The 117,601-nt window shown below is 48.5% G+C and overlaps 1 protein-coding gene across 7 annotated transcripts; it reads right to left on the bottom strand.

Moving 5' to 3' along the window:
- Window positions 1-14,632: 14,632 nt before the first annotated feature.
- Window positions 14,633-114,128, bottom strand: ACOT7 (acyl-CoA thioesterase 7). 7 transcript variants are annotated; one of them, XM_032968212.2, is made up of 12 exons: window positions 114,040-114,128; window positions 104,391-104,510; window positions 103,296-103,413; window positions 99,938-100,078; window positions 97,536-97,695; window positions 70,476-70,567; window positions 68,992-69,106; window positions 65,615-65,629; window positions 62,632-62,721; window positions 46,650-46,766; window positions 34,282-34,484; window positions 14,633-20,065 (listed from the first exon to the last, which is right to left on the bottom strand). In XM_032968212.2, the coding sequence occupies exons 2-12, from the start codon at window positions 104,408-104,410 to the stop codon at window positions 19,967-19,969; spliced, it is 1,170 nt and encodes a 389-aa protein (XP_032824103.1). In that variant the 5' UTR covers window positions 104,411-104,510; window positions 114,040-114,128; the 3' UTR covers window positions 14,633-19,966. The 7 variants fall into 7 exon arrangements, with proteins under 7 accessions (XP_032824103.1, XP_032824107.1, XP_032824101.1 ...); XM_032968216.2 differs by lacking the exon at window positions 114,040-114,128 and adding an exon at window positions 113,916-114,032; XM_032968210.2 differs by lacking the exon at window positions 114,040-114,128 and adding an exon at window positions 113,287-113,842.
- Window positions 114,129-117,601: the final 3,473 nt, after the last annotated feature.

Here is a 117,601-nt window from a genome sequence, read left to right as displayed (position 1 = left end):
ATGACCGTGGCCGAGAAGACCTGAAGCTTAGTGCGGAGCCACAGACCAGGTAGCTTCCACACAGCGTTACGCAACCGATGAAAAGACATTGCCGCTCGACTGATTCGGAGTGAGACCTTCGCTGTTAAACTGGAGACACGTACACACACACAAAGACACGTACACACACACAAAGACACGTACACACACGTAGACATACACACGTAGACACACGCACGTGGAGGCGCACAGAGGAGAACGGCGGGAGAGCGGAAAGGGGTGGTGCTGTCGGGTGTAAAGTTGTGGCTATAATTGGAATGATTCTGGTTGTGGAACTTTTGTTCCCGCGATGGCCCTGGCGACGATGTCCCGGTGTTGTCTCGCGCCCCCTTGGTTGTGGACAATTTTTGCGGAGTTGAATTCGCTCGTAGAAGTGAAAAAAATTGTCACGCGAAAAATATCCAAACATGGATTGTTTCACCCCCCCCACCACCAATTACAATGATGTTGACCTACAACTATTTTAGAAAATAAATGTGTTCGAAGCGAATTATGTGGCAAGGAATTATACGGTGAGGAATTAAACTACTTACTAAAATTGAGGATTGAAATAACGTACCCAATTGAGGAATTACATTATTGACCAATGTCTTTTCCTTTCGATGTTGAAAGCAGCAGTTGTAATTCTACGTCGAGGTTGTTGATGAGCCAGTATGATTGCGTCAGCAGGAGAGGAGTGGGTGAGTCATCTCGCCCGTGATGATGATGATGACACCTTTGTATTTGTGATGAATCGGCCCACAGGTCTTGTGTTATATGCATCCACGGTTCTGTTCTTTGTGGTGACCGTACGCGAGCGGATATTTACGTATTTATTTTACATTTGTGCATTGAGCATCTGCATCTGCTACTGCCGTGGCTTATGAAACATGTATCTCATGGAGTAAAAATGAAAAACATCATTTACATTCGTTTGTATCGCGACTGAGTTTTTGTATTTGATTCATGTGTAAGCTCTGCTCTGCGACAATGCAGAGGTTCGAATTCAGCGGCCGCCCTGGTTATTACTGGGAGGGGGGGGGGTGATGTTTGTTTTTAATGTGCTATGAAGATGGGCCATTGCCCAAAACGTCGCTTATTTATATATACTTTTTCTTATAAGGCCACACACACAGCGTGTTATTCACCAATGTGCCTGTGAGAAGTTATTATTGTTTGTGTACTGCTGACAACGCAGCAGCAGCATCACCAACACATAATTTGAATAAAATTGGACGTTGATAATTTATGGTGATTAGGGGTGGAACGATTTATACAGCGCACCCGTTTACAAAAAAATCGTTGCAAATCCGGATCAACGATTGGACTCAACAACGATATTGGCTTGTTCACATTGTAGTGAATGATAGCGCCTCTAGTGGCCGCAGTTGTGACGTGTACCCATAACGTACACCACGTGATAACTGAACAAGAAAACTCCACATTGATTCTTAACACGTCGAATTACATGCATGTATCGTTAGATTGGCAATCATTTCTAATCGATGGATTGATAACATTGACGTCTGCCACATCATTATTTATACGCAATAAGACGATTCACGAATACTCAATAACATTATTCACCCACGCAACACGCGATGTCTAATTGTGGAATTCCGAACGAAGACACGACATCATGAACACCAAAATGTGTCTATTCACACTCCCCCTTATAGGCAACGAAAATAAAAGACGTCATATCATGGACATAAAGCGAGATATAATAACCTTACCCACACGCTTACATTGCACTGAAGTTGTTAACAAGCTGTTGAGTAAATATCATGGATAATATGCGACGGGAAGCCATGATTGCTGAGGTATTTGAGAGGACATGGCACGTAGATAGAGTCTAAAATTGTCCATAACACTTTACATTGCAAGTGTATTTACATTGCCCATAGATTATAATTCACTATGTAACAAAAATTTTGTCCCTGGGTAGTAAGTGTTATTTTTTAATTGCTTATGCCTAAAAAAGTATAGAAAATGGATATTATTCCCTACAAACTTTTCTTTTGTGACCAGGACAGTGATATTTTGAAATTGACCTATTTTCAATGAGAAAACGGGCGAATTTATATCTTTTTGTTCACATAAAGTCAGAAAAAAACAACATATGGATCAAAATTAACATGTATTTATACTAAAGTACACAAAAATGACGACAAAAGATTTAGAAGCGAGTAGTTTTTCGAGATTTACGATTATACTGTAAATCACTTTCACGAATCAGCCCCCAAATGTAGTCTCCCATCATGTTCTCGTTATACTGTCCTTGGTAGCGGCGTTCAAAGTCCAGTATATCCTGGTGGAAGTGCTCGCCTTGCTCCTCCGAGTACTCTTTCATGTTCTCCTTGAATTGATCAAGTTGAGCATCAAGGACATGGACTTTGAGGGACATTCTACAGCCCACTGTGCCGAAGTTCTTCACCAGAGTCTCAACCAGCTCCACGTAGTTTTCGACCTTGTGATTGTCCAGGAAGCCACGAACCACTGCGACAAATCTGTCCCAAGCCGCTTTCTCCTTACTAGTGAGCTTCTTGGGGAATCCATTGCACTCCAGGATCTTCTTTATCTGTGGTCCGACGAAGACATCGGCTTTGACCTTTGCCTCAGACAGTTGAGGGAAGAAGTCTTTAAGGTACTTGAAAGCTGCCGACTTCTTATCTACAACTCTGACAAATTGTTTCATAAGGCCAAACTTGATGTGCAGTGATGGCATCAGCACCTTCAAGGGGTCCACCAGTGGCTCCCACTTGACGTTGTTCCTCCCCACAGAGAACTCGATCCGCTGTGGCCAGTCCCGCCTGTGGTAGTGCGCCTTCGTGCCCTTGCTGTCCCAAAGGCAAAGATAGCAGGCAAACTTGGTAAAACCGCGTTGGAGACCCATCAGGAATGCCACCATTTTGAAGTCTCCGATGACCTCTCAGCCAAAACTTTTACAATTTAAAAATTTTCAACAAATTTTATAACATTAAATTCCGAGCAACAATTGTCCATCTTACCTTCCAGAGTTTTTTTTTGCATTGCTTGCAGGTGAAATGAGGTCCCCAGGGTTTGTCTTGATTCCCAACAGGCGTGCCGAAATATGCCTTGTAGGCCTCACACATTCTAGATTTGAAGCTTTCGTGACTGCAAGGATTCATACTCTACGTGGCCTCACACATCTTAGCAGATGCTTCCACAGAGTACTTTTTCGCTCTTGTCTTGATAAATTGGCCGCAGACATCGCAAAATGCGTCTGCTGGATGCTAGCAGCCTCTTGATGCCATCTCAGAAAAATGCAGATATATCCACTTAGGCAGCTGGAACTAAACTGTAATGAGTAGGCTTAAGGCACCTGTATTTATACTACTATTTATATTACTGGAGAGTTCTAGAATGTTCTAGAAGTTACTCAAAGTTTACTCAGCACTGAATCTATGTGGAATTCTCATTGAAAATAGGTCAATTTCAAAATATCACTGTCCTGGTCACAAAAGCAAAGTTTGTGGGGAATAACAGCCATTTTCTGTACTTTTGAGGCATAAGCAATTAGAAAATAACATTTACTCCACAGGGACGCATTTTTTTGCTACACAATAAATTATTAACGCGGTCTTAGAGGACCATGATTTCAGGGGCAGAGCTAAATGGAAGCAAGGCCACGAACGCCGACGTCTTTGCGCAAGGACGCACGCGGCTCGCGTCGAGATTAGACAGAGAGAGAGAGAGGAGACGTTGCCAGGACACGGCCCACACCACGCAGGCGCGTACGGGCCGAGTTGAACGAGGGGAGGACCGGTAACAAGAGGGGTTCCGCTGACTTGGTGCTGCCCAGGTTGAATGCACTCCGGGGTTATTCACTCACTCACTCAACGCAGCCGCCGCCATCGACTTGCAATTGTCATTTCCCCGTGTGTCCCGGTGCTTGCAATTGACGTTTCAATCGCAGAAATTTCCCACCCGCGGGAACGATAGATAAGCCGCCTGCAACGCGGAATATTGCGCATCGACGGGATTGATTTTGTGCGCACGGAAGCGTTAAAATAGCGACGCCAACGATTTAGCCACGAGGGCCTTTAGCAAGGATGGAGACGAGACGCTTCCAGGAGGTATCCCCTGCAGTCGGGACGTCCCGCGGGCAAGGACGGCAATGAATGCCGCTGCCTGGACTCATCGCGGTTGTGACCGTACAGCTCTCTGGGGCGTGTGGTTTGAACAGTTACCCGCGTGTTGTGCGGATCGATGTCCGACGTTTCGCTCTGCGTGCTCTCTAATGGAGAACGATTAACGAGCGGTTTTTTGTTTGTTTTGCTTCATGTGGGAGAAAACTGGAGAACGTGGAGCGATGCAATTTATTGGCCACACCTCGCATCTTGGACGCTTACTGCACTGCCACCCATCCAAGAACTAACCAGGCTAAAGGCTGCTTAGCTTCTGCGAAACGATGAGATCTTTGTTGCGCGTTTAGTCTTGATTTTAGCCACAGGCCAATTTAGTGGAGCCAATTCAAAAAGTGGAGTTGGTGGAATGCATGAGCGGTACTAAACTTAGCAGAGGGGGCCACGCTAATTGAACCTGGCAAGATGCACAAAATAGCGCCCGGGCGTAGCCCTGAGGTTAGCTGAGAGAAGTTTTGAAGTCTTTACCCCCCGAGCCTCTTCTGCGCCGACGCCTCCGGCCACCAAGGAACGAACCCAGGCAACGCTGGGCCGAGTCGTCCCCGCACTCCGCTGTAAGCAGCAGCCCCGCAGACTCTTTGAGAGATGTGCACTCGAGAGACCAATGAGATTCCTGTGATTGAAAGATATGAGCTGTCCGGAGCTTCATTGCTTTCATTTTTTTCTTCTTCCCCCATTTCGCTCTCAGATTTACCGCAACAACAACAACAATAATAACAACAACAAATTCGGCTAAATGAGGTGGCTTGTGCTCCCTTTCTATTACGCACGTATGGAATCCGAAATTGGCAACGAATTTTTGTTTGAACGATTCGGTGATAGGCGGTGACAAAACACAGGCTGAAACCACGGAGAGTAGCGTGTGGGTTGCACAAGTGCACGCGTAAAGCCAAAAGCGTAAAGAGGCAGGGTCTCTACGGCCTGTATTGACATGTATTGCAGGGATCTGTTTTTACAAAATCTGTTTTTTATTTGGCCATGAAGCAACAGGCGTATTGTCAGCACGCAGGTTATCATCGCGTTTGTGATGTTTTTGTTTTTCTTCCATTAACGTGAATTGATGAACCGCTCCACAACTCAACAGGCAGCGTTTAAAAACAAAAAACCACACGAAAACATTTGTCTTACGGCCACAACAACGCAAGTTGCATCGCGCCAGGTATGCAAACGGCCATTCGGAGGGCTTCGTTCATCGCGCCGCGATTCCGAGCGGGTTTTTATTTTATTTCCCAAGGCCACACGGACCCCGTCGTTAGTCTGACCGCAACTGGTGTGCCAGGCCGCATTAGCGGGGCCTCTGCTGCATCGGTGGGACCCTATTACGGCGGGCACGGCACGTGAATGCATGCATGTAGGTTGACCTTCTTTCGCACCGTACGTAGCCAACCGTGATAATCGGAGGGGAAGAGGCGGTGGGACTGGACCCTGTACCTGACCTGAGCAGATCCCAAATAATGTCAACTTGTAACACTGCGCCGTCGCCTCGCAGTATTCGCTCGCTCTCGTGGAACGAGAGACAGCGAGGATGACTCGGAGCTGCGAGAAGGAACCTTGGACGAGCGTGATGGCAGCCGCCACGTGATGATCCGGCGCGAGCCATTGCCCAAGCTGTGCGGTCCTCTATATGTGAAGGTGTTAACCGGAGCACCCGGAGAAAACCCACGTGCGCGAGGGGGAAACGCTCTATCCCATACAAATGGAACAGGCTGAGTCCACATTTTTTGTTGGCGAGCCAGGGGTATGGCTCTTCCTCGACGTCCACGGGAAGGGAGTTTCACAACACTTGTGCTTGTGCTGATCCACCAAACCTCGCTGCAGCTGCCACCGCAGCGCTGAATTACAGGCATCCACGTGCAGCAGCAGCGTAGCGACCACCAGAAAGTGGGTCCATGCAAGGGGAAAAAAGAGATGTAAATTGGCTTTTAAACTGGCACTCCCTGGCACGGACACTGCCAGAGATAATTAATTTCTCCAGCGCTGAATCGGAGGGCTCCGGTAACGACGCCGCGATTTCTCTTTACGCCACACACTTACGAGTGAGGAAATGACCTGGAACTAAACTGGAACGGCAAAAAAAACCTTCTACAGGTCTCGTGACAAATGACTGTGTTGTCTCCGGGTACTCCGATTTCCTCCCATATGAAGCCAAACACTAATTGAATGGAATTGTCCAAATATCACAATTATAATGTAAGGATTCTCCAGAAAAAAATTCATCCTCAAACTCGGTTTAAATCAAGTGCATTTTTTTATTATGATTGTTACTGATGCATCAACAACTATTTACGATACAAAGTGTGTTATGCGTCTTGTTTTAATGCCATTGTCGGATGTAAATCAGGATGCACACGAATGCGGGCCCTCAGTTATTCACGAGTTGTGTTACCATTCATGGCTTGGTTTGTGTGTATCATTCCCAATTTTTGGCGGTTCAAGCAAGGGCGATGGAAAGGTATGGACAGCATGGTGAAGTAAAGCAATGAGTTGACACCGCCGCCTCCAGCCAGTTTGACTTCAGGGTTGTGGGCAGTGCCGGATTATCGTAGTAGCACAAGTAGCTACACATGCTACGGGCCCCGCACTTTCAAGGGCCCCGCGCTAAAGGCTTTCAAGCTATCAATTCCGGTTCAGTGATTCTGCACTTGCTCTATTACTAGAGTACTATACTGCCTTCAACTTTTATTAACGAGTTGGTGTTTACGGTGAGCGATTTGTCGTATTATCTGGCTGTATTGCAAATGGAAAAATACAATTACTTAACTATGTAAGTAAAAAAAGGTGTGTTTTAATATGTATCTGTTTATTTTTATTTGGGACCCCTTTGTAGCATATGCTACAGGCCCCGCACTAGCTGATTCCGGCACTACGTTGTGGGCAGAATGGAAAGGCAGCGAAATAAGTTACAGAAGCAATTTGAGTAATTTCATGGACAGAGCTAAATGGAAGGACGGCCGTGACCGTCTTTGAGTCGGGGCACGGCATACAATAAATAAACGAATGTCGTATATAAATACGTCTGTATCAGACGTCAATGCCATCAATTCATCGATCGGCAATGATTGATAGGGGAACGATTCATGCATTTAATAACACGTGTAAAGAATGAATGTTTTTCAATGATCGCGTGTTCGACTGCTGTGAGATTTTGCTTCACCGCAGCCCCACGAAAGGCGCTACCATTCGCTACAATGTAAACACTGCCACGATCCTGTTTGGCAGCAGGTGTCATGAATCCTGAACCTCATTTGTAACTCATCGAATCTCCGGGGGGGAGGGGAGGTGATTAGTTCCACCTGTAATTATCATCTCATTTTATTATGCACGACTGACACAGTAAATTAGCGTATAAAAAACCAGCGTATTATAATTAACGATGCCCCTGAAGTATGTAATAATACTGCCAGTGCAACTCAACTGCTGGCCATCCATTCCACCTCATTCGTGTTTCAACTCAACGGTAAGAGTCGCTATTTGGCTATTATGAATACAAATGTGTTATATTTTTTTGTACAGGGTAGTTAAAGTATTAATAATAAAGGTTTTTGGGTTAGATCGCGTAAGCATAAATGTGTCATTACCCTCGTAACCCTCCACCACCCGCGAAAGCCTACGCGTTAAACTAACTCGTTAACGTATCCATAAAATGTATATTTTCCCATACTTAATTAGTTGTCTGGAAGCTGTGCTGGGTGTATGACCTATGCTGGGTGTATGAGCTATGGTGGATGTAGGAGTTTTGCTGGATGGAGGAGCTATGGTGGATGTAGGAGCTATGCTGGGTGGAGGCGCTATGGTGGATGTAGGAGCTATGCTGGGTGTATGAGCTATGGTGGATGTAGGAGCTATGGTGGATGTAGGAGTTTTGCTGGGTGGAGGAGCTATGGTGGATGTAGGAGCTAGGGTGGATGTAGGAGTTTTGCTGGGTGGAGGAGCTATGGTGGATGTAGGAGCTATGCTGGGTGGAGGAGCTATGCTGGGTGGGTGTATAGATTTAAACCCTCGTTAATTCTCTGAAAACATCTTTAAATGAAAGCGCAATGCAGGACGCTGCTGACGAAGAGTCATGCGACTCATTGTGGCTCTCCTGCACACTTATAAAAATGTGAATTATTTCAACTACAATGGAACTAATGGTGCGGTGGCGAACACCAACGTACAGAATTGGAACCGTGTCACGTGCTGCGACGTAGCTCATACATCACAATTAAAGCCCATTATCAATCACGTTCATTCTCAGTTTTTATATATAGACTTGGAAAAAAATCCTCCCGTTATTGTCCCGGAGGAACTCGTTCCAAACATGAGGCTGGCTGTACGCTCACGCAAAGCAGCAACGGCAGAAGGAGACTGTTCCCTATTTCAGGGCCTCCCTTGGAACAAATTGGCATCTGTGTTCCTTTCGCACAGCCGCCGACATCGATCTCTGAGCTGTGGCGATTCACTTCCACACACGCAAAGGAAAAACACCATCGGCGAGACGTTATCAGATTAACAGAACGGAGGGGAGAGATACCATCAGCAGCATCGGCAGCAGCAGCAGCAGCGTGCGTGTCCCACGCAGACAGAAAGCAGCAGACGCGCACACGGGGACTGCGCCGCGCGTGCTGGGGTGTTGCTGCTGCGACTGCTGCGACTGCTTGCCGCCTTGCAAGCCGCTTGGTCAATCACCTGGGGAGGAATGAGTCCGAGTGCTGCGTGCGCTGAAGGCCGTCGTACTCGTCACGAATAACAACCACCACCGACAGCCACCGTCACGTGGCCGTGTCACCTCGCCCCCCCCACCGTGCTTCGAGAGCGCGGGCGCACGAAGACCACACAGCAGGCGGATCGCGAGCAACGTGCCACGATCGTAGGTCGACATTTCTACTTAGGAACACATTTACGTGTTTTTTAAAGATTTTTTTTTTACTGCGCCGTTTGCATTGTTTCTCTTTTGGACGAACGATTGTCCGCTCTTTATGGTCGGAAAAAAAAAGTTAAATGTTATTTGAATATAATTTGTATAAGTCGTACAAGAAGACGCACAATAACCGCGTTGGATGGCGCGTGCACCGTGAGAGTGGGAAGGGAGTTGAAGCAACGAGTTGAAGCAACGAGTTGCCGCTTGACTCTCGCACAGAGGGAGGTCGCTCCTTCTCCTCTGCTGTCCCCATCCCTACTGTGCTGTCGACTCCCTGCCGCTATTCAAGGCCAAGCTTAAACTTTCAACTAACTAAACTATTCTACAAATGAAACTGAAAAGGATTTTGTTGTATTTTACCAGGTAAGGCCAACTGAGCTATATCGATTTTTATTCAGAAGCAACCTGACGATCACAAATGATAGCCCAACGAAGCGGCTTATCAAGTGGAAATGTATAGCAGCCAAATAGTCGAAAGGATGTTTATAAATGTGGAGGGAAACTACGAACGACTCGGAGAAAAATCGACGCGACCACGGGGAGAGCGACACTCCGACTCTAAATACACAGCAGGCGGCAGGGTCGTATTTGAACCCACGACCTCCCGTACACCAGGCGATGTAGTTAACATCTCGCCAGGTTAAAAGGGACACACGCCCGTCGCGACGAGACGTTGCATCAACCCGTACTTCATCGCAATGTGCACGTCGCACGCCCCGCGCACAGCCACCTTGCGACTATTGCAGCCAAAATGAAATGCGATGGGGAGTCGCGAGGATCATCTCACCCGACTACGACTCCTGATGGACGATGTCACTGGGACATCGCTGCGTTGTTTAACGCGGCACGCCCGCTCCGTTCTCTTTACAGCTTCACGCAGCTTGCTGGCAGGCAGCCAAAGGGTCAAGAGGCGCATCGCGAGACGGGGCGGGCGCTCATCGGCACGGGAGGCAGCACCGCTGAAGCGATCACCGGCTTCCATCCGGCATGGCTCATACACCCAGCATAGCTCATACACCCAGCATAGCTCATACACCCAGCATAGCTCCTACACCCAGCATAGATCCTACACTCACCATAGCTCATACACCCAGCATAACTCATACACCCAGCATAGCTCATACACCCAGCATAGCTCATACACCCAGCATAGATCCTACACCCAGCATAGCTCCTCCACTCACCATAGCTCATACACCCAGCATAGCTCATACACCCAGCATAGCTCATACACCAAGCATAGCTCATACACCCAGCATAGCTCCTACACCCAGCATAGATCCTACACTCACCATAGCTCATACACCCAGCATAACTCATACACCCAGCATAGCTCATACACCCAGCATAGATCCTACACCCAGCATAGCTCCTCCACTCACCATAGCTCATACACCCAGCATAGCTCATACACCCAACATAGATCCTACACCCAGCATAGCTCATACACCCAGCATAGCTCATACACCTAGCATAGCTCCTCCACTCACAATAGCTCATACACCTAGCATATCTCATACACCCAGCATAGCTCATACACCCAGCATAGCTCATACACCCAGCATAGCTCCTACACCCAGCATAGCTCATACACCCAGCTTAGCTCATACACCCACCATAGCTCCTACACCCAGCATAGCTCATACAACCAGCATAGCTCATACAGCCAGCATAGCTCATACACCCAGCATAGATCCAACACCCAGCATAGCTCCTCCACTCTCCATAGCTCATACACCCAGCATAGATCATACACCCAGCATAGCTCATACACCCAACATAGCTCATACACCCAGCATAGCTCATACATCTAGCATAGCTCCTCCACTCACAATAGCTCATACACCTAGCATAGCTCCGACACCCAGCATAGCTCCTACATCCACCATAGATCATACATCCACCATACCTCATACACCCAGCATAGCTCATACACCCAGCATAGCTCATACACCCACCATAGCTCATACATCCACCATACCTCATACACCCAGCATAGCTCCTATACCGAGCATAGCTCATACACCCACCATAGATCATACACCCAGCACAGTTCATACACCCAGCATAGCTCATACACCCAGCATAGCGCCTACATCCAGCATAGCTCATACACCCAGCATAGCTCATACACCCAGCATAGCTCATACACCCAGCATAGTGCCTACATCCACCATAGCTCATACACCCAGCATAGCTCATATACCCAGCATAGCTCCTATACCCAGCATAGCTCATACACCTAGCATAGCTCATACACCCAGCATAGCTCATACACCTAACATAGCTCCTACACCGAGCATAGCTCATACACCCAGCATAGCTCATACATCCAGCATAGCTCCTACACCTAGCATATCTCATACACCCAGCATAGCTCAATAACCCAGCATAGCTCATACACCCAGCATATCTCTTACACCCAGCATAGTTCATACACCCAGCATAGCTCCTACACCTAGCATAGCTCATACACCTAGCATAGCTCATACACCTAGCATAGCTCATACACCTAGCATAGCTCAATAACCCAGCATAGCTCATACACCCAGCATAGCTCATACACCCACCATAGCTCATACACCCAGCATAGCTCATACACCCAGCATAGCTCATACACCCAGCATAGCGCCTACATCCACCATAGCTCCTACACCCAGCATAACTCATACACCCAGCATAGCTCATACACCCAGCATAGCTCATACACCCAGCATAGCGCCTACATCCACCATAGCTCATACACCCAGCATAGCTCCTACACCCACCATAGATCATACACCCAGCATAGCTCATACACCCAGCATAGCTCATACACCCAGCATAGCTCAGACACCCAGCATAGCGCCTACATCCACCATAGATCATACACCCAGCATAGCTCATACACCCAGCATAGCTCATACACCCAGCATAGCTCATACACCCAGCATAGCGCCTACATCCACCATAGCTCATACACCCAGCATAGCTCCTACACCCACCATAGATCATACACCCAGCATAGCTCATACACCCAGCATAGCAGATAGTTTTCCCGTCTTTTCTCTACTAACTGTTGGTCACCTAATGTACACACCTATAGCCCATATTTTCAACCTGTCCATCAAAGAAGCATCAGTTCCTCTAGAATGGAAACATTCCTATGTCCGTCCACTTCACAAAGGGGGCCCTAAAGATGATCCAAATAACTACCGACCTATCTCAATTTTGTCCCTGTTGATGACATTTTTTGAAAAATGATTGACCTACCAAATTAGCAGTTTCCTGTCCACCAACAATCTACTACATCTAAAACAATCTGGGTTCCGAAAAAAATACAGCACCACATCTGCTGCATTAGACTCTCTGAATCACATTTACAGTAGCCTTGATAATAAGCAGTACTGTGCCTGTCTTTTTCTAGACCTGTCTAAAGCTTTTGATACAGTAGACCACAACACCCTGCTTAGTAAACTAAGTTGCCTCGGTTTTTCCGAAAACGCAGTACAATGGTAAAAAAATACCTATTTTCTCACACCCAAACTGTATTCACAGATGGTTGGAGGTCAAACAGTGTTAAGATAACAGAAGGGGTTCCACAGGGTCCCATCCTCGGCCCTCTTTTGTTCTCTCTTTATGTCAATGACTTGGGCACTGACCTGGATCATTCCAGGGTAAATCTTTTTGAAGATGACACGATACTGATTACTGCTGGCCGCTCTCCGGATGACGTGATTGCTAAGCTACAGGGTGATTTCAACAAACTACAACATCAGCTAGTTGCTCTTAAACTAGTCCTGAATACCTCCAAAACCAAGGTGCTATGCTTCTCACCAGGACTAAAGCAGGAAGTTATTTTTCCCCAATTACATTCCTTAAATAATTGTCAAATAGAGCAAGTCAAGATCTATAAGTATCTTGGGGTCATCCTGGATTCAAAACTGAATTTTGAAGATCACATTGATTATATTGGTAAAAAGACAAAAATAAAAATTGGGTTTCTGTATCGACACAAGCACTGCTTCCCCCCAATGTTGCGTTTGGATTTGATAAAAGCTACCATACTGCCTCTACTTGACTACTGTGACATCGTGTATAAATCAGCCCCAAGTACTGTACTGAAGAAGCTTGATTCCATCTATCACTCGGCCTTAAGTTTTACATTGACCTGCCCATATAGAACTCACCACTGTGATCTCTACATTGGGTCAAACTTAACATCTCTTAATGTTCGACGGCTTGTGCACCAGATCTTATTTATTCACGATGTACTTACAAAAAAATCCGCAGACTACCTGCTGGGTCTCCTCTCTGTTTCAAAGAACAAATTTGACCTCAGGTCTTCGCTCATTTACCAGCTTCACATTCCATATTGCCGTACAAAAACTGGAGGAAGGGCCTTTGCTATTGATACCCCCAGAGTTAGGAATGCTATTGCCAATAAACTGCAACTTGAATCGCTTCCAATGAGATCTTCTCTCAAAACTGCTCTCGAGGAGTTGTACACCCCTAGCTGCCACTGCTATTCATTGGCGTAAAATAAAATGTTTCGCTCCGGATGACGCTGCAAAGTATTATCTGTATTTTCATTTAGCGTGCTGATCTTAAAGGTGCATTGAAAAATTTGATACACCGACCGATGCTTCTGTTGTTGTGGAGTAACTCATGCAGCCAGCTATGGCTCTAGGATTTGGTGTTACATGTTATTTATGTACTTTATTGTAAAAATTCGGTCAGTCCTTGTGATCACTGTTACGTTGCAATTATGGCTTTATTTTTTGGTGATTTGGAAAACGTTTTTTTGGTTTGGACATGTTTGTTTTGTTGTAGTACGGAGTTAGACTGATGGCCTTAATCTAAGTTGTTGTGGTTGTTGTTGTTGACTTGCATCCCACTGGGATTTTTTGCACACAGCGTTGGTGTACGGTGCTTTTTTTCAGGAATATTTTTGCTGTTTTTTTCCATGGATTTTCTATTTGCACAGTCACATAGTCACTTTCAGATGTTTTTCTTGTTCGTGTTTTTGTTTTTTTTTGTTTGTTGTGGTTGCACCCGATTCAAGAGCCGAATGGCTCACAGGGCTATACCAAAATAAATTGAACTGAACTGAAGCTCATACATCCAGCATAGCTCATACACCCAGCATAGCTCCTACACCCAGCATAGCTCATACACCCAGCATAGCTCCTACACCCACCAGAGCTCATACACCCAGCATAGCTCATACACCCAGCATAGCTCATACACCCAGCATAGATCCTACACCCAGCATAGCTCCTCCACTCACATAGCTCATACACCCAGCATAGATCATACACCCAGCAAAACTCCTACATCCACCATAGCTCATACACCCAGCATAGCTCCTACATCCAGCATAGCTCATACACCCACCATAGCTCCTACACCCACCATAGTTCATACATCCAGCATAGTTCATACACCCAGCACAGCTTCCAGACAACATTACAAATAATCGTGACCCCCCCACCGCCAGCGAAGTAATCTTGGCAGATGAAATAAACTTAATTTGATATCCACAGATTCAGACGAGAGGGGCCAATTCAGGATAATTGTTTTTCTATGTATTTATTTCACTCGATCTCTGGAACAAATACAATTGCATCAGCGGTAGCGTCACACAGGGCACGATATGCAAGCGTACATGACCACCATAAACTGGTAACATCTCTCTACTGAATAAGATATGGCAATGTAAAGGCTTATTTTGGTCGGGGAATTTTCTGTGAGCAAGCCAAAGTAAAATATCTATTAATTAAAATACGTTTTTGTATTCATTATAATAATGTATACTATGGATTATATAATTATTTGAGTCGTTCGATATACGTTTGCTTAATCTGTAATACCTTCATAAATACATAATCGTAAAGCACTGACCGATATACTTGAACACATTACGTTATCAGAACACTGTAAACACGAGTGCGTGTTTTGCCGCCGAAACTGCAAATCAACTATCAACAAACGTGTCAATGTCTCGCCTTGTCGTGGCGGTCACGGCACGCGTTATCATTCTAATTGTTACACAGCTTTGGAATAAATACAATGTGTGTGTGTGTTGCGCCGCCAACAAAACTCCTCCAGCACTCTGCCGTCGCCAGCAATCGGAACTCTGATTGGGCAGTGCCCTTCTGGACTCCGGGCTTGCAAGTGACTGACGTCTCTGTTAGAATATGATTGTTGTAATTACTTTTTTTACATGTTTTTTTTTCCTGGATAGTTGTCGATTGTGTTGGTTTCATTAAAGCTATCCTCACAAACATGTTGTGCACGCACGTTGCGGGAACGTTGGGTTACACGTGACGGTTTAAAACGCATCATGACGTTTTTTTTCTTCCCCTCCTCCTTCGGCGTGACATTTTCCTTTCAACTTTCCTGCTCAACTCTCCAAACCTATCATCCAGCGGCCGCACCGCGTGCATTGTGTGCGCATGGCGAACGGTCGATGCCCACGTGACGCCCGTCCGCGTGTCAATGCCTCCACGTTCGCAGCGCGAATCCGTGGACTTGCAGCAAGGCGGACCGCCGTTTGTGTGAGCAGCGATGGAAATGGAATCCCGCGTGGAATTTCTATCGAAGGGGCCGAGAGAACCGCCGTGAGAATTGGGCGCACGGCGCATCGCGAGGTCAAATGTGCGATTCTTGCAGGCGAGTCTCGATGTGACCGCATCGCGAGGTCAAATGTGCGATTCGTGCAGGCGCGTCTCAATGTGACCGCATCGCGAGGTCAAATGTGCGATTCGTACAGGCGGGTCTCGATGTGACCGCATCGCGAGGTCAAATGTGCGATTCGTACAGGCGGGTCTCGATGTGACCGCATCGCGAGACGCTGCCAAGCACGCTTTGAGGATGCGTGCGGCATCCTTCAGGTAAATGTTTACAACGGTGAGGGAGTTCTTCAATATAAAACAATACTGGCTTGTTTCATGAAACTAAATACAAAATGAAACAAATCACGCAACCGCGAATTAAAACTAGATTTGAGCACTTACGCTAAAATCAGCTTTTTTCACTGTTGGTCAACGCCACGCACGTGGTTACGGTAACAGATGCCGGTGACCACGGAATGAATAACAAGGAGAGCTTACTGCAGATCTGGAATTCAGAACTTGTGAGCCTCATTGGATAACAAGGAGAGCTTACTCCAGATCCGTAATTCAGAACCCGTAAACCTCAATGACATGCAAAGGGGGTATTTAAATCCACAATAACAAATGCGAAAACAAAAACGATAAGAATTACATAACTCTGATTTTTGGAATGTCCGTTTTGGGCTAATTTCACAAACATGTTACTTCCGCTATGGCAAGAAGATTGTTACATTTTCAGAGTTAATATTGTTTAAATTACATGCTATGAAGGGCCAATACCAGAAACGTCGCCTATTATATCTTTTTTTCTTTTAAGGCCACATCTATTTCTACGCGATCATCATTTTAAGACCATCGTGACGTGTCCTGCCCTTTGCACGCTTACTTTTCCTAACAGTCGAGATGGACTGGTGAGATCGACTTGGGGATGCCTGCATCCAGCAGCGGACTGATCACGGCTGACCATGATGAAGTTGAAGATCTGTCATACTTACCGTTTGCCCAAACCGACGCAACATGTCTGTGCGATAGACTTTGATTGCTCTGCGCTTCAGTTCGCAAAAGAAGTCGTCTCAACAAAAACCGCGTTTCACTGCGCCATCCGCAAGTTCCGCCGTGAATTTCTTTAAATTTTGGCTGCCCCGTCGGTAGGTTGGCTGGATTGTTCCCCCCCCCCCACACTCCTACATTTGAGCCACACGTTCATTTGAACTGCGGCGGCTGCGAAAATCGCGACCGGGGAGACGCGTGCACCCCGCGAGATCGTGCGCCGTGACGACGAACTATCGCTCGCCCACGAAGCTGCGAGGTTTACTCCGCAAGACGCATCATACTCACACGACCCGGCTGCGCTGCGTGCAATCGATGGCCGTGGGGACGCCCAGCGGCTGCCTCCGGGTTTCCGCAGGTTGACGACCGACGCACGTCCGGAGACTGCCCCCATGCAAGTGTCCGGCTCCCCAGTGGCAGCATTGTTGATAGGAAGACGCAGCCCAAACCATGGCTATTTTATCCCGGTAGACCAGGGGTCGGTAATTACCTGCGGCTCATTAAGGAACTGCTTCGTGACAGCGATTTAGTGACGACCACTGTCTCGTGCTCACCACGTGCACTGCGGCTCTTGAAATACTGCGGATTTTTTTTTTACCGGATTAAAAAATGGCTCTTGTTATTTTGCTTTGCCGGACCCCTGCTGTCGATGCACAAAGAGGCTGCCCGTGTCTCCTGGCTGTCACCAAAGTGGATCTGAAAGTTAGTGAATTGGGAAAAAAATAATGTTTTAAAAGTGATTTTTGGAAGAGCTTCTGAATGGGCTGTGTGCACAGCTCCCTCGAAGCGAAGGCCATTCCTGCCACCAGTGCCACGCGCAAGACATTTCAGGGCATCACCTTTGCCTTTAAATGTTCTTCTACCTCCAGTGCGCGCTCATTAACTTAGAGGAGAGAAAGCAAAGAGAAAGGATTGGCCGGTCTACAACCAAATCATAGATTTCCAGAAAGCGCTTTCTTCGACTAAGCAAGATATATCGTGAGCAACATGAAGACAGTAGTGGGCCCCAATCGCAAACACGTTAGTACAGCGTGCTTGCTGTTCTCGTTAATGAAGTTTCAACGTCAGACAGTGCGGGACAAAGATAAAAAAAAGACAAAGATCCCCCATATAGCCTTAACAGACTGTAGGGGCAAGTGCTGTTAGCGAGCACCTATGAAGGCCGGTAACGGTACACGAGGGAGTGGGTGGCCAGCACCACGCCCGACCGCCTTTGTCTCCCCAGTGGCAATGTTTACACACTGCACCAGGTACTCATTTGAGGCTGAGTCGACCTAGGGGAGGCCCGGGACCGGTTAAGATTAGCGTCACTGGTGTTGGCCGTGAGCGGGAATCGAACTCGTGTCGCCGGGTTCATAGCGCAGCGCGCTAACCGCTACACTATCGCTCCCCACAGTGCGGGACACACACACATACACACACATACACACACATACGTGCACCCTGGGGGTGAACTACAGGGTAGAGCCGTTTGGCTCTTGCAGCTGCGTCTCCCTCTTGTGCAATTACAGGTGAGTACGCGGGTGAGAGTCTGTGTGTGAGAGTCTGTGTGTGTGTGTCAGAGTCTGTGTGTGTGTCAGAGTCTGTGTGTGTGTCAGAGTCTGTGTGTGAGCGTGTGTGAGAGTATGTGTGTGAGCGTGTGTGAGCGTGTGTGAGAGTATGTGTGTGAGCGTCTGGGAGGGTGTGTGTGTGAAAGTCTGTGTGAGTGTGAGAGTCTGTGTGTGTGTGAGTGTCTGTGTGTGAGTGCGCGAGTGAGAGTCTGTGAGTGAGTGTGAGTGCACAAGAGAGTGTGTGTGTGTGAGAGTCTGTGTGTGTGAGAGTGTGTGTGTGAGAGTCTGTGTGTGTGAGAGTGTGTGTGTGTGAGAGTCTGTGTGTGTGAGAGTCTGTGTGTGTGAGAGTCTGTGTGTGAGAGTGTGTGTGTGTGAGAGTGTGTGTGTGTGAGAGTCTGTGTGTGAGAGTCTGTGTGTGTGAGTGTGTGTGAGTCTGTGTGTGTGAGAGCCTGTGTGAGTGTGAGAGTCTGTGTGTGTGTGAGTCTGTGTGTGTGAGAGTCTGTGTGTGTGAGAGTGTGTGTGTGTGAGAGTCTGTGTGTGAGAGTCTGTGTGTGTGAGAGTGTGTGTGAGAGTCTGTGTGTGTGAGAGTGTGTGTGTGTGAGAGTCTGTGTGTGTGAGAGTCTGTGTGTGTGAGTCTGTGTGTGAGTGCGAGGGAGAGTGTGTGTGTGCAGACATTCACACGGGGGGGGGAATTCTCGCTGGGGAGGAGGGGCGCCAAGATCGGTGGGAGGGGGAACAGCAGTCGGAGAACTCGACAATCCAATCAATGCCAGCAGCTGCCTAAAGTGGTTCTGTTAATCGGCTCGGGTATGGTTAATAATTCATACTCAGCCCACGACGGCCCTCAATATCGTTGCCCAGGACCGAACCTTCCGTCAGACATGGGGGTTGAGGCCGGGGTACTGCTGGAATGGCCGGCGACCGGAACGTGCGACAGGCGCAGCTTCGCCACGTTGCGCGCGGACGCAGACCACAGCGCGCACGCAACAACGTCGATGTTGTTGTTGTTGTTGCGGTGCACTGCTATTGCACCTCGCCGACCCCGCACTGATGAGCGCGGTGAATCACGATGCGACGAACCTCCGCGACATAATCCATCCAGCAGTGGATTGACAAAGGCCTCGCAGTAACACGGGGGGGGGGGGGGGCTGATGGTGGCGGCGGGGGGGGGGATGATGATCGACTTCACTTAACGACGAAACTAAACGGCACGGATTCTGCGGTTGTCGAGAGATGCTTCACGCTGCTCATATCGCCATAACATCACGCGCGCACGATGTTCTCACCGAGCTGTACCCCTCAGAGCTGGGCAGCACCTTCGACGCGGGCGCGCACGTGACGCGCCACACGTGACGCGGCACCCGTATGTGACGTAACACGTGACGCGGCACACACGTGACGCGGGCCCCCAAGGCCCGCAGAGGGGGTGGGTGCCGGTTTCCTTGCGATCCCCCCCCCTTCCGCCACCTCAGGTTCATCTCTACGAGTGTGTGTGGTGTGTGTTGCGTGTTTCGCGTGTTGTGGTGCGTGTGTTGAGTGCGTGCGTGCGAGCGTCCATTGGTACGTGTGTGTGTGTGTGTGTTCGGAGCCTAACTTTATTTAAAGCACAACAACACAACCACCCAGGTTCCTGCAGCCTCGCAAGGGCACAGCCGGCACGTCGCCACGCCCCCCCCCCCCCCCTTAAGCGCTGCCCCCTTTCTTGGCGTCGCGCCTGGCTTTGTTCTGCATGTAGCGAGCCTTCCCGTCCTCGAAGCATCGCTTCTCGTCCTCCGTTTGCAGCTGGGGACAAGAGCAGACACGGCAACAGCGCTTGCAACCTCGCAACATTCCGCACTCAACATTCCGCGCGCGTTGAAATCGCCTCGATTGAAAACTCATCTCTTCGCATCAGTTTTTTTGTGTTCATACGTAACCAAGGTTTTTGTTGGGTAAGATCGCGTCAATTATACACGTGTTGTAAATAAAACGTGATAATTAGTGACTGCTTCAGCACACCGGTGTGTTGCGCTAGTGATTACAACCAGCTTCATCAGGCAACAGCCAGAATTGTGGAAAATTCCTTCTGTTTCAGTTTTTGTGTTTAGTTTGTTGTCCTTCCCCTGCACCTCCGATTAGCATGGTTGGCTACGTACAGTGCGAAAGAAGTTCGTGCATACATACATACATATAGACATTCTATTATATTTATTTTAAGCAACATCGTAAACTTTTTAAAAAGACCGTGACGCAAGACTCTCGTTTCGCGCTTTTTTTTTGCATCCTTGTGATAAATTCTGATGTGCAACCGTAAACGATGATGGGATTTGTAAACGCTCTAAAGGGTCCTTTTTAAACTCTTTGTTTCAGATTTTCCGAGTGCAAATTTGCGTCTCAAAATCGCCGAGGGATCACAGGCAAGCGGCAAGACAGCCAGGCGGTGAGCTGGTGCCAACAATTAATCAGGACTCTATATCTTGGTGCATTTATCATTCTTTAAAACCTCTAGACCTCCAGATACAAACCTTCACAGGCCGAGGTAAAAAAAGAAAACATAAAAAAAGAACATTCCCATGCCATTTCAAGAAGCCCGAAACTAAAAAAAACTACGGTGTTAACATTTATGTTCCACGTTATCCCGTAGACTCGACAATTACCGTTGTTCCAAAAACCTCCGCATCCTCTCTCTCTCCCGACGTAAAAACGAAAATTCGTCACGACCGTCTCGTCTACACACGAGAGCAACAAAAAGACGACCCAGACGGAGACATCGCTCTCGAAAGTGAAAGCAGCTCTGGGATTTTAGTGGCACTTAGCAAAAAAACGATTTCTTTCCATGTAAGGGGGAGAACGTACGTACGTACATACGCGTGTCGTGTGAGTCTCTAAACACGATGGCAGCTTTGTATAAATATCCGTCTGCGCGTCACGATGTTAACACTACTTTGTTATGGCCCACTTTGGCTAATCTAGTTGGCTCAGCCCGATGACAAATTGACTTAATAGCACAAAATGAATCACCGACCCACCCACCCCGGCCCCAGCGATGGCGCACACCATCACGACTCAGCATCCCGATCCCATCTTTAATATGTGGGCTTTCGCGAGCAATGTTACGATTCCTAATTCCCTTCTTTCGGGTTAGATCGTTGTGAAGGTGTGTTATGTAATTTTTTTTTTAAACTGCAACTCTCTGCTACCCGACAATGTGATTTGATCGGCTCTGTGCAGGGTTACAGTAACAAAAATAAATACATTACACTTACATGATCTGACCCAAAAAACACTGATTACGAATCCTGATTCAAATTGAAAATATAATTGTTTTATATATCGATTTTCCGATCTCGTTTGTAGTATTTGCTACTTTTTTACTTAATAAATTGCCCCATTCACTCGAATCGGCCGAATATGCGTGGCAATTTGCTTACACTGTGCAAACAAATGTAATCGATTCTCGCAAGTGGAATCGGATCCATACATCGGTGAGTTGCAACCCTGTGAAACTGTGGGCGTAACAATGCATACATTTTTCTTGGTCATGTAGAAGGGAAATAATATTTAATATATCCCTTCTACATGACTTTACCAAAAGAACCAAGAATACGAATCCCTGCAGTCACGAAAGCTTTAAATAGAAATGCATACATTCCTCAATATTGATTCTTAAGCTCATGATAACACACATCAAGTCACATGCTGCAAGAATCGAAAAAATAATTAATCAATAACACCGCGTTATTGACGTACTAGGCGATATATTCTTGGTTCTTTCGGTAAAGTCAGGTAGAAGGGAAACAATAAAAAAATAAAAATATAAAACAATAAAATTCTCACGACGTTTCGACTGCAACACAAGCAACCATCATCAGGTGTGAAAACCACAGAAAGATAATTTTATTGTTTTATATTTTTATTATTTTATTGTTTCCCTTATACGTGACTTTACCGAAAGAACCAATAATATGAATCCCTGCAGTCACGAAAGCTTTAAATAAAAAAATTAATAGGCGATGTTTCTTGCAGGGGCACTTATGCATAGCACATAAATTCAAGTGCACATTTATTTAGCATTCATGAGCTATGAAGATGGGCTATTGCCCTAAAACAGACATGGGCAAAGTACGGCCCCCGGGCCGTATACGGCCCGTAGAGCTTTTTAATCCGGCCCGCCGAACTTGTCCAAATATTATTAATAAATTAAATTTTACCTTTCTCCTGTAAAGCCCCCATTTCCCCATTAGATGGCGGACTTTGACCGGGAGTTACGACATGTTTTGTATTGTTCATGTTCGTGCAATTTGTTAAATTGCCTTGCAAATAAATGCTTTGCTACCTGTTAAAGGCCAAATACTTTCATGTAATGATTTTTACATGTCATTTACATTAGTTCACACAAACACTCCATCCATCTGTTCCTGGCCCGACTCCTCTGTCAAATTTTAGAACCCATTGTGGCCCGGGAGACAAAAAATTTGCCCACCCCTGCCCTAAAACGTCACCCATTCGACAGATTTTTCATTTTGAGGCCACACTCCAGAGTCTCTTGACGAACGTGGTCAGTTTTGTTTGCAAGTTGTGCTTGTGCCCCGCTGCCAACACAGCAGCATCACCAAATAATTTGCAAGAATCGGATGTTTGCGATTCCTATGACACCACGGGATCTCACGGGTTTATATCAACGCTGCAGTGGCTGAAGACGCTAGCTCGTTGGTTAAGTTAGTGCCACTCTGTTTTGTAATCATTCCCCGTTTTCTTCCAAATGTCTCTCTCAGTGGCGTGTCCTGAGACAGTCGCTCAACCCATTTACACGATGGCACAGCAGCGTATCACACCGTGCTGCTACACAACGGGCCCCATGAAACCACACTTCCCAGAAACTATTTCCGAAATACCTTCCGGTTAAATTTTTTTGTCCACATTAGGAGTGCTGCAATTTCTTTGCGCTCTGCCATAGATATATAAATATTTCACATGACCGTAAATCTCTATTTTTTCATTCCTGTAAATAGATTGTTTAAAAACGAATTTATTATGTTTTTCTGTGTGTGCATGTACAGTGAGGGAAAAAAGTATTTGATCCCCTGCTGATTTTGTACGTTTGCCCACTGACAAAGAAATGATCAGTCTATAATTTTAATGGTAGGTTTATTTGAACAGTGAGAGACAGAATAACAACAAAAAAATCCAGAAAAACGCATATCAAAAATGTTATAAATTGATTTGCATTTTAATGAGGGAATAAGTATTTGATCCCTCTGCAAAACATGACTTAGTACATGGTGGCAAACCCCTTGTTGGCAATCACAGAGATCAGACGTTTCTTGTAGTTGGCCACCAGGTTTGCACACATCTCAGGAGGGATTTTGTCCCACTCCTCTTTGCAAATCTTCTCCAAGTCATTAAGGTTTCGAGGCTGACGTTTGGCAACTCGAACCTTCAGCTCCTTCCACAGATTTTCTATGGGATTAAGGTCTGGAGACTGGCTAGGCCACTCCAGGACCTTAATGTGCTTCTTCTTGAGCCACTTCTTTGTTGCCTTGGCCGTGTGTTTTGGGTCATTGTCATGCTGAAATACTCATCCACGACCCATTTTCAATGCCCTGGCTGAGGGAAGGAGGTTCTCACCCAAGATTTGACAGTACATGACCCTGTCCATCGCCCTTTGATGCGGTGAAGTTGTCCTGTCCCCTTAACAGAAAAACACCCCCAAAGCATAATGTTTACACCTCCATGTTTGACGGTGGGGATGGTCTTCTTGGGGTCATAGGTAGCATTCCTCCTCCTCCAAACACGGCGAGTTGAGTTGATGCCAAAGAGCTCCATTTTGGTCTCAACTGACCACAACACTTTCACCCAGTTGTCCTCTGAATCATTTAGATGTTCATTGGCAAACTTCAGACGGGCATGTATGTGTTTTCTTGAGTAGGGGGACCTTGTGGGCGCTGCAGGATTTCAGTCCTTCACGGCGTAGTATGTTACCAATTGTTTTCTTGGTGACTATGGTCCCAGCTGCCTTGAGATCATTGACAAGATCCTCCCGTGTAGTTCTGGGCTGATTCCTCACCGTTCTCATGATTATTGCAACTCCACGAGGTGAGATCTTGCATGGAGCCCCAGGCGAGGGAGATTGATAGTTCTTTTGTGTTTCTTCCATTTGCGAATAATCGCACCAACTGTTGTCACCTTCTCACCAAGCTGCTTGGCAATGGTTTTGTAGCCCATTCCAGCCTTGTATAGGTCTACAATCTTGTCCCTGACATCCTTGGAGAGCTCTTTGGTCTTGGCCATGGTGGAGAGTTTGGAATCTGATTGATTGCTTCTGTGGACAGGTGTCTTTTATACAGGTAACAAGCTGAGATTAGGAGCACTCCCTTTAATAGTGTTCTTTTAATCTCAGCTCGTTACCTGTATAAAAGACACCTGGGAGCCAGAAATCTTTCTGATTGAGAGGGGGTCAAATACTTATTTCCCTCATTAAAATGCAAATCAATTTATAACATTTTTTACATGCGTTTTTCTGGATTTTCTTGTTGTTATTCTGTCTCTCACTGTTCAAATAAACCTATCATTAAAATTATAGCCTGATCATTTCTTTGTCAGTGGGCAAACGTACAAAATCAGCAGAGGATCAAATACTTTTTTCCCTCACTGTATGTGCATGCAATCATCCACACCTCCAATTATTACGGTTGGCAATTTACGGTGCAAATGCAGTTCACACACATACATCGGCGACTGCTTTGAAACCACCAACCCAGCACACTGGAAACCCCGGTTAAATCACAGTCGGAACCTGGTTTCTATCCAGAATCTCAGCGGCGGCATCTCGGACCCTGTGAGTCAACCGGTCACCGTGACTTGACGAAACTTTTTAAAGGGTACAGACACTCCAGACTGCAGTGGGAGGAGGGGGGGTGGGCATAAAATAGTAGACACGCTGCAAGGACGCTGAGCTCCTCAGCGGAAGCCTTAGGGAGTCAAGTGGCAGGAGCCGTTAACGCAAGACAGAGGAGCTGCTGCCAAGGGGTCAGCGCCATAAATTCAGAGGCTAGGCGACCTCGATTTTTTCGTCGCCGCGTGCCCGCAACGGCCAACGGGAACCGCTCCGAAAGGTCACGCTTGCCCGAGAAGCCGGAGGGAACGTGGCAGACGAAAGACCAGGCATGACCGGAGCAGACGTTAGAGAGGGACCGCCAAGTTGCCTCGGAGGGGATCTCGGAGCAGACCTTGGTAGGCTTTACAGAGCGACTATCGGTCACTTGCCGATCTCCTTCCGGGCAGGCGCACACGAGTACTTTCTTATGCACATGCTTTACGTTTGTTTATTTGTAATAGATCTGTTGGAATAGGCAAGAGTGCCCAAGAGGCAAAAACTTGTTTTTTTTTCAAGTGGCCAGGCAGAGTAAATTAAGCCAGATCATATTGAGAGGCAGTGGGATTTTATCCAAGACAAACTTCAACGCCCAAAGAACGGGCAGTACCGTTGTGAAAATGCCATGCCTGAGATTATACTTTTGTCTACGGGGCAGGCTCAGACTACCGAGAACCACTGCCAGTTACCTTCCTCCCGACTGCTGAGTTTCCATGCGTAACGACCTCATCATCATCACCATCATAGGGCCTCTTTCCCCAAGCCCACGCAACATGAAGCTTCGTCACCTTCAATTATTTTTACCGAGCATTTCTCACGCGCCCCGTGGTCTCGCCTGGTTGCTCGCAACTCGCGCCCGTCCCGCGGTACGCAGTCTCGGCGTTCCGATAACCCCGGATTCGACGGGGCGGCGCAGGTATTTTCAAAACGCCGGAAACTCAACGAATGCCGAACAGAGAATAACACCGACCCGGAAAGAGATCGGGATGGATTTGGTGTGCATAGAGGTTCTGGTGCCGGTTTTTCCAACCGCTCTTGATGGGGGGGGGGGGGGGGGGACCCCCCGTTTTGGAAAGTTCGCCAATACACTCGAACCTGGCCCCAAGTGCGAGCGTGGCTAAAAGGCACAGCGCTGCTACTGCTCGCTCACGCCGCTGCTGGCGGAAGAGGCCTCAGCGTGAGGCTCTCTGAAGCCCCTTTCTTTCCACGCTGGCCCGGCGTCTTGATAAAATGCAGGAGTGCCCACACACTTGACTCCACCACGAGCGACCGACCTGCCTGCCGACCGCCTAACTACTGCACCAATTTATTTTTTACCGCTGGCTCGACATTGGTGGCGGTGCGGGTGGAGCAATAAAAAACTGCTGCCGGGAGATTGAATTTAACCGGCGAGCACGACGCTGCAAATTGAGTGTGCTCACCGTTACGGCACGCTGGCACGTGCACCAGCGCATAATAGGCCATTAACACACGTGGGCGGAAGAACAGATGCCTGAAAACGGCTTGGCAAGCAGAGAGCTCTGGGTCTTGAAACTCTCCTGTCTACTGTTCCACTGAACACGGTTAATGCTGCCTTTACTTGCCGAGCGCAATCTGCGTGTGCGAGTGCGTTGTGTAAACTGCAATGCCTTGCGCGGGAAGGCTTAGCAGGGTGACCCGAGCCTGAGCCGTCGGTTGGTTCCAGCATGGTGTCCAAGCCGCTCGTGTGTTTGTTGTGTGGGGAGCGGTGGGCACAGTAGTCAGCGCAATGATCTGTGTTACCAACCAGGTGACCCGAGGTCGCTTTCCTCTCACGGTCAACACCAGTGATAATTATCTGAACTGGTCCTAGGCCTCCCCTAGGTAGACTCAAGCCTCAAGTGAGTACCCGGTACAGCGTGTAAACATCGCCACTGGGGAAACAAAGGCGTGGTGCTGGCCACCCAACCTCTCATGTAATGTGCGGTCCTTCATAGGTTTTCGTTAACAGCTTATCTTATCTTACTCCTCTTCGCTCCCTGTGGAGCATAAGGCCGTAACAAGCCCATGCCATGCCGGATGGTCTTTAGCAGCTTTCTCTGTTTCACTCCAAGACAGGCCCACCATGATCTTTAGTTGGTCTTGAACGGTGCCGTCGCCAGGTGCTCTACGGCCTGCCCCGTGGTCTCTTCCCTTGTGGTGTCCACCGTAGGGCAGTGTTCGCTATGGACTCGGGTTCCATTCTCAGCACACGTCCCAGCCACCCGAGTCTTCTCTCGGTTATGTCCCCCCGCGTGACGCATCTTCAGTTGGTCTTGATGTACAGGTCCCGGTTTGAAATCTTGTTTGGCCAGAAGATGCGACAGATTTTCCTCCAACTTTAAATATTGTACAGTAACACTGATTTTACAATTGGCTAGACTTTCGGATGTTTATCAGTTGGAATACGGTGTGTCTTGCCTTGTTAGGCCTAGACTTGATGTCTTTTGAGGTGGAATTATGACAGCGCCAAGGTATATACAACTCTCAACCTGTCCCAGTCGTTTTCCCTTGATTGCTGTATGTTGTTGTTGCTGTGTTGATTTTCATTCCTTGGGTCTTTTCTACATGTACCTGGAGGCCTAGTTGGTCAGCACACTGGCTCAACCGAGTTGTTTTCTCCTGCATATGGGTTTGTTGAGAAGAGAGCAGAGCTATGTCATCTGCGAAATCAACACAAGATCTTCGAGCACTGAGAAGGGGCTCCACTGGCTTCCCATCTTGCGTGGTGGTGCATCTCATAACCCAGTCAATGGCAACTGGGAAGAGAATTGGTAAAAGGATGCAATCCTTGGCGTGCTCCTGACGTGACGGGGAACCGGTCTGATGAGGTAGGTAACAGCACTTGCCCCAGAAGTCTGTTAAGGCTATCGGGGCGATCTTGGTCTTTTGTGTGCCAGCGTGTCTTTCATCGCTCGGAGTGTTTCAACTTGGGTGCCAACCGCCCGTCGGGTTATAACGTGGAGCCACGGCCAAACGAGGCCCTAATTGGGTCACAAACTACAGGGAGCAACGCGGCTACGTTCTGTGGGACACATCGGCTCTCTCGTCCGCTGCACGTGCGCACGCAGAAACGAAGAGACGCGACGGCTGGCGTTTGTTGCGCCGCAGTTAACGACCTCGGCAAGAATTTATCCGCCCGGAAAAACTCAACAAAGTGCGACGTTTCCGTCAGTTTGTTCCACTTCACCGTCAACTGGTCTCTGGCCGTCGAGTACCGCAGCAGAGCCAAGCACCGTAAATTCGGCTTTGAATGCGGTAATTATTAAATATGGGTCTATTGTAATGCGATATATATAAAAATAAACCCTCTTGTTAGTAATGCCGACAGTGAATAGAACTGATGTACTGCGATAAAGATCACGAGTTATGTTACATCTTTTCTTGTCTCTCTCGATTTATAATTTGTCTCCCAAATAGCTGGTGAGAAATTCTTCCGGATATTTCACACTTGAGCTAACCACCAATGCCCCCCCCCCACCCCAACCCCTGCATGTCACGTCCACGTTCATTCATCACTCGGGCAGGCGCGGTGGGAATTAAAGATTCCTGGCCGAGCGTTGTGAGTCCCCGACTTGGGGACATTTTTTTTTTCAAATAAATAAACGGCAACTCCGTAAAAAACGAAAAAAAAATCTTAATTAACGGAGGAGGGACCGGTGGTAAAGCAACGGCGCTCCCGTAAGCAGGCCTCGTCCGTCCACCATCGTCACTCCAAGCGATAGCCCTCACTGCTCCTCAACAGTAACCGTGATGTCACAATCGCGTCCCGATTATTAACACATTTGCACAGAACGTGAGCAAATTGCCTCACATTTTTCGTCAATTCAAACTAAAGCGAAATTTTTTTTTGGTATGTGGGGTAGGGGGCCGTCTCCTACCCGCCCCCCCTGTCTCACACACACACACAGTGTGGTATTGCTAAAACAGATAAAAAGATTCAATGTGTACCGGTTCAATCGTTCAATAAATAAACAACAGCGGCCTTTGTTGTTCTCATTCTGAGCCATGGCGACATACCCAGGCTCAATATAGACTCCACAAGGGAGAGGCAACAACAGACCATGTGGGTTGTAAGTGTCCATTAGCGGTCACGAGATTGGGGGGGTGGAGGGGGGCTGGAGGGGGCGTGGGGGAAAAGGGGGGGGGCGTGGGGGAAAAGGGGGGGGGCGTGGGGGAAAAGGGGGGGGGCGTGGGGGAAAAGGGGGGGCTCGAGACTATTGCTATAACTTGACAGTCCAGGTGTGTGATTCGCTAATGGGACTTTCCTTTGAGACTGCGCAGTTGAGAAAACACTCCGCACGGAGATGCGCGGAGATAAACATCGAGGCCGAGGTGAAGCAAATCGCAGCGAGTTTGTAACGGAGGGAGAACAGTTTGTTGTAATCAAGGAGATTAAAACAAACGTGGCGGTTAATTAAAATAAGACTTATGAAACTAACTGCACAAGCACTATAATTCACGATTGAAATGTTGTTTTTGTTATTACGCGAATTTATTTAGATTCAAACGAAGAAATCTGACTTTTAACGTCTTCGTCTTTCCGTGAAGATTACAGAATCAGCTCGCCGATCACGAGTTGCAAAACATCATCCGAGACACCCGAGTCAGGAATCGAACCCAGGTTCCTTCTTGTTGCGAGGAACGTGTGTCGTCACTGCGCCACCGTTTCCACCCTTGTAAAACTACCTCCTTTGAAGTGGAGTTCTAAGTCACAGCATGCCGTGGAATGCATCACTTTAATCTCGCATTATAATAAACGATGCTGTAAAAATCCCTGTTTGTTGTGAGATCAATACTGACCTTTCGTGACTCGCAATTTTTTTTTATCCAAGTGCCTGACCTCGTGCTGCCATTGGCACGGCTCTCATGGCAGTGCCCAGAATATTATCCTCCATTCTCTTCCGCCCTTCGAAGGTCATTCTCACGGCCCATCACCTCCACCACCACCATCAACATCACCGCCGGCCATGATCTATCCACGGCTGGCCTCCCCCACTTCTCCGTCGCCTCCCGTCGTTGATACAGACGCCACGCGGTCCCGTCTCGCTCCTGCACGCGCGAGCAGAGCGCGTTGCCGCTCCGTCTCCACGCTGGCCGTCCTCCCCAGCGCGTTTCCCTCCTTGGGCTGCCGTTCCCCCGTAACCAGGCCTCTCCGTCGGCCATCGTCTCTCCAAGCGACGGCCCCACTACTTGCTGCTCCTCGACAGTGACCGTGATTTCATCATCACGTTAGATTATTCACAAATTTGCACGTAACAACATTTTGACTTTCTAATTGAGCTGAAATTTCCTCTCATTTTGCCTATTCGATATAACGCGGATATCAGTTGGTCTGTGTTCGGAACTTTTTTTTAAACTGGACTGCTACTGGCAATGCCAAAATGTCAGGAGGCAAGGAAACCATTTGGAAATCTCACAGAGCAGTGTCAGGGGACGACTCTTTCACAGCGCTTCTCTGAAAACAAAGCCTTCAGCGGCCACCTTATCCAGCAGCGGATCGACAAAGGGATGTAAATTAATTTTAGTTTTAAGAAGGGGATGGTGTTCGGAGAACCCCTGGCGTGCGCGTGGGAAGGTGCGTCAAGAGCGGTATCGCAGTCGTTAGCACGCTGCGCTACAAACCCGGTGACCCGACTTCGATTCCCGCTTATGACCAACCAGTCCTGGGGGCTTCCTGTCGGTCGACTCAATGTAGCTGATGAGATGTGCAAATATCACCTCTTGGGAGACAAAGAGTGTGGTGTTGGGCACCCTCTCCCTCGTGTGCCGTGTCGGCCTTCATAGGTGCTACTCACGAACAGCACTTGTACCAACAGTCCGTTAAGGCTAATCGGGGGATCTTCGTCTTTGGGAAGGTGCGTTGCACGTGTCTTAGCGACACCACCTTTTTTATAAAAATCCACACGTTAACCTCGCACCAGAATGGTGGGGGGGGGGGGGGAATCAACGAATTCAGCGGTGAGCTTGAGTTTTGTTGAGATTGACTGTGATTGGGCACCACTGCAAAAGCTGCAGGGGGATGGCAGCTGCATCGCCACAAAATCATTTGATTCCAACCAGATTGGCTACTGGGTGTGCACATCGGCCGCGATTTGGTACCGTTTCACAACAGAAACAAACAAAAAAAACGGCCAATGTGTGGGAGGGAGAAAATATAAATCCAAACGGGGAATTTTGTTACTCGATGGGAAATCCTATATCCATATTCGGCTTCCAACATTTCCGAGGCTGCTCTCTCGATCAATGGAAAGAGACACAAAAGCCCTGGGGCTCGGGAGAGCGAGAGACTCGCTTCTCACATCTCATCTCCCACGGGGGACGTGCAGCCAGAGTAAAAATAACCCAAACTCGCCGGGTTCTGCACCCTTCAATTGCAATCGCGCTCGATGTGATCATCGCTGCCTCTTCGTTTGTAACGCCGCTGCCGCTGCCGCCACGGTGGCGGCAGCGGCAATAAGAAGAAGGGAATTACGATCATTATCGCGCACCGCAGCAACGGGCAAATTGGTTGCGTTGGGCTAAATTGTGGGTGACTGCCGGCTTTTATAGCTCCCCCCTCGAGAGGGTGGGGTGGGAGTGTGGGGGATGGGCCCAACGGAAGGAGATCCCTTCTCCTGCAGCGATCGAGTGGCCAGAAGCAGACCTCGCCCTGCAACCGCCCTTCACCTTGACGTTTTCGTTTAGGGAACGCCGCTATTCACACCAACGGCGCTGACGCAGCAGGACGGCGGTGGCGACGGCGTTCGTACGCCGGATGCACCGGCGAATATAATTACGTTATTTGTCGAGCGATTGTTCGACCGCCGTTCTGCTTCTGACTCTAGGTTGAGCAATAGTTGATTTTATTCCGCGTAATCTATTACGATTTTTTGAGAGGGGGCGTGATTTGACCTGGACAGCGGGCAAAATGTTTAGCGGAGCAATTGGTTGGCTGCGATTGCTCGCTCGTGGCGCCTGTTGACGCACGTCCGAATTACGATATTTTCCATTGCTAATGTATTTAAATGAATGTTTGTCTGTCATACCACTTGTGACTCCAACACCAACACACGAGCATCACAACGATTGTGCACACGGTTGCCTTCCTGGGTACACGGCTATGCTGGTGCGATGACACTGCACCTAGTGCTAGAGCAAGTTCATGCATATTATTAAAAGATGATGAGAATGATGCATGCCATCCACTGCGACGGCACTTGTGTTCCAACACTTAGGGAGGTGAAATCGGTGGATCACAATGAGATCATAATGCGAGACAGTACAGCAAGTAATTATATTCTTTGGGTCTTTCGGTAAAGTCACGTAGACAAGTTCAAAGAAAATAACAAAAAATTACCACGTTTCGATCGCAACACAAGCGGTCGTCATCAGGAAAAGCTTTAAGTCGAGATTTACAGCAAGTAAGTTGTGTATTCATACTCATTAAGGACGAGGCCAAATATTCAATTGCGATGGCCTGGATGAATATCAAAATTAGGTTGGCTGTACCGAGCCACGGTGTGATAGACAATTCCAAATTGTAAAGCCTTACTAAAAATACGCTACGGACAAAGTCACTGTCGCTTTGTTAAATAGATGTGTGAGAATAAAAATAACACTGGCGCATGGCCTTAAACAGCTGTTCTTCATAAACATAGCTCCTGTGTTCTATTTTAAAGCGTATCCCTCGCTCACATCAGCTGTGAATGCTGCTGTGCTGTTGTGTGCTCAATACATGACTGAAAGCATTAAAAACACTTGCTGTACATAAAGATATTATAAAATCAATATGTTTATCATGCTTGTGGCATGAGTTTGCTGGGGAAATCAGGAGTCCTAAAACTGAATAATTTTTTGGTTTGTTAAATGCACTCACGGCCATGACTACATCCAGACTGTTAAGAAGGGCGAGCGGGCTCGGGCAGGACGTGTCGCCCCTGAAGGGGAAGGTGGACGACGGTCAACAACAAACACGGAGCGGACAGCCAAGGAACGGAAGACACCTGAGAGGATGTCCGCCGATGAGATGGAGCGATGAATTCAGTTCATGTGTTGGCGCTCGGTGAATCGGTGCTCGGTCGATTGTTGCATCGTGGGCTCGTGAGAGGTGGCGATGGCGGTTTTTTGAAGAGGCCTTCATCCAGCAATGGATTGACCGCGGCCGATGACAAATGCAGTGGCTTGCAGGGGGGTTATGTGAACCCACCGTATACAGCACGGGTGAATAAAAAAAACACAATGCTTAAGATACACACAGACCTACGAACGTATTAGGATAATTAAAACGACAACTTGAAACCCTGCGCCGCCGCCGCCGCCGCACAGTCTACACTCCCCACTCTCGGAGAGAGAGAACGACTCGGAGGTGCCGGGATGAACCACAGACGAGCGTGAAAGGTGGCAGCCACGCGGTGAGCCGGCGCCAATAACATAATCACCCATGCTCTATGGTCCTCTACATATTAAGCACGTGGAGAGAACCCACGCGTGAGAGGGGGAAACACTCAATCACATACATACACAACAGGTGGAGCCCACACATTTTGGGCGTACCGTCTTCTCCTGGGCAAGCCAGGGTATTATGGCACCCCCTCGACGCCGCGATTACAGGCCACGTGCGTGGTCACCACCGCCGCCGCCCGTCAGAATCAATATCAACCGACGATTCCATTCTTGCACGCGCCACTCGGTTCGAGCTTTCGCTAACGAAGTCAACCCGGACCGCGTTCATCAGACTCCATGACTTTTTTTCGAAACCCTCCATCATCGACCTCGTAAAAACGCTCGCCGGGGCATCCTTCCCCCCCCCCCCCACATATATATAAGCTGTTAGCCCCCCCTCCCCCCCCACATATATAAGCTGTTAGCCCCCCCCTCCCCCTCCCACCGATGGAAGACCCCGCTCAGGGTGAGCACTGAGCATTCCTCTTCCCACCTTATAGACAACGGCCAAACGTAGAAGATCCCCCCCCAACTCCCCCCCCCCGCCCCGCCACCAGGGTGTTTCTGTCCCCCTCCCCAGGCACCACCGACGCGTTGTACCGGGGCTTGCGTGCCAAAAAAAAAAAAAGGGGGATGAACAAAAAGGTAAAACGCTCGCCGGGGATTCATAAACACCGATGGGCTTGGCCTCGCCGGGGGGAGCCGCCCCGGTCCAACCCCTCACCTTGAGCTGCGGTACACCGAGGGGCTTGCCGTCCTTGGCGAGCGACACGTAGGTGAAGTAGGCGCTGACGGCACACACGCGCTCCGCCTCGGCCTCCTCCTCGCTGCCGTCCCCCAGCAGCGCGTTGGCCTCCACGCCCACCTCGATCTCCATCGACTTGGCGCTCGTGAACGTCAGGCGGCCCGTCACCGTCAGTATGCTGCCTGCTCGACAACGGTACACAGGACACGGGGGGGGGGGGGGGGGGCGGGGGGGGAGGGGGGGGGCGGCAGGCCGTCGATGCATCTTTTCTGTTCAACACGTAGCCTTCTGCCGACCGATATTATCCACAAAAGTTAGATCGCGTATATATATAGGCGTGTCGTTAAACACGCCGCCACCACCCGACACGGCCAATTAGGAAGGGTTTGTCACGTAACCAAGATGTACCAATTAGCTACTACATTGGCACACCGCTGTGTTGGAGAGTAAACCCACAACATTTACAATTCGAGTACTAAATTGCAATTGTAAATGTCTCTCCCAACTACAGGAGGCCCTGGACTGGATCAGGTAATCGTCACTGGTGTTGGTGGCCGTGAGCGGGAATCTAACCCAGGTAGCCGGGTTCGCAGTGCAGTGCGCTAACCACTGCGCCACCGCTCCCCCACGGTAGACAACGAAGCACAAACACACAAAACCTCGCTCACTCCTGGCACAGGACCCTGCAGTGACAGCCACGACCGAGCGTGCGCTAAAATTATAAACAGCGCTGCCAACGTTTCAAACATTCTGCCTTTTGTCTCCCCAGTGCTGACGTTTACATGTTTCGACCAAATTCTAAGCAAGGCCCCGGAATGGTTCAACAGATTCGTCGGCGATGTTAACCGTGGCTGGGAATCGAATCCACAAGCAGCCACGTACGTACACACACAGGCACGTGCACACGCACGGATTCGCACAGGTAAATAAGTATCACGGACAGGCACGTGCGTACGCTTGTTTCAATATCGACGCGAGCTCTAAATTTAAACCCTCGGTTAAATACAACCCCGAAATAGGCCAGCAATAGCTGGCCTATTTCGATGACACGAGCGTCATCGATCGGCACGGCGGTGGCGGACGTGATGAGGTTGAGTGGTCATTGCTCTTCCCCCACCCGCCCTCCCCCCCCGCCCCCCCTCCCCCACGGTCCAATCCATCGATTCACAAGGAAGATTCATGATCCGAGCCGCGTGCGATCTTTAGCGATTGCTCCTGAAGAGCTCTCTTAATCAGCGGCTTGCCCGCCGGGTCTTAATTAACGCTTTCCTCCGACGAGGGTTTAGCGGAGTCCATAGTTGAAACGGCACGATTGCGGTAAACGGCGGAGGCTGCCGCGCGACTGTGAACGTGGGATGACTGAGACGACGTTTAGTCACCGCCTGCGATAGCAATGGGCAGCGATGTTATGGTTTTCAGGTTTTTTTTTTAAACCGAAATCTGACAAGATTTTGCACGATGATGTAATTCTTTGTTTGAGCGAGATCCGTCATGTTCGATATTGTCCAATAAAACGCCAGTTACTCAAGAATATCATCTGCCACATAAGTACATTGCTCGCACATGTCACTGTTTTCATTTTCAAGATCGCTGAGGAAATGATGAATAATTTTTGTAGCAAATTAGATCTGGCATGACTCGATAGAAAACGTAACTTTTCTTGCAAGCTCTTACGGTTACCAATGATCAACCTTGGTTTTACACTGCTTTCGTACTGTACAAATAATTGTTTATCTTGTATTTGCCTCCAAATGTCCCAGGACACAGAGCTCAACGAGTATTATAAGGGTTACCTACTCATCTATAAGGGTTACCTACTCATCTATAAGGGTTACCTACTCATCTATAAGGGTTACCTACTCATCTATAAGGGTTACCTACTCATCTATAAGGGTTACCTACTCATCTATAAGGGTTACCTACTCATCTATAAGGGTTACCTACTCATCTATAAGGGTTACCGACTCATCTATAAGGGTTACCTACTCATCTATAAGTGTTACCTACTCATCTATAAGGGTTACCTACTCATCTATAAGGGTTACCTACTCATCTATAAGGGTTAACTACTCATCTATAAGGGTTACCTACTCATCTATAAGGGTTACCTACTCATCTATGAGGGTTACCTACTCATCTACCCACCTGCCAAACCTTACGACCTTCCTGTCTCCCCACCTGCATACTTACTGTACCTCTCTGCTACCTGCACACCTACCTACTTGACAATCTCTCCACCTACAGTGAGGGAAAAAAAGTATTTGATCCCCTGCTGATTTTGTACGTTTGCCCACTGAGAAAGAAATGATCAGTCTATAATTTTAATAATAGGTTTATTTGAACAGTGAGAGACAGAATAACAACAAAAAAATCCAGAAAAAACGCATGTCAAAAATGTTATAAATTGATTTGCATTTTAATGAGAGAAATAAGTATTTGACCCCCTCTCAATCAGAAAGATTTCTGGCTCCCAGGTGCCTTTTATACAGGTAACGAGCTGAGATTAAGAGAACACTCTTAAAGGGAGTGCTCCTAATCTCAGCTTGTTACCTGTATAAAAGACACCTGTCCACAGAAGCAATCAATCAGATTCCAAACTCTCCACCATGGCAAAGACCAAAGAGCTATCCAAGGATGTCAGGGACAATATTGTAGACCTACACAAGGCTGGAATGGGCTACAAGGCCATTGCCAATCAGCTTGGTGAGAAGGTGACAACAGTTGGTGCGATTATTCGCAAGTGGAAGAAACACAAAAGAACTGTCAATCTCCCTCGGCCTGGGGCTCCATGCAAGATCTCACCTCGTGGAGATGCAATGATCATGAGAACGGTGAGGAATTAGCCCAGAACTACACGGGAGGATCTTGTCAATGATCTCAAGGCAGCTGGGACCATAGTCACCAAGAAAACAATTGGTAACACACTACGCCGTGAAGGACTGAAATCCTGCAGTGCCCGCAAGGTCCGCCTGCTCAAGAAAGCACATATACATGCCCGTCTGAAGTTTGCCAATGCACATCTGCATGATTCAGAGGACAACTGGGTGAAAGTGTTGTGGTCAGATGAGACCAAAATGGAGCTCTTTGGCATCAACTCAACTCGTCGTGTTTGGAGGAGGAGGAATGCTGCCTATGACCCCAAGAACACCATCCCCACCGTCAAACATGGAGGTGGAAACATTATGCTTTGGGGGTGTTTTTCTGCTAAGGGGACAGGCCAACTTCACCGCATCAAAGGGACGATGGACGGGGGCATGTACCGTCAAATCTTGGGTGAGAACCTCCTTCCCTCAGCCACGGCATTGAAAATGGGTCGTGGATGGGTATTCCAGCATGACAATGACCCAAAGCACACGGCCAAGGCAACAAAGCAGTGGCTCAAGAAGAAGCACATTAAGGTCCTGGAGTGGCCTGGCCAGTCTCCAGACCTTAATCCCATAGAAAATCTGTGGAGGGAGCTGAAGGTTCGAGTTGCCAAATGTCAGCCTCGAAACCTTAATGACTTTGAGAAGATCTGCAAAGAGAAGTGGGACAAAAATCACTCCTGAGATGTGTGCAAACCTGGTGGCCAACTACAAGAAACGTCTGACCTCTGTGATTGCCAACAAGGGTTTTGCCACCAAGTACTAAGTCATGTTTTGCAGAGGGGTCAAATACTTATTTCCCTCATTAAAATGCAAATCAATTTATAAAATTTTTGACATGCGTTTTTCTGAATTTTGTTGTTGTATTTTGTCTCTCACTGTTCAATTAAACCTACCATTAAAATTATAGACTGATCATTTCTTTGTCAGTGGGCAAACGTACAAAATCAGCAGGGGATCAAATACTTTTTTCCCTCACTGTACCCAGATGTCTGGCGACCGGCCCACTCTCCGAACCAGCGAACATACCTACCTGCTTGCATACCGACTTACCCATACACCTATGACCTGCTTGAATAGCTTTCTAAGTATCCACCTACCTACCCATCTCTACTTGCCAACCCAGCTGCCTACCATCCCAGCTGCCTGCCTACCCGGCTTTGTAAAATATACCTGACATTGACGTACATCTGCAATCCATCTGACAATGTAATACACATCACAAGAGATTAAATCAAGAGCTCAAGTGTCAATATGTAGTCACATTATTTGGTGATGCTGCTATATTTGCAGTGGTGGACAGGCACAATTAACAACAACAGAACTCAACACATTCGTCAATAACAACACTGTGTGAGACCTTAAAAGAAAGGCGACATTTGGGGCAATGGCCTTCTTTACAGTGCGTACATTTATGCACGCATTAAGCATTTGTGCGATGCTAAAGAGCCATTTGCCCGAAACGTCGTCTATTAAATACATTTCCTTTTGAGGACACGCAGTGTTATGGACGAACAGTGGCGAGATGTTATCTCCCTCGCCTGGTATACAGGAGGTCGTGGGTTCAATCCCATCCCTGATGCCTGCTGCTGCTGTATATTTGGAGTTTGCGAGTCTCTTGTCCGGTGGTCGCGTGGATTTTTCTCCGGGTCCTCCAATTTTTCCCTTCGCATTTAAAACTTGCGTTGGGAGTATTTGGATGTTCCAAATTTCCACGTGATAAGCCACTTCGTTGAGCTATCATTTGTGATAGCCAGGATGCTTTTGAAAAAGAGTTATATAGGCTCAGTGGGCCTACACTGTTAAAACATTTAGAATTTGCCCGCTGCTTGTTTTCGGCAGTCGCCTCTTTTAAACTCTTTGGTTCTTTTGGTGAAGTCACGTACATAGAAAATTAATAGATCACGACGTTTCGATCGCAACACAAGCAATCGTCATCAGGTGAAACAAACACAGCAGGAAAACGTCAGCAGTTCTCCTGCTGTGTTTGTTTCACCTGATGACGGTTGCTTGTGTTGCGATCGAGACGTCGTGATCTATTAATTTTCTACCTACGTGACTTTACCGAAAGAACCATCCTGCAGTCACGAAAGCTTCAAATCAAGATTCACCTCTTTTATTTATCGGCAGTGGCGGCGGTGCCCACGGAGAGGGTGGTGGGCGCGGTGCCAGCTCATGAACGTGCCCAACGCAGCGCCAGCGGAATGATGCCCCCACCGCCGCCGACAGCTCGATGGCTGGCTCATTGGCAGCAGCGGTGGCTTTTAAAATCAAACGCTGCCCACTCTCATAATCCTGGGCCCTGTGGCTTAGTGGGATAAAATATTTTTTTTAAACCTTGAAAAAAGGTAATTTCTAAGCCAATTTTTACGCCGAAAAAAAAACCTCAGTGTTTTATTGTCTTTTTTTTACGCGCATGAATAGTCAACAGATTTTCATGAGTCGCTTCTTCTTCGAAACTGGATATTCCTAGGCTTTTGTTTGTTTATAGTCAGGAGTGTGGGTCTTTTGAGATGGATTTCTTTTGTAAGCGAGGCATCCAGCGATTGAATGCAATCTCTTTCGAGGCCATAACAAATGAGAACACAGCTAGAACCAATATCAGTGAAATAAAACAAAATGTGCAAGGGAAGCCCCTATTCAGCAAACAGGCAATAACCTGACGCATTAAACAAGTAAACCGCTCATTGCGTTAAAGGATAATAGGCAATTATTTAAATGCAACGGCCTGCAAATGTAACCTTTTAAATTGAACATACTTCTTGGGGGACACTGCCACACCACCAGTATTTGCCTGCATTAACATTTTTTAAAAGCAATTACATCGATGGCTGAGCATATATATATATTTTTAAAGAATCTGCCCCCAAAGTTGAAGCGTTGTCGCTGTGCACGCTCCCCTTGGCGCCATAGCGTCTGTGGGGTTCAGGCAGCCGCGGGCAGCTCTTGATGGGCTCCCACCTGCCTCTAAATAAAGGCCGCATCGACACCTCGGATTCGGGGACACGAGCGGAGCTGCAAATAAGCGCGGAGAATGGAATTAATTGGAAATGGAAGGGGGGGGGGGCACCCTGTGTCTGCTGACTATCCTCGCTGCATCGTGTCAACACCACCCACCCTGCACCCCCCCACTCACCCCCACCGCCGCCCCCCGCCACGATGTGCGAAGAAAACTTCTGCCGTCACGTCCGAGTGGGCGAGCGCAAAAAAAAAATGCATTCGCTTGTTTTTCGCCTTCAATATAAAACTCATTTGCCCTTTGCTACCGTCAGCAGCTGATGGGGGGGGGGGGGAGCGGGGGGGGGGGTTCCCATTTTCGTACCTCTGACACGGCCGCAAATTCTGGTGCGGCGCCTGCCGCTATTTATAGGAGCGCCGGCTCGCAGCCCCCAGCCCGGTGGGGGCCCCCAGCCGGCTCCCCAGTCGATGGCGCCGCGCCGTGCCTCATCCTCTGCCGTGCCTCCTCTTCCGTTGCCGAGCCTCGCCGTTTCCCGGCATAGTTCCGTTTTAGTCTTAAAAACTAAAATTTTACATTTTTTTTAACCAGGTAAGGCCCGCCGAGCTGTATGGCTCTTTTTCAGAAGCGCACCTCCCCATCACAAACGATAGCTCAACTTAGTGGCTTTTCATTTATAGCAGTAGTCAAATACTCTAAACGCGTGATGGTGGTTCTAAATGTGGAGGGGAAAACCGGAGGACCCGGAGAAAAATCCAATCTCAGGAAACGTTTGAAATGTAAATCATTCGTTGGGGTTTAATCGCGAGTGGGTTTGCGTGCAGGTGAGAGGTGGATTATCAATATCGCGGGATCACGAGATGCGGTGGCAGCAGCTTAGCGAGGCAATCATCCAGCAGTGGATTGACCGTGGCTGATGATGAATTCTGAGTGGCCAACACCTCGAATGTTCACCTTGCCCAGGCGTAATAAGAATGCACCACAGATTCCGCCCACCCCCACATATTCGTTGTTACTTTTACTACTTACAAGCTGTCCAAACAGTATGGAAGAGTAGGCCAAATACCCTCTATAGAGGGGGCTCTTCTACGAGCAGTGGTGTGAGCAAGCAATTGCAGGACTGCACCTTCACCTTTTGTTATATTACTTATTATTTTTTGTTTTTTTCGTTCAAATTACGTTCCAACAGGACTAGCCCATCTTACCCCACATCTCTTGTAAAGTCTTCCGCACACTGATTGGCGAGCGGGGCTGAGAAACCACCAACTCGCAACGCTTGAGGACCCGGATTAATCCCAAGGGCGAAGTGGGAGGAACCCTCATTCCAAATCGGGCTCTTGGAAATCACTGGCACGGTGTTCTGATGCGGTTACAAGACCCTTACGCGACTGGAACACCGACCTCACACTGTGTCGCTTTATTGTGAAGGAATACAAAGTGGCTTTATTTTCATGACACTGATCTTATCTTATCAGCTGGTAAACCGATTTACCGAGACATTGGGTATCAGCAAGACAGCTGTCGTAGAAGATATTTGAATTATTGAAGGTCCTGGAATGACAAAAATGCACATATTTCGTGATGATAATATACTCGATGTCCGATGGCATTGATGGGTCACCCGGAGAAAACCCACACATATAACGAGGGTAACACTCAAAGCGGCTTCCCTCCCAACGTCTCTTTTCCCAAGTTCTTACAACTCCTGTTTAAACCCAACAGGGGTATCAACTCTTATCTATTTTACGCCTATTAGCGCCGCCGGCGGTTGCTAAACGCGCTGGGGCTGTGTTCGGCGAACCACGATGTAAACAAAAGAAAAACGCAAATAGGTTTGAGATGCCCCATCGCTGTTTGGCCACGAACTCCTGGCCATCTCTGAGCGCACACCCACAAACGCACGGCACTCTCCAATCTAAGCGCGAACCCCAAACTCAGCCCCCTGTGAGGCTTCCGAGACGCACTGACGGAGACATTTGGTTGTAAGCATAATTCCGTGCTACCTATTAAAAGGGGAATTGTACGGGCGCAAAATGTATGGACGCAATTTATGACTTGGACACACCTTGTTGCGTAAAAGCTTGCGCTCTCATTAGCGCAGAGTGGCTTAAAAAAGGGTGGCAATTTTGTTCAAGTGCAAAATCATTCAAGCATAAGAAAAATAATGTACCGCTGTAGCGATTTACGATCAGCCTTGGCAGCTGAGGCCGTGGAATTAGTGCCGGTGTGTATAGGGCAGGCGAGATGGATTGTGGAAACGAGATAAGCTAATCGACTGCTTACTGGATACCCCGAAAGTTGCTTGCGGATTAGACGACATCGCACAATTAATCACCGGTACAATTACACGCAGGTGCAGGATCCCGCCCGTGTAGCCTCAACAGACTGTTGGGGCGAGTGGCACCTATGAAGGCCGGCACGGGACGCGAGGGGGTGAGTGGCCAGCAGCACGCCCGACCGCCTTTGTCTCCCGAGTGGCGATGTTGACACACCACGCCAGGTACTCATTTGAGGCCGAGTCGACCTAGGGGAAGGCCGGGGCCGCTGCAGGAAGCATGTTTTTATTTCCAGGTTTGTAACGCAGTGCAGCATTAACCACAACACTACACACACCCATTCTACGCACAACGTCAAAGGACGATAGGGGCACGAACGATAGCAAGTTCACAATGTCTAGGCTGCCCATGCCTTCACCAACCCGCATTGACCAGCGTGGTGAAGTACGGTCATCCAGCCAAACGTGCAACACCGCGTACAAATGCTTAGCTTTTTGATGTTTTATCCGCGTGGTGTATACACACACAAATAGAAGCACATGGTCTTCAATGCGCTCACCATTATCTTCAAGGCCTTATGCGCTGCCATTAATCCGGATGTCAGTGGGGGTGATGCAAACATCCCCTAGAAGTGAACACATTGGGGCTTCAATCCAGATCGTTTAATCCCTGCTGAAGTGGGGGGGGGGGCTCCCGAGGTTGCTTTAATCCCAGCTGGAATTCCAAAACCGCAGAATGTGTGGGGAGCGGTCGCGCAGCGAACAGCAGCGCGCTGCTCTACGGCCAACACCAGTGAACTGGTCCTGGTCCTCCCCTAGGTCGATTCAGCCTAAAAAGAGTACCCGGTGCGGTGGGTAAGCATCACTACTGGGGAAACAAAGGCGGTCGGGCGTGGTGCTGGCAATCCACCCCTTTTGTGTGCCATTCCAGACTGCAGGTGCTACTCGCTAACAGCAGTTTCCCAACCAGTCCGTTAAAGGTTACACGGGAGGTCTTTGTAGGAGTGTGGACACGCTTGAGTGCAGTAGTGCAGTGTTTAGCTCACTGTACAACGATCCCGGGGACCCGAGTTCAATTCCCGCTCATGGCCCACATTGGAGACGAATATCTGAAGCGCTCCTGGGGCTCCTCGACTCATCCTTAAACGAGTACGGTACCTGGTGCGGTGTGTAAAACATCATCACTGGGGAGACAAAGGTGAAGCTCTGGCCAAACCACCCACTCGTGCACTACGCTGATTTTCATTCCATTAGGGTGCTCACAAAGTGCACAGTACCTTTCCTGACCGCCTGCTTGGGAATCTTTATCTTTATCACGAAGGAATATTCACCTCTCTGCTCTTATGTCATCATCTAACGTCTGTCTGTGTGTTGCACAAGCAGTCCGTATGCATCAGACCGCGGTGATTTGCCGAGCGAAAAACTGGAAAACAACACTGGAACCCACTGAGTGTTGAGGGCCGCTGCTGTGTGAACTCTGCTCACTTTCACTCCACCCCCCTTGCCGCTCTAGGGACACGATGGAGAGACCCATCGCTCCGTCTCCTCGGCGGACGTACTCTCGGGTCATAATGATATCCGTGCGCTAAACATAGCGCCTTTCAATGTGGATGCAAAGAGGGCCGCGTTTAAAGACGCCGCTGAAGTAGAAGCCGCCACACATTTGTATTTATGAGTTGAGGGCAACGTGTGCATTATTCAACAAACGGCGGCGTGGGGCCTCCTACTCACGGCACGTGACAAACACACAGCAAGTCACACACACACACACGGCAAGTCACAACACACACACACACAGCAAGTCACACACACACACAGCAAGTCACACACACGCACAAGTCAACACGGCAAGTCACACACACACGGCAATTCACACACACACACACACGGCCAAGTGACACACACGCACAAGTCACACACATACACACGGCAAGTCACACACACACACACGGCAAGTCACACACACACACACACGGCAAGTCACACACACAGCAAGTCACACACACACACACAGCAAGTCACACACACACACGGCAAGTCACACACACACACGGCAAGTCACACACACACGGCCAAGTGACACACACACACATCACACACACACACGGCAAGTCACACACATTCACGGCAAGTCACACACACACGGCCAAGTGACACACACACAAGTCACACACATACACACGGCAAGTCACACACACACACGGCAAGTCACACACACACACGGCAAGTCACACACACACGCCCAAGTGACACACACACAAGTCACACACATACACACGGCAAGTTACACACACACACGGCAAGTCACACACATTCACGGCAAGTCACACACACACGGCCAAGTGACACACACACAAGTCACACACACACACACACGGCAAGTCACACACACACACGGCAAGTCACAAACACACACGGCAAGTCACACACACACGGCCAAGTGACACACACACAAGTCACACACACACACACGGCAAGTCACACACACACACGGCAAGTCACACACACACACACGGCAAGTCACACACACACGGCCAAGTGACACACACACAAGTCACACACACACACACGGCAAGTCACACACACACACACACGGCAAGTCACACACACACGGCCAAGTGACACACACACAAGTCACACACACACACACGGCAAGTCACACACACACACGCACAAGTCACACACACACACACGGCAAGTCACACACACACACGGCAAGTCACACACACACACGGCAAGTCACACACATATGGTCGCGCGGTAGCCGTTACAAATTGCTTTTTCCAACAACCCGGCACAAACGGCCAATTAAGTAGACGAACGGTAACGGGCGCCGCCGCTATCATCGCCGACTCGACGGCTTGGCGGGTGGAGGTTGAACGGGGCTCAGGAGGCGCGAGCGGGGAAACCGGTGGGCACGACGTGGAAGAGGAGGTGGCGGGGACGGAGGAGGTGGCGGGGACGGAGGAGGTGGCGGGACCACCCCCCCCCCCCCCTACTGGGTCGAGCCGTCCGAGAGACGACGACGCGACAAATAATAACCGAGGTGAAGGCCTCCTACCGCGCTCGTCGTTTGGATGCACGTGCGGCGGCGAGTCGTTGGGGGGGGTGGGGGGCAAGAGGACGGGATCGGGCCGCGAGGTGGTGGTGGGTGTTGCGATCGGGAGTTACGCACGCCTTGGCACCAGGTGCTGATTTCACGTTGAGTTCGACCCAGGCGAGGCCTAACCCTAAGATTCGCATTCGAAATGACGACGCTGCTCACAAACAATCAAACGGTGAGGCAAATAGGTGGGCGAGGGCTGCTGATGAGCACCTATTAGGCGAAGACACAAATATTCCCTGTTTCGTCGAATGGACTTTTTGGGGCAAGTGCTCTTAGCAAGCAAGGCCGACGCGGCTAGAACCCCGCCCGACCACCTTTGTTTTTCCGAGTGCTTTTATTCACACACGCCACGCTAAGTGATAACCATTTAAGGCCGAGTCGACCTCGGCGAGGCCCACGATAGAGTGTGGATATAACACACGCCACTGCCGTTCCTATCCATGGTCGGCAGTGCAACTCCGGTCTCGCGGGGTTCGCCGCGCAGCGTGGGAAACCGCAGCGTTACCTCTCCCCATGGACGCTCACAAAAAAAACCCCATCTCATTCTGCTCTGCAGTCTACATTTTGTTGCATAACAGACTAGAAGAAGACAGGATACAGGGACTCATAAAATCTGTCCAGACAACGGACTCTTACCGTGGAGGAAATTGGAGAATATCTCTTCCCGTCTTGCCGTTCGGCCTTCACGGACAGAGTTTGAATTCAGCGCTGCCGTTCATCGCATCGATCGCATAAGCGGCTTGCCGCCGGGAAAGGGGAGGTTAAACTCGACCCTATTGACGTATTCTCTCCATGGGTATTGCCGTCTTCAGGTGGGGGCCATTTAATTACACGGTCAAGTCTGGGGAGGATTTTCTTTCTATCCTCTACACAAGAGGCTGGGGGAGGGGGAGCAAGGATATTGCTTTGGGAGGGAGGAACACAGAGGCAACGGGAAAGCGTCACGATCGTAATCGTGCGAGGAAGCCAAAGGAAGTCGGGGGCTGGCACGTTAGGCTCAGCAGATAGCCGCACGTAATGACGGTCGGCTCGGTTCTCATATAACACTGAGGACACCGATGTAGAAATGTAGTTTTTGTTAATTATGCATCCCAACAGCAGAGCGAGAGGCAGGGGAAGCCGGTGCGACGCCGTGCCGGGTCTCACCGAGTCGCAGCTTGCGGTGGAAGTTGATGGCGTCCACGGACGCCGTGACAATGTTGGTCTGGCAGTGACGCGCCGCGACGATGCCGGCCACCTCGTCCATGAGCTTCATCGTCACGCCTGCGTCACGCGCCGGTCACGACGACGGGGGGAGGGGGGTACGTAAGGGAGACATAAGGGATATCATGAGACATAACGGAGATACCAGAAAGAGACACAAGGCAGACAGTGGGAGATTGGCGTCATCGCCCCCAACCCCCCAACACTGGCAGACCACACAGAGCCAGCTGCCACTGGGGGTGCCCCTTTCAGACGGTTGGGATGAGATGGGTAATAAAGCGTTCTGAGAAGCCCCGGCGAATTTAGGCTGGGGGGTCGTGGTGTTTGAAGTGGTTTCCTGTTGCCTTCCCTCACAGCGTTGTTTTGGTGACACCATCACCGGATGCAGTTTAACGTCACGCCCAGGACAACGCACCGAGCGCCGTGCCGCGTGGCGGCCAGACGTTTAAGCCAGCATCTACCTGGCACCAAATGGCGCAGATTACAAGAAAAGTGTGAACAATCTCAGTGCTGCGATGGCTCTCTCGCAGTCAGCAGCTGTGCCAAATTCAGTGGGAAAGCGCACGCTACTTTTAGCTGTGTAAACAATGACTAATCAGACACAGAGACAAAAAAAAATCTCCCGTGTAGCCTTGACAGACTTTTTGGGGCAAGTGATGTTCGAGAGCACCTATGAAGGCCGGCAAGGCACACGAGGTGTGGGTGGCCAACTCCAGACCAAACCACTTTTGTCTCCCCAGTGCTGATGTTTGCGCACCGCACCAAATACTCATTTGAGGCTGAGCCGACCAAGGGGAGGCCCAGGACCGGTTTAGATAATCGTCACGCACACGTGCACGATGCCTCAGGGCTTTATCCTTATGCATTTCATATCCGAGACAAAATTTAAGTGGTATTAAAAATCCATATTTCCTGAAATCCACAGGTATTAAGCGTGTTTATATTCACTGTGAAGCGTGGCACTCGGAGGTGACAGCCAGTGCCAATTGAAGGTGGCCTGAGTGACGCGAGTGGGTGGAGGATGACGGAAGGCACCCACTGAAATGAACCAAATGCGGGGCACACATTCACACGTTCACTCGTATGCACACATAAAAGAGACAAAGGCCCGCTGGTATAGCCCAAGCAGAGTGTCGGGGCAAGTGCTGTCAAGCGAGCACCTACGGAAGTTGAAATGGCACCCAAAGGGGAGGTGGTCTGGCAAACACCACGTCCGGCCGTCTTTGTCTCCCCATTGCTCATACAGAATTGACACACTGCATCAGGCTGAGTCGTCCCAGGGGAAGCACAGGAAAGGTTCAGCTATCACGTGCAACTGATATTAGCTGTGGCTGGGAATCAAACTTGGGTCGCCGGGTTCCATGGTGCAACGTGCTAACCACTGGGCCATCGCTCTCCACACACGACATATGCCATAATGACATATGCCATAAAATAACTACGACAAAGATCGCCAAATAGGCTTCAATATACCGGTGGTGCTGTTCAGGTGTACCTATTAATTCTGCCACGGGACACAAAGGGCTCAGTGGCCAGCACCACACCAGGGAACCTTTGTCTCGCCAATGCTGATGTTTACACACCGTACCAGGTACTCAATTAAGGCTGAGTAGACCTAGGGGAGGCCCAAAACCAGTTCAGATAATCGTCACCAATGTTGGCTGTGAGCAGGAAACGAACTCGGGTTCGTCGGGTTTGTTTCAGAGTGCTAACCACCGCTAATTAATAACTACACATGCCCTGCATACACATGCGCACGCAAGTACAGCGGCACAGAAGCGTGCACGGCCGCACACGCAGGCGCATGCACGCACGCGTCATCAATCACACGGTGGCCATGAAATGCTTGCCTTTGACCATTATCACCATGGCATCCATCACAAATCGCTCTGCGGCCGTCCGTCGAATTGGCACGGGGATCAAGACGTTCCCACTGCTCCCTTGTGTTTCGTTGCGTCTGTGTGCGAGCAAGGGCTCTGACATCCCTCGCTGGTCTCTCTTTGTTTGCCTTGCCTGTACTTTGCAATGCTGTCGTGTTATGGTAATGTGTTTGTTGTAACGCTCTTAGCCACCCCTACTGGAGACCTGTAAAAAAAAAAATCTTTATAGCTCATTGGATTCCTCCAATATAAATACATACAATGAGGGAAAAAAAGTATTTGATCCCCTGCTGATTTTGTACGTTTGCCCACTGACAAAGAAATTATCAGTCTATAATTTTAATGGTAGTGTTATTTGAACAGCGAGAGACAGAATAACAACAAAAAAATCCGGAAAAACGCATGTCAAAATGTTATAAATTGATTTGCATTTTAATGAGGGAAATAAGTATTTGACCCCTCTGCCAAACATGACTTAGTACTTGGTGGCAAAACCCTTGTTGGCAATCACAGAGGTCAGACGTTTCTTGTAGTTGGCCACCAGGTTTGCACACATCTCAGGAGGGATTTTGTCCCACTCCTCTTTGCAGATCTTCTCCAAGTCATTAAGGTTTCGAGGCTGACGTTTGGCAACTCGAACCTTCAGCTCCCTCCACAGATTTTCTATGGGATTAAGGTCTGGAGACTGGCTAGGCCACTCCAGGACCTTAATGTGCTTCTTCTTGAGCCACTCCTTTGTTGCCTTGGCCGTGTGTTTTGGGTCATTGTCATGTTGGAATACCCATCCACGACCCATTTTCAATGCCCTGGCTGAGGGAAGGAGGTTCTCACCCAAGATTTGACGGTACATGGCCCCGTCCATCGTCCCTTTGATGCGGTGAAGTTGTCCTGTCCCCTTCGCAGAAAAACACCCCCAAAGCATAATGTTTCCACCTCCATGTTTGACGGTGGGGATGGTGTTCTTGGGGTCATAGGCAGCATTCCTCCTCCTCCAAACACGACGAGTTGAGTTGATGCCAAAGAGCTCCATTTTGGTCTCATCTGACCACAACACTTTCACCCAGTTGTCCTCTGAATCATTCAGATGTTCATTGGAAAACTTCAGACGGGCATGTATATGTGCTTTCTTGAGCAGGGGAACCTTGTGGGCGCTGCAGGATTTCAGTCCTTCATGGCATAGTGTGTTACCAATTGTTTTCTTGGTGACTATGGTGCCAGCTGCCTTGAGATCATTGACAAGATCCTCCCGTGTAGTTCTGGGCTGATTTCTCACCGTTCTCATGATCATTGCAACTCCACGAGGTGAGATCTTGCATGGAGCCCCAGGCCGAGAGAGATTGACAGTTCTTTTTTGTTTCTTCCATTTGCGAATAATCGCACCAACTGTTGTCACCTTCTCACCAAGCTGCTTGGCAATGGTCTTGTAGTTCATTCCAGCCTTGTGTAGGTCTACAATCTTGTCCCTGACATCCTTGGAGAGCTCTTTGGTCTTGGCCATGGTGGAGAGTTTAGAATCTGATTGATTGATTGCTTCTGTGGACAGGTGCCTTTTATACAGGTAACAAGCTGAGATTAGGAGCACTCCCTTTAAGAGTGTGCTCCTGATCTCAGCTCGTTACCTGTGTAGAGTAGGAGTTAGTGACGTCATGTCACGCTCGCCCTCTGGTACGATGACGTCACGGATGGTGACGTCATGGACAGGGGGCGGGACGGTGACGTCATGTACCCCTGGGGGATTTAAGCTGGAACCCGTCACGGGTTCAGGGTCGTCTGGAGGGTCGAGGAACGTGAAGGGTGAAAGTCGGGACCCAGGGTAGGGGGAAATTGGCACCAGGCTAGCGTAGCCTGCGGGTGCTAGGGAATCCCCAGTACCCTTCCCCTGGGGTGTGGAGTGTAGGCCTGTGAGTGTGCAGTACACGGAGTCGTGTGCAAAGCGAGGTCTTTAATAAAACAACTGGCGCAAGCCCCTACACGAAGATCTGCCTCTGAGTCATCATTTACGCCTCAACACAGGTAAGAAGTTGAGATTAGGAGCACTCCCTTTAAGAGTGTGCTCCTAATCTCAGCTCGTTACCTATATAAAAGACACCTGGGAGCCAGAAATCTTTCTGATTGAGAGGGGGTCAAATACTTATTTCCCTCATTAAATTTCAAATAAAAAACATGCGTTTTTCTGGATGTTTTTGTTGTTATTCTGTCTCTCACTGTTCAAATAAACCTACTATTAAAATTATAGATTGATCATTTCTTTGTCAGTGGGCAAACGTACAAAATCAGCAGGGGATTAAATACTTTTTTCCCTCACTGTATTCTGATTCTCTCCGGCATAGAGGACCCTATACAAAACCGCCCATCTGGGCCTGTTGAGGAGCGTAACCCCTCTCCAACCGGACGTTCCGGCTCGCCTCGCCCTGCTGTCGAGCGTCGATAATCGCTCGGGAACAAAACGCGAGCGATCGGAGGGGTCAGTCGCCCACGGGGGCACTGAGCCCCCGTGTTCAGCCAGGTGCCGCTCACGGATCACCGCGCACGGTGCGGCAGACCTGTGTTCAGCAACTGGGAAGGTAAGTAACGAAAAAAAGGACCCCCCAAACCTCACAGCGTCAGCCTACAACACCCGGCATACCCAGGACAGTTGCGTGTCCAAGTCCGAAGCAGCCTCAACCCTGCCGATCGGACGTCACCTGGTGGCGCGTGACACCACTCGGCCGTGCGCGACGCTACACGCGCGGTCTTCGGGGGTGGCCTCCCCTCTTCTGCCTCCCTCTTCTGCCTCCCTCTTCTGCCTCCCTCCCCCGCCTCTCCCTGCTCCCCCGAGCTACGTGGGCCGCTCACGTCCGATTGCCCTCGCTCATCGCCGCTCCATCAAGAGTCTCCCACGGTCGTGCTATCGGGGAGACGAGAGAGCGGAGTGACCTTGGGAACAAATCGCCGGCCGAGGGCCATCACCAGGGCTGGCCGGGCGACTGTTGGGCTCTACGCTGTCCACTCCACCGCAGTGTTGACCACAGCGAGTTTGTTTTTATATATATTGAACATTAAGTTACGTGCTGCTTTTACTTTAATCTGCAGACGTCGAGCATTTCACGTTTACAAATAGCAGCAGTTAATTAAAATTGTGGTAATTCATTTGAAAAAAATCCACAAACAATTAAAATAATTTAATCAACAAAGGATTGAAAAGTATAGATTGGTTGCTTACACCTATATATTTAACAATCATGCAGGCGTATCAACACTGCTTGTTTGAGCCGCAAAGCCTCAAGCATCACGGCAATAACCTCCCACAGCATCTGAACCGGGCCCTTTTAGATATCAGCAGCGCAAAGCCTGACCCTCCCCCATTCCCTTCCACGAACCTGACGAACACTCGCACGAACCTGACGAACACTCGCACGAACCTGACGAACACTCGCACGAACCTGACGAACACACTCGCACGAACCTGACGAACACTCGCACGAACCTGACGAACACTCGCACGAACCTGACGAACACACTCGCACGAACCTGACGAACACACGCACGAACCGGACGAACACCCACAATGCACCGCGCACAATGCTGCCAGGTCAAACACCCCCAGCATTCATCACGGGCAACCTTTCCACTGGCACGAGCCACGTGGACCACACGGAATGATAATGAGACACCCCCTAATTAATTCGACGGATGTGCCGTGGCCACAATTAATTAGTCCACAGAGGACTCTTCGTCGGTTAAACAAGGACTGGGATGATGCCCCTCTCCTCCACCTTCCCCCCACATGCTCCCCTTCCCCAACACCCCCCCCCCTTCCAGATGTGCTGAACGATACCGAGGTCGGTGCGCAACTCCGAAGGCTGCGGGGGGAACAGCAGCCGGTGCCAAGGATCATCGCTCGCTGTCTGTGCAGCCACCTCGAGAGATGTCCTCCGAGGGATTGGAGCATGTCGGTAGATGTTGCTATCTAGAGATGCGCCATCAGGATCTGGCGATCGCTGGCGACGTGTTTGCGAACGCCTGGCTTGCTGTGCGGATGTGTTACATCATTGACCCACGGAGAATAGCTGCTTGCTGTCCCTCAGACTGTTATTACCATCTTGTGTCTGCTTGCTTCAGCCGATGGGTATCTCTTGGCTATCTTAGGAGATGTGCTTTTGAAGGGCTGGCCACAGTCAGGAGATGTGAAACTATAGCGATGCTGCAAAGCAGAAATAGACATCCTATTTTGAAGTTAAACTATTTATTTTACATTATCCATTTAAAGAGAGCCAATATTTATGTCTGCGGCAAGGAAGAGTGGGAAATGGATAGCTACACGTGCTTGGTTATAGAGTTTTGTACAATTTGGTTGCAGGTAAATACTAATGATGCAATTATTTAACGCGAGAAATGTGTATCTATGTTTTCACTTATCTCCAAGGCCGGTCCAGGATTGGGATGTTTGGGAGTTGGCATGAAACCCAAATAACCAGACACACGCAACCCTCCCAAGTGAGCACAGGTGGATTCACAAACCTACTTTTGCCGTGCTGCCGCCCCCTGACCGCCTAGAGATCTCCACGCTGCACCCCCACCTAGCGGGCACGCGCTCTGGCACCGGTACACGGCGGTTGTTGCCTCTCGCGACCGAAGTGTCAGGGCCTTCACCGGCCACCCTGTGGCAGCGTGCGAACCGTTCAGGGAAATGCCAAGCGGAACGAGCCCACGGCCACACCTGCATGTGTAGGATGGGAACTGCCGACTTGGCGAGGCGAGCACGGCGTGACCGCAGGCCGGTTGACGGGGCCCAGCGGTGGCGCCGTTCCACGCTTGTCGCCGCGCAGGGTTCACGGTTCCAATCCGGCGGCCGCACCACCCCCCCCGGTGCGTCAAAACCGCGACGTTACTACACGCCGATATTGCTCGCTACGCGCGCCGCCTGCTTCACAGCGGACGCTAGAGATCCCCCCGACATCGCCGGCAAGGGCAGGCCATTGCGTCGCCGGCGTCACCGTCTCAAAATTGTATAATTAGACGGCAAATGAAAAATATTCCATGAGGAAATTAAGGCCTGGTTGTAACCGTATGCATCAGAGTCCGGACTGTGAAGCCAGGCGAGAGTTAAGCGCTATATATATGAACGGAGCTGGAGACAGAGCTCCCTACCGTGCTTCATGGCACAGTCCGAAATTTCGCCGTAGGAAACGGATACAAACAGCATGGGCTCATAAAGCAAACAGGGCGCGGAGAAACAACAATTGTTTATTTATTTCCCCCCACCACCCGCCCACTCTTAAATCGCAGCAAAGCAAAAAAACCGCAACCCCTTAAAATGCAATGTGACAGAATAGGGTCGCAGTGGAAATGCCAGGAGGGAAGGGGCGATAAAGAGCGCCACTATGGCCGCCAGAAATGGGCGCTTCGCTTGCACGTGCATACGTGTGTGCGCGTGCACGTGTGTGCGTGCGTGTGAGCGTGCGTTAGTGCGTGCGTATGTGCGTGCAGAGCAGTTTAGCGTGTTGCGCTACGATCCCGGCGTACCCGAGTTCGATTCCCTCTCTCACGGCCACCAACACCGATGACGATTATCTGAACTGGCCCTGGGCCTCCCCCTAGGTCGACTCAGCCTCAAATGTTACCCAGTGCGGTGCGTTATAAGCGTCGCCACTGGGGAGACAAAGGCGGCCGGGCGTGGTGCTGGCCACCCACCCCTTCGTGTGCCGTTCCGGCCTTCATAGGTGCTCGCTAACCGCACTTGCCCCAACAGTCTGTTCAGGCTATTCGGGGGGCGGTCTTTGTTTGCCCATACAAGACACCCAGGCGCATGGCCGTCGGTGGAACGGGCAATTGTCGGTAGCGCCGGCTCATCAAAGCCTGGCTGCTGCCTTCCAGCTTGTTCTGCGCTTCCCCAACGATTGTGCATGAACGACGGACACGCTATGTATGTGTTACACACGTAAAACGAAACGTTATTATTAGGTTAACAGTGTCGGTGGTTCCTTATTGATAGATCAGCTGAAATCATAATCGTATTGCGTTTGTCAGTTCTGCTTCTCAGACGCGTGTCTGTTTCACATTAGCTGGCATCTCGGCAATGAGCACCCTCGTAAATGATTACGTGAACGAAAGTGCTGCGCTTTAATGAAGATTGCATTGCTTTACATAACACGAGGCCCAAATCACAACCAATCTGTTTCATATATAAAGAGTAAGCACACATTACACTGCTGCAATATATTCAATATCACCGCAACTTATTATTGGTTCTTTCGGTAACAATAAAATAATAAAAATATGATAATTTCATTGTTTTATATTTTTATTATTATATTTCCCTTCTACGTGACTTTACCGAAAGAACCAAGTATATGAATCCCTGCAGTCACGAAAGCTTTAAATCAAAATCACCGCAACTGTTTAACATGTATGATGTACAAGATAGACCATATATTTGATTCGGTGAAGGCTTAGTTGATCCGATTTTTCAAACGCACGCTAAAGTCTCTTAACAGGTTCTTCTGAAATAGGGGGTACATGAGATTCATAATTCATGACTTTGTAATCTTTTGATGACAAATAATGCATGTGCTGGGTCTTGCTCAAATGGGGTTAGTCATGTCAAGGATCCCCGAGACTGGTGGCAGGGGAAAAGGGTCACGGATTTAATTATTACCTCCACAGAGATGCCATACAAAAGGACTTGCACCATTGTATCTTAACACAAACATATCATGGGCGGGTTAAGAGTTATACAAACATGCCATGTGATACCATAAATATATAAAGACAAATATCCCCATATAGCCTTTAATAGTCTGTTGGGGCAAGTGGTGTTAGCAAACACCTATGAAGGCCGGCACAGCAACCATGGGGGTGGGTGGCCAGCACGGCACTCACAAAGACACACATCCCCGTATAGCCTGAACAGACTGTTGGGGTAAGTGCTGTTAACGAGCACTTATGAAGGCTGGTACGGCACACGAGGGGGTGGGCGGCCAGCACCACGCCCGACCGCCTTTGTCTCCTAAGTGACGATGTTTACACACAACACCCGGTACTCATTTGAGGCCGAGTCGAGCTAGGGGAGGCCCGGGACCGGTTGAGATAATCGTCACTGGTGTTGGCCGTGAGCGGGAATCGAACCCGGGTCGCCAGGTTCATAGCGCAGCGTAGCGCTAACCGCTACACTATCGCTCCCCACATACATACACACACGTACACACGTCTCCCGTGAAGCCTTTTTAATAGGCCGTTGGGGGCAAACACCGTTAGCGAGCACAGAAAGGGATGGCATGGCAAACGAATCGACGGGGTGGCAAGCGCCCCACGATCGGCCGCCTTTGTCTCCCCAGTATTGATCTTTACCCAACTGGCTAAGTCGACCTAGCGGAAACCCAAGATTGGTTCAGAAATTTGCCACGAATGCTCGCTGTTGGCTAACCACTACACCACCGCTCCCCCAACGACTCTAGCCACACCCATGTATGTGCACTCGCACTCATGTGCGAAACACACAGCAGCTTTCCCGTTTCCTTTTAAGTGGAAAACCGAAAAGATCAAGTTCTGGATTTTCTCACTCCCCTAACACACAGGGTGTCAGATTAAGTGAGGTTACAAGAAGCAGGTATAAGACGACAATATATACACAAGAATAATCATAACAACAAATACAAGCCACTCGAGCTATATGGATAAGTCTACGTTGCTGGGAAAGGCTATCGACAAAAATAAACATTCAACATTGGATTGTAATTCCTGACATTTTGAAAAGCAAAGACTGCCGGCTTGATACTTTCGAAAGTGCAAGCATGGCAGGCGAGGAATTGCAAACACAGCGTTGATGCGACAATGCCATTGTTTACCAGGACATTGTTTATATCCCCCCCCCCACCAACGTGAAGGTGAGCGAGAAATTGGACGGTCCAAACTTGATTGCGTTTCCATAAGGTCCTTTATAAAACATTTAAATCTCGTTTTTTTATGTTTGTCTTGTGCGTTCGTGAGCCTCCGCGCAATTTTACACTTGGCTTGTTTAATAAACAATCTGCCTTCGCTGCCTCGAGAGCTCTGCTACAGTTGTCGTTCCTTTTTCTTTTATATTTGGGACCGTGTCGTAACGGCTCCGATGATATTTACAATCGCGCAGGCCACTCGTCTGATTGCACAGCAGTTGGTTGGGCGCGCACGCTGCTGCTCTGCAATACGTTTGCAACGTTCCACTTTAACTACTGCTCGCTAATCATACACTCTAGCTATGGCCCATGAACCACAGATTTGACTGCTCGGTACCACTTGAGAGTTGGCACAACGTTGGCGGTTCCAATTCCTTCATGCGGCCAAAAGCATTGAAGTGTGTGATATGCATTTCAAATGAGTGGGGTTATATAGTTCACTCTGATTTCACCATCACCACAACCACCACCGCGAGTCATGGGCAGATAGCCCGTTGGTGTCCACTGTACATTTCGTTATTTGTTTCCTCTTTCCTCTGTCTTGTGCCAATATGGTCAAGTATGGCCACATCTTTCTGGCACCAACCTCTTATGTGGCCGTCAAGCCAATCTCTGCTAGGTCTTCCTCTTATTTGCCGTATAAATAAATCGGCACCAATTTCTGCTCTGACTCAGGGACTATTTACCAAATAACTGCTCGAAAATTCTCAATCCTTATGCTCACAATACAAGGGTAAAATGTGCAAGCAAGAATTATTATTTTTCTTTGTCAATTTATGCATATTATATAAATAATTGTTACTGTTAGGATAATGGAACAATCGAGGCAGAACAAGACAGAGAGACAGGCAGTAAAGAGGAGACGCATTATTTAGACAACTTAGTAAAAAATAAAATAGTAACCATCGCTACGCAACTCTGGGTTCCTAGGTCCGGTCACATGACCAGAATTATGCGAATTATTTTTTGTTTTAATCAACCCTGGAATGATGGCGACATCGATACTGGTGATGATGGCGGTGGTGGTGGGATAAGTTAACCTTCAATCTGGACAGGAACTCGCAACCTTTCCGAAACAATACAATCTCAACAATACTATCTCCGCACGACGCAAGTTCTCCGCAGGGCACGTTCCATCCTTTGTCTGACACTTCATCGCTAGCCTCGACCACAGCCATTGTCTCTTCTCGGGGACACACCCTGCCACAAGCCCATTCACTCACTTCGCTTCACGGTCAACACGACGGCTCTTAGTCGCGTACGTTCTCCAAACCCACAGTCCTCCCTCCTCCTGTCTCTCTCTCAGCAGCACGGTACATATTATCTGGCCCCGCGCGGAACAATGGCGCCGCCACCGCCGCTACGGGTTGTTATCGGCAGCTTCCGTGAGCGCCGCGCTCAAGCCAGCGCCCGCGAGTGCTGCGGGGACAGCGGCGAGCACGGAGTAACCAACGCAATTTAAATCAGCGCGCCTATAAATTAACGGACTGACGGACGAACGGCAAAAGGGAGAACGCGTCGAAGGAACCGGCTGGTCGGGTAAGATAGGCCGGCACGAGGACGAAGCGCTTTTGAAGCGATGTTTATGAGTCGCTGGCGACAGGTTCACCTCCTCCGTCTCTCACCGCCGGCGTTCCTGCGAGCGGCTGCAATCTGCCCCAAGCCTCTCGCATTGACAGGAACGCTCAAAAGACAATTTCGACATCGGAACGCAACGTCGAGCTTTCACGACGAAATATATTTTAAATTGACAACAGATATTTGTCCGGCCTTATTTCCCCACCCACAGCCCAATGTATTGTTTTATCGAAATCTTCCAAATTTGCGTTCCTCCACGCTCGGCCTGGCCTTGGAACCAATTACTCGCCCGCTTGTATACACGACATCTCGACCAAATTCTGGTCATCAAGTGGAGGGGTGCTCGCTCACGCCACCGAGAACGAGTTTGCCCCCAGAGAACTCCCCCCTCCCACCACCCCCCCCACCCCCCACCGCATGGCCACATCCGAGTTCCTGATTGTTTGTGAACGGGCTCGCGCTTCAATCAAGCCGGTATTTACTTTCGGAGGTCAATATCGACCTTGCTGTGATGGCGGCACTGATGTTTTGCGACGAGTTTTGAAAGCGCAGCGCGCGCGCGAAGGACGCGGACACCGGCGCTCGTCCTGACCCTGCGACGACGGGCAGCGTTGGATTTTACAGAAGCCCCAATTAATTGGAGTCGCAGTGGCGAGATGTTAACCACCTCGCCTGGTATACAGGAGGTCGTGGGTTCGATGCCGACCCTGATGATGTCTTATATTTGGGGTTTGCGTGTTCTCCCGGTGGTCACGTGTAGTTTTCTCCAGGTCCTCCGGTTTTTCCCTCAAAATTTTGAATGAACATGCTCTTTAGAGTATTTGGCTGCTATAAATTTCCACGTGATAAGTCACTTCCGTTGGTCACTTTGGGAAACGAGCCGTATAGCTCAGTGGGCCTTACCTGGCAAAATAAATCTAGCTCATAGTTTGTCGGTGTTTTGCATGGAGCTTGGAGCCCAGCGAAGGATCGTCTCACGGCGATTCGTCACGAGTTGACCCCTGGCGTGGGCCTTCCCGGTTTGCCTTCGGGGTCTCAAAGCGTGTTGATCAGCTTCTTTCGTACGGCTGATGTAGATGTAGAGATAACAACTACAATTTTACATTTAGGTGGGCAAGCTAGATAACTGCGTCGGGAGCAGCAGAGTATCGCTGTGATGTCTCTCCCTCGTATTTGGTACGCCCGGCGAAAGCCTCCCTCTGTCGTGGGCCTCCAGGCTGAAATTCGATGCTCAGTCACTCAGAGAGAAGCCAAAACTCTTAAGAAGCCACGGTTTTCCCACTGACAACCAACACCGCTTTACATCATGATTGGCCCTCGAGAGCTCTGCATTTTGGAGGACCCAAAAAATTGTTTTATTTTGCCGATGACGACCATTTTTTATTATAAAAGCAAGCCATCCAAACATCTCACCGCTATGAGGGGACGGTCAAAGAGGCAACGTCTCATACAAGCACATGACTTCGGATTTTGGCACAGCTGGCCTTGCTCCCAAGGGGTTGGTGGGTCATGTCCTTGCTCACGATCGAGCAGAGAATTAAACGATCGTTTAGAACAACATTTTCTGAACCGTGCTCAATGGTGCCCACGGAGTTTTGGGCACAGCTTTCACCGATAACATCAGGCAACCCGGCTGCATATGCTGAACAGGCCGCATCCTGCCGATGGGACTCACGGAAGTCGAAATCGTTCTGGAGTTTGTCGCTGAAACAAAACCTGTTCAAACAGAAGCTGCTCCGGAGGGCCCGTAGGTCGCTTGGGCTAGTTAAACAGCTCCTTCCCAGTCTGTTCATTATTTCATGCCCATAATCCACAAGGCCAACGCACAATTATATTGTCCACACTTGACGAGTTCGCTGAGCAAATAAGCGATCACCATTATCGTCATCACCATTGCACACCGGCGCTCAGAAAGAAATGCCAACGCGGGGATATTCACGCCTGGATGAAGAACGATCGAGTGTCGGCACGTGCAACTCGACACGTGCGTGCACAGGCCTTTGTCAGTCCGCTGCTGCACGAGGGATTCCCCATGCCGTGTTGGTCATAATCCGCACCTCCGATTAGCACGGTTGGCTACGTATGGTGCGAAAGAAGTTAAACTTACATACATACACGAGAGTTGCTGTTTGACAATGTTTCACCACGCTGGTCTGTGCGGGATGGGGAAGGCTGGCGAGAATAGACGTGGGAGCATAAAAGTCCAGTACAGCAACCTGTTTTGCTGGACCTTACGTGGCACCACCCACTGAGCCGCTGAGCGTGAAACAATGCATTGTCCATTTCGATCGCAGGTCCGAGCAATATCCAGGCTCAAAGCTGCTCAGCTTGCAGGGCTTATGCTTGTAGGTTTCTGGGCCAACGTGCAGTTGATATTCACAGTGCGTCTCGACTCAACAAGCATGGGCCGGTAAATAAAACATGTTCACAAAATAAAATTCACCTAAATGAAGTGTTCCCGGAAATAGTTTTCGTCAATACAATCATACGATGTGAGACGTGTTTTATCGTTGAGGCCTTTTGGAGAGGACTCCTAAAGGTCTCGCCAAAGGCCAGCAACGAGATTAAATTCTAAATTAATAAAGAAAACAACACAATATACCGTGCAGTTTCCTTCACGAGTCGAATGGATTTTTATTCCTAACAATATTTAAACCCGGACTGTGAGTGGAAACAAATTATTCCTGTAATGACGGTCAACATTTGTGATTTACGATTCATAATATATTTTTTCGGGTGAGGCCGCTGTGTAATGATCTGGCCAAATTTGTGTCATGAATCCCTCCACCAACCGACAAGCCTAACAAATGAAATAGTCGTGATGATGATGAGCAACCTCGTTACGAGTACAGCGAGGGGGTTGTTCCAGCCCAAGGTGGCACGGCGTGCGCGCGTCTGCTGCGTGCGTCCACTACACATGTGCATCCACTCCATGCCTGCGTCCACTTCCCCAGAGGTATATTACCTGATGCAACGTAATGCTTACTCTTTGGTTCTATTTGGTAAAGTCACGTAGGTAAAAAAATAAAACAACAAAAATCACGACGTTTCGGCCACAACACAAGCGGCCTTCATCAGGTGAAGGGATCAGGCTGTCTCGAGGACAGCGCTGGAGTGAAACACAGCCACGCTCAGACCGCGACCTTTAAGCTGTGTGCGAGGAAACAAGGTGCCTTGACAAAGGAATTAGCATAAAATTAACATTTGATTGGCCGACTTAGCATGATGAACGGTGTAGAGGTGGTGTACATGCGGGTGAACATGCCGGTTGGCGCGGGGGGGAGTTTACCTATTGATGGTGTGAAAAGGGAATTTTTAAGAGCTGCGAAAGTTTGGGGTACCACTACTTGAAAAATATACTGTACCATTGAAAATTAGTTTAATGTTTGGTTCGATTTAGAAGATCTTTCCAATGGTTGCTTAATTTGAAACCATCTCGGTCGAAATTGTGTCTGTGTAGATCTGAATTGCCTCGTGAACAAATCTCTGATAAAAAAAAAAACGTGGGTTTGCAAAGAACCTTGGTATCGGAGAAAATTATATCGTGATCACCCACAGCGTTGTAACAGCTCTTAAAAATTCCCTTTTCACACCATAAATAGGTAAACTCCCCCTCCCCCCCGCGCCAACTGGCATGTTCACCCGCATGTACACCACCTCTACACCGTTCATCATGCTAAGTCGGCCAATCAAATGCTATTTTTATGCTAATTCCTTTGTCAAGGCACCTTGCTTCCTCGCACACAGCTTAAAGGTCGCGGTCTGAGCGTGGCTGTGTTTCACTCCAGCGCTGTCCTCAAGACAGCCTGGTCCCTTCACCCGATGAAGGCCGCTTGTGTTGTGGCCGAAACGTCGTGATTTTTGTTGTTTTATTTTTTACCTACGTGACTTTACCGAATAGAACCAAAGAGTATGGATCCTTGCAGTCACGAAAGCTTTAAATCTAGAATCAACGTAATGCTGACTACTTCTGAACGCCTTGTGCTCGTGGATGTCAAGCCAACGTAATTTGCGCCGTCTGAGAATTAACTCGAGGAAGACACTACTTGGTGAGGTCAGAGATTTTAAGTGGTGTGTCAAAAAGGCCACGTGTCTCCCTCTCAACACAATCATTGAGTCATTGGTGGAAATTATTCATTCCCCACAGTCGTGGGGGTGGTGGGACAGTGATTGGTGCCTTGCTCTATGAACCTGATGATGTAAGTTTGACTGCCAGTCACAGCTAACATCAGTGGTGAGTAGCATCAGAAACGGTGTGGTCCTGGGGTGCACATAGCTCTAACCCACCCACCCATCCACCCCATTATGCCCAAGGTAGAAGGTGAGCTGCTCGGTTCAGTTGCCGAAGAAGCTCTGGCACATTGGAACAAAAAGTCGGACATTGTGCCGTACACCCCGTGAACGCACGGGGAAAGCTTCTCTATTTTACCCCAGGACAACGCGAAGACGCGGAGCGATTCTTCGCGACACGGCGTGTGGCCCCGAGCGGATAATGGGCACGTGCGTGTGCGTGTGCGTGCGTGCGCGCGCGCGCGCAAACGAGACACTCACCCCCCTGCACGTAGCCGTGAATGGCACAGTCCGAAGGCCCCACGAGATGGATCAGGCTGGACTGGCTGTAGCCCACGGTGTGCGTCTCCGCTAAAGAAAACAACGCGGGTACACACAGAGACACCGCCAATTAAAATGTACACAAACCTTGCTCAAAATGAACACACGATGATAGGCATTGGGGCTTGCTGGCACACTGGACTTGCAATCCACAGCTCGTGGGTCGATCTCCCAGCATGGCAGTTAAAAGAATGGGAAAAGTTTATGAAATGTCCCAGCCACCTCTGTCCACCCAGCAGTGTAAATGGGCACACCCACAGTTAGACGATCGGTAGGTGCCACCTGTAGTGGGGTGAAGTGCGGGTACTCCCAACTCTTCTGAGATGTCCGGCACGTGTGAAAGAGAAGACCAAAATTAGAGCCTCCTCTCCAAGAGCCCTCCCTGGAGGAGACCCTTCCACCAGCAATGGTGGGACTGCACCTTTAGCTTTTGTGACTCATATCACGTGTGGGGCTACTTTGCGGGCAGTGCAGCAAAATACTTCGTGCACTGTATTGCCATGCACCCTCCTCCCCCATCTTCACCAACGCACACGGAGCAGCGCGGTGAAGTATGGTCAAATAACGCCTGCGGCCAGAACGACGTGGGTTGGGAGGCCCTCAGCCAGCAGTGGAGTGGCAAGCAGGGCTGTGCACGTACACGTGAAACGATGCGCCGATTGATGCTGCTTAAGCTTGATTAATACAAGCGACTAACAACTAATCACATATGGAGCGAACGGAGGCTATTTTCTTTTGTCATCGAGTGGGTTTTACGTTAACCCTTTAGCAGCCACTAGTGGCCGCTACTTTCACCAAAACGTTACCAAGAATAGTTTATTCTTCATCAATGAATCGTTGACGATGCCTTGCGGGCAAGTCGCAGCATCGGTGGAATCGGGGTTCGGCAGCGATACGTTACGCCCCTGCTGCACGTCGTGGGACTCTTTCAGTCGCAGTTTCGCTCGAATCGCTGTCATCACCTGCGGTGAGCGTTACCGCGGGATTCACGCATGGTCCGCGCGTGGGGCGAAGCGGACGTGCCAACCACCAATGATGAAATTCGGCTCCGAATTTCGAGGTCACGTTTCTACCGTTTTGGGTCGCCGCAATCTGCTGCACCGCGGCTCACCCCACAACAGTCAACGCTGGACACGTGTGTGGATATATTTATTTGATAACAGATAAAGGGGCAGCCCTGCAACGTGTTCTTGCACTGCTCTTCTCTGGCGATCACTGCCCCAAGCCCTGGTATTCCCGTGCAACCTTCGATACGAGGCAGAGCCAGGATCAGCCTCCGCTTAGGGGCGTGCACGTGCAGGGCAGTGTGGGCTCTGTCATTTGTCTCGGCGCTGTACGTATGCTGTGCGCTGAACTTCTTTCGCACCGTACGAAGCCAAGCGTGCTAATCAGAGGCGTACCGAGACGACACCCGGAAGCATGCGCCCGGGGTCACACGGCGCGCGGGAAGACGGCCGTCTGGGCACGGCCCCCCCGCGGCCTCCGCCCCCCCCCATCCTCGTTTCCACGAAAAGCGGCGCAAGCGAAGCCATGGGCGGCCGAGGTGCCAACCGAGAACAATCGGCACCGCAGGGGCCGCCGAGCCTCAACCCGGGCAGTCTCCCCTCTGTCGTGAGCGACGATCGCCACGGCCCTCCGTTCCAAGGCCATGCGGCGAGCGCCTCGTCCTCCCCCCACCTCCTCATCGCTAATGGCAAACTGAATTGCCAATTCGTTCACGCGTTGTTGTTGACGCGCCGCCAACCATGCCGGCAAGCCTCACACCCCTCCACCCTCCCCACCGCCTCTCCCCCACCCATCCACCCGCTGCATCCTCTCGTTGGCATCGCATCCCCCGCCCCCAAGGCGACTTCACGCACGGCTGCCTCGTGTCCCCTCCAGCCCACGACGACCCTTAGGGTCGTCGTGGGGGGGGCGAGGCCCCCCCTCCACCCTGCTCTTTCCCCAGCCTCAACCTCCCTCTCCCTCCCTTCATGTGACCCCTGCTCTCAGCGCTCCGCCTTCTCCGCTGCTACTAAGGGACATTAATCCTGCGGTAAAGGTCTCCTGCCTAATTTCGTGGGCGTGACTTTCTCTCGCTCTCTCCGTCTGGGCCTCCCGAAACCGTTATGTCACCCACGCACAAAACGACGCCTCTCATCCTGAACAGGCAGGAGCGGTGCGCTCGCTTGCTCGCTCGCTCACAGCTCGCGACACCTCGCGTCGTAGCGAGCGGCAGAAAGAGACAGAAGCGAGGCGGAGAGAGAGGAGCGAGAGAGAGAGAGAGACGGGCAGACAGAATAATTGCATGGAAAACATATCTCATTATTTCTGGTTGCCAAGCCTGATGGGATTATCAAAACGCGCGATGTACACAATGGCTGCGGCGAAACACGTTCGTTATTTTTAGCGTGGAAGGGGAAAAAAAATGTATTGCCAAATACGGCGGAACCCGTTTGGTGCGCTGTTAGAACGTAGCATCTGAATGCATCGAAAATGCAAGGAATTTTGACACTAAACGAGAGAAAAAATTGTGGTTGTAAATCCAAAGTGCCGTGCTCTCTTCAGAAGGGGCACGGGAAATTGCATTTAACCGCATAGCTTTTTTTTGGCGAAATGAGCGCCAACACCCGAAAGCACTTCGTGCGTATACGCTCCAAACGTGCCAACCAATCCGGAGTGAGAAAACAACAACAACCACCACCACCAAGCAATCGGATGCTCAAGCAAGGCAGCCAAATGACGTCCAATCAGGAGCCGGCGGCAGTGCACAATCGCTGAACGGCGTTTCCGACCGTAACCACTTGCAAGACGACCAATCCAGGGCGCAGTCGTGTCAGAGTTGACTCACTGGACGGAAGGTTGATTTATTATTTCAAATATATAGAGAGTGCTGGCGTTAAACCGGGTTCCACCGTATCGCGACCGCACGTCGTTTGCTTACCCTTGCTCCGCCACTCTGTAGACCCCAAGGCCGCAGTGAGAGAGAAAGGTTTTGTGATCAATGCGTGTGAACGTTAGGAAATATTCGTGTTTGCTTTGCAGTCAGTGGTTCAACACAGGTGAAGCACAACACTTACATCTGGAACATAGGCGACAAAGCACACATTTAATCACAAACACAGGCAGGATTTTATGATCTTGGTGGAAATTCAGTGGAATATAAACGTAACAAAAGTACAGCATTTGCATTTATGACTCAGCGCTAAAACATCGTCTGGAAAAGCATAATTTTATTTTAATGACGACGAATGGGCAACAACGACTGAAAATGATGACGTTAATGATCGTTAACGGCGATTGATGGCGATGACGGTTATTTTTGACGGACCATCATTGTTATTATGATCATCTCGCTTCAATTTCAACGCATTATATGACAGCCGCACCCCACTGGCGGCGTGGCGTGTCTCATTTAAATATATGTAGACGCACGGTGCGGAGGAGAGGCGAAGGCTAAGGATTACACCGGCTAGGCTTAAACAAGTCTCCCCCCCCTCACCCCCCGCGAGAGACCTCGTTGGCTCTTCGGCGGCACTTTAGCGATAAACGCCACGATCGACGCCTGCACGATAAAAGTGCACGCGGGCCGCCGCCGTTTGGGACAAAAAATAACAGGGGCACGGTTACGGCAAGAGCGAGCGGGTTTATCGATGACGTGGATTTTTTGTTTTTAAGATGACGCCGAAACCGACCAACAACGGCGTTTTCTCCCACAGCATGAAAACTCCGGCTCCGGTCCCTTTTGAATTTAAATTGCCAATGGTGTCGTGGCCGCGCTTATAAAGAGACAAGCCACGGGGGGGGGGTGAAGGAAAATCGTTTGGGAACTCCAACCTAACAGCAGAGCGCGCCGGGTCGAAGCACGGAGCGGCCGCGATGGAAGATAACATTGAAGAGCCCTCGCGCAGTCGGTGCGGGTCAGATAAGCCATCCCAACCACGACCCCACGCAGCACACCGAGCCGGTACATTCCTAGCCAGGGCGGCAGAGGACGGCGCAGTGGCAGCGCTCGTGCCTCACAGGAAGGTTCTTGGGGGTTCGAGTCCCAACTCAGGTGTCTATGTGTGTGGCGTTTGTATGTTACCCCATCCCCCCCCCCCCCTTATTCTCCGTGGGTTTCCTGCGGGTTCTCCCCATTTCGTTTCGTAGCTAAAAAAAAAACACGGACAAACGTAACTGGTACTTGCCCAAACATCCCAACGCCGAAAAATGTACTGGAAAAAATATTACATTGGGATTACGCAACAACATCAGCCCCTAACTGTAACAACTTGGCAGGACCGCCCTACAAAAAGGCTTAGGCTTTCCTCGTAAACAAAGGAAACAAGTGCACTTAACCAGCTGACAATTATAGTGCCCTTAAATCACCCAGGAAATCCACAGGTGAATGTGTCAAGGACAACTACAGACATTAGGCTACATCAAGAGCCAAAAATGTTTCTAAATCAACCGATGGATACATTATTGGGTGTCACTTTGAAGGTAATTATCTGTCTTTTAGAATACGGCTTGCTTACGGAATAAGAGTGCGTTTGACACAAACACAAAACTAAATGCACCACAACCACCGCCTCCCAAGCGTGGATGAAAAGTCTGTTTGTCCGAGTATGTCTGACGACCCTGGTAATTCACGGGCATTTTCTCCCTCGGCAAGAGAGGTAGACAAACGGACACTTCATCTCCGTGACTGAAAATGAGTTCCTGAAGAAGCTCCCAAGCACGTGGAGCGAAACGTCGGTCACCGTCCCGCACGGCGCGACCCGAAGATGCGCCCAAGAGCACACTTTGAGCAGCGCCGTGCCATTTGGCTCGCGCAGCACGCCCTGTGGCAGACAGCCGCAATAACACGACGTGCTACGCCGAGGTTTTTATTTTATTTTGCTTGCCGTGCAGCCACCAAGCGCTACGCCATTCCATTCGACGCAGGGCTTTGGTGAACGCGCCAATCACTGCCAAAACCTCAATGACGCAACTCCCCGAGGGGAGGAGACACAGGTGGCCATGCCAAACACCGGTGCCCGGGCGCCTTGCGGCAACTATTGCGGCCAGGTGCTCGCTAATAGGATGTGAGCGGGCACATTTGGCAGACGTGAAAGGAGAACTATTTTTGTTGGGCTCATCGCGTGCGTCGCCACAGGTGAAATATCGGTTCCTTCGTCCTCCCCACCCCGCCTTCACTGCGCCAACGTCTGGAGGGGTGGTGCGTTATTTTGAGACGTCACGTTTTCCTGTAAGTTAAGTGGGGGGGCGACAGCTGCCAAGGTGCTGAAGGACACGGCAACATTGTCGGCGACGATGGCGGAGATAACGCTGGCAGTGACGAATGAGGACGGCAGTGATGAATGAGCACGATTACGATGATAAACAGAAAGGGTGCTGCTGTTGGGAAGTGACAAATTATCAAGATGCAGATGATGATTAATGACAAGACAATGTGGGGGTGAGGGTGGTGGTGTCACGACAATGGAGGGACTCTGTGAAACCGCGTGATGGACATTCACATCACAACAGATATTTTACAGATGTATTTTTACACCAGCAATTAAGGCAACAGAATAATGGCCACGCAAGGTGACAAAGGGTCCTATTACGTACGCAGATTGCTATCTGTAAGTGCCTCATTTTAATAAATTGGCAAGCCCCGTTTGAAAAGGACTGTGCAACAAATGAATTCTAGGGTGTAGCCATTGACGTAAGAGGTGCCGCTCCTTCTCTCCCTATATCATGAAAAACAAAAACAATGACATTATTTTGGTTCAACACAGGGAAAAAAACATATAATTGAATAACAAGGGATTACACATTTAAAGTTGACAAATTGTTTTAATTTCAAAATGAGAGATTTGAGATTACAGGGGAAGAGACATTACGATTATATCTCAACACACTCGAAAGGTCTGTGCACTAAAACCCAACAATTACTTTGAATTTGCTTGACGTTTTAAAATTAGATTATTTCTTTCAAAGCGGAAGTTTTCAAAAACTAAATATTTCCAGGAACATTACATGTTGCTCAATGCTCAGTAGTTAGTTGTATTTACCGTTATCATTCGTTATTAATCATTGATCTGTGTTATTAATCTGGGTGGACTCATGATGGCGTTCGATTCCCGGCCCGCGGCTGACATCGATGGCGGGTGACATCAGAACCAGTTTTGGTCCTTCTCCCTTTCTACACTAACGTGCAACGGCCAGCAGTGGATCGACAAGGGGCCCTACGCACCAACGAATTGAGACAAAACGTCTCCAATCTGTGTCTGCAAAAAGGTATTTCGTGCCGCCACTGTGCTATGCAACTGCTCCCATGATGCACTTTACCGGGACTGATGATAGGGGTGAGGGAGAACGCCGGTTTCGCCATGAGCTCCACTCTCCCGCTCTTCTGTGCGTCGTATCTCGCCTGGCCATCGTCGCGCTCCTCATCGCATCCGTACTGCCGACGACAGCGATAAACAGCGACCGTTGGATGCCGTCCGAAAACACCGCGCACGTTGAGCCGAGCCTGGCAACGCGGGCACTGCCACAAAGGGGGCGAGAAGACTCGCCAAGCCCAGTGAAGCAGACAACTCGGCCACAGCGCGGAGATTTGTGTCACTTTGCTTGGATTTTCCCGCGATAAATCCCCAAAAGATGCAAACGTTTGATAGGTCACCCACAAATTACGGCGATTGGGGAAGCGCAAAGCGGCACTGCCCGCTTTCACGCGCAGAGCTTAGCAGGGCTCGCGTGGAAAAACAGCCTCGATATTCGACGAGGATTCTCCCTGGGCGAATACACTTTCTTGTGTTTTGTTACACTTTCAGGCCAATCGTGCTACTGGCACCACGTCGTGAGATGAATAATCCATTTGGAAATCTCACAGAGCAGTGCGCGTGGCCCTCGCACGAGAGAAAATATTTCCGCAGAACTTCTCTTGCAAAGTCCCACAAGTGGCCTTTGCATCCTGCATACTCTATGCGGCACCCTCTCCCACACACACACTGCGATGAGGATGTCGCTTGACAGCAAACCAAATGGACGTCATTCCTTAAAGCTGGAATTAGGCCAACTCGGGTGCAGAAAATAAAATTAACAAACTAGTCATTTGTGTGCGCAGTGACTAATGACTGCACCGAGACCATGCACTCACTATATAATTGAGCTAGCGGATTAATTAGAGGTGGCTGCCCTGATTCTCCAAACCAGGAACTCCTGACCACCACGGACCACATGCGACGACGTCTTGTTTTAGAAGCGTCTGCATGACGGGCCACGTACAATCCCGGTGTCCCTTGCAATAAACGACCTAGGGCTTCAAAGGCATCTTAAGCGGTCATAAACAAAGGTCATATGTAAATGTTATTTATTTATCGGACTGAAAACACAGAAAAATTCAGGGTCACTAAATCATCACTGATCTAATTTAATATCCAAGCTTCTTGCACCGTGGCGTACGCAGCATGCCACCAGGCCACATAAAACATTCGGGGAAGGGTAAAGGCGCAGCGCTGCAACTGCTCGCTCACGCCACTGCTGGCGGCAGGGCCTCCACTAGAGGGAGCTCTGGCGAGCCCCTCTACAGAGGGCATATTGTCCTACCCTCCCATGGTGACCAGACGTCTTGGAAGAGGTGCGAATACCCACACTTTATCTCACCACACGCGACCAACCAATCAGTTAACTGACGGACGGGACAGCCCGCCGCCCTGACAGGAGTCTAACTGTAGCTCTGCCACGGCGAGACTCGTTTGTTAATTTTGGTTTCTCCTCCGTCTTGGTTCGCAGCTCGTCCCTGCGCGCCCGCGATCGGCGTGTCCCGTTACCTCGATGGGCGGGACGGGAAGCACTTTGTCCGGGCTCTTGATGGAGAGGGGGACGTACCACAGCGTGGCCTTGTTGGTCACGCGCTTGCTGCCTGATTGCACAGACACAGAAACGCACGCGCGCACACAGACACACGCATGCGCGCGCACACACACGCACACACACACGTAGCGTCGCACAGGGAGAGTGTTACCAATGGAAACACGCCCGCCAATGAATAATGGTGAGTACTGGCCCTGCAAAGTTCATTTGGATACATTTCAGATTGCTCGCTCTCTCTACGTGCGCCGTCCTTTCTCAAAGACGTCGGCGGTCGTGGCCTCCTTCCTTTTATGCTCAAGAACTTGGCATTTGAAGCTCCCAGTTGCATCATCAGCTTTTTTGTAACTCAACATTTCCCAGTCAAAACATTATATTTGGCCTCTTGCTTTCACATTACATGTCCAAGATATCTAACCCTGCCCTTTCTCTTATTATTCTCGTAAATTTGAATTTTGTACCCGGTGTCTGTCCATTACATTTCTAATATACTTCCTAAAAAAAAAAACATTTTTGTTGCTTCTAGCTTTTTTTCGTAGCGTCTTTATTCTTGATCAGCTGTCAGAATTTAAACATCAGTGTGACTCGTCACGGTGCCAAATAGTACTCTGGCTGGCAGGGAAACATTGGCAAGCGTTGTCCCCTGCTATGCGTGACCACACTTGAAGGGATCTCAGAAGTAGTTCAAGGATATCCGCTTCCGTGGGCCGTTCCGAAACACGACGGGTCGCACCGCCCTGCGAGCGATCTGAATGGATTCTCCGTCTCGTGATGACGCGATGCCGATCGCACCATCAGAATAAAACTGGATGGAATGTTTAGTTTATGAAACAATACATTTAATATATTTTTTTAGCAATCACACCTCTCTCTGACTTCACGGTGGCATGAGGGACCCCCCACGAAGTATAAATTATTCTCCCTCATCAACAAAGTTGTTTAACTTGTGCCGGGACATCGTGGGACAAATCTTCTAAATAATATATAGTTGCGTTTTTTTGAGGGGAGGGGCAATTTTTATCTTCCTTTAAAAAAACCTAAAGATAGAAACTGTCCATTCTCCTCTCATGTTTTTAAGCACACAAAGACAAAGATCTCCCGTATAGCCTAAAGCAGACTATTTTTTGTGGAAAGTGCTGTTCGCGAGTAGCACCCATGAAGACCACCACGGCACACGAGAGGGGAGTGGGTGGCCAGCGTCACGCCCGGCCGCCTTTGCCTCGCTAGCGACGGTGTTCGCACACCGCACGGGGTACTCAATTTGAGGCCGAGTCGACCTCGGGGAGGTCCAGGACCGGTTCAGATAATCGTCAACGATCCTGGCTGACGCGAGCCGGGAATCGAACTGGAGCGGACGGGTTCGCAGCCGAGCGCGCTAACCACTGCGCCGCCACTCCAAAGCCGCCCACACTGATTGCAGCCATCACGAGGCTTTAGAAAAATTGCCACCGCTCTGCCAACGGGCCGGCATCGTCCAATTCACCACAAGAATTATTATTTTAGCTTCACATCTGTCGCCCCAACCAAATTGCTTTTTCGACACCTTCATCACAAATCCCAATGGGGCCTGATCATTGCCCAAAATAAATTTAATAAACCCACGAAATGCTATTAATAATAATAAATATACGCAGCCACGTTCAACGTTCATGCGGACAAGCAGAGGAAAATGATTTGCCCAAAACAGATTGCTGCGTACGTGGAAATTCATTTGTAGTGGAATTTTAAATCATTGGTTGAGATTTCTAAGAAACTGTATTGCATTATCTCTAAACTCTGAATTAAATTAGAGGCGTTGTGACGGATGATTATTTTAATGTAACCATTAATTGCGGCTGATATCCTTGTATGGCAATACACTGCAATGCTAACTTAGTTCTAAGAAAGAGGTTTCTCTGTATCCTTGTGTTTTTCATTTGATATTTACGTTGAAACACGTACTCATTTATCACGTTGTTTTGTGCTTGGGTGTTATTGTGCTGCATACAAATTGCGCAACGGCGATTTATTGAACATTACCTTTAGTACGATTCTCAATAGTTCATTATTAACATTACCTTTAGTACGATTCTCATAAGTTCATTATTAACATTACCTTTAGTACGATTCTCAATAGTTCATTATTAACATTACCTTTAGTACGATTCTCAATAGTTCATTATTAACATTACCTTTAGTACGATTCTCAATAGTTCATTATTAACATTACCTTTAGTACGATTCTCAATAGTTCATTATTAACATTACCTTTAGTACGATTCTCAATAGTTCATTATCAACATTACCTTTAGTACGATTCTCAATAGTTCATTATCAACATTACCTTTTGTACGATTCTCAATAGTTCATTATTAACATTACCTTTAGTACAATTCTCAATAGTTCATTATCAACATCACCTTTAGTACGATTCTCAATAGTTCATTATCAACATTACCTTTAGTACGATTCTCAATAGTTCATTATTAACATTACCTTTAGTACAATTCTCAATAGTTCATTATTAACATTACCTTTTGTACGATTCTCAATAGTTCATTATCAACATCACCTTTAGTACAATTCTCAATAGTTCATTATCAACATCACCTTTAGTACGATTCTCAATAGTTCATTATCAACCACCATGTTCATTGCAGTTTCCCAAGACGAACAAAAATCTTACTTTAGCCAGAACCCTAACTTCAAATCAATTGCGACCACTCGCAAAAAAAACTGCCTTAAAATTTCAACACGCAAGCTGCCAATTTAAGGCCATGCAACGGTACAACACATTTACTTCTCTCCACCATTTAATTTTGCAAAGGTCAAATTACAGAAAACACAATTGATATGTTGAACAAAGTAAACATTTCATCCGTGGCAGCTGTTTACGAAGGTGCTGCGAGCGCACGGCCCACTTCACAACGCCGGGACAAAGTAAATTGCTCTTATTTTGTTGATATTCCGCAAACAATAAAACAAGCCACGCTTCACGAGGCACAGAGGCCATCCTGACGCAATTGGTTAGGGGCAGGTATGGCGTGATAAATGATATTGTCACCAGGGTGGCGAGATGTTAAATACCTCGCCTGGTATACACAGGATCTAAAAGGCATGGCTTGATCTAAAGGATATTGAGGACAGACTGCGGCCGTATATTATTTGTCTCTTCCGCTGCCCTTCAGCGGAAACTGATTTGATGGTGCGAATGAAAAAAACGGTAAGAAAGCAGGGAGGAATAGACAAAACATAACAGAGATTGGCTCCGTAGTCTTTCATGCTTGAGCAGGTCCTTACATGCCACCGGCGAGGCGAGCCCATAGCACACACAACGCCCCCGCGAGCCCTGCCCTCTGCCTGCCCTTTCCCGAGCTTGCTTTCCAAACACAGCCGCGTCGGGGGGGGGGGTCCACTTCCACACTCGGTGCCGTGACCGATCGCAACACCTCATCCGTGCAGGGTCACAAATAAAAACCCTCCTTACCCCTGGACCGCATCATCCCGTACAATCCCCCCACCCCCCCGTTCCAGCTGTACTCGCCACGGCCAATATCTTGCCCTTGCATCAATCACGCCGGGCCGCGTCGGCAACTGCACCCCCCCCCCCCCCCCCGAGTCAGTTGATTTCCAACTCGGCGATCCCCGTGACGAAATCTGAACACCCCTCCCCACCTCCCGGCCACGGGCATCAGTCCTGTCGGGCCCACAGGCACAGCAGCAGCCCCTGCGCTAACACAAGTGCGTCAAACCCAACCGTTTCTCTCCCACTCTCTACATCTCGCTTCAGCTCTCCCCATGTAGCTCGTTCTCCAGCGATCTCCTACCACTAACCGAGTCATCAGAGATTATTTGTAAGGTATTTTCGTTGCAGTTGAGCATAGCCCCCATTTTCTGCACATTGCGAATAAATGTGTTCCGGAGGGAGGTCTGTGTGTGCGTACATATAAGTGTTGTGGGGTGCGATAGTGCATTGTTTACTACACTGCGCTACGAACCTGGCTACCCAGGTTCGATTCCCGCTCATAGCGACACCAGTGACGATTATCTGAACTGCTCCTGGGCCTCCCCGAGGTCGACTGAGCCTCAAATGAGTACATGGCAAAGCGCTTAATCATCGCCAATGGAGAGACAAAGGCGGTCAGGCGTGGTGCTGGCCCCACACTCCCTTGTCTACCGTACTGGCCTTCAGAGTTGCTCGCTAACAGCACTTGGCCGGCAGTATGTTAGGCTATAGGGGGAGGTCTTTTTACATCAATATAACTGTTCATACATTTTAATTGATCGTTATCTTCACAGGGCAAAGATAGATTGTGCATGTGACATAATTTACTTAGAATGTATGTAAATCACACGATTGTGTGAATTGTAGGCCAGTGCAGTGAACGAAACGAGATGGAGCAAGTGAGAAACAACACACATTCGACAGCACAAACGAGACAAACAAAAATAACTGACAATTGAATCGTATCACAATCCCAAACCATGGAAATGTATTCATTAATTTGCTAGGGAGGGGGAATGGCAGCAGAGTGGTTAGGGCACCGCACCATGAACCCCTTCGACTTCAATTTGATTCCCAACCACGGCTAACATCAGTGGTGGGTGATATCAGAACCTGCGTTGCCCTCCCCAACCAAGCTGCACGAAGCTGCACGAAGCAGCTTGGTGATGTATGGTGACAAACAAACCCCAATGGCAGACTTGGCGTGTGGAGACTTCCACCCCATTGGTGGAATGGGGAATAACTTGAACGTGTTGCATTTATATTCATTTGTTGATCTACCCGTTAATGTGAAATGCCGCACAGAAACGAACGGCCAGCCAGCTGACCTGGGCGGGATCCAGACATCGCATCCCAAACCAAAACTATGACCTATTCTTTATTTTATCAGATGAAGCCCACTGAGCTATACATCTCTGTTTCAAAAGCTACCTGACCAAAAACGGTAGCTTAACAAAGTGGCTTATCACGTGGCAATGTATATCAGACAAATACTCTAAACGCAACATTGACTATAAAAGTGGAGGGAAAACCAGAGGACCCGGAGGGAAAAAACCAACGCGACCACGGGTAAAGTGAGACAGACAAGCAAACTCCAGATACACAGGCGTCAGGACCGGGATGGAACCCACGCTCTCCCGTATACCAGAGGAGGGAGTTAACATCTACCCTACTGCGCACACGTATAATACACTGTGCCCAGGCTGAAAATAAAACGTGTCCCCGTATCCCAGCGGGGAGAGATGGAGTCGCGCGTGCGCGTGTGGCGGGGCGGCCGGGTCTCCGGGTGCCTCCCGCTGGGGGCCGCTTCCTCTCCCGTTAATTACCGAGCGAGATCGGAACACGCGGTGGGGGAGGGGGGGGGAGGAGACAGCGTGCCGTGCCGGTGGCCCACACCGTGCATGTCCCACGAGTGTGTTGTGTCTTCGTTGTGTGTGTCTGTGTTGCGCGTTGTTAAGCCTTGTGCGCGTGTTGTGTGCGTGTTGTGGCCACGTGTCATCGTTTCTACGTTTCCGATTTACGCACTAAAATGAGCACCACCGGGGTAGGCTTTTGCGTTCGTGCCGCGTGCTGTTTGACACGATGTCCGACGTTTCGATTCCGTGTGCTGGCAGCACCAGAAGCGGAACGTCGGACATCCTGGCCGAACAACACGATCCCGTTAATCACATCGGCGCACTTTCACGGCGTGTGCTGACGCGGCGAACCGAACGCACGGGTCCGCTCCAACGCGCTTTATGGGCGTAATGACGTCATTACAGAGCCACGGCGGAGCTTGCAGGTAAACAGAGTAACATTTTCCACTCTGCATAAATGCGGCAGCGCCACCGACAGACTTGGCCTCACGCCACGGGACCGCGACGTTTCCATCGCGCTAATGGACCGGGACGCCGCTCCACTGGCGATCGGAGCAGGGAAATGCAATGGTTGTGCGTGCACGAGTGCTGTGCCTACACAGAGACCTTTCCCGGGAGCACCTCTCTCAATCTGCACAAGGAAGAGGGGGCCAGCCCTGCCATTGATGATGGACCACGCCACTGACCGTGGAAGGGCTTCCGCCTACGGGAGGGGAGCGCTGGAGAGCCACCTCCAGCAAATGTTTTGGCCTACTCTTTCGCGCTGGCCAACTACCTTGGAAGAGCCGGGAGTAGGCATGCGTTATAGCCAGCCACACGTAAACCTTCCGCCTGATTGTGGTTGCACTAATTTAGACTGCTGGGTGGACAGAGGCGGGGCAGTTTAAGAAGCCTCCACCATCATTTCAACCGCCGGTGACGTGTGCAGTTACAGCGAGCTAACCATCAGGCCATTGCAGCATCCCTTCTGAATGTGCGGTGCGGATTATAATTAGTTTTTTTTTGTTTCACACGAATTAATTTTGTTGTTTTGGCAACGCTTCTGTTACATAGACATGCACCAGACACGGCGGGGCAGAAGAGAAAATGGGAATAAAACGAGGAACACAATTAGACGGCAATTAGAAGCGTTAACGCAAGTCGCATTCGGGCAGCGTTAGCGCTTTCAGCACTCGTGCACCTCAAGCGCTCAAGCGCGACACACCAACATCCATATCCTTTCTGCCTCTTAAATTTAATGTGCAGAAACAAGGGACGCTACAATGATTTACATCTGCAATTAATGATAGCATATCGCGATGCTAAACATAACGTTAAAAATAGCACCGGTTATAACGAGGTGGATCGGAAAGCACTCCCCCCCCCCCCAACCCTAGCCCCCCCACGAAGCGCTCAAACAACCATCGCGGTCATCGTTACCGTTACCTGCGGGGGTGGGACGCGCCGCAACACGCTGGCCCATGCTAATCACGCTAATTAACGGCACTTGAAAAGTGCCGCGAGGCCGACACCTCATTAGTCACGCACGCGCTCAGTGGCGAAGGCCACAGATTGGGGGGGGGGTGGGGTGGGGGGGTTATAAAGGGGCGGCTGTGTGGGCACGATGGGGCGATGCTGGGGTGCCCTCCCCCCCCCCCCCCCCACCATGGCTGGTGGCGTCTGGGGCGCGGCAAGCGGCGTTATTGATGGGACCTTCGCTCGTGCGCACCTCCTCCCCTCGCCCCCTCAATTTGTCCGCCCCCGTTGATTGGAGGAGAGAATACCACGGGGCCCATGCTGCATCTGATTTAGCTTACAGAGCTAGTCATAAACGGGATATTCAACCGATTCGGGGGAACGAGTTAAACCGCAGCTATTTTATTTATTATTTATTATTCTTATTCGTCTTCTTTACACTTTGAGCTCGCCAGAGTGGAAGACTGCTCGGCTCACAATCTGAAGGTTGAGAGTTCAAATCCTGGATGGCTGCTCAATTAGCCACATCATCCCGGCGGGGTCAATACATGGAGTCTTACCTGGGAGCGCAAGGTGGCTCAGAGGTGAAGAGCACTGAGCTGGCACCGCTGAGATGCTGGGTTCAAAGTTCAAAGGATCATATTCTTAGCTCTTTCGGTAAAGTCACGTTAAAGGGAAACAATAAAATATTGTTTTATATATATTTTATTATTTTATTTCCCTTCAACGTGACTTTACCGAAAGAGCTAAGAACATTAATTACTGCAGTCACGAAAGCTTTAAATCAAAATTCAAAGAATCACTTTGTCATAAATCGATGGTGTTTGTTCCATCTAAAGAGTGTATCCTGCTGGCTTGCGTTGTATTGCCATCGCGGGGACCACGTATATGTGGGTGCAGTACCGGCCCTAGAGGGGCTCGGTGACCGCTGTGCGACAGTGCTGAGTGGCACCACGTGGCTCTGCGTGCAGTGCCGACCCCAACAGGATGGGGTGTGAGAGTGCCGGCCATGGGAATGGGGTTACTGAGGGCCATGGCACTCTGGTTGACCCCGAAGGACACGTGACCGGTAAAATGTACACGGGGCCCCCAGGTGGGGGCTAGGGGTGGTCACGTGTCAGGGTCGAGATCCTGCTCGAGGATTCTAGAAGGAGGTCGTGGCTAAGGGCGGAGCCAGCCCCGCCACAGAGGACATAAGCCGGGTCCCTCAGCGGGACCGGCTGCTGTTGTTCATCCTGAAGAATCTACGTTCTATGTTCTACAAGAGTCACCAACATGTGGACCGGGACCCAGGCCCGGGTCCGGTCTGTCGTAGCTAACTCCCGTGTAATTAGAGTAGTTAGCCTGGTGGTCCACCACCATAGGTTGTTAATGTGTTAAGGGGTAGCACCCCGTGTGTTGATGGATTGTGAAAATGAGAAATGGCTAACGTACAATATCGAACGGTTTGAAAATTGAGCTCTGCAGAATGTGAAATATGCTTTGGATCCCGCGATATCAACGTTGCAACTCATCTGGGATTCATTTCAATATCACAAATAGCCCCATGGGCTCCTTTTTCTGCTTATTTAAGATGCCCTCTGAGAATTTTAGTAATTCCATAAAACAAAAACTCTTAAAAGGTATTTCAGATTAGGCTGCGCTTCGAGAAATACATACGCCGCTGTTGCTATACATCCACGTGTGTGTGTTATTCAATGTCCTTAAATGGAGATTGTTGAATAATAATAATAATTATTAAATTGGCTATCCTGTGATTATTAATATCGACGAGTAGCTTTTTACAGTTAAGACAACAAATGCACGATGATAATCATCTATTTACGATGACCCGGAATGGTACTGATCTCTATCGGTGGAAATTACACATTCCCGTATTGGGGACCAGTCTGTCCAGAGCGGTGCTGCTCAACCTTCTTCACTCCATGGCAAACACTGCCGAGCTCACTCGATCTTCGCGAAGGAGAAAACCGCGCCAATAAATAAATAACCGCTATGGGCTCTTCATCCAGCAGTGGATTGATCACGGCTGGCGATGGCGACGACGTGCGAGCGTGTGCACGTGCGTCTCTTCAAGTTATGACGCTGATGCGGATCAACTCCTTGCCGTCACAGAAATGTGGAATGTCCACGACCGCGTGTCGTTCTCCCCATGTCGTTGTTATCGCTTATCATGTGAAGTTACGGGCAACCCCCTTTGATCAATTCGGCTGGTGGGCGCCTCACACGAACTCAACTTTAAACTTCATTTAAATTGGATGAACTTCACTAGTTATTGTGACTCCCCGTTACAGACAGACGGACAGATGGACTGATGCCGCTAATGCATTATCGCTTTCAATCTGAGCTGGAAAATGACCAAATAAAAAATAACCCATCCACACACATTGGAAATTGCAAGCCTGGTCACCAGTGTATATGCTGAAGATGAAAATTCTAAACCCAAGCCCTCCACAACAAACACAGGAGAGATTGTAATTAATCCCCGCGTGTATTCTTAGACTGAAGCTACGCGCTGCACCAAACAACAAATCTCTGGCTGACACGCACACCGCCCGCTAAGACTGATGGATCGGGGCACCTGGTCACTGATAGAGGCACACGGACGCTGGGAAGCAAGCAAAGCAAGTGCGGAGAGATGCACGATTGTAATAACGCGCGGCCAAACGGGTGGTGGCGACGGATGGTGGGGGGGATGGATGTGTCACAGGACAAACTCTAATCCGTGATGCATCGCACGCTGAGAGAATAGAAAACGAGCGAGTGGAATTCACTTGCGCGGCGGTGGCGGCGTCTGAGGAGGGGTGGGGAACTTTTCGATAGCTAAAACCAGACGTGGACCGGCAGCGATGGAGCGACGGACCAAAGACAATAACAACTCCCAGGACGTCTGCTTTAGCCCCCTCGTCGTGCTGCTTGTTGCTGGCCGCCTAGCATCTAGGGCCTGTGTTTCAGTAACCATGCCAACAGCAATACATCTTTCCATCCTTCTGTCGGATTTATAATTATATCAAATCGACTGCAGGATCCCCTCTTCACTCCTCCTTCCAAGTCTTCTCGCAGGGCCGTTCCTTAGCTAGAGAGAAACTATTGGAACTTAAAGAGGTGCGTCGACATTTATAATGCACTCAATGACGACACTGCAGGTAACAACAGCAACAACCACCATTCGCCACCAAGTGTCGGTGGACGTCACCACGGCGATCGTGCCAGGCTATGTGCGTGATGAGACAATAACACACTCACTCATCCACTCGCTCACCTATTCACTTACTCACCTATTCAATTAACCGCCCACTCACCGCACTACCAGTTACCACTGTTTCTGCTTCTTCCCTCTCACCACTCCACTTTGGAATTCCCTCCACCCATCATGCAGGTATCCACTATGCAGGTATCCACGTGCAGGTATAACCATGCAGGTATCCACGTGCAGGTATCCACTGCAGGTATAACCATGCAGTTATCTACTATCCACGTATCCACTATCCACTAGGTATTCCCTATGCAGGTATTCACTATCCACGTATCCACTATGCAGGTATTCACTATCCACGTATCCACTATGCAGGTATTCACTATCCACGTATCCATTATGCAAGTATTCACTATCCACGTATCCACTATGCAAGTATTCACTATCCACGTATCCACTATGCAAGTATTCACTATCCACGTATCCACTATGCAAGTATTCACTATCCACGTATCCACTATGCAAGTATTCACTATCCACGTATCCACTATGCAGGTATTCACTATGCAAGTATCCAGTCTGCAACTCCACTGCTGGATGAGGGCTGACCCCCCCCTGCCGTGACAGTCACGGGGGATGTTTGGTCATACTTCACCCCGCCAGTAAGTGCGACATGGTCGAAGGGTTTGAGCAACACGGGATTTGGTGTCAGATATCACTCACTTGTGATGTACGTTGAACTGTTTTCGCAACGAACGTAGCCCACCGTGCTAATCGGAGGTGTGGGGGAAGGACAGCAAGCTAAACACAAAAAGCAGTTTTAAAGACATGAGTATTTAACCTAGATGATTTAAACGTACATAGCTCAAATGGCTTCCTAATATGATGATGATGATTACACTGAGAGACAGAAGGAGGGAACACGTGGAATAGAGGACATACGCAAGGTAGAGACATCACCACACTTGATCTTCATCTAGCAGTGGGTAGACCATGGTGACGTACGCTCAACTCCTTTCGCACCGCACGCAGCCAACCGTGCTAATCGAAGGTGCGTAGCGAGGAATCGAACTCGTAGCGCGGCAGACTAACCACTGCCGAACCTTCCACAACGGGCTTTCGCCTTCGCTCGTAAACAGAGAAACCGCACGTTTCTCTCCGCTTGTGTCTCGCCGGAGCAACGGATGACAGGGAGATGAAATCACGGAACGCGCTGCACAGCCAGGATCATCTACACACTGCCGCCATGCGGCAGGTGGTAAAGGGAAATGAGAAGGCATCGTAAGAGCTACAAGGTAGCCGTGGGTAGAGAACGGCGATTCAATAGCGAGGCTCGCAGAATTAGACATTTGATGAGCGGGTTCGTGCCTCGTGCTCAGTGATTCATATCTATTTACTCTGAAAAATAGTTTTATTTTACCAGGTAAGGCCCACTGAGCTATATAGCTCTTTTTTTCAGAAGCGACCTGGCTATTACAAATGATAGCTCAAAGAAGTGGCTTAACGTGTGAAAATATATAGCAGCCAAATACTCCAATTGCACGTTGGTTCTAAATGTGGAAGGGAAAATCCGGAGGAACCGGTGAAGAATCCACGAGACCACGGGGAGAACATGCAAACTCCAAATACACAGGCGTCGGGGTCTGGAGCGATCCCACGGCCTTCCGGTATACCCGGCGAGGTAGTCAAGATCTCGCCACCGCAGCGCACTGAAAATGTTCCGGAACTCTGCTCGGGCTAGCTTGGAGTAGAAGGGATTATCATAAGGCACTACCCACGGGAGCAGAAGGTATGCATATCCGTAAGAAACCTGTATAACAGTACCCTGTATTCCTACAAATTGAAAAACAGCATCTTAGCGCAATGACGAGCAGGTTAGTAAAAACTACGAGAACAAAAATACGGTCGAGATGGTTACGGAGTGTCAAAATAATTACCGGAGCAGCGTTCCGGACTGTTCCGCCTGACAATAAGCACTTGATTCAGCTGCAGGAGAGCCAGCCACCGAACTGTTTGCGCTTCTAAACTCGCTCCGTAAAGCCGCGCGTGGCCACCGAGGCATCCGGAGCAGAACAAATGGAATGCGACGTGCGGCAGGAGATCTCAGGGCGATGATCACGACGACTGTCAGGAGCAGAGCCCTTCGAGGCACACGGATCTATTTAATTACTCCCATACCCTGCTTCCACCTTCCCCTCCCTCCCAACTTGAATTGCATCACTGGTGTTCTCGCCATGGGAGAAATAACATACAGTCACATCACAATAATAGTTATAATAACATGTTGTAATGACAATATGTATCAATATGTATGTTTAAACGGTGATAGGTACAAGGTGGGTCAGCACACTTAAACACAAACGTACATCGCTCGAAACAATGTGCAGTTCCAGCCAGTCTTCAATCCACTGCTGGATGAAGACCTCACTGGACCGTGTGGGGGTTGTTTGACCGTACTTGACCACGCTCGTCAGTCTCGGTCCGTGGATGGATGGTGGGGACACAGGGTCTGATGTTAGCTGCGGCCAGGAATTGAACTCAGGTGGTCAGGGTATAGAGTGCGCCGACCGCTGTGCCACCTCACAGAAAGGAGAAATTAAATAAAACAAAGGGGGCTCGCATTGATATGATCACAAACAAAAATGTATTACCACCTCTTTTGCGGACGCTACCTTATTACATCCCACAAGTATATAGGCCGAAACAGCTCGCAATTGCCGTGAAGATTATATTTGTGCAAGTGGAAATTAAACTGGAGCATTCTGCATAGAGTGCAAGGGAATTATTTTCTGTTTTTATTGCTTTAACTTTTATGAATTTACCAAATCCGAAGGTAATGTGCAAATGTGTGATTGTAGCCATGACTCCACGTGCACAATGCTGTTCCCCTGTAAACTGTGACACCGATTATCCGCTTGACTCGTCAATTTGCCACAATGCATCCGCTTACGTTAAGGTATTATTTTAAGATACTATACAGTAGGCACATAACGATGAATCAATCAAAAAACATTCTCGTGCTCTTAAAAGACGGAGCAAATTGTGCATGTGAGAATCAATTTGTTTATAATGTATGCACAGAATGATCGGCTCATGATATGCTAATGTTATTTGGGCTATTTAGAGGAAACACAACTTGTTCATGAATATCTGATGGTATTAAACATAGCACTAGACAAATCAATTACTGAATTGTATCGTGACCCGCAAAACGAGACGATACGTAGAATCGCTGGCAAGGGTGAATTGGGACATGCCCACTCATCAACGTGCAAATTTGATTCACAATAGATTTTTGGGTTGCCCCACAGAATGAACGATCTGGCCGAAGTTGCGTCGTAAAAACCCTGCACCACTCGGCAAAGCCAAACGAATCGAGTCAAAGAACAATGCTTACAATGACATGTAGTGACTATTGCACAAGATGTTTCACTTGAAACTATGCCAAGCCTCTTCAGGGCAGGATCCAGGAAGTCAGAACCAAAATCCAGGAAGTCACGATAGTATCATTTGTTTAGCTATGTCAAGTGGTGGAGGGTCTTAGGTACACACATTTGGCCGTGCTCATTACGTGGCTTATCCCAAACATTAATTACGAATCATAATTTCAGCTCTGAAAACATACGGGTTCAGTGAGGACACAAATATGTTTTGCCGGTGATTGTTTTGTTTTCTGTTTAGGAGGACCCAAGGAAAATCCACACATTAGAGGAGCTGGGCATGGAGGCACAAACGAGATGCACTCACAGCGGCCGGTAATTACACAGCTAGGGCAATCGCCAAATCCGATGTAACACCCTCGCCAACACACACATGTGCCTGGGAATTGAGCTTTCTTCCGAGGAGACTGTGTTGGGGCAACAGACTGTTGGGGCAAGTGCTGTCAGCGAGCATATATGAAGACTGGCACGGTACACGATGGGTGGCCAGCACCACGCCCGACCGCCTTTGTCTGCCCAGTGGCGATTTTTTCACACCTTACCAGGTACTAATTTGAGGTTGAGTCGACCTAGGGGAAGCCCATGACCAATTCAGATATTCGTCAACGATGTTGGCCATGAGCAGGAATTGAACTCGGATGCCCGGGTTTATAGCGCAGCGCGCTAACCGCTACACCACCGCTCCCCAAGTACGTGCAACAAGACAAAGATCCCCGTATAGTCTTAACAGACTGTGGGGGAAAGTGCTGTTAGCGAGTAGTACCTATGAAGGCCGGAATGCCACACGAGGGGGTGGGTGGGTGGCCAGCACCGTGCCCGACCGTATTTGTCTTCCCAGTGGCGATATTTACACACCGACCTAGAGGAGGAGGCCCAAGACCGGTTCAGATAATCGCCACTCGTGTTGGCCGTGAGCGGGAATCGAACTCGGGTCGCCGGGTTCGTAGCACGGTACGCTAACCGCTACACCACCGCTCAGCCATGCACGCACACATGCATACACACACAGACGCACACATGCGCACGACCGTCGCTGGGAAGGCAGAGATGATTTCTCTGCTCGCGGGAAAGCGATCCCTGGCCACAAACAGGGGCACCGTCTCGCGGGACCAAGGGATCACGAAAATTATTTCCGAGCGGGCGATCCATCAACTGATTCGTCGGAATGTTTCTATTGTACATTGTCATTTGTTAGATTTTTTTTAGCTCGCAGCTTATTTTTACTCCACTTGCACGACCCTTGGTTTGGGCAATTATGGGGATTGCATTCAAGCCGGCGGGCCGTGGCTCTGTTTCTGCCGTCACGCGCAGGCCTACGATAGCGAAGAGCGCCGGTCAGCGAGAAGCGCGCGCGTGAGATAACGTCACAACAGGGCCGTTCGGCCAGCAGTAGAGCGATACATTGAGACGCAGATAGTGCGATGGTGACAGCACTCGACTTACTGGCTGATGCTTAGACGAGTTTCAATCCCTTTCAGGCATCGACACAGAACATCATCATGGCCAATGACATGGATCACACAACAGACAACGTGTCATCACTGCCTTCCCTATGCTAGATTCCTAAGTTGCTGCACAGGTGACACCTGTGACCTCCAAGGTCTGCGGTTGCCGACTTCTTGGTGTACACTCCGCTGCCCGTCTCAGTAACCTGTCCTTTATTTGATAATATTTGGAAAAAAAGGAATCACTCAGAGGGGCGAGGAACCACAGACAAGGGGAAAGGCAGCCAGGCAGTGATCTGGCCCCAACAAATGCCCAAGCTCTGCGGTCCTCTATATATTAAGGATGTTTTCAGCCAATGAATAAGTGTTGACATGTGGGAAGAAACTGGAGCGTTCAGAGAAAACGCACGCTTGCAAGAGGGCAACATTTCCAACCCCATAGAGACGAAACAGGCGGGGTCCACATTTGATGATCCGCCTTTTCCTGGTGAGACAGGGCACGGCATCTCGATGCCCACGGAAAGGGGGCTATCCAACACTTACGCAATCCACCAACCCCCGCACCCAGGAGTGCGCCATACCACCGCACGGCTAAACCAGGTCAAAAGTAGGCAGCAGTGGAATTTACACCAGGAGCTCAGGAGCACCAACAGAGATAAGACCATGCTTTGACTCATTGAAGGGAGTCCTATTTTACTTGATTTGGAATTGCAAACGTGGAATTTTGCCAGTATCTCTGCAAGGGGTACATTCAATTACCTCTGCGGCACTAACCCAGTCATATATGCTCTACTTAGGTCTTCAATGCAATGAACTAAATGCTATGACTCACGCGGTGACAGTAACGGTGTACATACACGCGCACTAAAGCTTCATTACGGAGACTTCAATTAAAGGAAACGGTAAATTATGCACCGGTATACTCTCGTTTCCAATTATTCCGTGTATTATTTAGAAACCTTGTCGGTCGTGCGGATGAATTGCGGTTCGCTTGGCTAGTTCTGCGATTAATTTTTCATAGACACTGTACATAGTTGGGTCGTCAGCTGAAGGTGTTGGGGGTCTGGATTGTGTGTGTGACGCCCTCCTGCAGGGAGGTATAGCCCTCCACAAGGCGGTACAGCAAGTAGGACATTGACTGGGCATGCGACGATTAATCCCAGCCAGCAATTCGGTGATTTGTCACTTGCATTGCAAGCGATTGATTTTCGTAAATCAGCTCGACATACGCACATCAAATCGCGTGTTGAACGTACACATTGTATAAACGAGCACAGGCAGGCTTGGGCAGAAGGGATAACAAACGACTACAAAATTGATGCAGCAGATGCAGTTCAAACAAATACCAAACACACACACAAACACCATTAGAAATCAAGTGTCAATCCACAGTAAATTGCCACTAAATCCTGTGGAACTATAAACCACGTGTTGCTCGACTCAATACCCACAAGTAGCGGATAAACTCATTCAATCAATACCCCCTTAACAGGGGCGTACCCTGTTGGTGACCTGAAAAGGAAAGACCGGTGCTAGCACAGATTAACGCGGGCCTAGCAGATTGAGCCGCGGCTTGTCAGGGGGACTCCCTGCGGCACAGAGCGCCGGGAACGCCACTCGCCGCATCACAACAATTACCGCAACAATGCTAAAGAGGGAAAACATTTAAATAAATGGGCTCTGTGTTTTTAAACAATGCAAGGAACTTTTCACCGGTGCTCAACGTTTTGCTACATTGTTCCTCATGTGATTGGCCTTATCGGTGTCGTGATACGACACAAAGTGTCCATTAAGGAACCTGCGCAAAAAGCAGTGCACCACCCTGTGCACCAGCGAGCCAACGGCCAGCATCAACCCCTTTGTGTGTGCGATTGAGAGAGAACAGCTCCCACAAACGGATTTACACACGTCTCTCGAGATCCCGATGGATCTGTCGGATCCTGGAGTAGCTGGCGTACCGTGGACAATCCTCACCGGGGCTTATAGACCGGGCCGTATCTTCCCGAGCCGTGGTCTATCCACTGCTGGCCATATCATGTGCCCGATCGGATATAAATATGCAACTGGTGGCCGAACTAAAGGAGAAGAGGAAGGAGATCACAATTCCCATCTGCATCTATGCGTCTAAGTGGGTTTCACTATACGGCCCATAGTGTTGGTTGCATGGTCAGAATCGCCCTGCCGTGGCTCGTCTTTAATTTCCCACTTGAAGCCCAGATATGAATGTAGAATTTCACCACCAGCGCCAGCTCGGAGCTCCGACTCTCCCGAGCCACCCGACGTGCGCTTATAAGCGACGTGCCTTTTTACGAGCACCCGCATCCACGCGTTACCGAGGCACGTACGTGATCGAACGCTCCTGGAACACGACGTTAAACCCACCAAGCGGTGGGTTTAACGTCGCGGTTTGGGGATCGAGAGGAGGGGGAGTGGCTACGACAGCTAACGAATTCAATTCCGTTGGCAAGCGGCAATTTGCGCGGCGCGATTGATTGCTGTTGAAGGAGATGAATACATTTTGAGAAGAGCGACCCCACTACCGCCCGCTGTCACGAGCACGGCAGCGCCGTCCGTATGACACAGATTGACGATACAAAAGCAGTCATTTATTTAACATATCGTAGCGAGTCGTGTTCCGAGGCACACGCGCAAGTGAGGTTTGAAAAAAAATAAACATACTTATTAGGGCACATTGCCTCCCTGTGCCCATTAAACGAACGGAAAGGAAGCTTCTGTTCAACTCCGGTTCACAGGTACAGGCCGAGTGCCGCCGTGCGAACGGACGGGACGCGCATTTTCCCAACCGCATATCGGAAAATTCTCTCGCCAAAAGTCTCGTTAATTAACCGCGTGGTGATTATGCGAGGTGTGCAGACAAGAACATCAAAATAGCATCGGGGGTCCTCTTGCGGGTCACTCACTGCCTGTGCAGACAGAGCCCAACGCGAGTGCTGGTCACACACTGGATAGAGGGATTCTGCCAGCTGATAACGAGCTCTGTGTCAACGTGGCACGATTCCACGTCAAATGCATGCAAGCGTAAAATATCGTTTATTGTAGGAGTGTAACGATATACCGCAGTCCTCCCCCACCCACCACACCACATCGATTGGGAAATCGATTAACTGTCAGGATTCAAGGTCACAATTAAGGATTAATTGTTGTCATATCATAGTTCAATTAAATTACTGTAACATTCACCGTAGATTTTTTTACATTTGAAATGATCTCTGTTTAATTATTCTGTGTACTTCAATAAAAAATACTTGAACGCAATCCAAAGCCTGACACTGCCGATGAGACACAGAATGTCAAAACCAGTCCAGAGTTTGCTTGAACAAATGCTGCTGAAATTGTGCACTGCATGAGGCCATGTGGCTGATGGGATGTGTAAAACATGTTCTTTGGTTCTTTCGTGACTTTACCCAAAGAACCAAAGAAGATGAATCGTTGCAGTTACGAAAGCTTTAAATCGAAGTGTAAAACATGCTTGAGCTGTTTGATGTGGAAGTACAGATATATGCGAAGGAGGCGTCTCGCCTGCTTTATTTATTTAATTGGGCATAAACTCTGTGACGACACAAATTTAAATTTTGTGATGCGTCTCCAGTAGGTGTGTTCCAACTCCAGACCGACTTGACCTCAAGCATTGCGGTGAATGCAGCGGCCTCTAGTGGCTGCAGGGGTGATGAGAACTAATGATAAACAATGCGTCCAAAAAAATCCCACCCCCCCAGCGATCGTGACACACACAGGTGCCTTCGATGGATGTGCCGTGAGATTCAAGAATCAATATTACTCGATGGATCGATGCATCCCTGACACCGCAAGCCTTTTTTTTTGTTACAAAAATTTTCGGCATTTTATCTTCGGAAAAAGAACGAAAAACGTTGCAAAGCATGTGCACGGGAGCGCGTAGCGTATGTACCGTATATATCTTCCAAGCCGTCAAGCAGCTTCATTAATTTATAGGCCATGAGACATTAACTGGAAGAAGTTTCAACCATTAATCAGTGTGACCTAGTTTTCACGAGCCTCATAAGAAGTTGAATTTTCTAAATTCTTTACAAATGTATGTTTTTAAATATATTAAAAATAAAATCCGCTGTAGAAGGCCAGGTCAGGTTAAGAGAGACAAACAAAATGTACTTCTGAAATCGCATGGGGGGTGGGGGAGGGAGGGGGGTTTGTTGAACTTATACGTTCAATCAAGCCGCCGCTGCGAAATTGCTTTTTCACATAGCCATCACTCTGGGCCTTGTAATGCCTTGACAGTTATTGCTATGGACACACTGTGGCGCAAAACAATAAGAACAACAATTTGTTGAAAACAAAAGTTTCCTAAATGCCCCCCGACCTCCGCCACCTCCGTCCTCCCCGCAGTGCAACAAATCAAAATACATCAATAATTTTCACAGAAATGGCCTCGTTTTAGGGCTTCGCACACTCGGCGGAAAATAAAGCGAAAAAGGGCGGCCGTACTTGACGACAACGCGTCGTTTGGAGAATGACAAAAGCCAAAGGAGATTTTGTCACATTTTTTTCACGCGAAATATTTTCGCCGCACCAAACGAGGGAAGCCCGAGGAGAGGCAACACAGCAGCCGACGGTGGCTGTCGCGACGACGCGGTGCCGCGACGCGATCGTCGTGGGAACCCGTCCCACGGCGGTCGCGTCGCCTGACACGTCGGCCATCGGACAAACTTCATTAAGAGCGGGAGAACACTTTTGGGTCATTCGCGGGGGCCAGATAATGGCGGGCAAAACAGCGGGTGGTGACAGGCCGTCATTAATGGTTACGGCTCGTGTACGTATATGTAAAAGATTGCACCCGAAATGAAATGTGTCGTCGTTCCGTCTCGCAGGATGATGCGGCGGCCGTCTTTGTTGAGCGAGTTGCGTCGCGGATGCATTAACGCACCGTGCGCTGGCCCGTCGAGGCGTCAGATATTTTTTCCACCGGTGCCAGTGCGAGGTTCTGTAAATTCGACCAGTTATGCTGCACAACAGCAACGGGCACGACGCTGTGAGGAAAAAAAAAAATTTATTCAGACTTTCCTGGATCTTGCCCCGAAGATGTTTGACTTACAGTTTCAGATGAAACGCCGTATCTCGTTGCTAAATGTGGTTGCTAGGATTGTTCTTCAACTTAACGGCGAGCTCAAAAACGACGATAACAATCACCGTGTGACAATTTCACTTGTTAGGCTGTGTCGGGTGGGTGGTGGCAGGTGTTCACAATATAAAATGTGACCAGATCACTACGTGGCCCTGGCCAACAAAGAAAACAATTACATCAAACATTTCAGGCGTTGGATATTGGAAATGTTTAGCACATCACAAAGCCGCACTGTATTTCACACACGTACGGGGCGAGGACAGACGGAGGGAGTTTGATTACATTCTGACGAGGGGGGCTTGATGGCGCGCCGAGGCTTGTGGGTGCCATCGTGACCGCTTGGGATCCCTGACCCAGCCAGAGCCGCCACACGCCAGGCTAAGTGCAAATTGGGCATGCGATGCGTCAGTGAACAAGAAGTTGGTTTCTTTAAACGGCTGGTTTAATTCCCCGACGATGTGGGTGTGTGGGTGCATGTGGGTGCATGCGTGCGCGTGTCTTTTGATTTTCTCTCCGTTTTTTTTATTTCTTTTGGCCTAACGTCGTTTTTACCGTTGACTTTCAAGCCGGCCGGGAACATTCGCAAATATCAGGAAAAACGGGTCTTTAAGACGACTGGGAATGTCACAAATACGAGGAAAAGCAGGCAACTACCACTTGGGATCCCTGAACCCAGCAAGAGCCGCCACACGCCGGGACAAGGGCAAATTGGGCATGCGACGTGCCATTAAACAAGAAGTTGGATTCTTTCAACAGCTGGTTTAATTCCCCGACTGTGCATGCGTGTGCTTGCGCCTCTTTGATTTTCCCTCCATTTTTCCTTCTGTTGGCCGAAAGTCGATTTCACTGTTGTCTTCAAGCCAACCGGGAACGTCGCAAATACGAGGAAAAGCGGGGGGCGGGAGAGACTAAAAATAACGGGGGGCTCGCACACCACGACCCCGCCCACTGCGAACCCAACAACGCAATTATAATCCGGTTATTATTTATGAGCGTATGGTGCATGGGAAAACGAGGTGCGGGTGGGGGGAGACAGGGGAGGAGGGGGGGGGCATTGTCACGAAGGAAATCAAGGAAAGCCACCGGGTATACGCTAGGACCAACAACAGTACGGGTGTGTGTACTGTATACGACAAGCATTACGTAATGGGCAGCGTATTGTTATTCTGATGGCTTTTGATCGCCAAAGTGTCACTGTGCACCAAATCATAGCAACGTTATTATTTTGATTGCTAAACACGCATCGAATCAGGCACGTAGAGGAGCGATGGTTAATTTAGGTAGGTGCATATCGTGTGTCATCTGCTCGTGTACTCCCTGTCGCTACTCGAGGTGGTATATTAACCAGAACGTTCAGTGGATTCATGCATGCATTGAATCGCAAAGCAGGTGACGTGATACATGCTTAAACCCTATGGACAACTCTGTCTATATTTCAGTCTATCCGATGTTATATATTGTCATCTGTGTATGCGGGTGACAGTCTGCTGATCCATATCTCAAAAATTCTAAGTGATTTACTGGTCAAATGAACAGAGGCAGTGCTCATCTCCTGTTTATAGCCCTGAGGCAGTAGCGGGAATTCCAATATTCTAATGACGGGGGTGAGTCTATCCATAGGACAGCCACTGTTGAATGTCCCATGAAGTGGTACTCATTGTATTGAACCACGAGGGAAGGATGGGCCAAGTCAACCCTAACCGGGATTTGAACTCGCGACCCTCCCATTGCCGCGTCGCTTGCTCTACCACCGAACCGTCTTCCCAGACATGTACGCATCTCTAACTTAATATATATATACACACACACAGACGTGTCCCTGCTTAACTGCAAGGGCGCAATTTGCTCGTGAAATAACAACTGCCCCTGTGAATTTGATTTCTGGCAAGAACGCGCGCAAACCGTTTCCGTGAACCGGTGACGGAGGCAACACGGCGAGGTGCCACGTTTCGGCTGCCGAGTCAACAACCTAATTGGGGGCCCACTCGTGGATCCGTTGCTCCAACTGCAGCTACGCAGCGGTAATGTCCGCATCGCCATTCATCGCAGCCGGCCCATGCACGCAGCCACCTCCATCTACGAGAAAACGATTCCACAAAATGAAACTAAACTAATTATTTGTTTTTTCAAACCAGGTAAGGCCCACTGAGCTGTTCAGATTTTTTTTCTGGAAGCGACCTGGCTATCACAAATGATAGCTGAACGAAGTGGCTTATCATCACGTGGAAGTTTACGGCAAATACTCTATACGCATGTTTCGAAAATGTGGAGGGAAAAACCAGAGAAAAATCAACGCGACCACGGGGAGAGAGACAAGCAGATTCCAAATATACAGCAGGCGTCAGGGTCGGGAACAAACTGACGACCTCCTGTATACCACGCGAGGTAGTTAACATCTCGGCACCGTAACACGGAGGGTGTCCAACGCGTTCCGCGAGAGCGCATTAGCGGGAACGCTGGCGAGCGCAGAGGAGCAGCGAAATAAATCAACAGGGCGTCGTTCGTCGACCCACGGCGTCGCGTGGACACAGCTCAGCGCCGCTAAGAATGTCCAGCGGGGACGGCGCGGGGCACGACCCGTCGCGTCGTCCAAGGGGCTCGCACGCACCACCCATTGTCCGCAAGAGAAAGCCGTCGTGTGCCCGCCACTCGATTACTGAGCCATAGCGCACATTGCCCTTCCTTCAGCCGAATGCTCCCCCCAAAAATTTCATACAAATGAGATCCCCCTGGGAATTTTATTAAGTAAAATATAGAGAGATGGAAGGAGCAGAGTTCGATTGCTGGGCGTGGCTAACACCCGTGGCGAGCGTTATAACTGAACCCCCCTCCACCCCCCCCATTTTCATGAACCCACACTGACTGCGTGGTGAAGGATGGTCTATGTATGCGGGTGACATGGAGTGGGGAGGCCGTTATCCTACAGGGACTTCATCGAGAGATCTTTATGATGAAGCCTCTTCAGTTTTTATAAATAATATTTCATTGCTCCTACAGCCTAATTTCAGTTTCTGTTAATCACACACGCAACGAGTAAACGCGGGAGACCAATCCGTTAATGTTTTTCTGAGGCGATGGCTCTTTTGTTTCCATGACAACCACTGGGAAAGTCAAGGCAACCTGGGTAATGAAATTTAACACCTGGAATCATCTCGGGCGTCGCGTCTCCGTAGCTGCTATGCACTTGTCGCGTGCGTGTGTTTCAGCGTCGTGCAGTGACTTAAATGCATACCATAAACGCCGAGCAGCGATGGGTTATAACAATTATAATTCTCATTAAACAAAGCAAGGTGCTTAAGGTCACTGGCTCGTCAATTAATGGACAGACTTGCTGATGTGTTTTGAGGGGCAACCCGAGTGGGGTAAAAAAAGGATTCTGCAACATGCGAGTCGGCTCACGGCTGCGTTCGCTGCCTCCAAGTTGCGGTTCACAAATCCTCGTTGAGCCAGCGCAGGGCCCCGTGGTACGGGTTGTTTTCCACTGCCTGTCTGCAGTGCCGAGCCAGAACCGGAGCCGTGCCACGCCGGCATCGCGGTGCAGATTACCGGGCTCCGCGCCCACCTGGTCACTAGATTATTTACGTATTTATTTTTAGCGATTTGCTTTCCTTTCCAATACTTTGCGCTCTGATCGTGTTCTTGTATTGTTTGTTGTTTTAAACTTTCTGGCCTGCCCCGAATGGACACCTGTGAGAGAAAAAAATAACTCCAAAAGCTCATCGGATTTCTCCAGGACAAATAAAGATTCCGATTGCTGTAAAAATTGCTAGATTGGCTGGCCGTATGATACGCCAACGTCCATCTGTTGCAATAACGGCTGAGTGCTTAACGTATTGTGTTCCCGCGTGCCTCTCCATGTCTAGAGTTGAGTGATACATTTGCTGCCGCTTTTAGAATCCGTATTGGAGTCGCGTGTCACTTTAGCGTTCGCGTTCGCTATCCGAGACCACTCAAGAGCCGCCATGATGTAACGAGAAATGGTTATCTTATTTCAGAGTGCGGTGCCACGGAATAAGCAAGTTGCAAGGTGGAAAACTGAAATTGTAATGTTTAGCGTTTCCGTAGCTTAGTTTTTGTAATATGTTCTGTCATCAATCTGGAGGTGATCTGCCCGAGCTGATTTAAACATTTAGTTTAACAATACTTTCTGTTCTTCATGTGATACAGATGTTTAGTTCCAATTACACTTTGTTACTGTATTTTATTTTATTTGTTTTGCGTTTGTTACGTTGGTGGCCCAGGTTACGTTGGCAAATGGGAGTCATCCTGGCCTCATGAGTTCCCACCGCCTGGTTCAACAAAATGAGGTTCTGGAACTTTTAAAAACACTCAAATAAGGAATTGGCCAAACATTCTAGGAATTATTCTCCCATAAAAGGAGCCCTGGGGCCGCAGCGACTTTCCCGAAAGTATTATTATTTATTACTTAAACATTCGCGACTACAATACACTCAAATTGCAGCTGATTAGCTCAGTTGAGTCAGAACAATGAGGTAACGTTTTTTTCCCGTACATTCGAGTCACGTGTTAATTTAGAACACTTTACTGTGCTTTATTTCACAATGTGCTAAGGATATGTTAAAAACTGCATCGAGTGAAATTGTCAAAAAAGTAGTCAAACTCACTTTAGCCTTCAACAGACTGTTGGGCCAAGTGCTGTTAGCGAGCACCTATGAAGGCTGGCACGGCACACCTGGGGGGGTGGGTGACCAGCACCACGCCCGGCCGCCTTTGTCTCCCCAGTGCTGATGATTCACACACCGCACCAGGTACGCAATTCAGGCCGAGTCGACCTAGGGGAGGCCCAGGACCTGACCAGATATCACTCATCACCGATGCTAGCCATGACCAGGAATCTATCTCAGGTTGTTGGGTTTCCAAAGCGATGCACGAACTGCTGCGCCACCGCTCCCTGCACACAAGCGCGTGAGCCCACGCGCCCAGCTGTCTAAGCCAAGCGGTCAAGCAGAGCGGAAGGTATTAATCTGGACACAGCGCAGAGAGAGAGAGGGCAGCTGTAGAGGAAGACGGAACAGCGGCAGCCAAATAGCATGCGGATGTCAAAAGAACGAGCGGGGAACAGTGCGGTAGACACGCACTTGTCAAGATCCTGATATTTAAAGCCATGCGTACGTGGACAGAACAATAATTTTACGTTTCGATTTAAAGCTTTCGTGACTGCAAGGATTCATCTTCTTTGGTTCTTTCGGTAAAGTCACGTAGAATGAGAATTGTGTTATTTAATTTTATTAATTTATTATTTTATTCTCATTCTACGTGACTTTACCGAAAGAACCAAAGAAAATAATTTTACGGACATGCCAGAAACCTACTTTCTGTACTGCCCCTGTATGTGGTTGTCTCGTCCACGTGGTATTAAATACATCATTTGCATTTTTACTAATATTACGTCCAAGCTCCAGTCCTTTGGATATGAAGAGATTTTCAGCTCATGAATCAGTGTTTATACATGCGGGTGGAAACCGGAGCACTGGGAGAAAACCTGCACGTGCGAGGGGGCAACACTTTATCCCATACAGAAGGGACAGATGATGGTACTCCCCACTTTGTTTACCGCCTTCTCCCAGCAACTCAGGTGATGCACACCTTGACGTCCATAAGAAGGGAGTCTCACACCACTTGTGCGACGATTCACCAACACTCGTTGTCTCCACAGTGCTGGATTACAGGCCACGTGCATAGACACCACCGCCCGGTAACCACAAGTTCAACAGCCAAGTTCAATCACGTGCGGCTGTTGTTGTTGTTGTTTAAACACTGCGTGCACATATGGGGGCACTAAGTATAAAAGATGAATGTGCAACGACAATTTGCACCGATTTATATCCCGGTGCGAAAAATAAAAAGTTGCGCATCGTCCCCGAGGAGTTTAACAGCGAGAGACTCGGCGCGCGTGGGCCACGCTGCCCAGCCTGCTGGCGCAGCGCGGCACACCGAGCGCGGCACACCGGGCGCGGCATACCGGGCGCGGCACACCGAGCGCCGCCCTCTCGTCCTCGACACCGACGGGCCGCCATGGCGCAACTCCGGCACACAGCCGGCATGCGGGGGCGGCAATTTCAAAAAATCAAACCAACAGGAGACAACCACCCATCATCCCAGCCGAAATAGCCCAATGCTTTTAGGAGGCCCCGCATACAAAATTCTCAGATTACACCCCCATGCAGCCACCATTCACAGGAGTGCTCCTCGCCTTGTTATATTTTAGTTTTATTTCACTTGATGCAATTTTTCTTTGACCTTTTTTGTGTTCCTCCTCCTCCCTTGCTGCAGGAGTGCTTTTGATCGTGAAGCTGTTTTGGTGACAAAAGAAAAATAAGTTGCTCGGGGCTTTCAAGATCGCAGCGGCGTGGCCGCGATGATAAAATGAACGCGACGTTACGATGCACTCACGGCTTTGGTGGCCCATGGCCGAGTCGCAGAGCGTGCCGTCGGCGTGCGCGCACCTCGGTTCGTTCGTGGCGCGGTGGTCAGCGCACTGCGTCACCAAACCAGGCGTGGTCAGTGGCGAGTGACATACAAACCCGTGCTTGGGCCTCCCATAGGTCGGCTCAGCCGTAAATGAGTACCTTGTGCGTAAAAACGGCTGCACTGGGGAGTAAAAGGCGGCCAGGGGAGGCTGTGGCCAAACCGTCCAATCTATGGTCTGTCGTGTGGTGGTGGAATAAAGCCATGGTATAAAATATTAGTGAGTGGTAGCGTAGAGTGGTGTTGTAGAGTGTTGAGCATCGGGGAAACTGCGAGGCTCTGCCATGCGCATTCGTGGTCAGGCCGTGCGTTGTCCGGCACGATGCCCGACGCTGCACACCACTCGCTGGGGAGGTTCATCAGGAACCGAATCGACATCGAGCTCCCGTCGCGTGGAGCGAAACACGTCGGGACATCGTGCGAAGAAAACAACGCACGGTACGATCCCGACACACGTCGGAGCGCCAGACGCGCACAACCACAACAAAACCACGCGCGCTCGCGAAACGTTGGGAAGAGCCCTGGGATGCGCGTACCGTTGAGCAGATTCTCGGCCGTCACCAACGCCTGCACCTCCACCGAGTGGTCCGAAGTGTAGGTGATGTGCGTCGCCACGTGCGCCACCTCCCCAATCAGGATGGGCGACAGGAAGTCCGTGCGCTCCACACGTGCCAACGCCGCCACGCAGTTTTCGTGCTGGCAAAGGCAGGCACGGGCGGAGTCACGATCGTTACTTTCGCAACTTGTCAGTTACCGTCGACGCGTTTGCCTGCGTCACCGTCGCCTTCGCGATCGTCTCGACGGCATCAGCGTCATGACCAATAATCGGTTACCTTTGCAGTGACCGGCGTAATCACCGTCATTTGTGCCGCTATCACAATCGTCGTCGTCGTCGTCGTCATCCGTGACCTGCTTCCCACTCTCAGCCATCATCTCAGTCGTCATCACAGTAACACCACCTTCATCCTGTCATTTGTCACCTACATCTTCATCACTGCCATTGCAATCATCGTCACTACCAGAACACATCATCACCATCGTTATCTTAGTCAACGCTTTGTCAGCGTGAACACGTCACCCATGACCTGCAATATAAAACTTAATGTGGCTGAAAACTAAGCATGTTAAAAAGAGATGCATACATTAATTAGCATAGCAAAGGCTAAATTAATTGCAATAGCATATACCATTTCATAAATGATACTCGATTATTCAATTACCCTTGACAATTAATTGTAACAACACACACACACACAGACACGGCATTTTCAATTGTATTCGCCATTTTATTCCATTACGTTACGCTCATTAGGAATGCACTTTCGTTCACAATCGCCAATTAATCTAATCATTCTCCATCGGGGCACCGTCAGCTCCGCCGTGAATGCTACCACCCAGCGTGCGCGTTGCTGTGCCGTGGCGAGCCACCGACAATCGACACTCACGACCCGGTTGGCCAAACCCACCCCTAACCCTGCCCTGGCCCTAACCTTAGCGATCGGGACTCCACCATTCCCTCCCAGGGAAATCCATTGGCCAAAACGCGAGTGGCAATAATTCACGGGATGGAAGGTCCCTGTTAGGTCGTTTCCACTCCAGACAATGACGGCTCACACAGCTCACATTATGCTGCTCGGCCGATGTACACGGAGCTCGCGCCACGTGATTTAGATATATTACGGGGGGGAAGGGGGGGGGCATTAAAAGTCCTTTGCGTGGAAGAGTATCATTATCCGTTGTCAATCGTTCTCTTTATAATGCAGCAAGAAGATGCGTCTCAAGTGAGCCTCCCGCGTGGCTAACTTGAGAGGCCTTCAAGTTAATTAAATCCCTAATCCGTTTCTAGTTAAACCGTTACAACAGTTGTAACAAAAAGTTCAGCATAATACATCATAACCAGCCAATGTAACACTTCATTGATGAAGATTACATCGTGAATCTAACAATTAATTAATTCTAACAACAGGTTAATTGTTAATTTAGACTAATAGAACGCACGGAAAAAAAAGAATAGATTTTTCAATTAAGAACCGTTACCGACAATTCATCAGAGTGCTGCGAGCAGACCCTATCTGTACGTGCCTACATCGTAACAATCCAGCTACGGCAACACGAGGATGCGGTTCTCTTTTCAATCTGTGTCGACACCTAGTGGCAGAAGAGAACACTTAGAGTACAAAACTCAACGTCCCTGTGGCCGCGACCTTCAAAAGTTGCATTCTTCGCCGTCTTACAGCGGAATGTTAATGCCTCCTCCTCCTTCAACAAACCCCCAGTTTCGTCCGCCCATTAAATGCAAATCCTTTGTTCTGTCACTTCAATCAATCTTTGGCATTTTTTTGTTTTAGGCCTGTTTGCTTTCGAGTTTCATTGCAGTCTTCAAATTTCCCCCCCCCACACCCCCAAAAAGTGTTTTTTCTTTAACTATCGGTTGTACATTTATTTATTTAAAGAATGTTTTCAGACTTAAATCATCATTAAAAACAGGTGAAGGTCAAGAGGTCACCATTAGCCGATGCCTCAGATGCCAACCACACCACCAACTCGCCCATCGCTACCTGCTGCCCGATCCCTCAGCTGTTGCCGAGGGCGCCACGGTGGCGAGATGTTATCTCCCTCGTCTAGTATGCAGGAGGTCGTGGGTTCGATCCCGACTGATGCCTGTACATTTGGAATTTGCATGTCCATCTCCCGGCGGTCGCGTGGATTTTTCTCCGGGTCCTCCGGTTTGTTCCTCCACGTTTAGAAACGACGTCACGCGTTTAGAGTATTTGTCTGCTGTACATTTCCAAACAAGGAGCCATTTCGTCCAGCTGCTAGCATTCGTGATGGGCAGGTTGCTTCTGGAAAAAAAGCTACATAGCTCAGTGGGGCCTTACCTGGTTAAAATGAAAAGTTGTTTATAGTTTAGTTTTTAGTATAGTTGCATGTCGCTAACCTGGGCGAGGGGGGTTTGAGCTCGTGTGCTGAGTGGTGGTGGTAGGTGGCTGGTAAGAGCACTGGGGAAGAGCAGCAGTCCTCTCCCAGTGTGTGTGGGAACCAGGCTGTGAACAACTCTCCCCTCTCCACTCACAGCCTGCTGTAGGAATTCGAGACATTTATTTGATTCAGAAATAAACATCACCGGTTTCTTCTCACCTGTACAACTTCAATGCGCACTTCCATGAGTTCTGCCTAGTGTGTGCAGTGTTGTTGCTCCATTAACCTCAGATGCAACGTCATCATCGAGTTTGCACTGAACGTGCACAAACTGTAAGCAATCAACCTCTCACGCGCAACGATTACTTACATGCATGCATCGTAATTGCAGGAATACATTTTAATCAATGGATTGGTTGTGCGGTGAACCTGACGGCCTGAGTTCGAGTCCCACGCCCCCCCGGGTAATGGCGAACATTACCAGTGATATCTGAACCAGGTCCTGGGTCTCCCCCATCTCTCACGAACAACCCATACTGACCGGGATAGTGAAGTATGGTCAAGACAACCGACGTGGCCAAAGACTAGGTGGCCATTAACAGTCAATCCAGCTCACGTGCGATTTGACAATTAATACTATGCACTTAAAAATCTAGAATGAAATTTTATTTAATTAGAATTACTATTTTGTGTTTAGTTTGTTGTCCTTCCCCCGCCCCTCGGATTAGCACGGGTGGCTACGTACGGTGATAAGTTTAACATACATATATACTAAATTGTTCGTGCAGATTGTGAGTTTAATCTAGTAAAGCGTATGTATTATACACAGTAATTATACGGGGCACATGATGGAGTGGCAGCCAAGGAAGAGAATACACCCGAGAATGCATCTACCAGGGAGATGGAGCGATGAAATCAGCTCGTGTGCACGTTCTCGGTGGAACATTAAGAGAGATGGCAGTGCCTTGGGGGAGGCCTTCATCCAGCAGTGGATAGACTAACGACTGTAAAGTAATTAAAGTGAGAATTGGCGATGCTATCTTCACAACCAAAGGACCCAGTATCCTGCTGTAGTGGCATCTCCTGAGCATCTCACAGGGAAAGCCTAAACAAACATTGACTTATCAGGCAGTCTTTGCGACAGTTTGATAGAACCGAGTAGGAAATTAGAGTCATCTGGAGAAAACCCACGCAGGCGAGAGGATAAGTCTCAGTCGTGCAGACAGGCTCACGAAGCACATTGCTGCTGTGCTGCCCTCTGCTGGCCGTGTCGCAGCATAGCAGCTTGGGGGGGGGTGTTGCAGGGCTCTCTGCGAGGGCGCAAACCCCTTGTGTCTGCCCAAGCGCCGGATTTACCGGCACACACTACCGGGGGCGGCCACGCCAATGTGTAAATTTGATCGCGGCAAGTGCTAATTGAATGCATAGTGAGCGACGGCCTTTAATTTACACCGCCGTCTTCACGGTATTAGTCAAGCAGCTGTTTCATTAAATGCATCACTTCCCGTAAGAGGATGCACCAGGAAAGCGGATCTGTAATGTTTACATACCGAAACTTGAGAAAACAACTTTAAAGTTTCGCAATACGAATTATGTCCAGGATTGCTGGCACAGTGGTTAGCGCCCGATGCTGTGAACATGAGTTTGATTCCTGACCACGGTTAATTATGCATGACTCGCATCATGGCTGGTGTGATGCATCATATTGTACTGTGAGCTACATTTCCATTGTACACAGTTCTGGTTGTTTATTATCCATGTCGTGTATAAAATAGAACCGATTTTGTCCCATCCAACCCCTGTAAACCCTCCCCTCCCATGTAACGTGCTCGCTACCGTCATATCAGCTGTTTTGGGCGGGTTGTCATGGATAAAGAGGTTTCTTAGCTCAATGGACCTTCTTGGAAATTAACTGACTGTTAACATCAGTGCTGAGCAATGTCTAAACTGGTCCTGGGCATGCTCACTGGCCAAACTGGCGAGCAGGGTGAAGTATGGTCAAACATCTCCCATGACTGACATGGAATGGGAATACCTTAATCCAGCAATGGATTGACAGAAGGCTGGAAACTATCAAATTTTTTACCAGACATTTAGATAACGCTTTGGTTACTATGTTATGTAAAAGAGCACAGCATTCAGATGCCACTCATGTCAGTGCAAGTGGCAATTTGGCATCAAATGATGAATTATATTCTTGGTTCTTTCGGTAAAGTCACGTGACTTTACCGAAAGAACCAAGAATATGAATCCCTGCAGTCACGAAAGCTTTAAATCAAAATGATGAATTGTGAGATACAAGACACGGGAATATTCACGTGCACATGAGCAGTCTTCTGCACACTCCATCAACTCACATTCAGAGATGGAATATAACAAGCTTGCACTTTTACATCAGATAAAAGTAAATACCTGCCAAAGTGTTTTAATGGACTCGTGCCAGGTTGAAAAATTTACAATGTAAGTGCAATCATGCGAACAGCTTCACTGCTTGAGACGAAAAATTGGCCAGCAGTGCATCACGTTGTGTCTAGGGATTGATTTTTGAAAGATGACGTCCCAGTACAAATCTCCTGTCCGCAAAAAGCAGTGGACACGTTTATTTAAAATGGACGGTAAAGCATCAGTTAGTGCTCAGAATACGTGAAATTAAGGGAATCGCGAAATTTATCACAAAAAGTTTTTGTGCAGTTATTGTTAACTAGGAAAAGACCATTTCCTTCCATCCCTAGAGCCTGGTTTAAGCACGCACGACTGAAGCCAGATTTGAACTCAAGATCTCAGAAGTGTTGGATTAGTGCTCTGATACGTGAAATTAAAGTAATTCCAAAATGCATCACGAAAGTTTTCCTGTGCAGTCATTGGTGAATGGGCAAAGACCATAACTTCGTTCCATCCCTAGAGCCTGCTTTAATCACGGGCGACTGAAGCCAGATATCAACTCAGGATCTCAGCAGTGCCGGCTATGCGCTCTGATAGGCTATTTACCAAGCCTCTGAACCACCTTGTTAAGCTATAACCAAACTTTCAGACCTTTCCAATCCACTGCGGAATTACGACACCCCCATGCCGCATCGATCACGGAGGCTGCTTGACCGTACTTCACCACACCACACTGGTCGGGGTGAGTTGGTTAAGGGGATGCGTGCCCAGAACATGTTCAGATATCCCTCGCCACTGGCGTTAGCCGTGGCTGTTACGGGAACGCTGGGATCCAGGTCCGCAGTGCAGCACGCCGACGACTGTGAAACCGCTCCCCCCTCTCTGAGCTATGCAGGTGATTAAACGCTCTTGGCTCCTGTAGGAGTTCACGGGCTGCATCGCTGTAGCCGTCTCACAGCCAAGGTGTGCCTGCTGGCCACCTGTGTACAGTGTACCTGCGGCTTGCTGTTGCAGTGCTGTGTGCTGATGATGACGCCGGCCTCCTCTATCATGCGCAGGATGGTTCCGCCATGGACGGTCCCTGCAATGTTTGCATCATCCGGACGCATTATCCTGGAAGGGAAAAAAAAACATAGTTGACTCACTCGGTGACACATATTTAGTATCTCTAGAAGTTGTTGCATCGCAGGAACCCGAGGGATGGAAATTGCTTGGGGAGGAGGCCTTCATCCAGAAGCAAATTTATCACGAATCATGATGACAATGCTAATAATCTCTGGGTGCAGTGGCGTTGAGGATCCAGTGCTTTTGACGCAAGGGTTGGCGGTAAATAACGGTTTATCAAATGTTTAAATGTATTATGGCCTTGAGGAGCACAATTACACTAGGACACCCTTTATACGCAACACTTGAAGAACCAGCAATGTCGTGGATGCTCTCGGTTAAATGTATCAAACATTGAAAGTTCGAAATGGGAGTATTGTTTCTATGCATCCCAGTGTTCATGAGCTTGTTCACCACGACTCAGACAACCATGACTCAAAAGGCACCACGATTTTGGAACCAGGTGGGAGCAGTGTGTGCAAGTGGTCACCTATCCAGTCTGCAATGCCCGTGGCTAAAGACATCATGCGGGATGATTTAGCTCAGCCTGTTCAAGGTGTGGAGCTAGAACGTGCCTCCCACACAGGACTCCCTTAAGGTCACAATACATTCGGGAAACTGCAAGGCAATCACTTCCGTTAACTGTTGCGGGCAAAGTTTTTGCCATTTAGCGACTGCGGCTATTTGGTATGCCAATGGCATGTAGTGATAAGATTTATTTCTAGCGAATAAGAACAGAGTTGGTTGAAAAATGCGCTTGGTGGACAATGATTTGTCTAGAGAACTCACAACCTTGAGTTGTCATGTGACCTCCCCCTATGATTTGAAGCCTTCATCGAGATTACCCAACAACGAGCAGTGTGATCAGATTTGTCCAGAATTGGGCAACTATTACCTTTAACAATAGACCATGGAATGTCCGGTGACAAATGGCACACGATCGAAAGAGATAATCGCGGCATTTGCCGAGTAGACAGAGTTCATACCTGGACACGTGGACTGGCATCTTTCTCGGGAGGGTTCTTTGAGAGATGTTCACTTGAGCAAAGACGCTGATCTGTCGGCTGAGACAAGTCCGTTGCAGCAACCGCGTGGCGATTTGAACCCTGCGATGGGAGCGAGACACACGGAACGCTCAAGTAACATAATTTCTGATGAATACTAAGCCGGCGGAAGCTGATCTGCATGGAGCGTTGGGGTGGCACCCCACATTAAACTAGCAATATAAAAAAGCATCTTGTGAGCCTTAATCTATGGCAGGCAGAATGACTCAGAAATAATCGATATATTGCCGACTGCCCCAATGAGATTAACGTGAGAGTAACTACTCATTGTCATTGTCCAACTTAACAGAATGCCACCGATTGCCCACCCGCTGAAAAGGATGACGAGATAGGGGCGCAAGTCATATATGTCTGGCCCATAATGAGTGAGTCACAGTTCCAAGGGCACTTGCATTGGGGGCAGCCTCCTCCCCAATCACCGCCTCCACTCCCCCAGCCCCTCCCCACCCCCTGACCAGGCATGCTTGCTTGTTTTGCAGTACGCAACACGAGGAAGCATCCTGTGTTGGCATCAAATAAATGCATTCAACAGGTGTTGCATTTTTCTTAGTTTTTTCGGTAAAGTCACGTTGAAGAGAAACAACAAAATAACAAAATATATATAAAACAATAAAAAATTATCACGACGTTTCGACCATAACTCAAACGGTCATCATCAGGTGTGTCGGTTTGCATAAATTTATTTTGAAAACGGCATATTTATTTATATATATAAAAATAACGTTTGCGTCACGCGCAACGATGGCAGTTTGCCAGGACTAGTCCATCTATTTTTTGAAAAGAGGAGGGGGGAGACGAAATTTGTTTTTATGTATGCTGTCTGAAAGGCACTGTAAGCGTGAACAATCAATCAAGAACTGAAATGATTTATCAAATCTTTCCAATGATTGCTAAGATAGAATCCATCTTCTCGGTTGAAATTGTCTCTGTGTTTGTATATGTGGATAGCCTCATGAACGAATCTCTCATGGAAGCCAGATGGCTTACAAAGAACCTCCGTCTTGGAAAAGTCAATGGCATGTGAGCCTACTGAATTAGAACAATGATCTGCTACGGCCGAGGTGTTGGTCCTACCGTGTTTAAGGTCTGCTTTATGTTCACGAATGCGGTCCGAGATATGGCGTTTGGTTTCTCCAATGTAACTACTACCACAGAGGCAACTTAGTTTGTAGACACCAGGGTATTGTATGTCCGGAATCACATCTTTTACAGACGGAACCAGATCACGGATTTTATGTAATGTGTTGAAACGGACCTGGATCTTGTGTTTATTCAAGATTTTGGAGATCTTTTTTGTGATCCCAGCAATGTAGGGTAAAGTGATGGTTTTGAAAGGCTCCTCAAGAGGGTTCTTCTTCATGGTTTGAGTAATAGCTTTGCGGATTGTATAGTCGGAGTAACCATTAGCCCTAAGAGCTTGGTGTACGTGCTTGAGTTCACTGCTTATGTGTTCCTGGTCGGATATTCCTGTAGGAAAGCTACCCATACTGATGCTTATCTGAAACCGGATTCCCACCACCATCCATCACAGAAGAATTCTCTCATCAAGACTCTGTATCATAGAGCCCAATGCATATCCGACCAGGAACACATAAGCAGTGAACTCAAGCACGTACACCAAGCTCTTAGGGCTAATGGTTACTCCGACTATACAATCCGCAAAGCTATCACTCAAACCATGAAGAAGAACCCTCTTGAGGAGCCTTTCAAAACCATCACTTTACCCTACATTGCTGGGATCACAAAAAAGATCTCCAAAATCTTGAATAAACACAAGATCCAGGTCCGTTTCAACACATTACATAAAATCCGTGATCTGGTTCCGTCTGTAAAAGATGTGATTCCGGACATACAATACCCTGGTGTCTACAAACTAAGTTGCCTCTGTGGTAGTAGTTACATTGGAGAAACCAAACGCCATATCTCGGACCGCATTCGTGAACATAAAGCAGACCTTAAACACGGTAGGACCAACACCTCGGCCGTAGCAGATCATTGTTCTAATTCAGTAGGCTCACATGCCATTGACTTTTCCAAGACGGAGGTTCTTTGTAAGCCATCTGGCTTCCATGAGAGATTCGTTCATGAGGCTATCCACATATACAAACACAGAGACAATTTCAACCGAGAAGATGGATTCTATCTTAGCAATCATTGGAAAGATTTGATAAATCATTTCAGTTCTTGATTGATTGTTCACGCTTACAGTGCCTTTCAGACAGCATACATAAAAACAAATTTCGTCTCCCCCCTCCTCTTTTCAAAAAATAGATGGACTAGTCCTGGCAAACTGCCATCGTTGCGCGTGACGCAAACGTTATTTTTATATATATAAATAAATATGCCGTTTTCAAAATAAATTTATGCAAACCGACACACCTGATGATGACCGTTTGAGTTATGGTCGAAACGTCGTGATAATTTTTTATTGTTTTATATATATTTTGTTATTTTGTTGTTTCTCTTCAACGTGACTTTACCGAAAAAACTAAGAATATGAATTACTGCAGTCACGAAAGCTTTAAATCAGGTGTTGCATTGTTAATCTCACTACATTCTCTTTAACCGAGGAGATGGGAGCGATTGCAATAGGCCCGTATGTGCACGCGCCAAGTAGATTATCACATCGTAGCATCGTGAGAGGTCGTGGCGGTTTGGGGAGTCCTTCATCCAGCAGTGGATTGACCATGGCTGATGATGATGATTATTACGACCGTCTGTACATGAAAGTAGTCACTGTGTAATAGGAATTGCCAAAGCTATTTAATTAATAATACGTACTACATATTACTTAAATGTGTAGTACATTATTTAAATGTGTGGAAGGTATTATTAATTAATATATTTGTGGGAGGATCAGGTGTGGCGGTCGCAGACTCCATGATACAGTTTTCTACTCCTCTAAAGAGCCTCAGCATCACACTCGACCAGAACATGTCATTTGATCACCACGTGCAAAATCTAGTCAGGTCCTGCAATTTTCATATCAGGGCTCCAGGACATATTCGACCACGATCGAGTCGCGACATAGCCAACACGGTGGGGTGTAGCATATTATTGACAAGGCTCAATATTGCAACTCACTACTCTATGGGACATCTGGGATAACATTACCAAGCTGCAACGTGTACAAAATTCTCTGGCACGCGTCATGAAGGGTCCTGCAAGATCCGACCGTGTCCGTCCGGTGCTCGCCGAGCTGCATCGGCTTCCGGTTGCCGAACGAACACAAAATATGTGGCACTCATTGCACACACACACAAGCTGCTTGCCACCAATGAACCACAATGCCTTGCTGATCTCGTCAAGGAGCCCAAACCGTCATGCAAACTCCGGTCACCCTTGCAGCAGCAGCAGCAGCAGCTTTTGGCTAGCCATCGAACAAAGGCGATCACTGCATCGCGCGCTTTCAGATGCGCTTCTGCGACGATAATAGGAAGCCACTGAAGATATGCACTTTTAAATCATCTAGATTTAAAACCGATTTCTTTAGAACTGCGATGTGCGTTTAGTTTGTTGTCTTTCCCCCGCACCTCCGATTACCACGGTTGGCTACGTGCGAAGCGAAAGAACATACATAAAGGAACTGAGTGTATGAAACAAATAAGTGAATGTGCTGCTCCTTGGACAGTGTGTGCATGTACACTCTGTTATCTTTACAAGCCTCAGGTGTTTATTCTTTGATTAAAAACACTCGTTTACTGCATGCGATTTGGCGACTGCTATCTGTCTGGAGTGACAATCAGTAAACAAACACGTGCTTACCAGAAGCTCGACCGAGGAAAAAAAGTGCCTGCTTGCCTCTGATTCTGAGACGCTGATGTGGCAAAGCCTATGCTGTTCTTCGTTAACACCGCAAGCAACCCCTGTTGACTCTATACTAGTGGTTCTTCTTAGCCTGGTATGCACGCAACCCTTGGGAGTGCGAGATGCCCTTTCTGGGGGTGCGAGACATGCCAGATTTGTTTTAGTAGGGAAATCATTGAAAACGCAAATGGAGCATGGGCACGTTAGTACAACAACTTTGTTTCATCAAACCCCTATGTATTTATTCACATTATATTAATAATATTGAGAACCAAAGGGGTGCCAGGCTGCAGTAAAGGTTAAGAACCACTGCGCTATACTAAAGTGGTGGAAATTCCACATTCCCAAGACAGGTTAACCCGTATATTGAAGAACAGAAATGTAGATTTTTCCAGAAGGTGGTGCAGCTGAGTGTTATGCTCCTTCTTAAGCAGCTTGAGCAATTAAGGAGGGTTTTATGAGGTTACATTTGAACCCAAAACAACTGGAAGCGTTTTTATATTCTAGAAACATATCCAGATCGATATACAAGGTGGACACATTGTAAGATACAACACTAAAAACATAGGGAGAAATTATATTGATGACAACATTATTTCAAAGCATCTCCATTTCTCCCACCAATCACAATGAAAATATAAAATATTATAACACTCTCGTGATATACTTTGTCCAAGATAGCCGGTCTGATGTGCTTACGACAGTCAAGCATGCATAAGTTAAGGTCACTGATATGTAAGGGAGTCACTACAAATGAGTCTGGTAACTAAACACCGATCACATTGTACACCCTACATGCCTATGCGCCGAAATAAATTATGTAATTAGTACGTTACCTGCAATGACATATGGATTTAAAACATTGATATCGATAAGGGAAATGGAATAAAAGCTGGAGATTGCACGAATAAATATGCTTATAATTACACGGAGAGGCAGAAATAGGACATACACAAGTTAAAGGTGTTTAGCATTGTTAACAAAAGTGGGCTTGAGTAGGCAACAGAAGATATGGATAGTTTATAGTTGAGACTGGTGACTGAACATTGTGAAACATGTCAACTTACACATTATGGACATGTTGTACGCGCGGTGTATGTGCACTGAACTGTGTTGTATTAAAATAATCGAAATTAGCATTCCAACATGAATAAAACATGTGCGCTGTATGAATGAATTTTATTGATCGTGTACAATGCTCTCTTGCAATGGTAGGTTTTGTTCTGCTTGGTATGCAGGTATCTATTGTGGTGGGGGGGGGGGGCTATACACTCTTACCAAATCAAGCCATAAACATAATACCATAACCAAAACTCTTATGTGAATACATGTGTAGTGACATAGAATGGGTGAATAGGGTGCGTAACGCTGGTTACTGGCAGAGAGGGGGATTGGTGGGTGTAGCAGCCCGGTCTGCTAGCAGGGCACGTGATAGGCCGGAGAAAGGGATGTCGGGCAAAGGTGACGGAGGGGACACGTGAGGTGAAGCCAAGAACCTTCTGGTAGGTTCCAGAAGGGGGCGAGGCCGAGGGCGGAGCCAGGCCATGCTGGGGGAATAAAAGGGAGAGCCCGACTCTGGGTCGGGGCTGTCGTCTAGAATGGAACCCGTCGTGCTACACAAGTCTTCGTGCTCATCTTCACCTCCTCGGCGTTGTGGTCAGGCAGTGCGCCGGCTGTCCTGACCCGAGTATAGTTAGCCCCTGTACCTGTGGTGGCTGAAATAAACGAGTGTGCCTCCTAATATTAGTGTCTCCGAAGTGACTCACTACACCTGTAATAGGATACATCTGCCACGACCCTGGGTAACTCCTGTTATCATCAATAATAATATAATGTGAAGTCAATTGTTGATCCACTGCTGGATGAAGGCGTCCCCATGCTATGGTTGGTCATGGGGACTGTTTGACCATACTTCACCAAGCTATTCAGTGTGGGATGCTAAAATAAGGTGCAAGGACTGGTTAAGAAATCACATAGCCACTGATGACAGGCGTGACTGGGAATCGAATTCGGGCCTCTGTGTTCAAAGCACAATGCCCTAACGACTGTGCCACCACTCCACCGACTGCTATCCACGACTTCGCCCATCCTCCAACGCTTTCGGCATTACTCTCATCCAAAATATACCCAAAATAGTGTGTGATCTAACAACCGATGTCATATTTGGAGTAGCTGTCCGAAAAAAAAGAACCTCTCAAACAATACCCGTTTCTATATCACCATTTAAAATCTACGAAAAAAAAAATTTCAACCGGGTCTCAAAACTGAAAATGCAGACTTTTCAGACGAACAGAAACCTTACGCCATGTTTGCCTTCAGCAACCTTCCAAACCAACCCACACAAACTTTAGCAGAGAGGGTTCGCAAACGAACCCGTTCTGAATATTTGCCCAAAGACACAAACATATATTTTTTTATCTTCGTCTTGGTTCTTTCGGTAAAGTCACGTAGAATGAGAATAAAACAATAAGACAATAAAATTATCACGACGTTTCGGTCACAACACAAGTGGCCTTCTTCAGGTGAAGAAACAGGTCTGTCCAGGAGACAGAGCTTGAATGGACGCTTTCACGCAAGGACCGAGTCTTTTTAAAGCTGTATGGGCGGAGTTGGATTAGCAGAGTTGGCTTAGCATGTTACCAGCCCCCATCTCCGGGGCGGAGGAGGGAGGGGTGCTGGTAGGAAACAAACAACAATTATCTCTCTAGCCACAAGCAGACATAACTACTACGGTCCTTAGATGGCAGAGGTGAGGTAGAATTTCCATCAGTCAGTCAGTAAGTCACTCACTGCCAGCAATGTCACAGCAGAAGGTGCATGTAAAGCATTGGCAATAATTCAGCATTTCCATGAACGCCGATTTAATATGCAGCAGCATACGTTATTTTACGTGATGTGCACGTTAGACTGGTGTATATGTGACCAAATATACAGCGGATACATACGAACATGTGTTTAAAGGCTGCTTCTTTGTTACACCACGACAATCTCCATATATATAAAAGGCAGAATTGTGAATGTCTGTTCAAAATGTTTAGCGTACTTCCCGACATGCAACAAACTTGAAATTTGCCATATGGGTACTTTCCAGACTGTACACTATGCAAAAATTATAAAAATACATTTCGATTTAAAGCTTTCGTGACTGCGATGATTCATCTTCTTTGGTTCTTTCGGTAAAGTCACGTAGAATGAGAATAAAATAATAAATTGATAAAATAAAATAACACAATAATATTCTCACGACGTTTCGGCCACAACACAAGCGGCCTTCATCAGGTGAAGGGACGAGACTGTCTGGTAGGACAGCGCTGGAGTGAAAAAGCCACGCTCAGATCACGACCTTTAAGCTGTGTGAGAGGAAACAAAGCGCCTTGACAAAGGAATTAGCATATAATTTAGCATTGAAATGGCTGAGTGATTAGCTTGTGACTGGTCACAGAAATGGCTATGTTAAAAGTTAAAGCATACACATCTGCAGAGGCACCCCTTGACAAAGGAATTAGCATAGAATTTAGCATTGAAATAGCTAAGTTAAAGCATACACATCCGCAGAGGCACCCCTTGACAAAGGAATTAGCATAGCATTTAGCATTGAAATAGCTGAGTGATTAGCTTGTAACTGGTCACAGAAATAGCTATGTTAAAGTCAGAGCATACACATTCACCGAGGCAACTAGTACAAATCAAACAGGAGAATTTAGCATTGAAATAACTAGGCGAATTTAGCATTGAAATAACTGAGTGATTAGCTAGTGACTGGTCACAGAAATGGCTATGTTGAAGTCAAGGCCTACACATCTGATCTATTCACAGTAACTGGGTATACAATACAATATATAATGAATACTATATAGTGAACCAATAAAAAAAAACTAAAATATAAATTACCTTAATGTTATCAATAAACTCTATATTCTCCAATCAGCTAAGCTACCAACAATAAGTCGTTATATATCACAATGCTATATGGCGAAAAAAAATGGGTGGATTCTTACCCTCAACTTTAGCAACACGGATAGCTACGGGCCCCGTTCAGACGGACGAGTTCATCCATGGTCGGAACAGAGAAGGGGGAGAGAGACAGCTGCGCGGCGCTATTATACTCTATGTTGTAAAACCATACCATTAACCGGCCACGGCCACCACCGGTGACGATTATTTTAACCGGTCCTGGGATTCCCCTAGGTCGACTCAGCCTCAAACGACTAACTGTTGTGGTGTGAACATCGCCACTGGGGAGACAAAGGCGGCCGGGTGTGGTGAATCCAAGTTCCGGGCGAAGCCGGGTAGTACAGCTAATATTTTAATAAAGCACGGTTCCTGTTACTGGCACACAGCTGCACAGGTAATGTTTGTCTAATGCAGAGACCTAGGGTGTCATATGTCCCTCGCGCAAGTGCAGAGTGTACGAACGATGCTGCTGTATTCTCTGTGTTTTGTGGAGTCCCAAAACTCTAACTACACGGGTTATTTATTTATTTCTAATCTCAATTGAATCTATATTTTATTTCTGTTAAGTTCAAGAATTGACTTAATTTTTTACGTTTGGTTTTATTTACCTTGCTATCCATTCGTTTTTTTAATAAACTGAATAACCCACTATCTGTACTTTAACTTATCCACAACACACATGATCACAATATTATTCTACTTATGACTCAGACTTCTATTTCCAAGCGGACTCTCACTCACGAATCATGATTTTCAGACACATTTTAAACAGACTTGACCCTGCCACAGAAATGTATAATTCGCCAGCACAAATGTCCCAAACTCATGACCCGACCAATCACCCCTCGTTGATTTCCGTGAATGACTCCGCCCATAGCGCAGCGAGAGAGGTCACGGTCACCAATGCAGTAAACCTTTCAACATTGAACACAAATCTTCGCATACCACACACCATAACGTCGCAATAACCCCCCCCCTCCCCCCAATAGCAACATCCACATTCAGTAGCGACAACTCAGCACAGGGTTTGCGTTGGAATGTTAGGGCGCGTACATACATGGCCCTGGAACTTGTATAAAGTGGCTGCGCTGTGTACTTTGTAACCTTGTGAGTAGATCACTCGAAGACAATCCCGAGTTGGCTGGCAGGGCTGTCCCTGCACGCCCCGGTTTTCAACGCGAGCTCAATCGGGCTTCCAATGATTGGACAGCTCCCCTTCACATTACCCAGCGCGCACAAGCGACCGCGGATGGTACGGCGCGCCCGATTGGCCAGAGTCCACCCCGCGAACGGCGTCTCGGCCAATCGCAAGCGGCGACGCGGAGCGCGTTGCCTATCCGATGTAGGGAATGCAAAACTGCCGCCTCACGCACTACGGCAAGAATACAGTAACAACTGTAATGCAGTGGGACAGGTTGCGGGCGCCTCTTAAGCCCCTTGCGTTTTGCGCGGCGAAACGGATTAGAAGTATTAGCATAAGCTCTGATTTTGACTTGCAAACTCCGACGTGTAAGCGCGAGTCAAATATTGCGAGCCTTAACGATGCGCGAGCGGCCACAATTTAATTTGGAATGAGGCCAGCCGGTCACGACGCAAGCACTTTCTCGATTCGCGTGTGCCGGGAAAATGTTACGAATGAAAATCGGAAGATGCGTAAAAAGCCAAAACGTTTGCCGAATAACTTACAAATGTTTTCGTTCAATAGAACATTAAATTCAAGGTCACTGTGATTATTATTATTATGTATTCGTTGTCACACGACAAGTATTAAACTGGCGCGAGTAACGCCGCGCCGAGAGCCGGTACGTACCCTCGTGTCTTCCTTGTGTGCCGGTGAAAGCGCGTTTCGTATGTCGGGAGGAGGGCGGTGGGCGGTGGGGGCGGTGGGCGGTGGGGGCGGGAAATAACAACGCGTTTCGGCTTCCGTCGATGCCTGGCTGGCGACGCCATCAGATATGCACGTTGCTTCCAAGTCGTTGCTACCAAGTCGTTACTTCACGTTACTTCCTTCACGTTACTTACCTGACGTTGCTTTCAAGTCGTTACTTCCCTCACGTTGCTTCCCTCACGTTGCTACCTAGTCGTTGCTTCCAAGTCGTTACTTCCCTCACGTTACTTACAAGTCGCTTCCAAGTCGTTGCTTCCCTCACGTTACTTCCCAGTTGTTACTTCCCTAACGTTACTTCCCATTCGTTACTTCCATCAAGTTACTTCCCAGTCGTTACTTCCCTCACGTTACTTCCGCGGTCGGCAGACCCACGCGGTGTCGTTGCGTCCCGACACGCCTGTGGTGTCGGACTTGTTTCACGCTCCGCGAGCGTTCCTCTTGCACAAGCTCCACAGACGGTGGTTCAACGATGGACATTCACGTCGCTTATCCCGAACAATTAATCAGACACTTGCACGCGCTCGGCTTAACCAATATCAGAATCGGAATGTTTATAGACTGCAGGAGGAATCCGATGAGCTATGAAGCTCTTTTTTGTAATCTGCGAGTTTACATCAACAGACGATAACGTAACGACAACTGCCATTCGCGACGATGATGTCACAGCTCGTGCCAGGCTGGGTGCGCTTTGAGGCCAACCTTGAAGTGTCTGAAGGTTCTCTTCCGGCAAGAGGTCACAGGGACAGACCCAGGTGGCCATGGGTCGACTTGACATGCAACCTTTGTGCAATTCCGCTATTGTTTATTCTAAATATCGCGTGCAGCCAGGCGTTTCTTTACGCTCGAAGCAGCATCCGCTTCCTGTGCCGTAACACAGTTCTGTTGAGCAACTTTTCATTTCCTGTAGATATTCACACAGGACTTTTATAAATCCAGCTAAAGCCGCAGTGTCCAGCCAGTCGGATATGTGACGCTGTATTGTACGGTTGTCACTTGCGCCACGATACTCATTTTCGCCGTCTGTTTAGCTCGCTATAGCTGTCCAACCCTTTGGCTTTGGGCATTTGGACCAAGGGATTTGGCCATGCTAGGCAATGGTTCAGAGCAAGAAATTGGTACCACTTAATGTAGCCAACATAATGGCTAATAAGAGTGAATTACTTGCTAATAATCCACTCATTTCAAATGGTCATCACTTAACGCATTGTTATTGGCCATGTAAATAAAACAGGTCCCTGCAGGGTGGGCTGGTAGGACAAGTCTCTGCGTTGTCTATTGCTGATTTTACACCCAACAGCACGAGATTTCACTTCGTTAAAGTATTGAAAGGGGACGGACGGACGGACACATTAATCTATTGCAGGCTGGTACACTCAGTTTACAACTTCGTTCCTACCAGTATTACAACCGCTAAACTTAAGCCACCCCGGGTGATATTGACAAATATCTGCCCTACTAGCTTTTTTGCCCGTCCAAGGACGGATGTATATTGCAGTAAATCTGAAATATTAAAACATTGTTCAGCTCATGATTATTCATGAGGGGAGGGGTGCGGCATGTGGAGTCCACGACCTTGTGCCTTCGTGTAAATTTCCACGCGGACATGAATATTAATGAAGGGGGGGGGGGCTCTTTTTCAGTGACGTCACGCACGGATGTAGCACTGCTGCGTATATTTATGTTTTACCGTCACTTTGCAAAGAAACGTCATTTTCTAAGCGACTTTGCGTAATACATTAATTCAGCACGACCTGCGTTTGTGTAAAAATCGAGCCACTTCATGAATATTAATGAGGGGGGTGGGCCTCATGTGGATTGACGTCACGCGCGGGACGGACAGACATTTCTGGGTGTTTATAGTGGGTGTAATAGACCCATGGACCATTCTATGTGGGGATAGTGGTTTTCAAATATCAAGGCAGCGAATTGCACGGTACAACACACATCAGTGACCTATTACAAACGTGGCATGGGAATTGTATTTAAATATAAAACAAAACAGCTAACTGTTCATGAATTGAAAAAAAAAATACTCTGGCACTTTGGCAGCCAGCATTCTGTTTAAAAGGGCATATTTTCCACCAAAAGTGAATACTATTCCCTGCAACAATGGGCTGCCTTTTAAAACAGGGCTGCATCTCGTTTAGTGACGCTCCCCCTCATAAATATTTCATGTAACAACCCAGTACAGTTCTCAAAAGCAAATATGCCATCCACAGTTGTGTGGCATTGACATTGTACAGTATACTTGAGGCAAGAGAGATCCAAACGGGTTACTAATAATCGTGACATGCTTACCGATAGCACAATCGCGACACAACTGTGATTAAAAGGTATGATAGGCAGTGTCCGATTGGCCACGATTAATGCAAACATCCTGTGTTTGGGTGGTAGGAATTTGAACTGGATGTCTGGTGGTACCAGTGTGGTGTTTAACTTAACCATAGTACTGCACAATTGTGATCATGGACCTCGGCTGACAGAGAAATGTCTCCGGGTTTGATCTACGGTGGAAAATTTGGCAACTCAAATCTGTGCATAGTGTATAGTTTAACATATCGGGTTTCCGCGATTGATATTAATCATTGATTTAAAATGTCAAAGTGTGTTGTCCACCCTCCTCCACCCGACACAGTCATTCAAATAAAGTTGCCACGTGAACAAACGCGTCGATTGTTATTGCTCGGCCGACGGGACGAGAAATTGTGACAATGTTAAAAGAACACCAGAGGAACATTACCTACTCAAAAACACTAATTGTTGACTGTTGTGGAACATGCAGGACGTTCAATGTTTGTTGATAAGATTGGTATACTATGTAAAACGAATTACTGTGGGTCAAAACGAATTAGAAAACCGATTGACATTGGGATAAATAATTTCATTCCAGATGACTGCGATAGGCTGAGTGCGGCTTGGAAACACATTATAAAGTAATCACATCACAATCCCAATAGTATATTAAAATTAATTAAAAATGTAACACATTATATCATGACTTTTCAGTATAATTAACTAGGACTAAGCTGTATCACCAATCATATGTACCTTTACATCAACATCCAGCATCTTTATTTTAATCAATGTTATCGTTTGTGATTGCATTCAGCTCTTGGTATCACTTCCTGCTGCTCGTTCACCTTCGTGGAAATATTGATGACATCACGCCACAGATTCAAGGCCCAACCTTGGAGGAGACTTACGCAATTCTGACAATCGCCCGATTATGCAATTTTACAACCACGAGCGAAACGTGAGACCACATTGTTAAATGTGTGTGGATTGCTCAACAAGCCGTAAAAATGACGACTTTGGTTCAACACAAAATTTGATTCGCTCTGACAGCTCACCCACTGGTGTTCGACATGAAGCCGCGTGCGGACATATGTCCGTATTTCGAAGTGTAACAATTCATTTTAATTAGAGACTTCTCAAGACTGCTAATGTACACACACTCATACCATCATGTGTCCGCAGGTTTTGA

Source organism: Petromyzon marinus, chromosome 39 (assembly GCF_048934315.1).
Source record: "Petromyzon marinus isolate PM22_M1 ecotype Great Lakes invasive population chromosome 39, UKy_Petmar_22M1.pri1.0, whole genome shotgun sequence".
NCBI lineage: Eukaryota > Metazoa > Chordata > Hyperoartia > Petromyzontiformes > Petromyzontidae > Petromyzon > Petromyzon marinus.
This window is presented reverse-complemented; position numbering and strand designations above follow the sequence as displayed.

Excerpts from the sequence above, each read along its gene's own strand:
- ACOT7 (XM_032968210.2), bottom strand. Across the intron at positions 70,568-97,535 it reads GGCCGAGAATCTGCTCAACG|GCAGCAAGCGCGTGACCAAC; the intron begins GTACGCGCATCC and ends CTGTGCAATCAG. Across the intron at positions 69,107-70,475 it reads TTCCCGTCCCGCCCATCGAG|TACGGATGCGATGAGGAGCG; the intron begins GTAACGGGACAC and ends TGTCGTCGGCAG.